The sequence below is a fragment of the Coptis chinensis genome, chromosome 8, assembly GCF_015680905.1.
Source record: "Coptis chinensis isolate HL-2020 chromosome 8, ASM1568090v1, whole genome shotgun sequence".
Classification (NCBI taxonomy): Eukaryota; Viridiplantae; Streptophyta; class Magnoliopsida; order Ranunculales; family Ranunculaceae; genus Coptis; species Coptis chinensis.
The window spans coordinates 50,837,717-50,981,895 of record NC_141463.1 but is presented as its reverse complement, the minus strand read 5'-3'; the positions used below and the strand labels follow the sequence as shown (position 1 = coordinate 50,981,895).

The following is a 144,179-nucleotide window of genomic DNA, read 5'->3' as shown; positions in this document are numbered from 1 at the left end:
TTTTTTCGATTTCGGCGGTTTGATTCGAACTTTGATCTTTCATATTTTTAAGTGTTCTAACCTGTTATATACACGAACAAAGCGTAAACAAGACGCTATTCATAAGCGAAGCAAGGACGCAATCAAGTATTCCTTTCTTCCACACCTCGCATCTCCTGTTAGAGGTTTATACTAGTATATCGAATTGTTTGGAGTGTTGGCGTGTTTAGCTAAAGTTGGTCTTAGCCTTGTATGAGGTTAAGGTCCGGCGAACAAAAACACCGAGCGTAAATACAACAACAACATCAACAATCAAGTCTATCTAGTATACCACCCACTACACTTCTAGCTACTATTTCACACACACCACCTGATATAATGGCGGAAGAAAGAGAGACTCATCTCTCTGACTTCTACAAAGCCTTGAGCGATAGCCCCAAATCTTGCATCGTTCTAGCAGACCTAGTGCGGGATTTCCGAATCCCCCCAAATATTTTTAATTTGTTACCCGTTTTTCATAGATTACACCATGAAAAACCTTATCAGCACATGCGTAGGATTGAACAAGTCCTAACAACATTCCACCATCCTACGGTTGGTACGGAACAAATTAAATTAAGGGTATTCCCTTTCACCTTAGCCGATAAAGGCGCGTCTTGGTTAACGCCCAAAGCCTAATTCTGTAGACTTCGTGGGCTAAACTTGTTCATTTGTTTATGGAACATTTTTACCCACCCCTAAAGACGGATGAGATGCTTTCCAAGATCCATTTCTTTCGACAAAATCCTCATGAATCATTTTCAGAGGCTTGGAATCGTTTCACCGATCTCCTTATAGAGTGTCCACATCATAACTTAGCGAAAGACACGTTAGTTCGTTGCCTTTTTCAAAGGACTTCTACACCACCATAAAGAAGTCCTTGACATAATGAATGGGGTAGTTTCTTAAGCAAAGGAGCGAGGAGGCTTATAAATTTTTAGAGGACCAAACTAAAGCTTAAATAACAACTGGGGGGTAGTGGCGATTACTCCGCTCCGCTAGTTCTTCTTCAACGATTAAAAGGCTACCGGTATGTTTGAGGTTAAATCAGATCCCGAGCTTAAAACTCTAATTGAATCCCTCACAAAAAGGTAGAGGCCATTTTCGTACAACAAAAGCCAATCCCCGTCATGAATGTAAATTCAAATCCATGTAGTTTTCATTTGGAGCCCGAGCATCCCGGACTTAATCGTCCTATAGCCTATGAACAGGCTTGTTCCATTAATAGTGAACTTAACGCCCCTTGGAGACAAAATCCCAACTTCGGTTGGGAGAAATAACCAAACCGTAACACCTCAAAGGGTACAATAATCAATATGTTAGGCCTACACACGCGGCTTTAACCAAGCCCTACTACGACAAGGGATGTGGTCGGGGAATTTTAATAATTATAACAACCAAGTGCAACCTCGACAAGGTCAAGCACAAGGTCAAAGTAGTTATAATAATTATAATGCTAATAGAGGTATCGTTCGGTAAATAATAACTATCAAAATTCACCCATAAATAATTCACGTGAAATAGTTCGGTCCACACCACCCGTGACTACTACACCCACACAACAGGATCGTCTTGACACCTTCATACAAGTGAGCCAAAAACTTTTCCAAACCATGGCTCAATCCAACCAACCTTCTACAATCCGTTAATAATTTAACCAAAAGCGGTGGCTCAAGATAAAGCCCAACCCAAAGGCGTGTTTCAGTGTCACGAAATACCTAATCCTAAAACAACAAATACACCTTTGAGGTAACCAATAATACTAGTAACGCAGTATGAAAATGTAGGTGAGCTAAAGGCCATCACCACTCTCCGGATTACGGTAGAGTGGTTGATAACAAAGTAACTATGCCTATAGTTACCCCACGAAGACCCTACACACTGCTATATTACTAGATACCAAAATAGAAACTGAAGAGCCTACCCTTTGTAGAGGTACGGTTCAACACAACCTAAGAAACAAGAAGCCACGGTTAAACACCCGGGTAATACCATTGCTAAATATAGAGCGAAACCACCGTTTCCACAAAAATTACCCATGTTAACTAGGGATACAAATTAAGAGGAGATTAGGGATGTTTTCAAGAATCTAACTATAAACCTTCCCTTCCCGAAACTATAAAAAGCTACCACACCATGCTAAGTTTCTTAAGGAATTGTGTACTACTAGGCGTAAGACCAATATACCAAAAGGCCTTTTTAACGTAACAATTCCCAACTCTATCGAACATAATGGAATTGTTAAGTACAAGGACCCCGGGTCAGCCCCATTGTACAATGCACCTTAGGAGATTCCTATACGACGACCGCGTTATTAGACTTGGGGGGCTAGTGTAAACTTACTCCGTTTTATTTGTATAGACAAATAGGTCTAGGCGAGATGCAACCCACTAGAATGGCGTTGCAATTAGCTGATCGATCTATTAAGTATCCTAAGGGTGTCGTCGAAAATGTTCGGTAAAATTCAGGATTTTTACTATCAGGCTGATTTTGTCATCCTCGACCACGAAGTCGTTAATGACTGTCCGATCATCTTAGAGGCGACCTTTTACGGCGCAACCGCCAATGCGCTCATTAATTGCCGTGATGGTTCAATGTCCATGTCTTTTGGCCATCTTGTTGTTGAAGTCAATGTTTTTAAAACAAAGACACGCGGTTACCCGATTCGTCAATGGATGGAGAGGTTAGCATGATGAGAGGCGTTGCTTTCGAGATTATTTCAACAACACGTTCCACGATAATCATATGCCCAAATTTCTTTCCTTTGGAAGTTCAGACTCCAACATTTCCATCCCTACACTAGTCAATACACATATTACGGATGAGGATGAGATAGATGACTTTCTCAAAGATGTAGAGGACTATCATAGTAACGAGGATATGACCAATCTAGATGAGCAATTCGATGAGTTTTTTCGAGCAGGTGATGAATCACCCTATCAAGAACTACTTTGCACAACATCCACCTCGATTCCCCTCCTTCCACCCTTTCAAAAGAATCTCGAGTTTGCACTCAATCCTGTTGTTTCTTCTATGCTTCATATTTTTTTAAATCCACCTAGTAAACAAATACTACAGAAGGACAAACCACTTGACACCTTCATTTTCAGAATTGAGACAGCCCCTACACACACAATGAATGAGTTTTGTGCTAAAACCACATCCTCATTGTTTACAGGCTGTCTTTCTACAACTTATCCATATCCACCATATTCTTCACAACCATTCACTTTTCCACACTTATTTACTAGAACACCCACTCATTCAAAAATGAAAAATAAGGTGCATGATAGGTTACATAATAAGGTTATCCAACTTCGCTTTCATTTCACTAGGTTGAGTCATAGGAAATCTTGGTGCTTGATTGTGTTTGGATATGTTTTCTGTGATATTTATTTATGGAATGATCCACAATTATTTCGGTTGTTGATATATGATAAACTGCATGTTCATACATACGTCTAGATAAAGTCTCGAAAGTATCGACTATAAAAGCGACTCAACTTTTTGTGTTTGGTGCATTTCCTTTCATTTCCATATATTGGTGAGTGCATCATTAAGGTAACCGGGCCCTCCCTATGGAGTGTGTGGCTGTAAGTACCGGATCCTAAGTCCAAGTTTAAACATAATTCACGTTTTCCACTCTTGCATGTTTTCACCGGATTTTTTTTGAGTCATGTTTCTCTATGGGGTGAATTATGTCTTTATTGTTTATTGTTTTTTCTTTTTAAAATTAAAAAAAAAAAATATATATATATATATATATATATATATATATATATATATATATATATATATAAATAAATAAGCATAGTAACCTAGGAAGTCGGGAATCGACTTTAAAAGACCATCGCTAAAAACAATTTTTCGAGCCGTTGTAAAAATTTGTTTGGGGTGTTCGTGTTTCCGCATTACTAAATATTTATGTCCCATTAGAGTTGCTTAGGCTGTTTTATTGTATTACGATTCGGGTTGACATAATCCATGAATTTAGAGTTCAATTGTTCGCATAACATACGTCATGCACGCACTTCGAGGCATTTTCCACTATCTTATATATCATCCACGGTAGAAATAGAGTGTTTTATGGATCATTGGATTGGAAATTCTCTCCTGATCATTTCCATATCTCATTCGCAAAAAATTGGACCGATAATATGGCGGCAATTTTGATTTGAAGTTTCGCAAAAAATCGAAAAAAAAATCACAAATTTCGATTTTGGGCTTGGGCCCAACCCGCGCCCACCGACAGCGCAACCGCGCCCTTACCTTAACCAACAGTCGCGATCTTCTTCTCCATCCGCCATTAACGCCCAAGCTCCAAAAACCTAAAAAACAAAATCAAAATAAAAAGAAAACAAAAATTAAACCACGCCCAAAAATAAAAAAAACCAACCCAAATCGACTCCAAACACCACCGACCACCATTATCACCAAATTACATAACCAAAAATCCACCAAAATATCAAATTTTGGTGCTACCGCGCCACCACTCCACCACCACCACGGTTTGCATCAACCGATCTATTAAAATCCCACCACCACATCACATTTAAACCCACACTACATTCCAAACTTCCAATGGCTCAACAACGCCGAATTTTACCGGAGCAAGCTTTTCTTTGCCGACCACGGCGCCGTTCTCGGTGGCGAGATGATCGATCGAGGCTGGAATAGCTTGTGGTACTCGACCGAAGCCTATTACCATGAGGATTTAGTCCGGCCGGTTCTACGATCACGAGAGAGTTGGAAGGGACGAGGATTTTTGTTGTTGTGGCGAGGAGGAAGGAGGAGGTGACGACCGGTTTGTTGGGTGAGATTCTAGGCATTCCGCCTAGAATCCATCTGATGTCAACTGCGCAGGAATCCCACATAATGGGGGGTAGAGCCATTGATGCGAGACGGTTATTGGAGGTAACTACAATGCGAGATCGCATTGTGTTCGATGAACTTCCCTTAGGACCAAACCGGTGGCTCACATTTCGGTGGATTGGTCGGAACATCGAGGGGAGGGGAAGGTCGGCAACATTGGCGAAGCTGCCTCCACATCTTATGGATACTCCGAGGGCGGAAGTATGAGTTCTGCATCTTAGAGTTTTACCGAGCATGATTAGGGAAGTAGGAAAGTCTGTTGCCCTCTCCCGTGTTGATAACAAAGATCATCTTTGAAGTTGAAGGCATTTCGGGCGATGATCGGACATACATCGGCCTCCACCGTAACCCTCGCATCTATAAAGTGTGTCCAGCCGGGTTTGGAGATTGGCTGAGGATAGAAGAAGAAGAAGAAGAGGATGGTGGATCTCGATAATGAAAAGGAGGCCGGGGAAATCGGGGATGCCTCGGAGGATGAGGAGGACTTGGCGTGTTTTGGACGAGGATGCCTTGGAGAGGTCTTTGGTCGGATCTGAGCGCATGGCTGTGATCCATCGTGGCATCGCGTTAAGCTCAACACTATCTGTGAAGACCTCCGGACTCGATAGGGCAATGATGCATCATAACCCGAGCTCTCATTACCTGCAGAAGAGAGGGCGAGAGGTGGGAACAGATGAGGGCCGAGCTAGAAGCTCAGCGCCAGTTCCGGGACGAGATGTTGACACGATTCCCACCTCATGGGAACTCTCCTTCTGAGGATACACCCTCAAGACACGAGAGCCGTCACCGAAAAGGCGAATGGTCTTTGGTCCATCGAGGAGCTTCAGGGCGATCTCGAGGCGTGTGCCTTCCGCCACCAGTTCCGGAGTAGCTAGGGATAGTATAGTTTTATGTTTTATGTTTTATTTGTAGTTTCATTACTGTCATTTATTTTTATGTAAGTTTATTTCCATAAGTTGAATTTTGTAGTGAAATGTACTCCGAATGAATTATTTTTAATATAATGGGTTATTTTCATTATGCGTGGTTGTTTAATATTGACCCCACCTTCCCAACTTGTTTGGGGGTGGTTTTGTCTATTCCAGCATGATTTTTATATAACCCTCGTGTTAGAATTTATTGCGGAGTCAAGGTGAAAATATGGTTGTTTAGGCATATATATGAATAAGTATCATGGTAGGATGAAATCTAGATTAAATAGGTACATTCTATCATAAAATCAACCTAAAAGATACTGGGTTTGAATTAGAATCAAGAAAATGAGTTGTTTCCGTTTTCGGGTTTGGAAATTTTAGGATTTCCGGAAACTGTCGTAATTAGTTTTGGCAACTTCCCGATCCATTTTACCAACTTTAAACCTATATAAACTTGATACAATCTATCCTCACAACTCACACTACACCTAAACTCCATCACTCACCTTTCACTCCCCGCGATTCCCTCGTTTGGCTCATTTTCGAGTTTTACGCAACTCAAAGTGCACTTTCGCCCTCTGAGGGCACTCTTTTCGCTCTGTATATTTTTTCTGAGTTTTTTTGTCGAGGCCGCAAGCGCCAAAGCGCGCGACCCGGCTCAAACACTGGAAATTTCAATTTCTTGAGGGCTTCGCTATCTATCGAGCGCTTTTCAGCATACGACTTCCGTGGACAGGAAATTTCTAGTTTTTGCACGTAGTATATCGGATCATTCGCAGCTATTCCAAAGCGTAATTTTGAGATGACATCTCCAACATTGATACGAACAGTCTTTCGAATATTTGTTCCAAAAGCACTACTTATGGTGCTTGGTTTTCCTGGCGATCACATTCGTTGGTGGGAGCCGTTTATGGTAAGATCGATGCACTTTATTCTCGACTCTAGCATCTTATTTTTACGATAACTGCATTTTCTTTGAAAGACCGGATGGAGAACAAGTGTTCTCCATCAACATTGATAATGAACCAATGGAAATTACCGGGTTCTTGCTAGCATTTGTTCTTGGACTTGCTATGCCCATTTGAAATACAAGACCCATGGTGCTATTGGGTAGACAATATGTATGTCTACACTTTACGAAGTTTTTGCATGAGTCGTATGTATGGCGCGGGCATTTTCGAATCGAGGACCAAGGGGAATATAACGTCGCCTTTGGTAGCATGTCCATGAACATAGGAACTGTTATGTTTTGGATCATGCTAAACATTTTAGGGGAATGGCGTTTTTTTACGTGAATGATGCCACTTGCAGCGTTTTTCCTTGCTTTAGCCACGGGACGTATGTGTCATGACCTTCCCGAACCTTGATGTCTAGTTTAGCTCGATCCCATAGCATGAGGCATAAGTACCTTCTTATGCCCGTTCTAGTTTCCGTATTATGCTATGTTTCTTTCCTATTTTTGTACATGCTTCGCGGATTGGATTACGGTCGACCTTTGTCCGACCCACCAATAGTATCATTCGATCTTTCCGTGTAATGACTTGGCAAGGGTGGCGGATACAACCTCATCGGGTTGCACCCTACACCCGTCCGGACCAAGTGGCTCTTAATAGGTTAGCAATCATAGATGCTAAATGGCGGGAAGCGGCAAATTATCATGGCATGGCGGGGCGAAGGAACCTCACTTCTTTATGGAAGAAGAGAATGAGTAAGATGATGAGTAATGCGGGGGATAAGGTAAGTTTTCATTCTAGTTAGTGTGCGCTTATGTCCCAAGCAATTTCATTCTTGTTAACCCCATAATGGGTAGAACTTCATGATAGAGTTGTGTCAGTTTTATTTCCTATATTAGTGCGTTCTAACCTTGTTTTAGGATGTTCACGAATTTCCGCGCTTCAATGGTATTTTCCTACCCTCTTTATTTAATTGCTTTGAGGACAAAGCATGCTTTTTGTTTGGGGGCATAGAAACACGTGTAATTAAAGCATCTGTTAGGATATAGATATGTATAATATGCATTTGTTTTCTAGTTAAAATTTCAAAAATTCAAAAATATAAATAAATAAGTTATGATATACACTTAGGAATATTGGTATTGTTTCTTTCTCCATGCTCTTAACAATCTAGAAGTCTCGCGTAGTTTGTTGCATCGGAATAATTGTTAGAAACTTAGGTTAATATATAGGTAATAATCTTTGCATCTATCTATCAATATATATTACATGAGTATCTATGATTGTTTGCTTGATAAGTTTTACGAAATCTAGGCTAGAGTACTTATTCTACAAATCCTGTGAGAATATAGCCTAAAAAGCCTTATATGAATGAAACATTTGAGAAATGACACAAGGGAGAAGTAAAATCCGGATAGAGATATTACCGTCCACTTGCTTGATCACTATGCCATATCCTAAGCGAGAATTTAGGCCCCTTTGGATCGATATAGCCAGAAATTCAAACCTATGAATTATTTTCCGCTAGTAAGCCCCTCGAGCCTTTTCTTTAGCCTTCCATAAACCACAAATCCTTTACCCCATTACAAAAACAAAACAAAATAAAAAAAATTCAACCCACCCAATTTAGAATAAGTCCGAGAATAGAATGAGGAAGAAAGAAGAAGAGAAAAACACGTGTAAACAAAAAGTTAGTTAATTGCTTGAGGAAAATAAAGAAAAGAAGTTTCCATCCAAGGAAAAATAAAATAAAAATAGAAATAAAATAAAAACTCCAAAAATAGAATAAAAGGGAGTCAAAAGCCAAAGAAAAAAAAAAAAAAAAAAAAGAAAAATATGGCTAATGATGGAAACAAAGTGTAGAAGCAAAAGTAAATAACAAGATTTTCTCTAGTTACATAATATGAAGACTCTATTATCTCAGACTTGTCCTTTTTGAATATCCATTTCCTTCCTTCTTAAACCATCTCCTAATCTCCGTAACACCTAATAAAGACCTCTAGCTCAATTAGGAATAGGTTAGTGTGATAGTAAGTGGCAGATGTGTTTGATCGACTCCAGCTTCCTTCTTGTCATTGAGATTGTAAGGTAAAGTGTGCCCATCTAGCACTAGAGTAAGAAAAAACTTGAGTGGAAAAATCAGTGTTGTTATCTTGACTATTATTGTGAGAACCTACTTAAGGGCGATATTCCAAGTTTCAGAAACGGACCTACTATTGCATTTCATAGTATTACTCATTGTATATATATTTATTATAGATGATTGATTATTATGCATATATTAGCTTAGGTTTTTGACTTGGTTATTCTTGTTCATAGCTAGTAAGAGGTATAGATAGTTTGGAGCATGAATAAGGAAACAATAGTTTTATTTCTTAGTCGTTGTAGTATAGATGAAGTTTGTGAGTACCTTCATCTGGAAAACTCTCGCGAGGCTATAACTTCGTCCACTAGGGAATTCCTAGTGGTTTAAAGGCCTTGTTGCATATGGTCAATGCAATCGCGACTCTAAACGCGAAGTAGATAGAACTCAATTTTGGTCACTTACGTTAATTTCTCATCTTTGCTTGAGGACAAGCAAAATGCTGTTTGGAGGTGGTTTGATAAGAGCCCAAAACTGTAGTTTTAACCCTTTTTGATCATACTTTTAGACCAATTATGTGAGTAATAATTAAGAGTTAACACCGACACGTGTCTTTATGCATTTCGGGGTTCAAAGTCCATTATGTGCAGAAATGTGCCACTTTAGTGAGATAAAGGAGCAAAGGTCGGTTACTAAGGAGTTCCGTGATTAAAGGCCAAGTTTCGAGAAGACAAAGACTTTCTAAAAGCCCGGTCAAAAGCTGAAAAGTCGGCGGGTAAACAAAGACACAAAGTCGTGAGAACTTAGAAGGACATATCTTTGGACTCAGACCTTGGAATGGGGCCTACCTTATGTCAAAACGACCGGCTCGGAAAGAGCTTTCCAATGGTCTAAGCCTTGACCCAATCAGAGGAGCAGAATTAGACGGAAAGTCTGTTGAAGCCAACTGCAGCTGAAGAGGCCTTTCTGGACTGAAAGAATTGGGTTTTGGGCCTGATTCTCTGGCCCAAAACATGGCTCCAAGCCCATGCACGATTTTTGGATCTGAAAGTATAAAAACAAAAGCTTAATTCTTTGTTAAGGGTAGATTTTTAGGTTAGAAAATAAAAGTAGCTTAGAATATAAAGTATCCATTAAAATAGCTTCTAGATCTAGTTTTATTTAATTGTTTTTTATTAAGTGTAGTTTCAAATCCAATTATTGTATTAGATTAAACCTTGGAATCTTGTTCTTCATTTTGATTAGGTCAATAAAGTAGTATTTCTATCAACCGATTTTTGTCATTTCCATTTCTAGATCCAATTTCAATTCTGTCCTTATTGCATTTTAGTCATTAAATTAGATTTCATTATTGTTTAATTAAGTAAATTTCAATTCTTTATATCATGTTTAGTTTAAATTTAATCGAAATGATTAGCGTAATGATTCTCGGCTAAACCTCCATTAGAGGGGGTTGAGAAGCCTTGATGAAAGCTTGATTCGATTAACGTAGATTCGTCGTAATAATTTCCTTTCCACTCTAGAAAGCGTTTAGTTCACCATGAGAATGGGTTTAATCATTCACATGCTAGTTATTAATTGGTAGAAATGCCATGTGTAATTAGGGATTAGGAAGAACCAATTGTTCATGAAGGCGATTCAATTTGGATTACTGACGATTTGTAGTTAATGGGATTAAGTCGAAGTTAAGGTGGAATCAATTCCCCTCTAACTCCTTATCATCGAATCAACGTAGCATTCCTTTTAGTTATTCCCATCGTCGACTAGTTGCATTTCGTGGGTAGTTGCATCGTAGTCTAGTTGCCTTTTTAAGTAAAATCTCATTAGACTTTAAGTTTAGATTACTTACGTGAGAACACAAAGCATGCGAAGGACTAGGAGTGGAACAAATCACTCTACTCCACTATATCTCATAGACTTGAGAGTAGAATCTTTGATAAATATAGGCATCATAATTTAGTTTAGTTTTACTTGCGTTTGTAAGTTTCATCGCTTCATTTTAAGTAGGTAAAACTATTCATTTTTGTTCATTTTATGTTTTATCAATGTCCATCCAACCAATCAATTTGCATATTGTATTCCCATTTCAGCTTTTCTCTTGCATCTTGGCATTTTCCTTCTTTCCTATAAAATATGCTCTCTGAACCATCTCTTGCGAACATTACGAGGCAAAAACCGCAATCTCTCTCTCTCTCTCTTCCTTTTTACCTTTTTCAGCGTACATATCTCTATCTATACCTTGGTCATAGGACAGTAGAGAATACATAAGCTTAGGAAACCTATTCTTCTTACTTCAGCATGTCTTTTGTTTATGCTTCTTTTTGTCATGAAGTTTTGCATATCTAGTATAATGCCTTGTTCATTATGGTTTTTGACTGTTAGAAATATGAATCGTCTCCAACCTATTATGTTCAGGGGAGCTTTTTTATATTAGATATGTTCATCTTTTAAGTTTAGTGGTACTGCTGATATGTGAAGTCTACCTTCGTACAAGATCCAATCTCGATTATCTTTCTACGGAAGTATCTACTCGTTACAGAATCTTAAGTAATAGATGTTATGTTAGAACCTGGCGTTCTGGGATCAACTTTCAGTAAAAAAAGGGGCATCTATGTCCATCCTTGATAGACCAACACCCGCCTTTGGGTGAGAAAATCAAATGAATCAAGGTAGTAACCTATGCATCGTATAATGATACAAGTGCTCCCCCCTGGATGTTCGGGGATCAGAGAAATTCTTTCCTGAGGGAAGTTGCACGAGTGTTTAGTTAATCTAGGTTGTCAACCCGACGGGTTATCTGCCTACAAGAAAGAAGGGTAAACTTCTGGATAATGAAACCTAGTGTTCCTTCATTTCTCCGTGTCGACGGACCTCGGAGTGTCTGGGTCCCTAGAATGCAGAGTCTCTTCCTCGGCATGCAATGTTATGTTCGTTGACAAGCAGAGTCTCTTCCTCGGCATGCAGTGTCTTGGTCCCTGGAATCAAAGCAGCTTCTCGGGGTCGTAGCTAGTATGAGTCTGACATTCCTTACTTCGGGTTGCTTCCATGGATTTACAGCCAGTAAGAAAGACCTCTCTCTCCCAGCCGATTTATTTGTTTTTTTTTTATGTAAATGTCGGATCACCCTATCACGTAAGGTGGTGACATCTTCAAGTCCTTGGCTGGAATGCCCAACAATTATCTGTTGACATGGGCGAGAGAGTGACTACAAGCCTGCTCAGACTGTCCAGTGAGGGGGCCTTGCCTTCCCTTTTGTTCTTTCTTTATCGTTACCACAGTAGGTTAGGTTATGTCTTTATCGATTTTGTTTGATCGATGCGATGAAGGACAGGCTTCTCGGATCTGACTCGGCTTCAGACCTGGTGATTTCTTGCTTTAATTTGCTTAGAGCTCTGGAACCTACTCGTTTGCTTTCTTGAATACCTGAATTGAACCACTCGCTATCATGAGCTTAGTTGAGTCCCTTGCGTCGGGTTTGGTTGTTCGCCGATTCGCAATTCGTCATGAGCTATAAAGCCTTTTGAACCTAATTCAGGACATAAAGTCTTATCGATAGTTACGGTACGGGCCCCAGAACGCAAAAAAGGTCGGCCCGCTTTTATCCTAGTAGCCGCATCATCTCTTCACTAATTGCGCCTTCTTATCGATAGTTCTTCCTGGCTTAGTCCATCCATCAGATCTTTTTCACAGACCTTGTGAAAGATTATGGGGAAGCTTTGGGGCTGTGCCTCTTCATTTTTGGTTGGCGCATTGGCCATAGGGGGAGTAGAGATCAACTGATCATCACCTTTGTATCCGTCTTTTCAGGGTAAACTGCTCAACCACCAAGATAGGGGAATGAAAGTCCTTTTCTTAGCCATGTATCTCGCTATCAGACTTGCTCTTCCAGTTGGTGGGCGTGAAAAGGGTATGTGGGTCAGGTTCATCAGACGTGTTTCAGACATTTGAGTCTGCTTGTTCTTCCTTATACTTCGACACTTTCTCAGATATTTTTGGTATGAATCTTCTTATATACGAGAGTCTTCCCAAATAGCTCTTCTTATTATTATTCTCCTTTTTCCTTTATATAGTACTTGCTCGGGACTCGCCTGATAGAAAGTACACTCCTACTCTTACTTCCACTACAAGTCTTCGGCCTCCTCTCTGGGTCGGTCTGGTCTAATCGAAGTCAACTGACTCACATGGAATACGGGCTGACTTTGAACCGAGCGTCTCGTTACTGTTTACTTGCCATCATTGCTCCTTGGATGTAAGGATATACTAGCTTTTAGGCGTTTCTCTTCCTGTGTAGTGCATATCTGGATAGTTGCAGGGAATTGTAGTAGCAATATTTGTACTTAGCGATGAGTTGGGAATCAATCATATATTCGTGGAAGCAACAAAATTTGAATATCTGAAGGATTTGATGTTTAAAGAGACTCTAGTGCCTACTTGATTCACCAATTTTTATTGATTTGTGTCGTCAAAACTTGATTATTAAGATATGATTGTACAATATCCAACAGAGTATCTCAACGGTAAAACTTTCATATGTTTGTTGAGGTAATGAACATAGAGGATCCCTGGTTTCTGGATTGCATGGCTTTCTTGTTTATTTACAGATAGCTGGTAGATACTCCCATCAATATCTTGTGGAAATATAGATTAAGAATAAGTGGACCCTTTATCTTTGGGTGTTGCTGGAGCTCTTAAGAAGGGAAAACAAAAGTGTGATGTAAGTTATTATACTTATTGAGCTGTGGCTAAGTCTGTTGGATATTGTGTTGTGGAACAGGTCGTCTTTTAGTGTCTTGACCCCCGATGAATAGAGTCGAATTTCATGCCCTCCCATGGTTTTCAATCAAAGACACGTCTTGATTTGGATAGGACCTTGTCTAATAAATGTAAGTATTTGGAGGTTGTATCGTGCTAACATGTACGGTATTACTTACACATGTAAAGGTTAAGATGTGACTTGAAGTTTTCATTACTCACAAAGACATTGTAGGTTGCTAGTTACTTCGTAAACCCTCCAGGGTTCATGTTGATTATCCTTTCTATAGAGATTCATTAATATTTGATATTAACTTCGAATCATGAATATGATCTGATTATAGGTGTGATTTACTCTTTGCTTGAAGTAAATATTAAACAGGTTCAAACTTTCGGGAACCTTTTCTTCTATTGCCTTTTGATATTGTACTCTTCTTATTCTTCTTTTATTGCCTTTTGTTTAAAAGTATTACTATTTAATTTGCTTTGGTGTAGCTATGGCACTGGGTAGATCGCTAGCGTGCTTTCGTGTTACATCACAGTCTCAGCCACTCATTTCGGCCAGCGCAAGATGGTTCTAGTGTTGGTATAATTCTTTTTAATTTTGTACTATTCTTCTTCATACTAATCTTTTACGGTTCTGCTAGTGTTGGTACAATACTTACTAACAAATATCTTGTCTTCTAAATAATTATGAAAGCCAAAAAACGGGAGCCTAGAAAGAAGACCCAAAACCTAATTCTTAAGAACCACTTAGCACGAGGGGTGAAAAACCGAGGATAGAGATTGCTATTCGCGAAAGATAGGCTGTATGCAATTGGAGCCAACAGTGGATCGAGCTTGGCGTCATTGCTAGGTTTAGAATACCGCCTTTTGCCCATTCTTTGAAAACGCGTGGTGATGATCAAAGGAAAAGTCTTCACAAGCTTGTTTTGGTAATTGATGTTTGCTTATTAATTGTTTCTTTTACTAAACTTTTTAAAGCATCGTGCTGAAAATTACGTCTTTATGATATCTTTGTTTGTATTTTATTTTATTTGTTTTTGTAGGAAAAGTTTGACATGGACATCCATCTACCACATGTCGAAAACCATTGTTAATAATTATATTAGGGATCGATTCTGAGAGATCATAGGTGTGCCCTTCACAAGTACTACGTGAGCATTCCAAATAATGTGAACAAACGTCAACACCCATTTGATGGTGTATCACAAGAGTCTTGGGAGAGATGGTGCGATCTGTGGGAAACAAATAAGTTCAAGGTAAGTGAGTTTACTCCTCTTTTTAAAGAAGAGGTTATGGCAGCCAAATTCAATGTGGGAAGTGGTAGTGCTAAAGGGTTGGTTGTTGTACTTATACACATTATAATAGTTCTTTTTATGATGCATTGTTTATTTGTTTTAACCCAGGACGTTAGTACGCATAACCAATACAGCCGCTCATGCCTCGTCGTCAACCATTGTCTTTGGTTCAAAATCTTTTATCTTGGATCCGTCTTTGACATGGTACACTTAATTGATTAATTTTAGATATTATAAATAGTTTTTTCTTTTTAGTACTAACTTTGGAATTTTGTCCGTCTTTTAAAATGGCACATTTGGTTGATCCCGAGACTCAACAAGATTTTGGGATGATCGCACTATATCGTAAGACTCATTTCGGTGAGAAAAAGGTTTTGGGTTTCTCATGAAGCAGAAAATAATTATGTAATTAACTCGTACTTACCGTTTAAGTTAGCTAAATCGTACTTTTGTGAGATAGTTATATCTATTTGTTTTCTTTTCAGGAGAGAATGGTGGAACTACAAAATCAACCTACACCAGAAGGTTTTAACCCTTTGACTGAAGAAGAGATTTTTTATGAAGTCTTGGGCGTAAGACCTGGTTATAAACGTGGTCTTGGACATGGCGAGGCACCCCCATCCCGTAAATGTGTGGCTGGATATGAGCACCCAAATGTGGATCAATTGAGAGCAAGAGCAGAGGAGGCAGAGTCTCAGTTAGAAGAGTTGCGAGGATGGAAGGAAGCAGCTCAAGAGACACAAGCAACACACCAGGCGAAAATTCAACAACAACAATGCCAGTTGGACTATCTCATGGAGAAGCTTGGTGGTCCTCCTTCAATGTGGTATGATTTATGAATTTAACTATTTTCTGATGTGTTAGTGTTGTTTGATCGGGATATAGTTGTTTGATCGGAATGAATAAGCTTCCATATCATGTTTTAGGTTGCATATAGTCCCTTCAGTTTTGGTAAATGGAATATGAGGTTTTCACCGTCTTGTGAAATATATTATTGTAATTTTCAGGTTATGACAGATTATTGTATTTATGAAATGTTGAAAATACAGAGGAGACTATGTCGAATTTTTTACTATAAAAGTCGCGTATCTTATCTTAGGTATGTAATTATTTGAGATTTGGGTAGACATAACCTTTGCCACATCAGTGTGTTTATGAAATTCGGTTCAACTTGTGTGTTACTTTAGAATTTTTGTTTTTTAATATTGTCTGAGTCAGAACTTTTAGTTAGACTGATCTTGGGTACAATTTAAACTTAACATAATTGTTAATAGTTCACCGGATTTTAATTTTGACGTGATGAAACTATTATATTTTTTGTTTTCATTTTTTTTTTTTTTTTGTGGTCTAATATAATATCATTGTGTGCAGATAATCTTACGTCAAAATGGGTCGGTTTGGTATTAGTTTTTGTGAAGAAATGGCGGTTTGAAATTGCAAGAGGCACTAGAGGAATCTAAATGTTTTTTTATCATCATTTTTTTTTGTGAAGATTGTTCAAGACTTGAGGGATGTTTAGAAATGTTTTTGTTTAAGTTCATAATTTTCTTAAGTTGAATTTAGAAATAAAAATTATGGAAGGGGGATGATGCAATTCTCTTTTGCTTCTAATGGAGTGAATTAACTCACTTTTATTTATTGGAAATTTGTTGTTTAAGGTAATTGATGTTATGGTTATTTTATTTTGCATTTATTTGTTGAATGGGAAAGGGGGAGGGGGTTGGAATAATTGGACTTATGGTGCACAATCGGCAACGATATTAGTGATAAAAATATTCTTTTGCGACGCATGTAGTGTGGGAATATGATCACAACTAACCGCCTTTTTTTACTCAAGCTACGATCAAAACGTCGCTTATAACACTAATTTTTTTAATTCGTTTGACCTTTCTCGATGATAGAAACATCACTAAAAATACATAAAATTCAAATATTTTAGATTTTTAACGACGTTAACAACGTCGCTTATATAACCAAAGTTTCGAATTACTAATATCTCTAGTGACAATAAAAACGTCGCTAATAAGATCTTTGTTTTTTAAATTTTTTGGACTTATAGTGATTATTAAAACGTTGCTAATAACACTAAAATTTTCAAAAAAATTAGACCTTTATCGACATTAAAAACGTTGCTAATAATGCCTTATTACCGACGATTGTCAAAACGTCGCCAAAAGTTCATCTTTTGCGACATTACTACATTGAGAATACCAAAATGAGTTAGCGACGAAATTAGAGAAATAGCGACAGTAATAATCGTCGGTAAATATCTGCTATTTGGCGACGTTAAAATATCATGGCTATATATCATTGCCGACTATAGCATTAGCGACGTTGCCCCGACACTCCAAAAAACGTCGCCATATGGTATTAGCGACATTTCTGCGATTTTCAGCGACATTTTTTTCTGTCGCCAAAGACCCTATTTCTTGTAGTATACCGAAAAGATATCATAAAGAAAGCCATAAACAAGGAAGCTGCTATTGCCGCTTGTCCAGATGGTTTGAATCCAACAACTTGGGCCGAGTTTGTGACCCGTGAATTTAGACCTGAAGTCGTACGAAGGAATGCAATGAATGCAGCAAATAGGAAAAAGAACACCATTGGTCATACTCTCGGGCAACAAAAATATGCTCAAATGCATTACAATAAGGTACCGTCCCATCACAATGTCTTTATTATTGGAAGTGGTATGGTGTAACATTTGATATTCTTTTTTGTAGAAACAAAAGAACCCTAATGTCAAAGTCTGCCGAGAGGATGATTGGTTAACAGGTCACTAGCGTCGCGATGGATATGTTTTGGAGAGTGCTCATGTAGCATATGTAAGTATTTATACTTGTTACATTTAAATGTGTTGAGAACCATAGTAAAAATTATTTAATTTAAATGTGTTTCAGGAAAAAGTGAAGGCTGTTAAAGAAAGGAGAGCTATTGAAGCAAGCAATATGGGAGAGGATGATATTGACGAGGTCATAGACCTTAAAGGCGATGTACTAGTTGAAGTCTTTGGGAAGGACAAAAATGGGCGTACTCATGCTATTGGCTCTCAAATCTTACCAGCACAAGTTGAGCATGCTGCGATTGGTGAATACTTAATTGACAAAGCATTGGCATCATCTGCTAGTGTTAGTTCCAACGTTGAGAAAGAGTTGGCTGAGGTTAAAGCTTCCCTAGCCAATTTAACTAACTTGTTGATGGTGAGTTTGTAACTTCTATAATTAGGCATACATATAACTTGTATTTTGCCTTACATGTGTTTTCTATTATCACAGACTCACATTGCACCAGGAATGCCCACCCTCCAATCTGCAATGAATACAACTCATGGTTCAAACTCACCTCATCATCCATCTCCAATGTCTCCTAAAAACTTGACTTCTCCTTTTGAGGTGACAAGTGCTTGTGTAGGATTGTCTCACAAGCCTAGAATTACCCTATTGAACAGAGAAGGTAATGAAGTGCCCAAGGGGTTTGTAGTGACCGATCCTATGCACAAAGATGTTTGTCATGGCAGAAGAGTGCTTAGAGGTGAGAAAAAGATCCATATTGAGGAAGTGCTTATGGGTGATGCGTTACTCTATGATGGTCCACAGGATGGAAATAAAACCCTTCATGGTTATGTTGTAGGAGGGTGGTTGATTTGGGCTGATGAGCGGTTGAAATATGATTAAGAATGGTTGATTAGTGCTAATCTTTTTGGACATATTGCTTAGCAAATCTTTTTGGACATATAGGTTGATAGAAGAATTAAGTATGGTGAATGTTTTAGTTGTAATTATGTAATCTTTTTGGACATATGGGCTGAGAGAAGAATTAAGTATGGTCAACATTTTAGTTGTAATTATGTCATCTTTTTGGACATATTAGATAAGGGTTCTAATTGTAGCTTGCTTAACTTTTTGGATATCTCCCTTCTCTTTTTAGTATTGTTGATTGTATTATATGTATGCTTGTTTGTTTTACAGGTTTGTGTCTAACCCCTTTTTAACTCCTCCAATGCAAACTTATGAATGTCTTTGCATTGTCGGTTCCCAGCCTGAATAAAGGAGGAGGAAGAAGGGGGTCTCTTGGAAGTTTGTTTTTGTATAAAGGTAGACATGATGGGCTAATGATCCATTTCAAGAAAGCTTTGGTGTTGGCGACTTTTCAAAGGTAAACATGGCTTGTCCGATTTTATTAGTATTTGTTAAGTATATAAGCTTTGAATTGCTATATCTGAGATGTATTTGATGAACTTGAGTGTAGGCATCGAAGGGATGTGGCCGTGTTATTGTCTTTTTGTTTCAAAATGGGAATGAGTCACAAAAACTATAATCTAATAAGAAAGCCACTCAAGCTAGCAGGTGACATTCCCTATCTTTTTCTTTTTTTTACTTCAGTTATTTGTTTCAGTTTTTTTAAATGGATGTGTTTAAGATTTGGTTTGGCTTCTTAGGTTCACTTTAGGTTTATTTTTTTCCACATACTAAGCTTTTATCACTTCATGAAATTTTGAGAAGAGCCAATGAACTCACTAAATCCATACAGCCAATTCCCAAGGACTTGGATTCAGCTAGTATGGTTGGTTAAAGGGGAAATTCTTTCTTTAAGAAAAAGGAAGATCAGGTGGGTGCTTTAATACTTACCTTTTTAGTAAGGAAAGGAGGCTCTAGAACAGCTAGTAATAAAGGGAAATGGATAGGAGCAGCTTGGCTAGAGGGAACAAGACAACACCCATTTCCTTTATGCAAAGTTAACATAAAGATTTTAGGTAAGCATTTCCAAAACTAATTTCAAGGTTGTACCCATGTTACTTGAGTGAAAAGATAAGTGTCTTTAGAGCATGAGCAAGGATATCCACTATTAGTATCATACACATGATCAACATGGTACTTACATGTGTATATATAGGATGATATAATTCCAGCTACTTTAATATTTCCTTGCTCTAATTGTCTCCTATACATCACCTTGTGATTATACACAAGTTTCTCATATAGCTAGTTGTGATTGTTATTAAGTGTATGTGTTTTGGATGGACTAAAACTTTGTTGAGTTGTCTCATTGCATCTTATCTCTTGGTCCCAGAACATTGGTTGAGGAGGATAAGGAGTTCTTAGAGAAGAAAAAGAAGTTGCAGGAATCTTGATCTGAGCAGGTAGTTTGTTTAATCTTTACTATTTATGACACTGTAACTCATACCTTTAGAAGCACTTTGCTAGATGTATATGATTTCTCTATAAAACTGAAGGTGTTGATCTGGCTACTTTAGAAATACTTGCTTATATAATAACTCTATTCTTGTCGATGTCATGTTTCACAAATGGCATTTTCTTCCTATGTTTATGAATTTCAGCACCATTTTCGAAATTTAGATAGTAAGCTAGGTATAATAGTCCTTCCTGTGTAAATTTTCATTTTCTCGTTTTCTTTTTGCCAGGGAATCCTAAAAATGGAAGACAACTTGTTGTGAAGGCGCTTTCTGTCGAATCGAAACAAGGGGTGCATGAATTTTTTACTGACATCGACGTGATTACCAATGTCAAGCATCTGAAACAAGGAAAGAACTTGATTTTAGTCTATGAATGTGTGTTGAATTACAGCCTTGATCATGCATTATTAGGTTCGTAGTTGCAAACACGATTGTTTTAAATGTGCTTTGCTTCTTAAGTTCTTAATACAAAATAGGCACTAGTGATATATGTTATTTGTGTTGTGCTTTAGGTTCCAAGTGTAATACGATTAATGTGGATGAATATAGAGAACCCTCAGGATATCATTGTTCATGGCCATATGGTCAATGTGCTTTCCTGAAGTTTGCACGGTATACCGGTGCTTATCCAATTTCAGGGAGATTCAACCATGCAACATTTACAAATCAGATGAAGACATCTTTTAGCACAATCAATGTTTAGTCGGTTTGTTGCTACATATGTTTCATTGGATTCTTTCGTGTGCAGGTTGATTTATTTTTCTATGGAGAGATTGAGGAAGCAAATGAATAGCAAGAAAACTAGCATCTTACCATTAGCCAAGAGTATACAACATAATATACGACATCAAGTGGTCTTGCTTCTGATTGGCCTACTTAACCTGAGGCACAAAAATATCTTGGAAATCACTTTCTAAATGAAGTTGAATATGTGTGTAATGTATGTTGGGCTGTTGATTCCTTTCAAGAAAACTATTAGTGATGTGACTCTTTGGAGGTAATTGCTTTTCCCCTTAGCTTCATGTTTATTATTTGTATGGTTCGACCCACACAAATTCCTAAGCTCTTGTTATAGCTTATAACCGTTAGGTTGAGTGGACAAAAGTGCTTGGTAGTGCCTTAATTGTGAGAGAAAGACCTAGTCCCCAAGTTTACATTTGGTTGATCTTGCAGGCCCACCACCTTGACTTTCAGTTCTATTAGCCATAGATTTTTTTGGAGTTCAAGAACTAATTGAGTACAAGAGAAACTTTAGAGTAACAGTCTTCAACATATCACTCATCTAGTGCACCATCATCTGGCAACGCAGAAAATCTGGTGGACAGAAGGCACTTCAATGCAGAATTTGCAACCCGCTTAGGGAATTTTATTGGAGTAACCATTTAATTAAGTTCTAGGGATTGGATGATTGTGAATCTGCGACCATCAAGGATGAAGTGTGAGATGATTTGTTGGTAACATTCTCTTTTTACTGATACCATTATCATTTTAATTTTACTTGAGCCAATATGAAAGCTCTCTCCTTAAGCTTGTTGATGTCAAGATCTTGAGAAAATATAAGTAGTACTTAGTTGGCACATGAGCCTAGAATACTTTGTTTTCTTTCTTATGTTTTACCGTGGATGAATGGAATAATTTGATTGCTAGAGTTTGCTATTTTACTTGGTTGGTGCGAGAGTTTAAACATTTTTGTTGTTTTTCGATCATTACTTTTAGTTGTGGATGAATGGAAGATTTTAATTGATAGAGCAGTTATATATGAATGGAAAATTTTAGTTGATAATTAATACATAGTGGAGTCAAGAAGGTGCAGGTGCAGGTACGTCCAGCAGTACAGGTGGCCCCACATATAAAAGGGCCAGCAAAACCATTTTTTTTTTTTATAAAATGAAAATTCGTTAGTAACGGATAAAAACTGTTAGAAAAAAAACATTAGTAACAGTTGTCAAGCGTTAGAAAAGGACAATTACCAACACTTCATCCCTTGCAAATCATTTTTGGACAAAATTAACAATCGTTGGTAATGAATTGCAACCTTTATTATGTGTTACTTAAATTAATTTCAATAACACATATCATCTGTGACTTATTTTAGTAACGGTTATAACCGTTGCTAATATTCGTTATTGTTCATTTGTCATGCATTTATGTCGACGCATGATAACCGTTACTAATTTTTTTTGTAACGGATGTATATCCATTACAAATTATCTGATATGGTGTAGTGATCGTTAGGAACGTTGTTCTGGTATTAGAAAAAACCTTCAGCAGAAACAGATTCTCCATGCTTTGACGACATGGAATGAGCCTGGTGGGATGTTTCGTCTCTTAATGTCTGTAATAGAGCCTCTTTCAATCCAGCCACCCCAGAGATCTGTCCTCACTTAGAATGTGTGTCGATGCTTGTAGAAAGTTGCTGATGGACATTTTACTGCAGCGGGAAAAATGTTGTCATCACCAAGAGTGGTTGCCTCCAATACTGCAGAGACTATATGTGCATTAGAGGAGAAGCACCCAATGTGACAACCACCTGTAAGACCAACTATTCCTTTTGTTAAGCTCCCTTTAGTGGTAGAGAGAGACGCCCTATTATCATGTATTAGGTTGTTTCCAACAGGTACTTCTTGTGGTCGTGATGCTCTTCGAGCTCAGCATTTGTTGGATTCCATGAGTGGTGCTGCAGTAGCTATATCATCTGATTTTCTAGATGCATTGACCCTTGTGGTGAATCTTTGGTTACAAGGATGATGTCCACAGTCGTTAGCGAAATTCTTTGCAAGTGTTCCGCTTACTCCACTTCTTAAGCCGAATAATAGTATTCGTCCTATAGCTGTAGGGATGGTTTGGCGTCGTCTGGTCTCCAAGATTGCAATGAAAGGAGTTTCCAAATATGTGGTAGGATACTTACAGGATTTTCAGTATGGGGTTAGTGTTTCTAGTGGAGCAGAAGTGATTTTGCACGTTGTCAACCATATAGTGTATGCTAACAGTGGCAGTACCTCTCTTTCGATGATGCTTGTAGATTTTCATAATGCTTTTAACATGGTTGATTGGACTACCATGTTGAGAGAGGTTCATATATGTTGCTCAACTATTGCCCCTTGGGTCGAGTACTTGTATTGTCAACCTGCAAGGTTATATTTAGAGGACGGCTACATATGGTCTGCTACTGGGGTTTAGCAAGGCGACCCTTTGGGTCCCCTTCTATTTGCACTAGTGTTGCATCCCCTGATCCTGCAGATCCAGTCCAGTTGTCAGTTATTGCTACAGGCTTGGTACCTAGATGATGGGCCTCTGATCGGAGATACATAATAAGTGACGACAGCTTTGGATATGATTCAGGAAGAAGGACCTTCTTAAGGGACGATTCTTAATGTGGCTAAAACTAAGATATTTTGGTCATCACTAGATCCACGTCGCTCCACTCCTGATCTCTTTCCTTTAGATTTGTCCCATCCTCAGTAGGGGGTCAGGTTGCTTGGAGGTGCGGTCAACACTGATTCATCCATTGTCATGGGCGTGTTGAAAAGGTTATGACTTTGATGGACCGATTAGTTATATTGGAAGATCCACAGTGTAAGTTAACTCTCTTACGTGCTTGTGTTGGGCTCTCTAAGTTGGTCATTGCGATTCATACTTGTCCACCATCCCTTTTTAGAGAGGCAGCTAAGACTTTTGATCGGCATCTCCGCAGTGTTCTCCAGGGTATTGCGGTTTCTGATGGTCCTAACTTCAGTGATTTGCAATGGCGTTTATTGATACTCCCATTACATCTTGGTGGGTTAGGTATTTATTGTGCCACTGATGTCTCTACTTTTGCTTTTATGGCCTCCCGTTGTCAGACTTCTGAGCTTCAGAACCACATTCTTAGGAGTTGTGGCCCAGTGCCTTTGGATGAGATTCTCGATGTTGCTAGCAGTGCATTAAGTCTCTGTCTACCTGATTTTGACCTCAGTTCTATGGCTGTGAATGTTGTCGTCCCCTCAAAACCACAAAAAGTTTTGGCGAAAGCATTCTATGGTAAGATTATTGCTGGTCTTGAGAGGGAGTTTGTGTTATTTGCTCGTCAGAAAGTAGTCATTAGATGCTTGCAATCAAATCACGCAAAGGATTTTCTACTTGTTATTCTGATGGAGGGACTTGGACAGCATATGTCGCCGGTGGAGTATCATTTTATTCTCCGATACCGTCTCATGATTCCTTTGTACTCTAATGGTGGTCTATGCCCCCGTTTGTAAAAAAGAGTAGACTAGATGCTTTCGGGGACCATGCAGCACATTGTAGACATTTTCCAGGTTTCAAATACCAACATGATCATGTTAGAGATAATTTATGTGATACATTTTGGAGGGCTGGGGTACAAGTGAAGAAGGAGGCTCCTGTGAATTTTCTCACTGATCCGAATGAGGGAGGATCGACACTTCAACCTGCAGATGTATTGATCTACAATTGGTCTAAGGGGAGGCATGCATGTGTTGATGTAACTGGAGCCTCTCTATTGGTAGGGCTTAGGAATTGAGTCTTTGAGGTAGGAGAAGCAGCTAATAGAGCAGCGACAGGGAAAATTGAGAAACACGATGAAGCTTGTATAGCTAATCACCATTGTTTCATTCCGTTCAGTTTTAACACTTTTGGTATCTTGGCACAACAGTCTGTTGAGCTCCTTAAGAGATTGCAAAAAGTTATGGACTGTAACGTAATGACAGCTGGTTCTAACGAGTTTGTATTTAAGAGGATAGGATTTTCCATTCAAAAGGACTTGCGGCGCAGCTTGTTGCACGTTTGTCCTAATTATTTGTAAAACTCGTTATCATTGTCAATAAAATTTCCACTTGAAATAATAATAATAATAATAATAATAATAATTAAGTTTTTCGTCATGTTCTCTAATAATCAAAATTGTTTGTTTGTCTTTGTGTCTTCTTTTCTTAAGATATATTTAAGGAGTATGCCTACTAAGATTGTCATATTTCTAGTTGTTATTAATAAATATGCATTTCAATCAAATTTTAAACTGTTATTTTAAATTTGAATACAGGTGGGGCCTATCTTCTTCCATACTCTTTCATCCATTCCGTCAGACTTTATTGGATACTTCTCTTTATAAATCTTTATCCATAAAGCGTGGCAGACATACTTGATTCCTTTACGGTGCGACCTTCTCATTGCTTCACACAACGTGACTATTTCATTTTGGATGTTTCCTCACATTGATTGATAGTCTGTCATAACTCCCTGGCTTACCCCTTTCTCTACTCCTACTGAACTATCTTCATCAAGCATGGATACACCATGAATCATTCCTGAGCAATCCTTCTAGGCTATGGTGGATTCCAATGCTTATGGCCTTCACTTCCGTGAATACATCGCCAACATCGGGTGGTTGTCCCTAGTTCTTCGACCAGACCAAACTTATTCTCCAATTTTGGCTGTATACTTTTATGCCAATATGGGAGACACACAAGCATTTCATCACGCCTAAGGCTTCTTCTTAGATGAGCTCACAATCCAAGTTGGTGGCACACAACATATCTTTTCTGAGCCAACACTTGCCCTAACCTTAGATCTTCCCTATCACGAGCCGATGACAACATGGCCATACATCAGCCAGAACTCTACCCATTCCTTTTCATGGCTTGCTTTTCGTGCAACATATGGTTATGGTCTTGAGATTGGCATTTTTCTACTGCCAATGATGTTGCCTGTGTAGTTTTCAATGCGCTTGCTCAGGGTCATACATTGTTTGATATCCTTAACTATGTTATCACCAATCTGAAAAGAGCTCGCACTATTCGGCATCAGTATCTACTTTTACCTGTAACCGTTTGCCGTATTATGAGAACACATTTCCCACAGTTCTCGACTACTTTTAACGACTGGGTTAAAGTAGATTCTATGTGCCCTGTGAATAGAATAATTCGTTCATTAAGGTTTCGGCAATGGCATGATCGTCCTCCATGGTACCTGAGGTACGTTCGTTGCTATCCGGACGACGATGATATGTTAGCACATTTGAATGAATCTGGGGAACAACAATGGAGCACCATTTGGCAAACCATTATCTTTTGGCGTGATGCTAAGGAAATGCATTTCACCCGAGATGACACGAGAACATTAGGACCTACTAGATGGTAAATTTGAGTAGGCCAATGTGTATATATATCTAACTGTATATAGTTGTGTTTAGTGTGTTATTATTTTTCTTTGTTTATTTATGTATAATATATTATGTTATAATAACTTTCTGTTACAGCGATCCAGCCCTAATTTTGCTCATGATTCTCAGGTAATTTCTTTCTTTATCTATTGATACTTCAAGGACTAAGCATCATTCTGTTTGGAGGTGCTTTAAACATGTAGCAAAAATTAAGCAACTTGTAGGTTGTATATAGTTTCTAGTTTCTTTTTAGTGAATGTACTTAGTGACAAAGTCTTGTTTCCTTTTCTATGATGAAAATTGTCTAGAAATCTCGTATTAACATTCGAATTAGAATTTGTTCTTAAGAAATTTAAGATAATATGTATGCAATAGTTTTTACATCTTTTCATAAGTATTAATGCACTAAGTATCATCGATTATACATAGCAGTAAGTTTCTGGAACTCACGATTAGTCTACTTAAATTATCAATCCTGTGAGAATCTAACCAAAAAGCCTCGATATGTGTGATATGTGAGTAATGACACAAAGGAGTAGTTTTTCCGAATAGAGAAAATCATGCGTCTACTTACTTGATCACCATTCGAACCCCAGGCAAAAATTTAGGCCTTCTTTGGATCAACATAGCAAAAAATTCATACCTATTACAAATTTTATTGCTAGCCGCCCCACTGAACTTTTATCAAACATTTCACTTGCACCAACAATTCCTTACCCATCTATTAACCCCAAATAAAGTAAACCTACCTAAATAATGAGTATGAGAAATAGGATGAAATGTAGAATAATAAAGAGAAAGACTTGTCCCAAATAAAAAAAATTAGTTACTTGCTTCAGGAAAGAAAATTAGAATTATGTTATAAAAAATAAATAAATAAAGTTAGAACTCCCCAAATTTATATCAAAAAAAAAATGCAGGTGCCGACTAGCAAAGTCGGTAAAACCTTTGGGTGATGATACCAGAGGTCTGGGGATCGAACCCCGCCAACATCAAAGAGTTACTGATCTCATTTAAAATAGGCTTGCCAATCAAAAAAAAAATTATATCAAAATGAGTCCAAAGGCTTAAGAGCAAAGTATGGAAACTCATGTAGAAGCAGGAAAAGAAAATAAGGATTTCTCTAGTGTAAATATCTGGAGGACCTTATTCTCTCATACTTGTCATTGTTGATTTTCCATTTCCATCTTCTTCTATATTACCACCTAAGCCCCATAATACCTAATAAAGACATCTAGCTCAACTAGGAGTATGATAGTGTGATAATAAGTAGTAGATGTGATTGATCGACCTCGACTCCTCTGTTGTCATTGAGTATGTGAGGAAACGTGTGCCCACTGCACACTGGAGTTAGCGGAACCTGAGTGAAAAAATTATGAGTGAATTTGTGTTTCGACACATACCTATGAGAACCTATTTAGGGACGCTCTCCAAAGGATCCAGAAACGGCCATGCTTGTACATTTCAATATAAAGTTCACTGTATCCATGTTCATATGTAGATGTTTTAAGTATTGTATGCATATTAACTTGAGTTTCAAAGGAATTAATCCTCGTTCCCCGCTAAGGAGATGTATAGATATCTGAGATTAATTTAGGAAACAAGTTTTTATTATTGAGTCGTTATAGTATAAATGAAGTTTGTGAGTATCTTCTCTGGAAAACTCTCACGAGGCTATAACTCGTCCACTAGGGAATTCCTAGTGGTTTAAGGTCTTGTTGCATACGGTCAATACAACCGCACTCTGCGAAACAAGAACTAGCTTAGGACTACACATTTCTAGCCACTTATATGTTAAATGTCTCTTCTTTGCTTGAGGACAAGAAAAGTGTTGTTTGGGGGTGGTGTGATAAGCACCCAAAACTGTATTATAAAACCCCATAGAGACATAACATTTCGATTAATTATGTGCTTAATAATTATAAAATAATCATTTTTTCGTGCTATTTGCAATGGCTAACAGTTTGATTAATCTAACCCTGCGAAATTAATCTACTAAACATGAAAAAGAATTTGTACCTACGGAATCGTGTTCCATTCAAAGTGGGGCGCGGTCGCTGCTAGTAGAGGCGCGGTCGCAGGTCGGTTTTTCCCGTTTGCTCCGAGCTTCTAACAACTTCTCTTGCTTCTTCGCCGTGTTTCAATGGTGGGTTCCGTTTGATTGAATCTATAGTAAAACAAGAAAACATGAGTAAGTAAATGCTAAAACATAAAACTTGAAAAAAACTTGAAAATAAATGAAAAAGAATGAAGGAGAAGAGTTTAGAAATGGTTGTTTTATTTGTTCATCTTCTTCCCAAGTTTAGATCCATGTCGGTGGCGCCATTTGAAGTAGTAGAAAGTGATGAGAGTAAAGTTTCAATCTTAAATCTTGTCAACTTTTCTTATTCATATTTTCTTCTAAATCTAATTAGTATTGAAATACTAGTTGTAAAGAGAGGAAAATATTGAAAACAATAAAGTTGTGTAGGATTCAAACATGAAAGAAAATGAGAGGAAAGGAGATAACTTTATCACCAAGTTACACTCATTTATATCTTCAACGAGTGTAACTAGTGTTCTTCATATTAAATGACAAGGAAGTTTAGAACCAAGTTGATTAGTATGACAAGTTAAACAACAAATATTGAAAACAAGTATTGAAATGAAATGAAGAACATGAAAACAAGAAAATAAAATAGATTGAAATAAAGAAATAATAAGACAAGAAAATAAATTGCAATAATGTAAATTTACCTAAGAAAGCATGATAAAATTGATCTCAATTTTTTGGGTTGTCAAACCAAAAATTAGCTAATGTTTTCTCTCCTACTTTTTGCTTTTATACTCCTACTTTTACAATGACAAAATAGCTTACAATGACCCTCTCCCTCTACAAATGAGACACCTCACACATTTGCTTTTTACTTTTCTTTTTTCTTTTATGTTTTTGCTTTTTCTCTTTCTTCTTGAGCAAGCTAGGTTTTGAGCAAGGGTACTTTTGAGACAAGGGCATCCATCTCCAGTTTTCTGAGTTAAGGAAATAAATTTTAATCTTCTGAGTTTGAGTCTTTGACCTTTGACTTTGACTTTTTTAGCACTTTTTCATAGAAGCTTGAGTCTTCATAAGAAGCGTTAATAAAGCTCATTTTGGCGCTAAAATGCATATTTTATGATAAGTGGTCTGAAATGGCCTATAACCTACAAAAGATAGTAAAAGTTATGAGTTGTCTATTTATTATGTGTAAAAAGGGTTGTAATACAGTAATATAAAGGTAATAAAACGCACATTTTGAAGCTAATCACCTGTCGAAGCATTGATGTAAATGTTGTATGTGGTTATAAGTCTCTGATGACATAACCACCATGTCGTCTACGTATACTTCCATAGTTTTTCTGATAAGATCCTAGAAGATCTTATTGACCAATTTCTGATAAGTAGCTTTGGCATTCTTGAGTCTAAATGGCATTACTCTGTAGCAATACACGCCATGGTCTGTAATGAAGGTCGTAAAGATCTGGTCATCCTCATGTAGAAATATCTAATAGTAGCATGATGAAGCATCCAAAAAGGATATTCGCTTGTATCCTGAAATTGCATCAACGAGATCAGTGATTCATGGAAGCGGAAAGGGTTCGAGTGGGCAAGCACCATTCAGATCAGTGAAGTCTATGCACATTCTTATTTGCCCGTTCTTCTTGAGGACAACCACCACATTAGACAACCATGTAGGGGAGTCTACTGGGTATATGCAGCCATCAGTTTGGTGATTTCTTCATTTACCTTAATTCTTCTATCAAAAGTCATTCTTCTTGGTTTCTGTTTGATTGGTCTGGTTTTTGGGTCGACATTCAGCCCATGACAAATGATTTTCGCGTCTATGCATGTCATATGTCACGGTTTCCATACAAATATTGTTGTGTTCTTCTTGAGGAATTCGGTAATCTCATTTTTCTCGTCAACGGTCAGTTCTGCTGAGATGAAAGTTTTTTGGTTAGGTTTGGTGCCTATTTGAATTTCTTCCAATGCATCTAATGTTGGAAAGTTGTGCTGCTCTAAAGCTAGGGTCTGTTCCCTTTTATGTAATTGTTATTTGTCTGTTGCCATGATTATGCAGTTTCTTTTGTCAGCTGTGTAGTTCTTCAAGGCTGTGCGGTAAGCCGTATGAGAGGCCATCTGATTGCCCATAATTTTCTATATGCCTCCGGGAACGAAGAATTTTACACACTGATGGTATGTTGATACAACTGCTTTCATACTGTGCATCCAATCGCTACCTAGTATAGTGTTGTATGGGGAGTCACACTTCATTAGTAGGAAGCGGATATCCACTGCTTGTGCACTAGTATGCACCATTAGTGTTATTGCCCCAACTGGTGATGTTGTGGTATTATCGATTCTGATGATTGGATTAGCTTCCGAAATAATAATATTGTCATGGATCTTCATCTGATTGTAGCAGTTAGCGAACAACACGCTAATGCTACTACATGGATCGATCATCACACGCTCGGTGGTGTGTAGGCCAATTGTACGTTGTTGTAATGAGGATTGCATCATAATGTGGGTGTTAAACCTCATAGTTGTCCCTATCAATAAAACACAACGACGGTGGTTCGATTGTTTCAACATTAAGACCATCAATAAAATTCATACTGTTGATTTTGTAAACTTCTTCTAGATATCTAAATTTTTCTTTTTGAACTACTTTTTCTTGTCAACTAGTCATGAACTTGACTTTTACATTGCTAACATGAATAATTAAATTGTTGGTTACCTATTTATTTTTGCCTACCATATATTCCAGAATCTTGTTTTTGTTTACGAGCCTTTGGATTGCTGATTTCAACAAATTGCAGTCATCTGTTGTGTGGCCATAGTCGTCGTGGAATTTGTAGTGAATGAACTTGTCTTTGATGTCCTTGGTTTTATCTAGTACTTGTTTAGGCTTGTATAGTGATAAGCGCCCAAAAGTGTATATTTAGCCTATTAATAATACATCATTTAGGCCAAGAAATGTTAGTAAATATTAGGGGTGTGCATGGGTCAGTTTGGGTCGGGTTTGGGGCTAAACCGGTGACCAAACTGACAATATCGGTTTACATTTTTTTGGAACCGAACCGAATTGGTTTTATTATACTAATCAAACCGAACCGAACTAATTTTCAACTGAACTAATACCCAAACCGAACCGATTGGGTTATGGTTTAACCGATATTAACTGACCTGAATCGGCCAGTTTTCACATATTTTTAAATTAAATTAATTAAATATATATTTTTTAATATATATTATATATGGCGGGTCAGGTCGGGTCGGGTTTGGAACTAAACCGATGACCAAACCAACTCTATTGGTTTTCACATACACTTAACCGAACTGAACCGAACCGAACCAACTAATAAATATAACCAACCCGAAACAGACCGGTTCGGTTAGGTTTCTCAGTTTGGCTGGTTTTATGCACAACCCTAGTAAATATCACGAATAAACACTATTTATTTGCTTTTGTAGGTTTCATCATTTATTTCATAAAATTTCAGTAAAAACTGACATTTTAGCAAAGAATATGGTGTAGGCCAAGCCTAAGAGCAAAAGAGTCCAAGAGAAGCCCTAAACGATCAAAGTCAAGCCTTAAAAACATGGTCAAACGCAGGTCAACCTTGAGTCAAACTGGTCTTTATATGTGAAAAAGATGACAAAGGCCCTATCTTTTGAATCGTAAGTCCATTTGAGGCATATATGTGACCTATCAAAACAATCAGCATGACGAGCTATACGCTATGAGATATCAAAAGATAGTGTTTGATGGAGAACGTTTTATCAAAATTTTCTTATAGGTCCAAAATCAGCAAAAATGGGCCCCAAGGCCAATCCTTTTTAGGGTTTCAAACCTAATTAAGGTTTTTGCCTCCTTTGGGACCTTCTAGAATTCAAAAGAAGATAAAGATGGAAGATAAAGATAAAGATAAAGATAAAAGATAAAGATGAAGAATTTCACTATATCATTCCTGTACTCTGCTTAGCTCAAAAGGAATATATCTAGCCATGATTATGGCATTGTACTTCCTCCCCTATATTCTCTATAAATAGGGGAGTAGAATTTTGGCCACATATGTAGAAGGTAATATGTAGTTTTCTAGGCAATTTCAATTTTTAGTTTAATTTACTTGTTTTTTCAATTATTATCTTTTTAAATAGTTAATTCATGTTCTTCATTATGTCATTCTATTTCATTATTGTTTTTAGTCTAATGATCATGAGCTAATCACCCCATAATCGGGAGTTAGATGAAGCCTCGTGAGAACTTGATTGGTAGAGTAATTTAGAGTTGTTTTCTTGTTTTATTAAGACTTTTTTTCTTCATGCTAATATAGAGATAGAAAGTATGAGGGTAGTCTATGTGTTGCCAAGTCCATATAGAGATAGAATGTTTAGTAATTTTACATGTCTAGATTCAATTGACATAAAGATAGAGAATTGAATCTAGAGATAAGTTTTTCCAATATTATAGCATCTTTAATGGTGAAACCTGGAAAACACCAATTTTTTTTGAGAAAACCAACACCAGACCAAATAAACACCAAACAACTTCAGTGGAAACATCAAAGAGTGAGCACCAAATGTACATCACGGTGTTTCCAAAACCGCACCAAATAAAGCCTAACATAGTCGCTGCTTTCGGAACACCGCGAGAGAAAAGCCCACAATAAAGGCTTGTTTTTTTTCAGAAATGAGAAAGTATTTTTGCCCACGCTGTGTTGGGAAAGCCGCGCAGTGTTTCAAACACCACGTCGTACATTTGGTTCAACACCAAAGCAAACACCAAATTCCAGCCGATTTGGTGTTTGGTTTGGTATCCAAGAGGTCTCACCATTAAAGATGAAAAACACCAAATTTTCAAGAATTTGATATTTGGTGCTGAAGAGGTCCCACCATTAAAAATGCTCTTAGGTTGTAAAACAATTGGTATTGAATAAACTTAAAAAGGTTTGGTTTTTCTTATTAGGTTGTAAAACAATTGGTAAGTTGAATCAAATCATACAAAGATGAGTTCTATAATTAGGTTATAAAACAATTGGTTTTAGAATGAGTCTTTTGTGTTGCAAACAATTTTAAGTTAGTTTATTAATGAAGTAATCTCGGGTGGTGGAGTTCTTCTCTCCATTACCTTATACATCTTCATACAATCTTAGTTAATTTGTTTTAATAGTATTAAGTCCAATTCAATCATCAAAATCTCACTCTCATTGTCTATTTTTGTTTTTCTTAATGACTTGTGTTAACTTTTACCATGCCAATGTAAGGAGTGTTCAATCATTTTTATTTACTTCATACTTCAATTGATATCTTAGAGAGAGATATGTACAAACTTTTTTTAGGAGTAAGATAGAATAATTTAGTTTAGATGCATTGAATTGCATGCTTAGATTGAGTTATACATATTTTGTGCCTAATCATATAGCATATGAGTATTTTTTTTTTCAAAAAAAAAAATCTTTTCATAGATCTCCAAGATTTTCATTGACAACGGAGTGAAAATCTTTGGTTCTAAAGACTGCGGCGTTCTGGGTGGTCTGGCGCTGGATGGATGGACTGATTTTCTGTCTTGATTTCGATCTGATTTTTTCTGGTCATTGTTAGAACCTTGTTGTTGTTGCAGCTTGCATATGACAGACTCCTTGATTATGTGCGCTTCATTATCTTATTATATCCAAGTGAGTTCCTCTACTCCATTATAGATAGAGATCTTCTTAAGATCGATGCGGTTGCTTGGTTCACGAATTGTAGAGACCGTTGCCATCGTAACCAATGGCGTTTTGTAAGCTTGTGTTATAGAAAGGTCGGATGGCTGCTCTGTTGTGATCAAGACCTTTTTGAACATAGCGTTGAATGCCTTGTGTGTTTCATCATCTTTTTTCACTAAGTTGTACAGTGTGTCTTGACCCTCTTTCTCTTTGATTAATGACTTGTATTTTTCAACGAATAGAGTTAACATCTACTCAAAATTTGTAATGGAGCCTTCCAAAAGCTTGTAGAACTAACCATTCACTTGCATCGGCCTCCTTTCAGAGTGGAGGTGAAGATCAGGCACTGTAGATCTTGGTATGTGGCATACATGATCATCTGCGAATGGTATTTGAAGAGGTGTAAATAGGGGAACCTTTCAATTTTGTGGTAGAATTCAAGGTCAGGGCGCTTGAATCCTTTGGGATGTTCACAGTGGATAATGTGCGGAGCTAGCGGAGTAGCCATGGAGCCTCTGATGACTAATTCTTTGCACTAATTTTGGTTTTGGTTGTAGGTGGAGTTTTGTTTCAACAATTGCTCGAGCCTAAGATTGTTTAAGGTAATGTATCTAGGCGGTATGGGTGCATCAAGGGGGGTTTCTTGGAGAATTGTTCTGTTTGTTATTGTTTCCTCAACTCCTTGGTTTTGGTTGTTCCGTAGACTATCAAGAGTGCGAGAACATTGTTAGTTATATCTGATGTTTGTGTCTTCTAAGTGGTGAAGTATGAGAGCTATGCCCTCTAGTGTTGTGTGAGGAGCTAGGTGATCCTGGTGGTGGTGAGCTTTGATTCTGTCGCCCCCCGATCCGTTTCGGAGGTTGATGGTTGTTTATTTCGCAATATTCTTATCTACTGTGATAGGACACGAAATATCTTTGATTCTGATCAGTTCTATGATGTTCTCCATCTGGTCCAATGCGGTCCCAAACAATGTTACTATGAGATGCGCTACGGTAGCTCTGTGATCTGAATGAATGATGTAAGTAGGTTGTGCAAGGGCATTTTTCTATGTTACGGAGCTTGTTGTTTTCTTGTTCAAATTCCATTAGCTAATCTCGAAGGATCCAGATCTGTTTGCTTTGCTAGTAAATGTATGGTTGTTTTTTGCTGTAATAGGATTGTAGTTGATGTTGACATTGAGGAAGTGGTGGAAGGCCTCATCTTGGTAGGGTTCTGGTTAGCCCTAGCATTGGACTATGTGGATTTCCCGATGGCGTGTCCGTTGTTGAGTGTTGGAGGGGCTTTGTTATCCTGAATCTATTGTTGCGACCCTTTCTACAATATTGGATGCACATGTTGTTGCTCGTTGGATGGTTGTTGATTGTTGTTTGACATAGATCTAGTTTGCATCTTGCTGAGATAACATGGCTCTCACTGTTGTGGAAAAGCTAGACCTAGAAACGACACTAATTTGTTTAGGGTAAATCTGCCTAAACAAATAAAAGGACTGATTGAGTGGATGGAGGATCTGGGATCGGTGAGACTGATGGGCTCCAGAGAGCTGCCTACATACCCTTGTTGTTCGATATCAAGTCTCAAACAAAAAAGGGAAGTATGCTCACTCTTGCTTGCGTAGTTCATCTAGGGTTTTCCCCTATGTTTATATAGGGAACTTAGACCGTCTGAAGGAGTCCTAATGGAATTAAGATGTTTCCTATTCGGTCACAATCTTGCTTCAATTGCAATATTGAGTCTATCTCTTAGGAATATACCAATTTCGTGTTGGAATTGTTTCCCAACTCTGAAGGTCAGTTCCTTTCATAATTTACGAGGTCTGGATTCAGGAATAGGATGTTCCAAGTACAAATGTCCAATAGATGTGGACTAGGCTTTAATTATCAATGGATATGAGCCATTGGGCATTACTAGAGTTGAGCCGATTATGCTTGGTTGTAGCTATTCCATGCCCATTACGGGTAGGGCCTGTGGACCTAGGCTTGGTAATGGGCATGTACCCAGTAAGGGCCTATGAAGGAGGGTCCAAAACAAAAGTAAAACAAAATCACCATAAAACAACGTTTTCATATTATACAAACATGATCTATAACCCTACAACAAACTATATAATTCCAATATTGCCTTTAAGAGCTAGAACAACAACCTTTATATAACGCCCCTGTTTTATTTTCATAATAATACGGTATATATAATATTAGGGGTAGGTTCTGTTTACAACATTTTTTATACAACGTTTTCTACAATACCCCTTGAAAATATGAATTAAGCCTTGATTCTTTGTAGATATGATCTTCACACCATGGAGATCATCTCCACAAAAATTCAGCTCATTTGAAAACTCCTAACCATGAGAAAATTGCTCTCAACCTATGAATTTTTATCAACGGTCCAAAAATATTGATTTTGTAACCTTTTTTTGGCAAACTTAGAAATGTTCAAAGGACCCGATTTTTTGTGGAGGTCATATCCATAGTGAGAACATCTTAATTATCCACAAAAAATGAGCCCTTAAAACATCTTGAAGGGTCCAGTGGGGGTATTGTATAAAACTGTTGTAAACGGAACCTACCCCATAATATTAATAATTTTATATAAAAACATATATATGGATAAAGATAAAAGAAGAGAGAGAAAATGTGAGGAGAGAAAGAAAAGGGGTTTGGTTAACCGAACCCTCTTTTGCTCCCTCTTTGTTATTTTCGTGGGTTTTAAAAAAAAAATACATGCTATAAAAAAACAAAAAACAAAAACAAAAAACAAAAATAGGTAAAAGAAAGAGAGAGTGAGAGTGAAAAGAGAGAGAAAGCTTACTATTTGTGAGTGAGGGAGATTAAAGAAGGGTCGGAGGAGAAGACAACATCTTAACGTCGGTTTTTGAGTTCACCGAATTTCGAGTTTATTACATAAACAAACGTTTTCGCTTTTCGATTAATTCTGGTAAGTAGTCAAAATCTTATTTTCTTTTCAAATCTTATTTGATTGATTATCATATAATTTATAGTAGTTATGTATTTTATTTTATTTTTTCTTGGATCAAAAGGTTTTAATGTGATCAAAAAAATTATATATTGTGTAATGTTACAGAAGCAGAGTTGCCAAACTGTTACTACAACAAGGCTTATTTTTGCTAGTTATATATAGATTCTTATGGGTTGTTAAGGGGTCGTTGGTAGTCTGCAGGAGGTTATTTACATAGCTTGAAGTGTTTATATACAGATGCTAACTTTTGAAGGTTGAAGTGTTTACATTACTTTCGAAGTGGCGCATATACATGAGAATGAGTATTGGGAAGGTTTGACATGTATCTATTTCTTTCTAAATTAGCTTATTTATATGAGAAGGTATATTGGAGGCGTCTGCATGACTTTATTGGTTGGCTTTTGAATTGGTTTATATATATGAGAACAAATGTTTGGAGTGCTATATATACAGATGTTAGAACTTTTGGATTTTGTGGGGTTGTTTATAACTACGGGTAAAAACATTATAGATTACTATTTTGACTAAATGGTATTGTTTGATAGTGATGCATGAGATAGCTATTGGCGCCAAATTCTTGTTTAGACATATATATGTTTGGTAAGTATTTTTATTTAGATAAAAGTGTAGTTGATAAACAACACCTTACTAGTTGATTTGTAGCATTTGGTTATGTTAGAAGTTTTGGATCTTGTTAAAACATGAAAAACCAAGTTCCTTTAGTATACTTTCTAGAACAAGAAGTCTTTCTTCATTTAATCGTGAATGTGAAAAGTTACGCAGTCGATAAGACACTGTCAGAAATCTGTCTTCTGAAAATTAGGATGTGTGTCTGTTTTGGAACCATATTTTCACATAGTTAGGGTCAGATTCAAACTCTTGTCAAAACATAAAAAAGTGAATTTTCTTAGTTTTCTTTCCAACCCAATTTGCCTCGTTGCATTCCAAGGTCTGTGAAGGTAGTTATGATGTCTGGACGTTTGGTTGACAAAAAATAGTGCGTCAGAAATTAGTTTCTGTGCACTGTGTTTTAGCTTAATTTTCATATAGTTAGAGTGCGAGTTAGAATTTTTGTAAAACTAACATAAAAGAATAAGTTATGTTTTCTTTTCAATACAAAAATACTTGTAGCTTTTGGACACCTGTGGAAAGAGTTGTGCTCTCTGGAAGATAGCATGTCAGAATTCTAGTTTGCTGAAAATAAGGATTTTTACAAAGTTTGAACTATTTTTAGTCCTAGATAGAATGACATTGGGACTTCGAGTTCTACATGAAAGAGTAAGTATACTTATCATAGTTTTCAAGTAATCAAGTGGTGTATCATTTGGATGACTGTAGGAAAAGTTATTGCCTTGGCAAGTTAGCTAGATAACCTACCATGATTGTAATGAGCTAAATGATTGTACTTAGACATATGGGTGTTTTGATTGCTTAAATTTCACATTTGAATTATATTCCAAGTACAGATTTGTTGCATATACACTAAATGTTAGTATAAAGGTATGTTATAACACGTTACATGCTACATTAAATTTTGAGTTTAGTATATATATAATTGAGGAATAAAAGGAAAATGAAGTGTGCAACCTTAAGGCATGAATTCTGATTGTTCGTCTTTCTTTCTTTTGAATTGATTTACACGTGTTTCGAAATGTGGTGGTATTTTGGAATTGGAATGTCATATTATTTTTTACTTCTACCTTTATGGATATATTTATGAATGCAAATATTTAATCTCTTTGAGAGAGATGTATGTCACTGTTATTATATTTACAATCTTCTATGCGTTAAAGAATATTTGATTTATTACCGAGTTTTGACATTGGATGTGATTTTTATATGTGTATAAAATTGAGTCTAAATGGTATTAGTGTGATCTTACGTAAATAACAGTTATATATAATTTAATGTGTCACCCACATCTTTAGATTTCTCCACGCCTCATTGTTGAAAAGAAAAAGAAAAAAATGTTTATGACTAATGATGTCATGTGAAAAGTCGTCATAGAGAGAAACTAATGTATTCGCCTTGAGGGCTGGTTGTATTCCTTGAGTGTACGGGAATGTAAGTATGGATTCCTTGAATGTACGAGAATGACATGTTATTTTTTTATGCCCAAAAGAGGCTTTGTTTATGTGCATGCATGGAAAGCCCAGAGATGGTTGTGACTCACAAGTTACAATTTTACAATATAGAAATATGTTTCTTGAAGGCGATATCCCCGCTTGGGACGTATGTCTTATAGTGGTACTCGGTGTGAGAGAGGCACACAGGCATGTGTGATTTGGCAAATGTGTGAAGTGCAAATATTAGAGTAGGAACTAAAAGTTGGGTTGTGTCTATTAATAATGAGACAACGAAATAATTAATAAGAAAAGTAAAATATTGATTTTATGTATGACTAAGTTATTGCATATGAATATTTATGTATTATGATGTATATGATTTATTATAAAGAAATGTTTATGTGGTTTGTGCGAGTTGATACTCACTAGCTAAGGGATGAATGTACTCTATGGTTGTAATATTTCTTTATTCTTGTAAGTAGACGAGCGGTTTTTAAGTAAAATATTGGATTTATGTATGATGAGCGAGTTGTTGGATATAATTGGTTGTGTATTATGATATGATGCATATAATTTCTTAAGAAGGAATGTGAATGTGGTTAGCGTGATATGATGGATATGCATGGTGGTGTGACATGAATGTTAATATTGTTGATATATTATGCTAGATTATGTATACCCATGATGGTTGCAGTGGGAGTGAAATAGATGTATACTTTAAAGGATTACATTTAGGAAATCTAACTATGTTTTGCAGGATGGTAGGACTTATTAATATTTTATGCAGAGACGTTGTCCTACCCTGACACATCGTGATAGATTAAAGGTAAGATATAATTTGTTTGTTTACTAGTTTGAAATTATATATAGTGAGCTTGCTTGGAAGAAACTACACGCCGTTTTGGAAAACATAACTATCTTGTCTTCCAAGTTGAAATGGTTGGTGACATTATATTTATTTATTTGAAAGATTGAATGTAGTACTATATATTTTATTATAGTCTTACTCATACTATCAAATTCAATTCGATGACTCATGTTTGCTTTCTTTTGCAACGTGGGTGTGTTCTTGGGAACATAGATGGCGAAGTGCAGTGGATCAGGACACTTGATTTGGATTTGTTTAGAGACAGATATAATAGAATTGGTTAGCTTATTTATAATTTAATAATGTGATTGAAGGATTGTACATTTTGGTTTTAATTTGATCTTCTTTTATGTTGCGTTTTATAATAGGGTGTTAGGTTTTCGTTTCACTTTGGGTTTTTCAGATGATTGAATTTGGGTGACGATTGAGATACTTATATCTTGAATAATTCTCAATTTTAATTGTCTAGAAATTCAGGGTGTGACACCTTGACATATCACATGCACTAGCTTGCATATTGAAATTCGAATTCTTTTAACACGACTTTCAACTTTTGATTTACTAGCTTGAACTTCCTATTATTGCGCTTCTTAAACTTTTGCACCTAAACATAAACCAAAATCTAAAACAATATTTATATAAATAATTCAAAAACCAAAAACAAATACCTATCAACATTATTTGATGATTTATTCATCATAGTCCCATTGTCGTCATCATAGGTCGATAACGTAGTTGAGGACCAAGATCCATCTTTGTGGCCGATGACAACCCATTTTTACATTTTTGATGAGCGGTACAATTGAGGATAGAGGGATCTTTTTTTAAACATACTGCTTCAAGATTTCTAGAGTTTCAAGATTTGTTAAAGTTAGAGATTGGTGAACAACACATAACATATTTTCATTGGGCAAAAATCACTATTTTTGACAATCGAAGGTGGAACTTTGAAATATTCAAAAGTTGTAAAATAGTGGAACGCGATATATATTATGAAATTAGGGTTATTGGTGTCCATGGAATAACATGTGATGATGGAGACAGGGAAGAGATGTCCAACATAATGGATTTAGGGATCCGACAACAGTTACTTCTGGTTGGATTTGTTTGGCGGTCTCGATTCTTGTATATTATGGTTTACAAGGTCGTTTGCTTTAGCCAAGGTAAACTGCTAACCTCTAATATACGGACACACATGTTAAAGAGTTGTGTCCGCGTCGGACGTAGACGCAGGGACGGACACGGCTCGGACACGTGTCCGACGTGGCCAACACGGTCAAGACGCAGTGAATCACATTGGACGCAAGTCAAGACACGTTTGGGACGCGGTCAAACCAAGGTCAAGACGCAGGTCACATATAAATACTTTAAAAACAAATAAAAAAAATAAAGATAAAGTAAGAAAAAGTAAGAAAAAAAAATGAACCCCATGACCTAGCTTCTCATTCTCACCTTGCTTCTCTGGCTCTCTTCGACAAAGTAAGAAATGGCGTGAACAAGTGACAAACAATTTGTTTTGAGATTTTGATGGATTGAAGACTATTTGTTGAAGCAAATTAATAAGTAATAAGTAGTGTTTGTTGAACAAGTGACGAAGTGAACAAGTGACGGAACCAATTAGTAAGTACTGTTTGTTGAAGACTGAGGTTACAACTCAGAATTGTTGGGTTAGAAAATGTGAGGTTAGGGTTTTTTTTTTGTCAGTTCTTTTGTTACTTTAATTTAGTTATCGTCCTTTTGTTCTAATAACCAGATTTGTTTGAGTTAACTCAATTAGTTCTCTGCTTAAAGTTAATTTTGAATTTATTTAACTTGTAGGCACTGTTAGCGCTACGACTTCTAGTAAGGGCAGTTGTTTCCATTCCACTAAAATGAGTACACAAGAAAAACCTCCTCTTTGGAAGTATGTTACTATTTTGGAAATAATTCTAGGAAGAGGCAATGTCCGTTTCCAATGCAATTTTTGTTCAGTAGTAATCGTCAGGATGTATCCAAGAGTGAGGGGTCATCTAATGAAAGTTATTGGTAATGGGAGTAAATCATGTGCCAAAGTCACTACTGAGCACTTGGCTGAGATGAAAAAGAGCATTGAAGAGTATGAGCTAAAGCTAAGGAATTCATTACCCAAGCAAGTTCTGTTACCACCATCTACCAGTAGAACTCGAAGTTCTTCCTCCTCAGCCTCGACTGCAAGTACTATGGGTGTATTTGAGGTTTCTCTATCAAAACGAAAGAGGGGAACATGTGTAGGAACCGTTATTTCAGAATGAATATTTCTACAAACCGTGAAAACCACGCGCAGCAGAATTAGTGGTTCTCACGATTTTGGATATGAAAACATACCTGTAAATCCGGTTGAGATAACTCTGAGAATCTAATAGCTATGAATCCGAATCAACAAATCAACCCCTTGATCTTCTATTGTATTTCTTTCAATAGATTGGATGTTGTGTGGGCAACGATCTACCAACCCCCTTTTCTCTCACAAAGCTAGATCCAATTTTGGATCTATCTTTCCTTGGCTCTCTTTTCAATCCAGAAAAATGAATAGTGAATGGTTAATTTCAGCCAGGAGAGAAGGGATCTATTTATAGGCTACAATAGGGACCATGAGGAGAAATTAGGGTTGGGCCTCCTGACGGGCTTGGGCTTCCCATGTTTGCCCAGAACACATGACCCAAGTCCGTCAACAAATGGCTTATTCCACTACTGCCCTAATCCCAAATTACGTGTTAGCGTTTATGGGCTCCATATTATATGCTTGTTGATCTCCCCATGTTTAACATATCGAATGTCCGTTGATTAAGTCAAGTTACTAACAACAACATCAATCAACTTCTTATGTCCTTGAGTAGTACCACTTAACCTCATTGTCATGTCGAAATAAATCCACCTACAGGGTTTACATGACAATCTTTTTGAGCTCCTCAAGGGGAAATCATCAACCCGACTTCCTGCGGGTCACAGATTCCTTCTATAATCAACAACACACTTTACATACAATGTCATTACCCAATCCATCGAGTTTGTTGATTCACAAATGAATCTCACTCATTGATGATTTAAAGCAATGTACAATGCACGTAAGTGCCTGTTATTATATCCGGATTAAGAGGACAAACATCCATAATAACATAAGTGTTTGTTCTCTTATATAGTCAGTATAAAGAGAAACAACCTCACTTGGTCCTGTTCAATATACACAAAGTGTACTAGTGTAATTCTATAGTCAAGATAGACTAATGCCATATTATACTACAACAGTACCAATGGTTTGTCCAAATCCATCTAGGTTGTGAACGATTACTTATACTTTATAAGGTACTGATGATATGATCTTTTGTGTGTTCACACCATATCATCTACAACATAAAGTATTAGACACATGCATATAACTAATAACATATATAATATGCATAACATTTGCCCATATGATTCTCATTTAAAATATAAAGAATTAGAGTTAATACAAAAGTAATGTTTTTAGTATATAACCCTATCAACATGTGAATCACCTATTGAGAAAGCCTATAATATGAAAGCTCGGGATGAATTAACGAGTGTTATTACGAGGATGTTCTACTCAGGTGGTTTACCATTTAATCTTGCAAAAAATCCTTACTATTATCTTGCGTTCTCTATGGCGACTGCTCAAAGTAAAAAACTTTCTAGTTGTATTCCTTCTAGGTACAATGCATTAAGAACTACACTTCTGCAAAAGGAGAGAGCAAATATTGAGAGGTTGCTAGAGCCTATTAAATCTACTTGGAATGATAAGGGTGTTAGTATTGTTAGTAATGGGTGGACGGATGCTCAAAGGAGACCAATTATCAACTTCATGGCGGCTTCTGAAATTGTTATGATGTTCTTGAAAGCAGTAAATTGCCAAGGTGTGTTTAAAGACAAGCATTTCATAGCTAACTTGATCAAAGAGACGATTCAATCCATTGGACCTTTAAATGTGGTCCAAGTGATTATAAACAATGCCCCCGCGTGTAGGGAGGAAGTATATCCACATATTTTTTGGACTCCTTATGTAGTGCACACCTTGAACCTTGCGCTAAATAACATATGTGCAGCAAAGAATACCGAAGCAAACTCAGAAACGTATTCGCAGTGTAAGTAGATTACCAAAGTTGTTGGAGATGTGATGGTGGTTAAGAACTTCATTATGAACCACTCGATGCGGTTGCCTATGTTTAATGAGTACTCACATTTGAACTTGCTTTTAGTTGCAAAGATACCCTTTGCTTCCAGCATTATTATGCTTAGAAGATTTAAAGTCATAAAGCAAGGCTTGTTGAATATGGTGATTAGTCCCAACTGGGCAAACCATAGGAAGGATGATGTTGGTAAAGCTGCTTTTGTCAAAGAGAAGATATTAGATGATTTGTGGTGGGATGATATTGATTACATACTTTTCTTCACTGGGGCGATGTATGAGATGGCAAGGAAAGGCAACACAGATCAGCCTTGTCTTCATTTGGTGTATGATATGTGGATTCAATGATATGGAAGGTGAAGATTGCTATCTATAGCCATGAAAAAAAACTTGATTACGAGAGCTTTGCTTTTTATATAGTTGTCCACTGGATACTAGTGGCTCGATGGACCAAAATCAACACACCACTTCACTATTTGGTTCACTCATTGAATCCCAAGTACAGTAACTTCTTTTCATTTCAATCTTTGTTATTTAATATATATTCTTTTTACTAATAAAAAAATATTATACTCATATAAGTACTATAGTGCTAAATGGCTCAATGAGTGTCCTACTCGCGTTGCACCACACAAAGACGAGGGGATTTCTGCCGAGAGATTAAAGTGTTTCGCAAGATACTTCCTTAATAAAGATGAGCGAAGAACAGTAAATACGTAGTTTGCTTATTTTTCTACGGCTTTGAATGAGTTTGGAAATGGTGAATCTATTGAGAATATAGAATATATGGAACCGAATGTGTGGTGGGTTAGTTATGGCGCTACTATGCCCTTGCTCCAAAGCTTAGCCTTAAAGCTAGCTGGACAACCATGTTCCTCTTCATGTTGTGAGAGGAATTGGAGTACTTACTCTTTCATAAATTCTTTGAAAAGGAACAAGATAACACCACAGAGAGGCGAAGACTTGGTATTTGTTCATTCTAATCTTCGCCTCTTATCAAGAAAATCCAAGGAATACAAATAAGGAGTGACTACCATGTGGGACATTGGTGGAGATACATTTGATAGCTTGGATGGTGTTGGCATACTTGAAATAGCCGACCTTTCACTTGATGAACCAAAAATGGAGGCAATGTTTTTTACAAACAAGACAACTAGTATTGAGGATGAGCTCAATCAAATTGGAGAGGAAGTGGAAGAGGGAGAAGAAAATTGATCATGTTGTCTTGTGGAATTCTAGGGCTCTTTCTTTACTAATTACTATGTTTCTTGTGGCCTTGTGAGTTTTATTTTGGTTCTTGTTTTGTTGAGACTTAAGAGTTAAGACTTACGAGAAATTTGATTAAATACTATATTAATATGTTTGTTTAATTTTGTGGATGTTTATTTTAAGTAATCATGAATTTTATGACACATATGAATTAGTTTATAAATTATAATGTTCAATTATTAAAATAAAATAAAATTATATATATTATTTAATTCCAGCGTCTAGTTTGCATCTGCGTCCTATTTTTTTGAGTTATAGCCAAGTCACTGTGTCTGCATTTGCCTGCATCTGCGTCCGCGTCCACATCCATGCAACATTGCTGCTACCCAAATAATAGAATAGTGCCATTTGCCATTGCCATGATCGAATGTAAAGCCCAATATCTATTCCTTTTAAACATAAAATGTATCTTGGGCTAGTCATCCATTAGGCACACTGTTCTAAAAATCGGTCTAGGCGGCCGCCTGGGCGGTCTCTAGATGTTAGGCGATACCCAACCGACTCGCCTAGGCCCAAGTCATTTAAAAAATCAGTGAACGGCCTAGGTGAACCGATTAGGCGGCCTCTAGGTTTTAGGGTTTAGGGTCTAAGCGGTCCAGTCAAGTTTTTTTTTTTTAAATGATTAAATATCGAAAATTAAAGGCTCGTGTAGGCTTAAGATTTGAATGAGTTTAAAATACTAAAGTCTAATGTAAATTATATGTCACTATAACAATAAATATATTTTTTATATGAAGTCAATTTTCTTCAACTATTACGCATTTTTGTAATAAGTATATTTGTTTGTGTTTATTTTTTGAGTTATGTTAAATGATTTTCTTCATTTCTTATAGTATAGGTGTGTATTACTATATATATATTAGGAAAAAAAAACCACCTAGGGCCTAGCCCATCTAGGCACTGCCTAGATAGCCTAGGCGCTCGCTCTCCCACCGCCTAGCGTTTTTTAGAACACTGATTAGGCAAAATGGTTAGTAACTTAAGACATCCGTACAAGCCCAACTCTTCGGGTCGGTCCACCACACAGCTCTTTAAAATTTTATATGGGCTTATCCCCCAATCACAGCCCAGTTCCAGTGAACACACCCAAAATCCAAAGACCCCAGTAGCACAAAAAATCCATCTTAGTACGTAAATATGAACACAAAACAAGGGTATAAGTAAAACAAAATCACCCTAACTAAGGACAAAAAAGGAAAAGGATAAAAAGAGTTGATTTGTTTTTAGTAGAAGCGGACGTGAAGGTAGATTGAATTCCAGTTAAAGGCGCCGTGAGTTAGATAGATACCCTCACTTTCTCTCTCCTCTCTTTCAAAAGGCAAAAAAAGAAAAAAGAAAAAAGAAAAATCCAGCCCTCTCTTATCGTTTTCACACCAAAAAGATTAAAAAAAAAAAGAAGATTATCAGAATATCGTTTACCCAACGGTGAGGATTTACTCTTCTCAATTTTCCTTTATTTGGTGTTGAATTTATTTAATAATAATATTTTATTTGTTACAGATCTGCCCAAGAGGTGAGGTGCCGCAGAATAATAATAATAGTAATAATTTTATTAGAATTGAATTGTGGGGCTGTTGCCGATGCTGTGTTGGCTTTCATGCCGCCGGAACCATTGCCTTGGGAGAGAAAGGATGTTGTTGTTTATAGAAAGCATGATAGATCTGATGGAGGATTAATAAGATCTGGTGTAGCTAGATGGAGAGATTCTTCTTCTTATCATCATCATCAACATCACGCTTTGCCTCCTCCTTTACCTTCTCGGGAATTCGGTCATCGATGGGCTTCGGACGATTTTCGCAGGCCTCAAGGTATGCCCCCTATTTTTTTTTTTTTTTTTCTGCCCAGTAGATTTCGTGTGAAATAATGGAAACAGAATTAGTTAATATTTGACCACGTTTTTTTTATTGAGAATATGTGGTTTTGGGTGTTGACCTTTTTCTGGATTCTTATTTGACATGGATCTATTGATTTTCTTGGTTTTTAGGGTTGTTTATATGAATTTCTTATCATCTGATGTTTTTGGAGAATTGGGTATGCAGTATTAGTGTCCGTAATTTATTTATCAAAAATTATCTTCTGAAGGTCATGGAAAGCAGGGTGGTCAGCAGCTATATTCTGAGGATTCTGCTGGTTATGGATGTGTGCCGTTTCGTGCTAGTGATAGAATGGTTGGAGATGAGAACGGGTTCCGATCGAGAAATGCAAAGTATGTTAATAGAAATACGAGAGAAGTCAAAGGGTCTTTTAGTTACAAGGAGACAAAGGGGTATTTATGGGAGTCTGGCGATGCAAATGCTTCGGTTAGACAACACGATTTGAACATCCAGAGGTCAGTTAGTGATCTGCTAACTTATACACCCCACCCCCAATCTGATGTTGTTGATAATTCATCATGGGATGATCTTCAATTAAGAGATCATCAGAATGATAAGTTGGCTACTGTCGATGCCTTGGGCACAGGGCACAGATATGGTAAAGAACAGTCGCTGGGTCCGACTGGGTGGAAGCCTCTGAAATGGAATCGTTCCAGCAGCTTGTCATCACGTGGATCTGGTTTCAGCCATACAAGTAGTTCGAGGAGCATGGGTGCTGATTCAGATGAAACTAAGCCTGACTTGCCGTCTGGAAGAGCAACTCCTGTTCATTCCCCTTCTGGGGATGCCAATGGGGGTGCAGCATCTGATGCACCAGGTGAAGATACATGTCCTAGGAAGAAACAGCGCCTTGGATGGGGCCAGGGGCTGGCGAAGTATGAGAAACAGAAAGTTGAAGGCTCCGACGAGACATTTTGCAAGAGTGGAATGGTTCCTTGCTCCAGTATTCCAAAGCCATCTCAAAGTATCCAGAGCTTGCCTGATAAAAGCCCGAGAGTTTTAGGCCCATCAGAATGTGCATCTCCAGTTACTACTTCATCTGTTGCTTGCAGTTCGTCACCAGGTGCGTTTTTTACTTTCAGTACCCATACTTTAAGTCCCCATCCACTGTGTTACTTTTTAAATCCTCTTCAGAATAGCCATTTAGGTCATGTGAAGTGATACTTTTTAACTAATTGGCGTGCTATGAAGCGTGGACACCCTACACAAATATGACACAGACATGGTATTTATCAGAAAAGTAGGACACGAATACGTCATGGACAAGTTATATATGTATTTGAAATTTAACATTCTCCACCAAATTTAAATCAAAACATTTTCAATTTTAACATAACAGAAGATTAAGAAGCAAAAACATGTCTAAAAGTGCAAGCAAATGCCAACAAAATAGAATTTCATAACAATCAAGTAACTTGGATACTTCCTATTCCTAAAAGATTCCGTGTCAGAGACACAAACAAACGGACACTCTTGTCGGACACACAGACATGTAGTGCATACTATTTAAAACTAGTGTTGGGTGTTTTTTTTAATATTCTAACATATTTACAACTTCACAACTCCATGATATACCACTTTTATAGTTATTTATTTCAAAGGAGGCACTTTGTAAGGTCTTGAGCCCAAGAACTAGATGCGTAACTAAAGAATAGTAATAATTTTCTTTTTAATTAGTTGTGTTCCCATGTCCGACTCAATATTGGTTGCCGTGTCAGACACTCTGTACCTGTGTTGGACACCTGCACGCGTACCCGTGTCAATGTTACTTGGATTAAAAAGGATCCATAACAGTAAAAAAGACATGTCAATCATCAAGTGCAGTCGGGCGTTGTGCGTTCTTTTTCTTAATCTAGCAGTGAAATAAAACCTCTACCAGGTCATGTTTTCTTTGAAGTGTTTCTCACTTTAAAATATAAAAGTTGTCCCTACATGTCCCATGTGTATCGGAATTCTATAAATCCTACACTCCAAATTGTGTGTTCTACACGTGTCGAAGCCATGTGGGGGTTGAATGGGTACTGCTACTTTGCCTTTAGAGGAGTGTCGGTGCTTCATAGTTGACGTGTTTATACTTTAATAGCCAACGCTTGGCAACTTTCACATCCCTTTTTCTCTCTTCAATGATCAAATATTTGTTGTGTATATTTTTACTTGCTCCCGCATTCCTTTGTGTGGTATTGTTCCTTTGCATGTTTTTGTGATCCATTTGGGCACCTAAATCTTTATTCAACAAGTGGGACATTGAACAAAGACCGCCTGTGACTCCTGTTTTGGTTATATTGTAATTACTTCATTTAAATTTTCTTTTCTTTTTTGGAGTGGAAACTTACTTTTGAAACTCATTTTAAAATATATATGTGCTTCTTTTAAGTGTGGAAGATATTTGTGTTGTCGCCTCTGTTATTGATTCTTGTTATATCTGGCAACGTCTTTCGTCTATCTGGCATTTTGTTAATTGGGGTTTTATTTTATATCCACAGGTATAGATGACAAACCTCACATCAAGGCTGCAAATGATGATATTGACACATGTAACCTAAGTGTCTCACCTGCTCATGGGGTCCAGAGTTGCCTTGAGGAATTCTCTTTGAGTCTAGAGCAATTAAGTTCCGCCACTAGTTTCAACACATTGCTGAATGATTTGTTGCAATTAGAGGATGCTAGTTCTGGGGACTCTAATTTTGTGAAATCTACTGCGATGAATAAGCTACTGCTAATGAAAAGTGAACTTTCAAAGGCACTGGAGAAGACTGAATGCGAAATTGATTTGTTCGAAAATGAGCTAAAGCTATTGAACTCTAAAGTGGAATCAAAGGCTCGTTATTCAGTAGCATCTGATTCTCGTGAACATATGGGTGCAGTCTCCAACGTTTTTCAAAAACCTGTCCCTTTGCTACTAGAATCTTCCAGTTGCCTGAATGTTGATCTGCCAAATTCATGTAATAATGCCTTGGAGGAGGTCCATGGTGAGGGTAAGGATGACGAAATTGATAGTCCAGGAACTGCCACATCAAAATTTGTTGAAACGTTATGCATGGAGACACCGCTACAGGTGTACACAATGGGGCGAAATGATGGTCGTTCTATAGAGGATATAACAGCCAGGCCTGTATCTTCTGAGCAACATTGTTTGTTACCTTCCGCCGCAGAAAAGTTAGCAGTGTCTGGTAATGGACATGAGGATCAACAAGTTGGGAGTATATGTACTGATGTTCTCAGTCAGATGAGTGCGGAATGTGAATTGAATGATGTGATCTTCGTTTCTAATAGGAATTGCGCAGCAAAATCTTTTGAAGTATTTAGTAAGTTATTGCCTACTGATAATTCTGAGATTGATATATGGGGATCGTGTAGTATCTCTTGCCAGAAAAACAATTCACTTGTCAAACAAAGACTTGCGGCACGGAAGTGTTTTCAGAGATTCAAGGAGCGGGTTCTTACTCTCAAGTTTAGGGCATTACACTATTTATGGAAAGAAGATGTGCGCTTAAGAAAGTACAAAGCTAAGTCACAGAAGCGGATTGAATCTAACTCAAGAACATTACATATTGTTAATCAGAAACATCGGTCCAATATTCGCTCTCGCTTTACGTCACCTGGTAAGATATATTTATCAGCTTTTCTGTTCGTAGCAAACTGCACGATTTTTAATGTTTTTTTTTTTTTCATTTTGTTGCATGATTCATGTCCTGAATGTTTATCTATTTCTAAAAGGAACTTCTCAGTAGCACAAAGTGCAGGTTAAGAAAAAGAAATAAAACACTCTTTAATCAACTTTAGCAATTAAATAATCTTGTGTCTGACAACTGTTGATATATCATGTGGTAACTTTATAAAAACCAGGGTGCAGAGTATCCATATCATAGTACACCATGGTGCAATAGAAAAATGTACAGAGTAAGTGTGGGACAACCAGGGTGCAGAGTGTCCATATCATAGTACAACCCTTAATGGGCATAGAGAGCGTGAACATTACCCTATTGTCTTTACACCTTGTTTCTTCAAATAACATTAGCAAGGTATTTACACTGACATACTTAGGGATATTCACCGTGGCTTATTATTACATTTTTTATGTATTAAATAGGCTTGGATTTGGAGGGGTAACTTTAAAATCTTAGTAGTGGTTGAGATTGAATGAGAATGGCGCACATTCTTGAACTATGTAGGCATATTGTGCAAGTAGCATGTGAGGGACAAAACCAAATTGTACATGTGGCTAAGATAATTTTATTGTACTGTTTAGGTTCGGAATTTAAAATGCCTTCCTTTGATTCACAAGTAGATTTTTTGGCAATAGTAAACAAACTCATGATTGTTACAGCATTTCTAAGTTTTAGATTTGGCTAATTGTTTGTACATATGATCTTCCAACTACTTTAAACATTGTCACAAAAAATTATTCAAATCCGAAACTTGTAACCTCATCCCATCGAATGTAGTCAGCAAATTAAGAAATTTGGCTAATTGTGGACCGTTCATTTTCACCATTTTTTATACTATATTTAGCATGTTTAGAATAGTTAGGAGATCATATCTACAAAAAATTAACCTAATCTAATACTTATAAATGCCCTAACGATTTTGAGTTTGTTTACGTGTTTTTATAACATATGCCCCTATAGTTATAATTTTGGATTGCTCTTAACTTTCAAATGAGACTAATGTGGGAGACCAAATTCAGAAATTGACTTCGTGAGTTGCATTGACTCAGGAAATTACAAGTTTGGTGTGTATTACATGTACCTATATCTATGGTGTAGAAGTTGTACCAGTCGATGCAAATAAATCGATATTGTCCAATGCATCTGAGCCTTGTTTTTGCAGTGTATGTGACCCTTGATTTTTAAATATATAAGACCAAAGGTTGGTGTCAAGGCAAAATTGGGAAAAGGTGTAAATGCCAGTGGATATATTGGAAATATCAATTTCATGTACTGGATTTCCTGATATATATGTCGGGATATTCTTAGCCATGTTACCAATAAGGCTAAATCAACTTCTTTTCATTCTCTAGTTATTTGAGCTTGTTTCTCATTCTCGGTTTCCTTTGAATATGTGCATGCCAGTTTCATTGCTCAACCACATTTTACAATGTACATTCCAATTTGAATTTGTGATAATGTCAATCTACTGTATGTACCCTGCTATGACCACTGTTTCTCTGACTGATTACTTGTATCTGCGTTACTACGCGGTTGGGTCATTTTACTACTCGGAGAAACATTTATGTATCGTTAGTGAATTATTATGTGGCCTTTATGGCGATATCGATCATTTTTCTCATCTCACTCGAAATGTCTTGTCCACTGCAGCAGGTAGCTTGACTCTTGTGCCTACCTCTGAAATTGTGGACTTCACCAGCAAGCTGCTTTCAGATTCCCAGGTTAAGCTTTGCAGGGATAATCTAAAGATGCCATCTTTGCTAGATGTAAAGGAGAAGAGAATTTCACGGTTTGTTACAAGTAATGGATTAGTTGAAGACCCTTTTGCTGCTGAGAAGGAAAGGATGATGATCAACCCATGGATGCCCGAAGAGAAGGAAATCTTCTTGGAGAAGCTAGGAACATTTGGGAAGGACTTCAAAAAAATTGCTTCTTATCTTGACCACAAGACTACAGCAGATTGTGTTGAGTTTTACTACAAGAACCATAAATCTGAAAGTTTTGAGGCAGTAAAGAAAAAATCCGAGCTAAGAAAGCAAGAAAAAGGCTTCCCAACCAGTACATACTTGATGACATCAGGCAAGAAGTGGAACCGTGAGGTAAATGCTGCTTCTCTTGATCTTTTGGGGGAAGCGTCAGTAATTGCAGCTCATGCTGATTGTAGCTTGAAGTCTCAACATACCTATATGAGTAGGGCGGTTCTTGGAGGGCATTATTACCATAAGACATGCTGGGGTGATGATGCCTCATATGAAAAGTCGAGCAGTGTAGATATTCTTGGAAGTGAGCGAGAAGCTGCAGCTGCAGACACCTTGGCTGGTATTTGTGGTGCCCTTTCATCTGAGGCAATGAGTTCTTGTGTGACCAGTTCTGTTGACCCTGGTGAGAGTTGTCAGGAGGTAAAGTTTCAGAAGAACTCTGTTACTGATCGACCTTTGACGCCGAAATATATGCAGACCATTGATGATGAAGAAACTTGTTCGGATGAGAGCTGCGGGGAATTGGATTCCGTGGATTGGACTGACGAGGAGAAATCCAATTTCATTGATGCACTTAGATCATTTGGAAAAGATTTTGTGAAGATTTCACTATGTGTTCGGTCTAGGTCGAGAGATCAATGTAAAGTGTTCTTCAGTAAGGCACGCAAGTCTCTTGGTCTAGATGATTTCCATCTTGGGGGCGGCAGTGAAGGTACACCAGTGAGTGATATTAATGGAGGGAGGAGCGATACAGAAGATGCTTGTGTCTTGGAAATGGAGTCAGCAATCTGCAGTACACAGTCCTGCTCAAAGATGGAGATTGACTTGCAATTCTATGTTATGAATACAAGTTGTGAAGTAGTGGAGCATGCTGCTACCAATCACCTGCAATTGAATGAATCTGACAGATTGGGGGAAAAGAATGGGAAGGAACTGTTGAACAATCTGCAAATTGATAAGCCTGAAAAATCAGGGGAAAATAATGACGTCGTGCTGAATCGTGATGATGGTGTCCTAGATGCAGAAGGTTTGATTCTGAATAAATGTGAGCCAGCAGACAAGTCCGAGTTGGTTCTTTGTGGAAGGGATAGTTCTGTTAAGGTCAGTGAAAGCTTAGATGGCTCTCCTGAGATCATGCGGCCGGACAGTTTCTTAGGAAAAGATTCTTCATTGAGTTGTGAAGTTCATCAACATGCTGCTTTTACTCATTCAACTGACGCTGTAAAACAACATAGAACTACAACTCCAACCAATGAGTCTTTATGTGCTGAAATGCCAGGTGGAGTTACCAGGACTATGTCAGTTGATGCCATTGAACACAAAGCCATTTCACGTTCTTCTGCTGATGGTCTTAATGTTGAATCAGGGCTTGAGCAAGGCAGTGTTGATGGTAGTCAGAATGTGAAGACTGGTTTAGAAACCAACACTAGTAGTAGCTCTGGTTGTTTTTCCCAAGACACAAATATTTACAGACATCCATCCAATCTGGCGTCTGAGAGAAGTATTTCACAAAGTTTTAGCCCGATCCAAAATCAACATCAGAATCCTCTGGAGTTACTCCATTCTGTTCAGAAGGCCCATGGGGCGTCATGGAAGCAGAAGGAAGATTCTCCTGCATCTGCGAATTCAGTGTTGCCGGGTTCTGTCATTCATTTTGAGGACCATCTTCGACAGGGCTCTTCATCATCTACGTTAAACTTTGATGGTAGCAGGAATGAGCAGCATCAGAAATTAGTCAGTGCAGAGGTTTACCAGCGATACCTATCTAATAACTCCTTGAATCGGATCGATTCTTTACAGATTCTGAGAGGCTACCCACTTCAGGTGTTGAACAAAAAAGACGTGAATGGACATGTGGACTCTGGGAGCGAAGAAAACCACTCTGTTATCCACAACTCCTTGACGAGTGGGAATCATCAATCTGGCAAGTTTATTGGTCAAGACAAGAAGTGCAAAGGTTCAGAACTGCCCCATTCATTGGCAGAGCTTTCTCTTTTGTCCAAGAATCATGAAAAATTACCAAGTGGCCATACGAGATCCCGTTCTCAAGGTAGCGCTGATACAGATGAGCACTCTTGTAGAAATGGTAATGTCAAACTTTTTGGACAGATTCTCAGTCATCATCCATCAACCTCACAAAAGACAAATGTCATCCTTCAGGAGACTGATAATACAGCGGCAGTTCCACAGTCAAGCAGCAATGTGTTTGAATTGAAAGTACCTGACCATGGGACAGACAGACCTTTGACAGCATCTATGTTTGATGGTAACAGACACTCATGCGATGATTTTCCTGCAAGGAGTTACGGTTTCTGGGATGGGAGCAGAACACAAACCGGACTTACATCACTCCCAGATTCTTCTATTTTATTGACGAAATATCCTCCAGCATTCAGTGAATATTCAACAGCATCTTCATGTGGTGATCAGCAGTCATTACCGGCAATTATCACGAGAAATGATCGGAACTTGGGTTCGATATCAGTTTGCCCAGTTAAGGATGTTAGGGGCAATGGGAACTTGCCAGATTATCAAGGCAGCAGAAGTTATGATGGTGCAAAAGTGCAGCCATTTACAGTAGACGTTAAGCGGCATGATACGTTTTCTGAGCTTCAGAAACGAAAGGGGATAGAAATGTCGAGTTTTCAAAAGCAGGCAAGAGTAGTGGGAATGAATGTTATGGGAACAGGTATCCTGGTTGGAGGAAGCTGCACAGGTGTTTCGGACCCTGTGGCAGCTATTAAGATGCATTATGCCACCACTGAGCGGTATGGTGGGCACAATGGGAGTATCAGGGAAGAGGACTCTTGGAGAGAAGACATGGGCAGGTAGTTCGTACGGTGGTGACTGAATGGATATCTCGTGGCTGTATGTGCTGAGTTGGCCTTTTACAGTCCAGTTTTCTTGGCATGTGTTTTCATGCCTTCTGTATAATAGTCGTTTTGTAACCTCAACAATGCAATGAAAAGGAAAATGGCAACTTTCTCTCCATTCTTTGTCAGGAACGGCCTTGTAATATGCTGCTTTTCATTTGGTATTATTGATGAAGATACAAATAATTTGCAAATGTAGCTGAAAGCTGGACGGGGTGCCCCCATATTGGTGGCTACCCAACATTCATTACTTATCTCAAGTTGATGCATCATCCAACCTTTTTAATTTGCAAGCAAAAGGTGCAAAAGATTTGGAATAACAGTTACATGCAATTTTGTTTTCGTTACTGACAAGTATTATATTTATATATTTTCATTTTCTTCTCGTCATGTTTATGTGTGCTAGATTATTCAATCCTTCAGTTTCTAGATGTTTTTCCCAGGCTGACAGTCTGATGCTTTATAAAATCACTTCTGAAAATGAAGGGATACGTTTTGTTTGAGATCAACAGAAACTGGACTGTTATTTTCCAGCTGAAGTGGACTTTTGGAATGGCTGAGGGGGTATTCTTACATGAGGTTTTCGAAACTCATGTCGGACTTCCTGAAAGTTTTAGTCCTATTGGAGATGTCATCAGAAGTTGATGATGGAGCTGTTCTCAGAGGTAATTGAATCACTTCCCTAATGAGTTCGAAATATTTTTTCCTTTATTGTGTCTGTTGTCTGTTGTTGCGGCATTATAAATTTTCTGAAAATATTTAAATATTTTGCAGAAATTCACTGGCGATTTATCTTTGAATCTGAGCACCTTCTGTAGTTCTGTATTTATACTGTTGGGATTGCACTTCATCCAAACCACAATGACACAACAATATGCTATTAACAATCTGTAGCCTTTAAAAATTGAATGGTGGTCTTGCGTGGTTGTCTCTATCTTTATCGCTTGTGAATGACGTGCTTTCTAGTTACTTATCATTCAGTACGTTCTTAGGATACATTCATTAAGGGGTTGACATCTTTCATTTATTATCTATTTTGTGATTCTCTTTTTTTTTTTTTTTCATTTTCATTTTTGTTTTTAGAGATCCTGCGGAGAGGCAGACCCACCCTTGTCAAGTCAATTTATAATCTTACGTGTGCTCTAGTGCTCATCGATAGAATCCTAGGAAGTTTAAAACCTAAATGGGGGACAAATTATAAGTAGTGTGAGCGCCGATAGAGATAAATATTGCTGCAGGATGATCTGTAGCTGTATTGCTTGAATGAAACAGGGGGTTGTCTTGAGCTATGGACTGCTTGATCTTAATTCAGATGGTATGGAGCATCCTTGATTATAGTTATTTTAAAAGTGATGCAATAATAACCTACCTCGGTATTTTGAGAGAGCTGCGATGATAACCTACCTCTTACTAATTAAAGTGTGGCAAAAAAAAATTAACCATCAAGGTCTTGGCATATAACCTAAAACTGTCTGTTGGCTGGTTATGGTTAGCACATATTACGAATATTAATATTGGATATTTCTATGCCTTAAATGTTGGCAAATATCAAGATATTGTGGTTTCTCAAGCGACTTTTCTGTGTGTTTTAGTCTGCGCTAAAATCTCTGTAAGCTCTTGGAAAAAAAATTGACCTCTTTCTGTTCCGTCTTTTTAGTGCCCGTAAACCCAAATTTTCTCTAACCTCACCAGATCATCTGCGTATCATATCTGTTGAAATTGTTGATCTCTTCAGCTTTCTGATCCGTTTTCAGGCTCAGATTTTGGGATAGTTTTGCGGCTTAAATAGAGTTCCCGTATTAGTGGAGATGCCTAGGATAGGTGCATTCGAGATAGAGATTTTTAGAGTAATCTTTGGTTCAAATTCTTTGGAACTCTTTGAAATTGTTTTGCTTGGCTCTCGCCAGTACAAAGAAATTAAATTAAGTACTTTCATATTCATGGTGCTTGGATTTTATATGAGATGGATTTTGTGTGAGATCTCAAAACGTGTTTTCACTGCAGACGAGGATTTGGAATCAGTGAAATGGAAACGAGCTCGAAACCCGAGTTTACCAAAGTTTCAAATGCGTTCGTTGCCGAAAATTTTAAAACCCAACATTCTCATTTTCTTAGAAGAGAAAAGTGCAAAGTAATATGGAGCACTAAAATAATATGCAATTCCCCTATTTCGCGTGATTCCCAATTCATTTTCGTCCGTCATTTGGATGCTTACGTGGGGGATAGGGGTATGCGTACGGAGTACTCAGCGTACCATGCAAGACAACATAAATATTATTAGTTCGTCATCATCACTCACGTGCATGACTAATCCTCCCACTTGCATTCACGGATTCACCTCTTATTTTTCTGATTCCATGTATAATTTATTACAAGAAGATAAAGGTGTCCAAACGAATCCTATCTTATACTCCCATACACTGCCTATAACAAAACTCCTAAATCCATTATTTTGGAATTTCCACTCCTATTGGTAATAATAATATTGTACCTGTATGTTGAGATTTATTGTAAAGCTTTTTCTAGCTTGTGGCAGAAATTATTCATTGTCCTCTGACCCCTCTCTCTCTAAATAACACTTCATTTGAATAGTTTTAAAGAGAAGTACTACTATTATGAATATTTCTATCTCATAATACTTACCACTTTTCCAGTACATAACAAGAGATAGTGCCTTGGTGTTGAAAGCAAAATAACAAAGAAAGTCTTGTATGTCTAGTTTGTCGACCAAATGAATTGGAGATTTCCAATACCGCCTTAATTAAAAAGTTGTCATTTATTCTCATATTCCACTTGTGGTCCTTGCGGTTGTCTACCCAATGGTCACAAGTCTAGTACTCTAGTGTTGTCAAAATGGTTTGACATATCAACCTATATTGATGTCTAGTTAACACTTAACAATCATGGTCGTCGGTGTATATGGAGGAGTCTTTAGGGGGAAAAAAAGTAATTTTATTACCTGGAAATTAGACCGTTAGAGAATAGTGCAAGTGTCAAGCAGCCACGCCACCTGTCAACTGATCATTCTTATTGGATTCTCTGAAGTACACAAAAACAAAGCACTTCTCTCTCACTCTTTCAAAACAATGGGTTGTTGTTGTTGAGAGAACCTTAACTTAGGCAATGGCTACATTCTTCTTCTTCACACTCCTCTCCATCTCTTTCTTCTTACTACTACTTCCAAGAAATGTAGTAGTAAACAGCACTAGACTTGAAAATGATTCATCATCATCCCAATTCGACTTGGCTACATTAATTCCTACTAGTTTAAAGCTTCTTGGAGATGCACACTGGAATAATGGCAGTTTACGCCTTTCACGCGATCTCGGGGTTCCTTATTCTGGCTCAGGAAGAGTATTATACAGCAAGCCTGTTAAATTTCGTCAACCCGGAACTCATTTTCCGGTATCTTTTTCGACTTTTTTTACCTTCTCTGTAAGCAATCTCAATCCATCATCAATTGGTGGTGGTCTAGCTTTTGTAATATCTCCAGATGATCAAACAGTTGGACTAGCTGGTGGGTATCTTGGACTAGTTAGTGAGATTGGTACTACTTCACCAGGTTTTGTTTCAGTTGAATTTGATACACTAATGGATATTGAGTTTAAAGATATAAATGGGAATCATGTTGGGTTGGATTTAAATAGTATGGTTTCGAGTCAAGCTGGTGATTTGGGGTTGGTAGGTGTTGAGCTTAAGAGTGGGGATCTTGTTAGTGCTTGGATTGATTATGATGGAGTGTCTCGGGTGTTCAATGTATCCGTTTCGTACTCGAATCGTCGACCTGTTGAGCCACTTTTGTCATTTGATCTTGATTTGGATCGGTACGTGAATGATTTCATGTTTGTTGGGTTTTCAGGGTCAACTCAAGGGAGTACAGAGGTTCATAGTATTGAAGCGTGGAGTTTTAGTTCTAGCTTTAATAGCCCGTCGGCATCGCCATTGCCCTCTACGCCATTTGGTTATGGATTGTCTCTACCACCTCCAACTAGTGCTTTCTTCAATCCTACAGCCAATGCAGCTCCACCAGCACTTGATTCTTTAGCTCCTTCCGGTTCTGTTTCTTCTAGCCCTCAAAAGCGTGAAAAGATTAGCAGTTCATCTTCATGTCATAACCAGCTTTGTAAACAAGGACCTGGTGCAGTTGCTGGGGTTGTAACAGCCGGTGCATTTTTTCTAGCCATTTGTGCTGGATTACTCATTTGGGGGTTTACAAAAAAGTATAAGTTCATCAAGAAACCCGAGTCTCTAAATTCAGGTATTTTTAGTATTCCAAAAGAGTTTAGTTATAAAGAGCTTAAAACGGCAACTAGATGCTTTGATCCAGTAAGAATTATAGGCCATGGTGCATTTGGTACAGTTTATAAAGGTATATTTCCTGAAACTGGTGCACTAATCGCTGTTAAGAGATGTAGTCACGGTGGTGGTCAAGGAAGGGATGAGTTTTTATCGGAACTTTCGATCATTGGTACTCTTAGACATAGAAACCTTGTTAGACTTCAAGGGTGGTGCCATGAGAAGGGTGAAATTTTACTTGTCTATGACCTCATGCCCAATGGTAGTCTTGATAAGTCATTATATGAATCGAGAATTCCTTTGCCATGGCATTTTCGGAAGAAAATTCTTATGGGAGTTGCTTCTGCACTGGCCTATTTGCATCAAGAATGTGAAAACCAAGTAATTCATAGAGATATCAAGTCCAGTAATATAATGTTGGATGAAGGTTTCAATGCTCGATTAGGGGATTTTGGTTTGGCAAAGCAGGTTGAGCATGATAAGTCACCTGATGCAACAGTTACTGCAGGGACAATGGGATACTTAGCTCCTGAGTATCTTTTCACAGGCAAAGCTACTGAGAAGACCGATGTTTTCAGCTATGGTGCTGTGGTTCTTGAAGTGGTTAGTGGAAGAAGACCCATTGAGAAAGAGACTAGTACGATTGGTGGTGAAAATATGTGCAGTAATTTGGTGGAGTGGGTGTGGAGTTTACATAGAGAAGGAAGGTCGCTAGAGGCAGTTGATATGAGACTTAGAGGTGAATTTGACGAGGGGGAAGTGAGGCGAGTTATTTTAATAGGATTGGCTTGCTCACACCCTGATCCATTGATTAGGCCTACAATGAGAAGTGTAGTTCAAATGCTTGTGGGTGAAACTGAAATTCCTATCGTCACAAGATCAAAGCCTACTTTGAGTTTCAGTACATCCCAACTTTTGTTGAATTTGCAGGACAGTGTGTCTGATTGTAATGAAATAATCACCATAACCACTTCCTCATCAGAGAATAGTTTCATTGGTGATGGTCTAGTCTGATGGATAGGTTGCTCTTCAGTCCCATATAATATATTCATTTATTTGTTTGTTTAACACAATAATACAAAAAAGCTGATACATTTCTATTTATACCTGTTGAGTGTTATTTTCCTCTCGTCAAAATCTTAGGAAAACAGAAAAGGATATGGCAAACGACCCCCTGCCTGATTTAACTAGGGGAACTTATATATTTTTAAAGTCTGCCTGATTAAAGTAATGTGTATTGCCCATAAAAAAACATGTCCATGGCATAAGTTTCCACTTGCTATGGGTTTTCAGTGCAATGTGGGGAAATCCATTGCAACATTCACAGGAAATTACAGGGCAACATCAATGTTGCAAGATTCTCACAACCACTTACTGATCCAGGACCTCATTGATCCGTTGGTAGTTTGGTACTTGGTAGTGTGGTTTTGGTCATGAGATCAAGTCGGGGTGACTTAAAAAATACAATCAACAAAAAGAACCTAAAAAATAATTACTGAACGCGGACTAAATGACTCTGCCCACGGCAACAGCGGCTGCATTTTAAAGTTGCATCGCCCAAAGTAAAATGTCCAAAATTACTCATACTCCCATATGGTTAAATGTTCTTAATCTACATTAGCTCCTTGTGTCCTATTTGAGTAAATTGAAACACAGGGTGGAGTTTACGCCCAATTTGAAATTAAACTAGTTTGTGGCCATGCAGTACGGCACTGATCAACACATCACGCGATTTAGCGGTGCTGCATTAGAGCCAATAGAGGGCTGCTATAATGGGCTACTAAAAGGTGCCACGTATGCTTTTTAGCATGCCAGCCATATTTGGCCGCCCAAAACAAAAAAACCAATCCAATTACACTTTTTAACAACTGTTAAGTTTGGGATACGGACCGTCTGTCTGTTAACTTACAACATACGGCGGACACTATGCCGTTTGTATATGGCAGTTACTAAAAACGCACAAATCTCTTCTTTTCTCTCGGGATTCTCACTCCTCTAACTCCACTCTTCCACTCAAACAAATCATCACTCCTTCACTCCTCTACTTAAACAAATCCCTCTCTCTCTCACTCACTCGGTCTCCTCACTCAAAGGTAACATTAAAATGACAATTTTCATTTTTAAATTGTTAATTTTCATTCTTAAATTGTTAATTGTTTATTGAACTCAAAGGCGCACTCTTAATTTGTTAATTGAATGCTTATTAATTGAATTGGAATTGGTGTTAGAATGTTAGTTTGAAATTATGCGTGATTGGAATTGATGTTAGAATGTTAGAAGTGTTGTTTGAATTGTAGTTAAGAAGATATTGTTGATTGAATTGCAGGTGCCACGCAAAATGAGTAACAAAGGTAAATGATTTTTCGGTCGAAAATCAGTTACTAGATTGACAAAAGAGTCAACGTCAGTGCTAAACGTCGATGAAGAAAACAAAGGGTATAGTTTGCAAAACCCTCCAGTAATTCAATTTTTGGACCCAGTTGATCCACTAACACATGCTACATTGGCTAGAAACCCGGAAATTCGCATCTCTCATCATGTAAATATGGTAAGCATTTTATTGTTAAATTTGATTTCTTTAACATCGTAATTTGTATTTTCTTTAATTTTAATGAACTGTTTTGAATAAATGTTTAGGGGGGGTGATGAAATTGCGGTGTTGTTGGAAATCCGTGAACAATTGGTGGAAGATAATGCTTGCCAAATGAGATTGTTTTGAAGGCATAAGAAATGAAATTTTACAATCTCTATTTGGGTCATTGTTTTGATGTGGTTGTCAAAACGCCGGCCGTGGTTTGATATACGCTTTGATTGAGCGGTGGTGGGACACAACTCACACTTTCCACAAGGCGAGATAGGCATCACTCCAATTGATGTTACTATACTCACGGGAATGAGCGTAGGAAGGTGAAAGGCCGTTACGTTTGGAGAAGGTAAGTTTGCGACTTTTGATTATGCACAGCACTGTTGGCCGAATATAAGACCGGAGCATTGGGCTAAAGGGGGTATCAAACCCTCCTTTTTGGTGAATGAGTTCATAGAGAATACGAAAGAGAGTGACAAAGGTTGGTGCCCGACGGGTACAGATCGGACTCGATATTTGCGAGCATTCTATTTTTACTTAATCACGTAGTGTTTCTTTCCAATGGGTGATAGCTCATTGAGATTAGGTTGGATAGGGTGTTTAGATTGGTTAGAATACATGCATCAATATGATTGGGGTGGTGCTATGTTTGGAGCTTTGATTTACGTGTTGGATCAAGCGTGCCGAGTCACAGCTAATGTTGTGTATGGTCAATGTGGTGGCTTCACCCCTCTTTTACAAGTAAGTTTTAAATTTTAGTATTATAATTTTATATTAAATTATGTATAAGTTTGATTTTGATATTTGTTTTTATGATAGTATTGGTGGCATGAGTACGTACCTACCATGGCTCCTCTTCTGAGACCGAACATGGACCGTGATATCGTCCCACGGATTAGAGCATGGATGAATGACTTTAAAGATCGCCGAAGTGGTCGAGGACACCACAACATTCACTTAGACCGTAACCAACTCAAGACTAGGTCGGCATTGGCGATACAATGGACACCATGGTTTACTACTCGATATATGCAATTAAATGTTGATGATATGGAGAGAGATACCATGGATTATGTTTGGTTACGTGAGGTGATTCACCGTGTACGTCGTTAGTATGATCTTACGATGTGCCGAATCGTCTTTGAGTTTGGAGGTATCATCGTGTGGTACCTGGGCGATAGGTGTTGGCACCAAATCATTGGGACACCTTTCATCCCACACCCTCCTCCTGAGAATATGTACCCATTAGAAAGAGCTAGTCAATGGAGGTTCTATCTTAGAATGAATGAAGACTTGTGGCCACAAACTTCTCTATATTTTGATATGAATGGTGACTACGATAGTTACTAGAATCGCGTCTCAAGGGGTCCTATATTGCTTGCTAACATGTACAGAGCTGCGAACATAGACTTTGTGGGACATAAGGCTATTATAAGTGATTTGTGTATCCTACACCCTGCTGAGCCCTACTCTTTATCTCAAAGTCCTTACAAGGCTTTTGCTATAGCTCCTTCCGATCAGGATAACCCATGGAGCTATGGCATGGTTATATATCAGGGATTGTATGTCGCCATGTCTATACCTCATGTTGATCAAAATTATCTTCCGAACCTTCTCCCGGATTTTAACACTCTAGATGAGGTTAGTATTTGGTTTATATTTTGAAACTTGAATTATATTTGGTTTATAGTGATGATTTTTCTTAAAGTTATTAATTTTTTTGTAAGCTACACTTAGAGCATGATATGCCGAGTTGCAGCTAATGATGCATGGGATGCGTGATTCGTTAATGACTACAACTGACGAATACTATCATTATTTGGTGGCCGAGCGAGAAGAGAAGCAAAAGTCACATGATAGAACCGAGTTGCAGCTAACGATGCATGGGATGCGTGATTCGTTAATGACTACAACCGATGAATACTATCATTATTTGGTGGCCGAGCGAGAAGAGAAGCAAAAGTCACATGATAGAACCGAGTTGCAGCTAACGATGCATGGGATGCGCGATTCGTTAATGACTACAACCGACGAATACTATAATTATTTGGTGGCCGAGCGAGAAGAGAAGCAAAAGTCACATGATAGAACCGAGTCGTAGAGTTAGAAGTGCAGATGATAGAAATGACATTGCGAGAATTACAGCGAAGGAATAAATCAAAGAAGAGGCAACTTGGCGAGGGTTCGAGTCGAAGTTAGTTTATATATATGTTTGTATTGATTAATGTTTGTATGGATTATGTTTAATGAATTGGATTATGTTTGTTTAATAATTGAATTTTGGTTAATTAAATGGATATGTAGATTGTTGAGTTGTCTGGCGCTTAAGAGCAAGTCCAATGGGGTGCTATATGGGCTGCTAAATGGTCATATAGCACCCTAACCACCAAAATGTCATTCCAATGGAGCTGCTAAAAAGGTCTTAAATTTGGAAGCTGTTATAAACCTAACCAAAGTTAAGACCTTCGCTAGCAGCTGTCATAATAAGTTGTCAGGAGACGGACAACATAGTTTCTATCGTCTGTTGTTAATTTGTAGACAGACGGCAGAAACTCTGCCGTTTGTACCTGGCAGACGCAAAAACTGAGAAATCTTGTTCTTCTTTTCATATACAAATTCCCTGAAAATTCATATCCATTCCACAACACTCAACAATCTATATATATATATATATATATATATATATATATATATATATATATATATATATATATATATATATGTAGATTTGTATTGATTAATGTTTGTATGGATTATGTTTAATGAATTGAATTATGTTTGTTTAATGATTGAATTTTGGTTAATTAAATGGATATGTAGATTGTTGAGTGTTGTGGAATGAATGGTAATGGGTTGTGGAGTGAGTGGAATGGATATGAATTTTCAGGGAATTTGTATATGAAAAGAAGAACAAGATTTCTCAGTTTTTGCTTCTGCCAGGTACAAACGGCAGAGTTTCTGCCGTCTGTCTACAAATTAACAACAGACGATAGAAACTATGTTGTCCGTCTCCCGACAACTTATTATGATAGCTGCTAGCGAAGGTCTTAACTTTGGTTAGGTTTATAACAGCTTCCAAATTTAAGACCTTTTTAGCAGCTCCATTGGAATGACATTTTGGTGGTTGGGCTGCTATATGGCCATTTAGCAGCCCATGCATTGGACTTGCTCTTAAGCGCCAAAGAACACCACCATGTGCCAGGTGAACCTAGTGGATTCTGTTATAATAAAAAGTCTAATTTAATTATTTACTTAGGTCGTGTTAGATATGGGTGTGCCACTACTTTTGTTTAAGCTATATTTAGACTCTTAGAGAATTTTCAATGCTACTCTATAGTCCTACGTGTTGAGTGGGCAACTCAAAATTTCCACACCACCCCATGCTCTATATCAAGTGGTTAACTCACCGCACTCTATTTTGGGGGTCAAATATAGAGTTTGATTTGATTTATCATTTGTCACTCCATACTAGCTGTCCTAACTTGCCATATGTGCAAACAACCAATTTTATTACTTTTGTATCATTACACTCCATTTTATGGGTCAAATATGGGAAAAAGATGTGAGGTGTTGGCAAGTAGAGAGTAGTCACAATATTTTAACATAAGTAAGGGTGTCGATGGGTATCCGTTTAACCGAAACCAAAACCAGAACCATAGAAAAAATTATGGTTCCGGTTCCTATTTTTAGGAACCGTTTAAAAATGGATACTAAAAAAACCGGACCATATAGAACTGGAACCGAATGGTTTTCTAAACAAAATAACCGGACCAGAATCGGAACTAAATCAGAATCGAACATTATCCTATTTTTAATATAAAAAATATCAAAATAAATAATATAAAAACTCAAAACGTTTATTTATACATTACTAATAAATTTTATTTATTAATATAATATGTAGTTTTCATAGTATTTAATGTTATGAATAATATAAAAATAAAACTTACAACCTTAAATATATGGTTTTATTTAACATATTATTGAATGACATAATTATTTATATCAATATTTAAAAAGCGACTCGTTCGTGCGGTATTTTTGTGTTTTTAGTACACATTTTTTTAATAAAATCAATAAAAAAATGTGTGTAAATAGTGAATATCTTAAGAACCGGAACTAGAAATACCCGCTAGGAACCGATGGTTATGAGTATGGTTCCACAATTTTAAGAACCGTAAAAAACCAGATTCAGAATCGGAACTGTAAAATTAAATGGTTATTAGTTCTTACAACACTAAGAACCGGACCGTTGATACCTTAAATATAAGTGTCTAATGGGTCTATAAGATAAGTTTCACTATAAAAACAATAATATAGAGTGTGTGGGTTGGTGTGGATAATTTTCAAGACTTCAACTAACATCATCTTTTAACTCGATGACATCACTTTGGACTCTAAATGAAGTGTATGCATTGAAGATACACTCAGGGGCTTTTTTTTTTTTTTTTTTTTTTTTGTTAGGTTATAAGAGGATCTTATAAAGTGATTTGTTTTTCATTTTAAGTTCCTCTTATAAGCACTTATAAAAAAATGAAAAAACAAATACACAACATCCTATAAATGATTATTTGACAAACATAACCCTGTTTTATATCACATTTAAGTTGAATATATTAATTTGAAACAAACATATCATTTCATTTTAGGTTTAAAATCAATTTTGATAATTAGAATATCGATTTTAAAAAATTACCTTAATAGTGGCAGTGGCAGTTAGAGCAGTGGAGTTATTTAGAGAAGAAGATATTGAAAAGGAAAGAAGGGAGAACTGAGACTAGGGATATATAGGCATGGATGTTTGAGTCATTTTATAAGTTATAAAACTTAAAGAATTGAAATAGATCTAAGTTTGGTATTTATAGAATTGGAGCCTAATAAATTTTTAGTAGAATGACTAGGCAAAAAACAAACCAAAAAAAGTGTCGAAAATAAGTGGTTCAAAAATAAATGGCCCATAGAGTAGAGTAGCAACTAGCAAACCACTTATGAATGTATGATACAATAGAACTAATTTCAGTTAGGCATCAATAAGAGCTTTACAAATCTTTCAATAATAGGGGTGAAAGTGGGGGCTATAGTATTCTACCAAAAAAAAACAGAAAGAAAGTGGGGGCTATAGTAAGGTTGAAGTTAGTTAAAAGAATGATGGAATTCCTTTCTTCCTCATCTTGTCTGTTTTGTTGGATAAGCATTATGGGGGAGTTGGGTAGCTGGCTAGTTGCTTTCAGAAGTAATCTTTAGTCAAAAGGCAGATAGAGTAGAGTAAAGAGAAGGCAAAGTAAATTAGTGGCAGAAAAACAAGAAGAAAAAGTTGATGGACTTCCTGCCTCTGGGATTATTTCCCATCGGAAAAAATTTCCCATGACCATCATGGACTATCTGTCGGTTTATTTATACCTGATACCTCTTTGATTGATCATTTTACCGTGGACTCTATGAAATGGGCCAATGTTTAGTCAATAATTTAGTGTTAATCAATGGACAGCACCGATATAATCATCCAGTAGTATTCACTAATACTACTCAGGTCTCAGGCCCTTATAATCAATAAAATAGTAATCAATACCATAAGGACTAAGTGGGCGGTTTGTTGTTAAAAGATTAGTATGTGATGGAGAAAGCTGGTAAACCAATTACATTTGCATGTAATGCTTGTATGTGAGACAAACTCATTCGGATCCACACTTCCAACAGAATGGTACAAAAACCTAAAATTTGTTTATGAGAATTAATCGTTAACACAGCAGACAAGGTAAGTTGCTTACATCCCACGAAAATTGGATATTCACAAATCACAATCAAGAAGACAGTCGTTTTGTTGTCTTGAGTTCTCAAAGTTATACTAAGAAAAGGAATCCCACACAAACGATAGTTTTCTTGTAAGTTGGTATAAATTGCAAATTTGGAACTCATCTGCTAGCATTTCTCCCGTCTTACTTAGATTTTAACATTTATACATGTTCCGGACCATCTAATACGGACTCGGATCACCATAAAAAAAAAATACGGACTTGGTAAAAGTGTGAAACTTTGTCGATATGGGGCCTCTACTTGCGAGTCCCATTCATCCAATCATCCCACAGTCAGACATGGATAGGAGTTATGTCTTTTAGGCTGAAATATTCCAAATGGTACCAGCTATAGCCATAAGCCATTATTCCTTGATTTTGATTAAAAACCTCAGCCCTTAGGTCGGCCAAAATAGTACGTTAATGCTCTCTAGTGCATAATTTGCCCTTAGCGATCACCTCATTAGTAATCCTTACAGAATGTTCTCAACAAACCAGATGTTGGTTCTACGAGTGTTCCATGCTTTCATATGAAATCCAACTGGCTGCATCATTGGCTTTCTCAAAATCTTCCTTGACAGAAGTAGTCATGTTGAACCCAAATGCTGGTGCGCATGATACCAATGGAAAAGAACCTTGCAATGCTGACTCTGCCTACTTGGGTGTATGATTTGGAGCATAACCGTGAAGTATTGGAGATGAAAAGGGCCTAGATTTGAGACCCAATAGTATCAATTCGACGCATTCATCTTCTCAATCAGATAACTGTTTGATCAAACAGGCTTGAGACTCTACAGAAGCAGATGATTTTACAACTGTGTTGTATGTCTTATCTTTGTCGGTTGGATCATAACCGATTGCAGATTCCTTGACCTGTTGTGTTAATCCCAAAAATTCAATGCAATGACATATTAGTATAAGCAATCTACAGGATGAAATCTCCGCCCTGCCTGCTTTGACTTTCTTCCTGGGTTTTAAGGATAGAGGGGAGAGGTGCAGTAATTTCAAGTGCCTGCAATCAAATTAGAGACAGCTTTAAATGCAAATCATTTTCAGTTCGCTAAAGTTGGCTATAATTGAAACTTCATCTAACAATATCGAAAGGGCTAACAGCCGTTTTTCTTTAAAAGCGTGACAGGAAATTCTAGCTAATAGTCCAATACAAATTAATTGAAATTAGCTAACCATTATAGGAGATATCGATGAACCAAGTACACAGAGCAAAACAATTTTTGAATATCCTTAATACAGATTAAACATGTTTATATTAACCATGCTTAAAAGTGACTGAGCCAGGCATTTTATTGCCTAAAGCTTGGGCACAAGGGTTGCGGAGGAGCATTTACATACAAAAACAATGAATATTTGCAAGTACTTTCTATAGTCCATACTGACATATATAGTGATTGCTTGGACCATGCTATTGTTAGATCTCAGATTTCAAGTATCAGCTGTGCACATAACTCTAGTCCCTTCAGTATAGCTAGTTGCTCTAGCTGCAAACCTGATCTCTATTCTCCTTGGGCTGCAGAGCAACTGTAAACTGTCTTTGAGTATGCCCCCTTCACCAGCACTGCTCTTTGTTAGTTCGGTGCTGGGCTTGCTTAATCCTTGGTAAGGAGGTTCCCAGGAACATATCTTCTGCTGCACATTTTGAGAAAACACTATAATTCCCATAATGGTTTCAATTGTTATATTGTCTTCACTGTCTTTTAGCTGTGCTACTTTGGGCTGCAGTAGTCTATTTATTTCTTCCTTTGGCCCCTGCACGACTTGCTCCTCATTCCTCGATTTGTGTTGTAATTTCTGTTGTTCATCCAGATCCAACAGTGTGGCCCGCCGGAACTGCCTTAATTATTTCTGCCGCTTGACCGCCTGTCCAGACCGAGGTAGAATCCTCTTCCATTTCCCTTAAGCTGCTAAGATATGTCTTTGAAATCCGAACTTCTTCAGTGTTTCAGTCCATAATTTGCGTAAGTTGTTACAGTCAGAGAATAGGTGCCTGTTGTTTTCTCTACTGTTGTTGCCCAGTAGTTTCTCCAGGCATTGGCCAAAATGTTTTTTTACGCCACCTTACAAATAGTAGTTCTTTCCAACTTCCAGTACTGGTGATCTCCTCTCCCTCACATTTCCGTATCTACAAAATACCCATGCGTTGACCTGACGCACTTTCTTCTTCATTGTTGGTCATTACAGGATAAAGCTTCTGAACTTTTTTTCGTAATGGTTTCTGGGAGTATTAACATCCTGGCCCAGTATGTCCATATGCTAAATAAGCACCAAATTAATCAAATTGCATATGTGCAACCTACCTGCGCGAGATAAGCAAGTGACTCTCCATAAGGTACTTCTAGCAAAGGCTGGCATTCTCTCACACTAAGTCTTAATAGTGTGAGATAAGAGCCCATGTCAAAGTACTTAATAGTGGTTAAGATAAGAGCCCATGTCTTTTCCTCATTTACGGTGTTAATGTTCACTTGTGCTAACTGAAACCTGTCAAATTTACCTGTGAAAACAAATTTCTGTAGGTAGCCGATAGTGGTGTACGTTAACAAAAGTCAATTTTCCCTTGGGCACACCTTTCTACAAGACTGGAATATGATTTCCAAAATACTTTCCCCTTCACATGGTTAGCACTAACTGACATCTATGCATATATATACTTTTTCTGATCGATATTATGTTAACCCCATTGAAGCCCAGCGGTTCAAGACAAGCCCAAATCCAACCATCTTGATGCCTCACTTTGGTCACAAGCCCTTGCTACAGAAAATCTTTAGGACATAAAGGGAAGTTAAAAGGGTGTGACTATCATCCAACAAAAGATTTTAAACCAAATTCTTGGATGAAAAATTCACAAACCCTTTGTTACGTGCTATACAATGAAGCAGAGTAAGTATCTGATCATATTGTGTTGTATTGTCCTTCTGCAATATTTTCTTGAATAGAATTCATGCTGTATATGTCGTACTCCACCAAGGAAGCCAGAACCAATTCCTTGGTTTTGATAGAATGCACATCATAGCGAAAGCAGGAAAGTGGCTCTAAAAGTCTCTACCCGTGCAATTTTATGGACTGCTTGGAAGGGAGTAAGAGTCAAGGCTGCCTAAGAATAAGCATCAACAGAGAACAGATCGAAGTTCAGTCAAAATCTCTTTTATGGCGTTGGAATTTTATTAGCAGATATTTGGTTGGCCAATTACGTCTAACTGGCGTAGTATTGTAAAGCAATACTGACTTCCAGCCTTGGATAAAAAGAAAAGTAGAAAATTGCAACTTCCATCTCGTTTTCGTTCTTTACATTAAAGAATGAAGATTCTCTTCCTTCATGTACTTTTGTTATTAAGTTTACCATTTTGTTGTGTAATCTAGACACTATAATGACTTCACACAGATATACAGAGATAGTAAGTACGCTGTTAAAAAGTACACGTACCTCATTTGTTGTTGGGTGATCCAGAACAAGTCGATAAGCATGCAAGTAGTAACCACAATCTCCAGGAACAGGTTTCATCGGTCTTTGATACCCTCTGTAGTACCCACAAGATAAAAGGAAGTTAGACAAGGAACTAATACCAACAGGTAAGGATTACAAGCTGCAGGTACATATACAACCTGAGTACCTGACCCATAAGATTGGCGGATGACAATTGTCTCTATGTTTGTAATAAGTGGCTTAATTAATATTATGAGACGTGTGATTATCAACTGATAGATAGCAATCAGAGCAGTATCGTTATATTCCTTGAATAATCACCTGTACTTGTAGAGTTAACTTGCTTTATTTGCAAGAATATAACCAGGTGTATTTAGTTACTTTAAAGTAATCTTGAAATGCCACAACTTTTGTTCCACAATGGTACTTATCAAAGTTTGGGGCATCAAGTCAAAACCAATTGGTAATGAGTGGAGAGGCCCAGGAGTTTATATACTATATTGCAAGACTTTAAATATCACATGTTGGATTATACTAAACATCTCAACATGTGCCCTCCTGTGTGGCATTACTTGAGCCTAACACTTGAACAACATACTTGGCTGACGTGAAATAAACGAGCCCTTTGGGCCTTAATTCAGCAACCTGCTCTGATACCATAGAAAAGTTTGGGGCATCCAACTGAAAACCAATTGGCAAAGCATAGATGCCTACTAACTTATATACTGTTTTGCAAAACTTTAAACACACCATGTTGGACTATACTTTACATCTCAACTGTACTAGCTAGTAAAACATATTGTAGCATATACTCTTTGATCTCCATTATTAATAAAGAAATATCTGCTTTTATAAAGGAAATTGAAATGACATTTCTCTAAACTCTATAAGACTGTAACCATGCCCCATATGAATTTGAGAAATACTCTGGCCAGGGATATGCGGGAGGCACGAACTTGCAGAAACACCCATTTGTTGAACTACATGCAAATCCACCAACACCTCCTAATGTAAAACTTGCTTTTGGTAATGTTATTCCCAAGACCAAACATATATCGTAACACCAAAAGACCCTCTCAAAATCCCCAATCTTGCAGCATAAAAACCTTTAAGGACAATCACAATGTTTTACGGTTTAATTCATAATATGGGAAGTCTAGAGGACTTAAAATAAGATATAGCAAGACATAGTGTTGAGCGCTTCCATAAATGACATACATATACAAGTGACCGCAAGTAAAAATTGGACAAGAAAATACTTAAAAGTGGTCACTTTTTATTGTAATATTAGTCCTATTGGGCCTATACTTGGGCCCAACCTATATACACTGTAACTCTGTTATTATAAATAGAGAATGGGTCTCACTTTGAGACCCAACTTTTACTGTCTCTCTTTCTACATGGTATCAGAAAAAACAGGAAGAGAGAAGTAAGGAGATCAAACCCTAGCCACCACCCTAGCCACCACCCCCTTCCTTCTTCATGGCACGGGTAGCGACGCATGTTGCGCCTGACCTGTGCCATTGAGCTGCTCATCTGAGCATCTGACTTGTGCTGCCTCCTACTGTTTTCCGGTAGGTTTCCAGCGTTTATCACAGTTTTCCGGTAGGTTTCCAGCGTTTATCACATTTTTCCAACAGGTTTCCGGCGTTTATAACTTTTTTCTCACATCAAGGCACCATTCTTTGCACTATATCCCTTATCATGATGGATAAAGACTCTAAAGGTACGGATGATGTCTCCTTGTTGTATAATTTCTCTTCTTCGAAGAAAATTACTACCGCTCTTCTTAATGGGCGGAATTTCCACTCTTGGGCTCGTTCGCTTTCTTTATATTTTGGGGCCAAAGGGAAGATGGATTGGCTTGTTCCCAACAAGATGATTTGTCCAATTAATACAGACCCTACCTACAATAGTTGGTCCATGACCAATTGTATGATTCTAAGTTGGTTGTTCAACTCTATGGAACCTAATGTCTATGAGATGTTTACCTTTTATGAGACTGTTGATGGTTCGAATTTATGAGCTCTACCGTGAGTTGGGTCAGGCTACACAGAGGGCTCTTTCTGTCTTAGCTTACTTTGGGTACTTGAAGAAACATTGGGAGGAGCTTTCTGCTTACACTTCCCTATCCAGTATTACTGGTATGACACCGACTATTATGGCTGCTCTTCATAAGCGTGAGGAGAAACAGAGAGTTCATCAGTTCCTTATTGGTCTTCACTCTGATTTTGAAGCCATTCGCACTCAAGTTCTCAATAATGCACCTCTTCCATCTCTTGGTGAGGCGTATGCCGTTATTGAGAAACATGAGCGTCGTGTTCGGATTACTTCTTCTCCAGTGGTTTCTGATGCACCGTCTTCTGCTGATCAGATGGCGTTTGTTGCTACTACTCGACCCCAGAGTCTTCTGTTGGCTTTCGTTCTACTGTTCCATCCGGGAACACTCGTGGACGCTTTTGTAATCATTGCAAGGGCAGTGGCCACCTTATTGATAGTTGCTATCAGTTGCATCCAGAGCTTCGTCCCAAGAGGGGTCGAGGGGCTTAGGAGGCAAACAAGCCTCAAATATTGCGACTATTGGCCGATATTTCTGGTAGTCATCATTCAGGGGGAGTTTCTGAGGATTCTGGGACTTTTACCCAAAGACAGATTGATTAGCTTATGCATGCTATGTCTCTACATCTAGTACTTTTGCCATGACTGCTGCCATAGGTACACCTACTGCGTTCCATGTTCGTTCCCCGCCTCCATCTAGTTAGGTCCTTAATTCCGGGGCAAATGATCATATGACTGGTGAGTCTAGATTATTGTCTGATAGCACACCCTTTTCACATCACGTCCGCCTTGCGGATGGCTCATACACCACTATTACCCGTCAGGGTACTGTTCAGTTATCCCCTGCTATCTCTTTAGAGTCAATCTTACATGTTCCTCACTTAGCACTTAGCCTGTTATCTGTTAGTCATTTTGCTAAAGATTATCACTGTTCTGTTGTTTTCTTACCCCATTCTTGTTATCTTGAAACCGAGTAATGAGGCAGCATTTTTTGCGGGGGGCTATGAGCATGGGGACTATACTACTTTGGAGATCCCCCCCTTGTCCCAATACCTGTTCTACCAATATCGAGTTTGCATGCTAGTGTGTTGCCTGTGTCAGGCCGTTATTTGTTTTCTGCTGAGTCTTTGAAAAGTTGGCATGCTCGGTTGGGCCATGTCAACTTCAAGTATCTATGTACTTTATTTCCTGAATTAATAAAAGCATGCAAAAATACTCTTTTTCATTGTGATACTTGTTCTTTGTCTAAACATGTGCGTAATTTTTATATTTCTCGCATTTCTAGATCTCCTTGTATGTTTGATGTGATTCATACAGATGTTTGGGGCCCTTCTCCTGTGACTACCCTCTCTGGCCATAGGTACTACGTGACCTTTATAGATGACCATACTCAGTGTACTTGGATCTATTTACTTCGCAAGAAATCTGAGGTTCTCCCTGTTTTCACTCAGTTTCTCCACCTCATTAAAACTCAGTTCAATATCGTGGTTCACGGATTTCGGTCTGATAATGCGAAGGAGTATGTTTCCAACGAATTTGTCGCCCGTAATGAGCTGCCTGACCTGCCCTTATACACCTGAGCAAAATGGTGTTGCTGAACGAAAAAATCGGAGTCTTATGGATGTAGTTTGGTGTTTGTGCAAGGAATACATGTTCCTCAGTCCTACTGGCATTGTGCGGTTCTTACCGCTGCCTACCTTCGAAACCGCACACCCAGTAGAGTTCTTAATGGTAAGGCCCGTCTTCAAGTTGTATACCCCAGTCGTGTTTTGTTTCCCATTATTCCCCGGGTGTTTGGCTGTGTTTGCTATGTTCATGATAAGAGTCCTACACCGATCAAATTGGATGATAAATCCATTCAGTGTCTTTCTAGGGTATTCCCCTATGTCCAAGGGGTATCGTTGTTATCATCCACCTAGTCGTCGCCTCTATCATACCTTGGATGTCACATTTGTTGAGCATAGTGCATATTTTGGTCCTTATACATCTGTGCAGGAACCTTTGTCTTCCCCAGAGGAGGCGTCTTCCGCTGTTTATCCTGTTCCTATCTTTGATACTCCTCTGGTAGTCCAACCTACTAAACCATTATAGGTGTATACTCGTCGCACTTCTACTCATGCTCATGCTCTGCCCACTGCCTCAGGTAACATTCCTTCACCTTCTAGTGATCTACCTACTGTGATTGCTCCTACTGTTGACTCCCTTATGATTGCTTCTGTTGATTCCTGTTGTTGAGCCCCCTCAATTTCCTTCCAGGACCAGGCATCCCCCAGACAAATAAGGTTTTCCCACTAACCATCCTATTGCGCAGTTTGTCTCTTATCAGGGTGTATCTGCTTCTTATCAGACATATCTGACTTCGGTTTCCTCCATTCGGATACCGCGATCAGTTTCTGAGGCTCTGTTAGATCCACATTGGGTAGCCGCTATGCAGGCTGAAATGACAGCCCTTAAGCAGAATCAGACTTGGGAAATGGTTGCTTTACTTCCCAAGACTCGCCCTGTTGGATGCAAATGGGTTTTTACAATGAAGTACTTGGCAGATGGTACAGTTGAACGATATAAGGCCGTTTGGTTGCTAAGGGATTTACACAGGTACCTGGACGTGACTTTGGTGCGACCTTTGCTCCGGTAGCCAAGTTAAAATCTATTCGAATTCTAATTTCCCTGGCTGCCTCTTATGATTGGCATCTTCATCAGGTGGATGTAAAGAATGCATTCCTTCACGAAGATCTGGCTGAGATGATTTACATGGATCCCCTACCAGGCTTTCGTGGTGAGGGGGAGTATGCTGGGAAAGTTTGTCGACTCCGTTAGTTTTTATATGGGCTGGCAAAAGCGGTCACCACGAGCCCGGTTCGATGATTCAAACGAGGTTGTGCTACAAGATGGATTTACCAAGTGCCACTCAGACCATACATTGTTTGTTCGGCGGAACTCTAGGGGCCGCACTTATCTGCTTGTATATGTGGACGACATTATTATTACAGGAGACGATGCATCAGGCATTGTACAAATTAAGGAATCCCTTGGGAAGTCTTTTGAGGTTAAAAACTTGGGTCCTCTACGTTACTTTCTTGGCATTAAGATTGCACGTAGTCCCAAGGGAATCTCCTTATCTCTGAAAGTATGTTCTAGATCTTCCGACCGTCTGGGGGATCTTTGGGTTGTTGACCAGTTTCTACTCCTATGGTGCCTAACAGCCGGTTGGTTGCAGACGAGGGACCATTATTATCAGATCCATCAGCTTATCAGCGCCTTGTTGGGCGTCTTATTTATCTAGTTAATACTAGACTAGACATTGCCTATGTTGTGAGCAGAGTTAGTCAGTTCATGCATGCTCCATGTCAATCTCATATGGATGCAGTGGAGCATATTCTGAAGTACCTAAAGTCTTGCCCTGGCTTAGGTCTCTTCTATGCAGCCAGTTCACAAGGTCCCTTAGAATGCTACACTGATTCTGATTATGGAGGTTCTATTGACAGTCGTTCCAGATCATCTCATGTGCTTATGTGCTTTTCGTGGGAATCACCTTATCTCATGGAAAAGCCAGAAGCAGTCTGTTGTCTCCAGATCATCTGCTGAAACTGAGTATCGTGCCCTAGCTTTAGGCACTTGTGAGATTATGTGGTTGCGATCTATTTTGGGAGAGCTTGGTTTTGCAGTCACGGATCATCAGGTACTTCATTTGTGACAATCAAGTCGCCATCCATTTAACCAGATTGATTATTACATGAGCGGACTAAGCACATAGAGATTGATGTGCATTTTCTGCAGGAGAAAGTTCGTTCTAGGATTGTTTCCCCGTCCTTTGTTAGAACTAAGGCACAGATTGCTGATACTCTTACCAAATCAGTGGGACCTACTGATCTTCGCTCTTCCATTGGCAAGCTGGGTCTATTGGATATCTTCGCACCAGCTTATGGGGGAGTATTATAATATTAGTCCTATTGGGCCTATACTTGGGCCCAACCTATGTACAATGTAACTCTGTTATTATAAATAGAGGATGGGTCTCACTTTGAGACCCAACTTTTACTGTCTCTCTTTCTACACTTTTGAATTTCAATGTTCCATTTTGTCCAAGATGATGGAGAACATGAGGTAGTTGTGACTTGTGACACGAAAATTTAGGTTAGATGGTTGAAATAAGTGTACACTTTTAGAGTGGTATATAACCAACACATCAAAATTGAATTGAACAAAATTATACAATAAGTTCTCTGGTAATGTTTGTGCAATTAACATCCATATCATATACTCAATTCAACAAATTGATGAATCTTGAATAATATATAAGGTGTATATTTTCTTGGTTACTTTCTCTGTGATTTCTTCACACTTCATGGAGGTGATCTATTTGGGGAACACGCCAAGTTGTTTGTGTGGAAAGACTCTACTCACATTACAACAACAGCATCAGAAAATACTATTAATAATAAAAATAAGTCAGACATAATCATCCTCAAGTTGTCGCAAACAACATCTAAAAGGTTTTTCTGATTTTTTTTTTTAAACCATCATATTTTCTTCCCCTTTTGATGGGATTTTCACCAATGATTGATCGTTTACATCACAAGAATATGTTTTAGAAGTAATTTTACAATTCTACCATGTCTATTGTGGATGTATAACCAATTGCAATGCGTCATGTCTTAGATTATTGTCAGTAGCTGACAGACTAATGGTAGTGTGAAGCTCCGCCCCATATTGCATGTCATTCAAACATACAATAACACAGAAAAATATGGAAAATTTGATCAAACAATTAAGAGCATCATGCAGTGTCACATAACAGATTCCAAAACATCAATATGCATAAACCAAAAACTTTTGAATGATCACACTGAACAGCATGCTTTTACATAAAAAATTAGCTTCATACCCATCATGTGCACAACTGCTGATGCTAGATTCAAAATCGAAGCAATTAGGATGTCCACCAGTAACATAGAGAGGATCTCCTGTACGCAACAACCGATAACTGTCAACATTGGCCACAGAAATAAGAAAAAGCTCTTTCCTAATCTACTACAAATTAAGATCGGAGGAATTTTGTTTCAACTTTTAACATAATTTGTTTATTTTCGGTTTTTGTTTTTACTTTTATCATTATTTGTCTCTTTCTCTTCCTGGTAAGTGTGCTGTTTGTTAGTACATCTAGTTATCGTCCATACCAAAAATCCAATAAAAATATCTGTTATTAAGTCTGCCTTGTCCAGAGATTTGCAAGATGACCATGAAAATCAAATAACATGGAAATTTTCTGCAAGTGCCAAGATAAGCTCAAAGTCCAGCTTTGACTAATATTTTGGCAGAACTACCCTATACAAATGCTAATTGGAGATGGATTCAGATCGGACACGAAACGGAACAATGTAGATCATGTTTAACAAAATGTGGACATGCAAGCATAATCAATGCAAAACTGATAATGAGATTTTCATATGAATCATATGCCTTTAAAACATAAATGACTTGGGACAATTTCCTTTGAATATAACTTCCACTCCTATAGAAGACGTATTAACTTCCACACTCACAATTATTACCCTATTCCACGATGTGAATTTGATCGTGGTGCTTGAAATGTGAGTATGCAATCAAGAGTCAGGTAATGAAAACTCTATCAAGAAACAAATAGGAAAAAGAAGGAAGTAAAAAAAGAGGAAATAGAAGGGGATGGAAATACTGAAGCAGCCACATATAATTATCCTGGGCAAGTGCCCCATGTAAGAACTTTGTTTTTTTCAGTAGATTTCATATTCTAGGTCCACGGTTTAAAACAACCTATGCTTTACAAATTATATTATATATGGTAGAAAGCAAGTACAAAAGCTTGAAACTGACTCATATTATACTTTTCATACAAAGTATGACCAATAAAAATATTACCAAGGAGCGGGTGTCCTAAGAAAGATAAATGAATGCGAATTTGATGTGGTCGTCCTGTCTGAATTTCAACCTAGAACACAAATATAGAAGAAGAGGGAACATAAAAATGATTAATAATAGGAAAAGAGGTCACACTAGCTCTTCTTGTAGTCCATACAACTAAATCATGATATCTTAAAACTCCCTTAATTAAAGGATCAGAGCAACAGACTTGGTAATAGTATCCATATATTAAGCACATAGTAAGTGAAGAGGAGTCTCATCATTGCATTATGACTAGACATGAACATCCAATGGTCATAAAAGGAACCCGATTTTAGTGACTTATGCATGATTGAATCAGCTTATACCACCACACGTCCAAGTTTGTCACAATGCAAAAGTTTCTCAGAAATAGGACCCAAACCCAAAACGGTAAAAGAAATGAACTAGTATGTAGCGTATGCATTTATACAAGATTTCTAAATAGAACAAAATAATAATGAGTAACTAAAGAAACAAACATAACATTGTCGGAATGTGTGAGAACTCCAGGATACTTCTGAGACTGCATTTGTCTTCGTAAATTGAGGTACTAACTCTTACTAAACTACATGTGTCCTCTAGCCCCAACTCTTCTTTTTCTTCTATATTCTGTGTCCCATAAACTAAAACACGAATTTCACCAAATGTAGTAGCAGGATTGCTAAGCATGTAGTCCCATACTAACTTGTGCATTACCTTTCTCCATATGCTGGGAAAATCTTTACTAACCAACTTACCGGGAATTTCTATAAAGCACAAATCAAGAGATATACAATTACGATTTACAATTATATTAGGAGTAAGAACTAAGAAGTTACAGCATAGTAAAATCATGTAAAATGGAGTGCTCTTGTCAATATGTACATCTGTAGTCCATTGAAGTCCTATTCAATGTCGGCTAATTAACAGTGTCATATTTGTAAATGATGGCTTTTAAAGAAAACCCCTTAGCTATATGTCTACTTCAACTACATTATAAAACAGCAAGGACGTGTTCTCTTATTTAATATTTCTTCTTTCCTCAGTATATGAGCGAGCAACATGAAGAGACAGATCATAAGCACAGTCACCCATCCAATTAGACATTGTTGCCAGCATGAAGAGTTGCTTCTCATCAATAACAGAACTACATGGTTACTTAAAGGCAAATGAACATTATAAGCAATAAGTATATGTTTCTTGATTACGCACCTGTACCAATGAGTGGTTTTCCTCGACATTCCTTTCAAGAACTTTAACTTTGCTCAAAGCCGGTTTTCCTAGTTCAATTACAAAGAGAGCAAGGGATAAAACATTCAGCTAAAAAAGGCGAGATAATAAAACTGATAAACGTAACTATTACAAAAGCTATTAAAAAAAACCAAAAAATAACAGAGTACAATGATCTATTCAGACTGTCATCAGAAGAGCTTGCAGTTCAGAAGGTCAAACTGATTAAAGGAACAAAAGACAACCTGAAGATAAAGCAACATAAAGCCCATTAGCTACCCCAGGATACTGTATCACTCCAATTGGCTGGCTAATGACAACCTACGAGGCACACAATAAGTTTTTTCAAAACAATGTGTGCATTTTAATATAAGAATAAGATACTTAAACTACACACCGAAAAGTAACATGTTGAGGGGACATTGGTCCGCGATACCCACTAAATAGGCTATCCCAACAAAAGTTGGAGTTACCACGATTAATACAGTAATTTAAACTAAAACACAAAACACACACCCTTCCCTGAAATCCAAGACATAACACAGATGCAGATGTATCATCCCTAATGTACAATGCAAGCTTAGGCTTCTACGCTTAGCATCATATATCTCGCAATTAGAACATGCAACCTGTAACAAAAATGCCATGTGCAAAGTGCAAACTTCTATTTGTATATGCTATAACAATCTCATATGCATGGTACTATATTAAACCTCTTCTTCAAGACAGTAAAACTATAAAAAGGCTTGTAACAGACCAGAGGGATCTTCATGGACTGCATAGCTCTTTGCTACGTGGTCTATTACTTTAATACTTTACTTTTATCATATCAATGAATTCAATTTTACTGTATATCATATGTGTTTTAAGAGGATCTAATTTGTCGCTGGGTATTGAAACATATAATAACAACGGTGGCTGCAAAACAAATATTTTTTTGAATGACTGAAAAACTTATAGTTTGTTTCTTGAAAAAACTATTATTTTGATTGAGCCCAATCTTGGAGGGTTTGACAGAGATCCTTAACTAAACTCTTTTTTATTTTTTGAATAAATTTTAGGGTTAAGGAAACCCCCACCTAGATTCTATCCCTAAAATAAACTTGACCCCCTTTGTCCTCTTCAACATTAGCAATGAGCTTCTCATCCGGAAAAGTACCTTAACTAAACTCATGATCACAGATATTCAACAAATATACAGATGTCTGTAGGATTACTGGTAGAACTGTATGGCTCTTCGAATGTATTTATCTCCTCTTTTCTCTTCATATTGTTTTGGTTTTAGCTAAAACTTGATTGTTTGTACCATACAGAAAATAAGAAGCCCATACACATTGACTAATGATTTGATTGATTTCTAGTTACTATGATAAGTACAATAATGACACTTCAGGTTGATAACTTGATATTTCAATATTTAAATCCCAACATAACTAATAACAAGGGCTGATAATCCACCTAAATAGGCACAGTACGAAAAGTGAGAACAAGGTGCTCAGAAAATCAGAGAGAGGGAGAGGGAGGGAGAGAGATAAGAGGTTTCACCTGATTTTCTTCAATTATCTCTGTGACCAAAGCTCGATATATCTTCGATATTTTTCTTGTTGTGTTGAGCTCAAGGTTGGTGATTCTACACGTGGTGTAAGTTGTAACACAAAAACAAAAGATAAAAAGCAAAAAGCTTTAGAGATATAATAGCAACGCTCTTCAAATAGAAAAACCACACACCCATATACATATGTACTAAAAATGATGCATAGTATGTATGTCTCTGTATTTTTAAACCTCTGACACTTTAGAATAAAAAATAATTTGGAGCATTTTGGGCAGAGTAAGAAACAATTTCATGCCACTGCTATTAAAGATTTTAGATGTCGATTGTCTAAAATGAAACTTGCTTGGGGTTATGCTTCTGGATCTCATAAGAAAAAAAAATGTTAAAGGTTTCTTTACCAACTTATATTGTTGTTTAGTTTAATCCCACATTGGGAGTCTAAGTCTTTTTTGTTTGCTAGGTTTATCAATATATAAATCGTGGGGCCACTCCACTTATCACCAATTGGTTTTGAGTTGGATGCCCAAGTTTAATATGGTATCAGAGCAGGCTATTTGTCTTTGGCCTAAAGGGCTTGTTTGTGCTCCACGTAACCCCAAAATGAAAGTCCGGTGTTAGGCTTAAGTCATGTCACACGAGGGGGTGTTGAGATTAATCCCCACATTGTGAGTCCAAAGCCTAGCCAATCAATATATAAATCATGGGCGGCTCCACTCATCACCAATTGGTTTTGAATTGGAAACCCAAGTTTATAAATTACTAAGATAAAATTGATCACTCACGAGGAGGCTACATATCAATGACCAAATAAAGAAATCATAAAGAACTTTCCATTTACCTTTTGTCCCCAACAACCGATGTCCCATAAGCAAAATATGCGACAAAGGCGAACTTTTGAAGCTTTGTCTTTGCACAAAGTAGTATTCCTAGAAAGGAAACAAGAGACAATGTGATAATCAACCCATTTGCTCATGACTCATGAACTAATGGGGTCTCAAACATCAAACATTTAAGAACTCAGATTGTTAATATACAATTATATGTTATTGAGAAGAACAACAAAGAATAGTTGTCTTATAAAAATAACCGAAAATAATATAAGAACTATGGGATAGAGTTAAGAGCTTCATTTGTATCACTAAAGACACCAGGAGTGCAAATAGAGAGTTGCCCTTGAGGCCGTCGAGAGATATGAGGTTAAAGGATTCGGTAACAAAGTTTTTGTATCTGCAGTTCAACTACATTTGGAAGGAGAGGAACTTTAGAAGATTCAGGACTCCTCACAAGCGGCTTTCACCAATAAGAGAATTATCTGAGAGATGAAAGCTAACATTCGGACAAGGCTGTCTGCTGTGCATAACATGCAAGCAGTCAGGACTTTCAGATAGATGGGAAGTGACACTGTAGTATAATAGCCACCCAGTCACTCACTGTAAATGTACATGCTGTGCAGTTAAATCGCTACTCGGTCGTTACTCGTTTGAAGAGTGAGTAGCGTGTAGGTGTAATCGGTCGGGGATTAATCGGGCGATTTTTCATAACACTATATTTCTTTACAAATACTTATTAAATATATTTAACTTTGAAAAACCAACATAATGGAGCCAATTAAGAACCCAATCAATCAATAAACAATTAAAACACTCAATCAACTAAAATAAATATGATTAACGTGTAGAACTTTACAGAATCGGGGGTTGATCGAATCGGCGAAATGTCGAGTTCGGTGTTTAGCATTGAAATAGTTGAAATAGTGAACACAATTACTCGGCTAATCGGCACGTATTAATCAGCCGAGTACTCGGGGAGTTTTTTAGCCTGATCGTGATCAGGGATTAAATTGTTAGTCGGGTCGGCTAAGCAGCGAGTAGCGAGTACTCACCGATTTAATAGCCCAGTGTACATGGCACCCCCAACCCAATGGTTTTGTTCAATTGAACAATATCGACCAGAAATTGATTTAGATGTGGGTTATGGTGGTGGTACACTGGTACCATCAGAGAAGTAAGAGGAAATGTGTTGCCAGTTTATTCAGGATGCTGTGGTTGAAATTCTGATGCATATGACTGTGTGGAGCTTTTGCACATTGGTGGACGTTTATTACCCCAAACTCAAGGACGAGTTTCTTTCATGACGGGGAGTATGATGCAGGAGCATGGAAGAATATTCAATTACTTCTAATTGTATTATTAATAGTCTTATTAAAGTAGTAGAGTTTCCTATTTGTTTTAGATCTAGATTAATTAGCAAAGTTTTTGGAGTTCAAGTAGAATTAGGAATATGGTTTATTATATAAAGGCATCTAGGCCTTCATTGTTAGATGTTTTTTATTGAATATAAATTCTAAGAGAATTGTTCTTCTTGTTTGAAGGTTTAAACTATAGTTTTAAGTGTTTCTTTCATTAAACTTAATTGATGTTTAAAAATTGTTGAAGCTTCTGCCATCAAGTTACATCAAGTCCAATGATCTATTAAGTGGTCTATTAGGATCTGAAAGATATTGAAATAGGCTTGCAGAGTTGCAAAAACATGTAGAGACAGGCTTTTAGTTCTCAGAGAGCTCTTTAAGCAGTAAATGGAAGAAGGAACCTACTCCATAAAATGAAGATCTACTGATAAGCTAAATGTTCTCTCTGAACGACACGCACATAAGGAATCTAACCCACGTAACTATTGCAACTAATTTGGACTCCCCAAGATAACATGTTAAAAACATTGTTGTGAACGATACCACAGGGCTGTGTTGCATGGGTACGCCTCTCCTTCCGCTGTGTCCGTGTCGTGTCGCACCGACACCGATTACGACACAGATACGTGGTCAGAGGGCTTTGAGAAGAAAAAACAGCTTTTTTCATAGTCAAATTAGGAGGAAAGTTAGAAATTGTTTACATACCTTTATTTTAATAATCTGTTCTTTCTCTTCAGGTTTCCATTAATGACTTCAAGGTTCAAGCACCTGGTTTTGAGATCTATCGGATGAAGAAGAAAGGTTTTGACTTTAAACAAAAACTTTCTGTTGTGCCAAAGCACATCAATTTTTGCTGTCTTCAATTATCTAATTTAAGGCTGGCGGCTGGGCCAGACTACAGTGGCTAACTTTGGGTTTTTGCTGTTGCCAATACCCCACATTTTTGTGGATGCAAACCAATCCATGTTTTTTTGGAGGCAAATCAGCCACGTTTTAGCTAACATTTTGATATATTTTGCTCTTTTTTTTTTAAGAAACTATTTTGACTTGACCAAAGATTTAAGCATTTAAGGGGGTATACTTATTGACTTGAATATATTTAGCTGCTTGTAAGTATCAAAAATTGATGTAAGGTTTATGACAATATTTTCATTAAAGAAATTTGATGTAATTATACAAAAAAATTATAGAAATTGTATGGAAATATATAATGTATATATTCTTTATGGAAATTTGACATAACTATAAAATTTTAAGTTTAAAGTTGATATCATTCAAATCCTTTGAGATATTTAGTAAAATTCAAGTGAAGGTCAAGATAGTTTCAATTTCTATTTTACCAATTGTCTCGTTTCTCGAACCACTACTCTTATTTTTTTTTTTTGTTAGAGTTCTTGTAAGCAGTCACAAAAGGGGTATGGAACCCCTCCTCACCTATATAAGAAAAGTGTGAGGAAGGGCTGAAACCTAACTAATAAGTCGTCCTATTTTCTCCCTCAATTTTCTTTTTGATTAACTATAATAATATTTCACTTTTTTCATTAGGGAATTGTTATAAGAACTGCACGAAAACGAACTCCAAAAAAACTAAAAATGATTAGTTAGAAGTTTTGGTGTAGATGTTCTCCACATCATAGAGAAACCTCACAAGAATTCAATTCATTTGAAGATGTCTAATATCGTTAAAAAATATTTAGTAAACTATGGAATTATCCACACTCCGAGATTCTTAAAATTTGAAATAGGTGTTGGCAAAGTTAGACATACTCAATTATGGAATGACTAGCTCCGCCCAAATCAACCCTCAATTAATTTCGTAAGTAACCTTTGATAGCTGAGTTCAATTAAAGACATAATCAAGTTAAGTTATAGTATGTTCAAGCTTGACTCAGATATAAGTTGTAGCACAACCAAGAACGATAAATATCTAGGTTACATGGACACGCCATATTTTGAAAAAAATCTGTGTCGGATACGTATCCACATGTCCGTGTCCGTATCCGTGTTGGACACACACGGACACATATTGTATTTAATTTACCTCGAATTTCTGATTTACCATCTAATTTAATAAATTTATAATTATTAAAAAATTAATTAATTATTCCTATCCGTGTCCCCGTGTCGATCTTCAACTGCTCGCCGTATCCGACACCCCGTATCCGTGTCGGACACCGACACGCGTGCCCGTGTCAATGTAACCTAGATAAATATTATATTTTTGCTATCAATTTAGATCCGTGTTAGAGTTATATTGTAAGCCATTAGATATTGTAAACAAACTATTTTCCTATATAATCTATGGTCCATGATCCATAATCACGAATGCTACGTGTTAGAGTTGCTATAAGTTGTTCCTATATAATCTATGGTCCATGATCCATGATCACGAATACTATATGTCAGAGTTCTTGTAAGTTTTTGGACAGTTGGGACTAAGGGTGGAATTTGAGCCGAGCGGCTCGGGCTCAGCTCGTTTGTTTAACTATATGAGCCGAGCTCGAACTCAAATTAAAGCTCGTGTAACAAATGAACTTGATGAAGCTCGGCTCGTTTAACTCAAATAGCATATTTGTAGAGTAAAATGACCAAGCCACTCAGGCTTGGCTAGGGCTCAGCTCGTTTAAGCTCGGCTCGAGCTTGCTCATTTAACTATATGAGCCGAATTAGAGCTAAATTGAAAGTTCGTGTAATTAACGAGCCGAGCTTGAGCATGGTAAAACTCGGCTCGTTTAGCTCGAATTCCACTCTTAGTTGGGATACTTCTAATTAAGCTATAAACATATTATTTTCCTATATAAGAAAAACCAATATCAAACATCAATGACTTAGAAAAACCAAACACAATCATTTGTTATTGGGTGTACACAAAGATGAAATTAGTACTAGAAGGTGGGAGCATAGGATATCTCCACTTGTAAGTAAGTAAACAACTAATTTTTAGCCTTAGATGAATTATGATCCAATGGCTGCCCAAAGCCCATTTTGTTTTGCCCTAAATCTTATCTTGTTTTGCCCTAAATCCGGCCTCTTTTGTTTTGCCCCATAAAAGCCGTAAAAGCCAAAGTAAGAAACAACAAATAGTATTTCATCTTTCTATTTGAAGCCGCCAAAAATGGAGACTAAAAACAACAACCAAAGTTAAAGTTAATGCCCTCTTCAATTTTCAATTGCAAACCGACCCTACCACTAACAAAGCTTGAGTAGTTCTTAAGGCATTTAATAACTAAACTCAAATAAATGTCAAGCTCAAGAGCACTAGCAGCCGAAGGAGGAGCAGGAGATGATAAGCTTATACTTTCTCCTCTTTGGAATCACGTTGAGAAGATAAGCAAGGCTCCAGGTGGAGGAGGAAATTACAAGGTTAGATGCAAGTTCTGTTCAAAAATATGGAGTGGTTCATATTCAAGAGTGAAAAAACATTTTCTTGGAGAAGGAGGTTTTGGGGTTAAAGAATGCACTGCTGATCCACAAACACTGAAGATCTTCAAAACAGAGCATGAAAATGCTCTTAAACGCAAGGCTATGTAGAATGCAGCTAAATCAGCTTCAGTTCCATTACCGTAAGTTCATGATGGAACGGGTATGAAAAAACCAAGAATGTGCGACACTTCAATAGGGAAGTCATTCAATCTCACTGAAAGGGACGTTTTGGACTGTATGATTGCTAGAATGTTCTATGCTTCAGGTCTACCATTCAATCTCGCCAGTTCTCCATATTTTAGAGATGTGATAATGTATGCATGCTCACACAACCTGAAAGGTTACACTCCCCCTTCATATGATAGTCTTGAACAACACATCTTACTAGAGAGAAAGAAAATATTGAAAGGATGATGAGCAAACATCAAAACTTTATGGAGTAAGATCCGGGGTTAGTCTTGTTTCGATGGCCGGATGATGTGCAAAGAAGGCCACTTATAAATTTTGTGGCGGTTTCTCCAAGTGGTCCTATGTTTTTAAAAGTGAAGATGCAAGTGGGGAGTATAAAGATACAACATATATGGGTGCTTTGTTTATGAAAGAAATTATCGGAATTGGGGAGAAGGTGGTTCAAATCATTCGATAATGCACTGTTTGTAGAGTCTTTGGATTAGTTGTTGAAGCACAACATCCAAGTATATTTTGGACGCCATGTGTGGTTCACACTTTGAACTTGGCACTCAAGAAGAATATATGTGCCGCGACTAACAACACCGCAGAAAATCACCGTGTTTGAATTATGTAAGTGGATTCTAGAGATTGATGAACAGGTGAGGACGATTCAACACTTCATCAATAACCATACACTAGCTCTCTCCATTTACAAAAAATTTGCAAAGCTAAAGTTGTTGGCGTGCATTTGAAACACGATTTGCATCGACAATCCGGATGTTAGCAAGATTCCGAAGGTCAAAGATGGGTTAGAGCAACTAGTTATGTCGAGTTTTGGAAAGGATCTGAGGGGTGGTCCAAATGCCGAGAAGTCAAGCAAGATAAAAGAAAATATATTGAGTGATCGGTGGTGGGATAAAATTGATTACATTCTCGAGTTCACTAATCCCATAGTTTCAATGTTAAGAGAATGTGACACGCACCGCCTCTACTTTGCATCTCGCGGTACGAGATGTGGGATTCGATGATTGAGAAGGTGAAAAAAGCAATTTTCCGACATGAACAAAAACATGTGATAAGAGATAAAAGTAAAATTTTATAATGTCGTGGAGGAGGTGTTGATTAGCGGTGGACAAAAGTAACACCCCATTGCATTGTATGGCTCATAGCCTCAATCCAAAGTATTATAGTGATGAATGGTCGATTGCGGGTGTTGGTAGAGAACCTCCTCATGTGGATAGAGAGGTTTCGATTAATCGTGAAGAATGTTTCCGAAGACTTTTTCCAAATGACTTCAAAGAATTGTTGCTCGAGCGAGTTTGGAAAGTTTTCACGGGCTAGGAGACTATGGAAAGTGGGAGGTTATGACCCAAAGAAGTTAAGAGAATCCTTTAGTGTGGTGGTCAACAAATGGGTCGAAAGCACTCCTTTGTTGCAAGCTTTGGCAGCCAGGCTTCTTTCCCAGCCATCTTCATCTTCGTGTTCCGAACGCAATTGGAGTACCTTTTCTCACATTCATACATTGAAACGCAATAGGATGGATTCTGAAAGAGTGGATAGCTTAGTTTTTGTGCATTCCAATTTGCGGCTATTATCAAGAAGCGGTGATGAGTACAAGACAGGACCATCCAAGTCGTGGGATTCATTGGGTCAGAACTTGATGCTTGATGGACCTGTTTTACAAGATGTAGAGTTGTACTTAGATGATGAAGACTTGGACCCCTCATCCTTTGAAGAAGGAGAGGCAGAACAACACATATGAAGGTTTAAACCATGAACTTATCAAGTAAGTTACTTAATGTTTTATGATTTTATTATATAATGGCAATCTTTTATGGATTCTTTTGGTGATAATTTTGCTAATGTTTATTTTGTTTTTGATGATGCAGAGCTGTCCGTATCTTACATGTTGGCGTTGAAGGCTTGATAAGTTGATATGTATCTTTTTGATGAAGGCGGTTTTATCCTTTTTTGGTTTTCTTCTTTGAAGCACCATATTGCAAACACCGGTCAAGTGGTTAGTCATTCTAGAATCTGGATAGTTTTAGTTTATTGTTTTTGAAAGGGGAAGAGTGGGAGACAATTATGAATTATGTTAGTCTTCTGCTCCCTTTACTTTTGAGCTGTGTTGTATACTTGCATGTAACAACTAACATACAAGTATACAACTAACAATGTTAGTCACTTAGTTGTTACATGCAAGTCTAACAACTACAAGTATGTAACATTGTAAATTTGTAAGTATTTAGTATTGTAACCCTTTTCTTCGTTCTTCTGATGTTGCAATGTTATGAATGTATCATTTTGTTATATAAAATCACTTGGTTTATTTTCTTATGACGAGGTGAACAACTGTCGAGAAGTCGAGAACTTTATGTATGAGAATGTTAAACAATCAAATGCAATACTACGTCCATGTCATAATACTTTCAGGTATGTGTTATAACTCTTAACACTATGCTTTTTAAATTTCATTGTTTTTGAGGATTGAAATAAAATAATAAATATATTTAATAAAAAATTCAAAATAAAATATTAGCCGTGTCCCCGTGTCTGATATTTTAGAGCTTGCCGTGTCCAAACTGTCATACCCGTGTCCAAATCGGACACTCGTACCCGTACCCATGCAACACAGCCACAGGGAGGCTGTTTATTTAACACTCGAGTCAAAACCTAAATATGCTATCTAAACAAACCTGATGTGCCCCTTCCAAGGCGATGAACAGGAACAGGATTCGAATCTCTACCACACAGTGCTCCATTACCCGCCAACCTCTGAGACCTCTGCTTCTTCACCCTCCACTGCAACTGTGTCAAAACAGTCCTTTGCTGAAAACTCCCTCCTGGTAAAACTTGCAAACCGGAAGGCTTATTCAGTGCAACCTAAACACAAAAATAAAACAAAACACAAGTCACTCCAAATAACTAGAAAAATTATATATACATAAAAGAATTAGATTAAATCCAAATGCATTTACCAGATCATCATCTTCAAACAAAACTTGTAGTAAGTAAGGTGCATCCGGTTCTTTCCAAGGAAGCCGGTGATACACTAACACCGAACCAGCTCTACATTATTATATCCATAAAAAAATTCAGTTGCAATGTGTTACAAACATAAACAAATACAACAAAAAAAAAATTACGTTACAAAAACCTGAGACACGTGTCTGGGTCTGTTACTACTTCACCATCAAACGTTATCTATAGCAAAATATAAAACAGACTTCAGTATAAAGTATAATAAAAGTGAGTAACTAACTAACTAATTAACTAACTAACCTGTCCGTTTCGAATCCGCTGTTGCCAGCTGGCAAGAAAAAGAGAAGAGAAAAAATGAGGAGAGAGAGAAAGAGAGGTGTGGTGAATTTTAATTTATTAGATTACCCGTGAGGAGGAGCCGTTCTTGTAGATTTTGTGGAGTAGAAATTGATGAGGGACCAATCAGTAAATAATTTTTTTTTAATGAGGGAGTTATAATTAATAAAATAAAAATAATAATAAAAAAGAGAGTAGAGAAAAGAAAGAAAGAAACGTTGCTCGAGTTGGAGGAGGGGTGTTTGAGAATGTCGGTGTAGGTTAAACCCTCGTTGAAATCGAGGCCATGCCTCCGAATGTTTCTCTTGATCGACTTGGATTTTTCGACACTACACATTTTTACACGAATCCCAAACGAAATAAAAGTTGATTTGGATTTAAACTTTCGGCCCTTTAAAAGAACAAGAAATTGGTCATGGCCCAATTTTGGGGAAAATCTTTATATAGTTATATCCTCTTCAATTGAGTAAGCGTTTTTAGGTGTCCACCTGTCATGACTAATTAAGAAAAAGTAGGAAATAAAATAAGAAACAAATATTTATATTTATCTTTAGATATTTATAGCTATATCTTCACCAATTTATTGTTTGGAACACTTGTAGAGACTCTAATTTTTCTAAATTCTATTACTAATTATAAAAAAATAGGATATAAATAAAGAAACAATCTCATCTAGAGTTTCACAGAGTCTCTAACTTTTCCTAAATACTATAGCTAATTACGAAAAAACACCCCCATCTAGAGTCTCCACGACAATATAGCTAATTACTAACGAAAAAAAATATGAGACAAAAAACTAAATTGCTAAAAACAATAGTTTTCACTAAATATGATTTTCTTAAAATCCTTTCGATTTGATGTGTCATCATGACTAATTAAGAAAAAATAGGAGATAAAATAGGAAACAAATATTTATTTTTATCCTTAAATATATATTATAGCTATATCCTCACCAATCTATTTTTTGGAACACTTGCAGAGACTCCAATTTTTCTAAATTCTATTATTAATTATAAAAAAAATAGGATATAAATAAAGAAACAATCCCATCTAGAGTTTCACAGAGTCTCTAACTTTTCATAAACAATATAGCTAATTACAAAAAAAAAAAAAAAAAAACAACCCCATCTAGAGTTTCACAGAGTCTCCAACTTTTCCTAAACAATATAGCTAATTACGAAAAAAAATATGAGACAAAAAACTAAATTGCTAAAAACAATAATTTCCACTAAATATGATTTTCTTAAAACCCTTTTGATTTAGTGTGTCATCCGCTGTGTGATTTAGACATTTATTCATAGTTAAAGATTCCAAAAATTATAATTCCGACCACAATAATAACGACATATTCTAATTCCTTAGATATATATATTATAGCTATACCCTCACCAATCTATTTTTTGTTAGTACATCTAGTTATCGTCCATACCAAAAATCCAATAAAAATATCTGTTATTAAGTCTGCCTTGTCCAGAGATTTGCAAGATGACCATGAAAATCAAATAACATGGAAATTTTCTGGAAGTGCCAAGATAAGCTCAAAGTCCGGCTTTGACTAATATTTTAAGCGAGAACTACCCTATACAAATGCTAATTGGAGATGGATTCGGATCGGACCTAAACGGAACAATGTAGATCATGTTTAACAAAATGTGGACATGCAAGCATAATCAATGCAAAACTGATAATGAGATTTTCATATGAATCATATGCCTTTAAAACATAAATGACTTGGGACAATTTCCTTTGAATATAACTTCCACTCCTATAGAAGACGTATTAACTTCCACACTCACAATTATTACCCTATTCCACGATGTGAATTTGATCGTGGTGCTTGAAATGTGAGTATGCAATCAAGAGTCAGGTAATGAAAACTCTATCAAGAAACAAATAGGAAAAAGAAGGAAGTAAAAAAAGAGGAAATAGAAGGGGATGGAAATACTGAAGCAGCCACATATAATTATCCTGGGCAAGTGCCCCATGTAAGAACTTTGTTTTTTTCAGTAGATTTCATATTCTAGGTCCACGGTTTAAAACAACCTATGCTTTACAAATTATATTATATATGGTAGAAAGCAAGTACAAAAGCTTGAAACTGACTCATATTATACTTTTCATACAAAGTATGACCAATAAAAATATTACCAAGGAGCGGGTGTCCTAAGAAAGATAAATGAATGCGAATTTGATGTGGTCGTCCTGTCTGAATTTCAACCTAGAACACAAATATAGAAGAAGAGGGAACATAAAATGATTAATAATAGGAAAAGAGGTCACACTAGCTCTTCTTGTAGTCCATACAACTAAATCATGATATCTTAAAACTCCCTTAATTAAAGGATCAGAGCAACAGACTTGGTAATAGTATCCATATATTAAGCACATAGTAAGTGAAAGAGGAGTCTCATCATTGCATTATGACTAGACATGAACATCCAATGGTCATAAAAGGAACCCGATTTTAGTGACTTATGCATGATTGAATCAGCTTATACCACCACACGTCCAAGTTTGTCACAATGCAAAAGTTTCTCAGAAATAGGACCCAAACCCAAAACGGTAAAAGAAATGAACTAGTATGTAGCGTATGCATTTATACAAGATTTCTAAATAGAACAAAATAATAATGAGTAACTAAAGAAACAAACATAACATTGTCGGAATGTGTGAGAACTCCAGGATACTTCTGAGACTGCATTTGTCTTCGTAAATTGAGGTACTAACTCTTACTAAACTACATGTGTCCTCTAGCCCCAACTCTTCTTTTTCTTCTATATTCTGTGTCCCATAAACTAAAACACGAATTTCACCAAATGTAGTAGCAGGATTGCTAAGCATGTAGTCCCATACTAACTTGTGCATTACCTTTCTCCATATGCTGGGAAAATCTTTACTAACCAACTTACCGGAATTTCTATAAAGCACAAATCAAGAGATATACAATTACGATTTACAATTATATTAGGAGTAAGAACTAAGAAGTTACAGCATAGTAAAATCATGTAAAATGGAGTGCTCTTGTCAATATGTACATCTGTAGTCCATTGAAGTCCTATTCAATGTCGGCTAATTAACAGTGTCATATTTGTAAATGATGGCTTTTAAAGAAAACCCCTTAGCTATATGTCTACTTCAACTACATTATAAAACAGCAAGGACGTGTTCTCTTATTTAATATTTCTTCTTTCCTCAGTATATGAGCGAGCAACATGAAGAGACAGATCATAAGCACAGTCACCCATCCAATTAGACATTGTTGCCAGCATGAAGAGTTGCTTCTCATCAATAACAGAACTACATGGTTACTTAAAGGCAAATGAACATTATAAGCAATAAGTATATGTTTCTTGATTACGCACCTGTACCAATGAGTGGTTTTCCTCGACATTCCTTTCAAGAACTTTAACTTTGCTCAAAGCCGGTTTTCCTAGTTCAATTACAAAGAGAGCAAGGGATAAAACATTCAGCTAAAAAGACGAGATAATAAAACTGATAAACGTAACTATTACAAAAGCTATTAAAAAAAACCAAAAAATAACAGAGTACAATGATCTATTCAGACTGTCATCAGAAGAGCTTGCAGTTCAGAAGGTCAAACTGATTAAAGGAACAAAAGACAACCTGAAGATAAAGCAACATAAAGCCCATTAGCTACCCCAGGATACTGTATCACTCCAATTGGCTGGCTAATGACAACCTACGAGGCACACAATAAGTTTTTTCAAAACAATGTGTGCATTTTAATATAAGAATAAGATACTTAAACTACACACCGAAAAGTAACATGTTGAGGGGACATTGGTCCGCGATACCCACTAAATAGGCTATCCCAACAAAAGTTGGAGTTACCACGATTAATACAGTAATTTAAACTAAAACACAAAACACACACCCTTCCCTGAAATCCAAGACATAACACAGATGCAGATGTATCATCCCTAATGTACAATGCAAGCTTAGGCTTCTACGCTTAGCATCATATATCTCGGCAATTAGAACATGCAACCTGTAACAAAAAAATGCCATGTGCAAAGTGCAAACTTCTATTTGTATATGCTATAACAATCTCATATGCATGGTACTATATTAAACCTCTTCTTCAAGACAGTAAAAACTATAAAAAGGCTTGTAACAGACCAGAGGGGATCTTCATGGACTGCATAGCTCTTTGCTACGTGGTCTATTACTTTAATACTTTACTTTTATCATATCAATGAATTCAATTTTACTGTATATCATATGTGTTTTAAGAGGATCTAATTGTCACGCTGGGTATTGAAACATATAATAACAACGGTGGCTGCAAAACAAATATTTTTTTGAATGACTGAAAAACTTATAGTTTGTTTCTTGAAAAAACTATTATTTTGATTGAGCCCAATCTTGGAGGGTTTGACAGAGATCCTTAACTAAACTCTTTTTTATTTTTTGAATAAATTTTAGGGTTAAGGAAACCCCCACCTAGATTCTATCCCTAAAATAAACTTGACCCCCTTTGTCCTCTTCAACATTAGCAATGAGCTTCTCATCCGGAAAAGTACCTTAACTAAACTCATGATCACAGATATTCAACAAATATACAGATGTCTGTAGGATTACTGGTAGAACTGTATGGCTCTTCGAATGTATTTATCTCCTCTTTTCTCTTCATATTGTTTTGGTTTTAGCTAAAACTTGATTGTTTGTACCATACAGAAAATAAGAAGCCCATACACATTGACTAATGATTTGATTGATTTCTAGTTACTATGATAAGTACAATAATGACACTTCAGGTTGATAACTTGATATTTCAATATTTAAATCCCAACATAACTAATAACAAGGGCTGATAATCCACCTAAATAGGCACAGTACGAAAAGTGAGAACAAGGTGCTCAGAAAATCAGAGAGAGGGAGGGAGGGGGAGAGAGATAAGAGGTTTCACCTGATTTTCTTCAATTATCTCGTGACCAAAGCTCGATATATCTTCGATATTTTTTTCTTGTTGTGTTGAGCTCAAGGTTGGTGATTCTACACGTGGTGTAAGTTGTAACACAAAAACAAAAGATAAAAAGCAAAAAGCTTTAGAGATATAATAGCAACGCTCTTCAAATAGAAAAACCACACACCCATATACATATGTACTAAAAATGATGCATAGTATGTATGTCTCTGTATTTTTAAACCTCTGACACTTTAGAATAAAAAATAATTTGGAGCATTTTGGGCAGAGTAAGAAACAATTTCATGCCACTGCTATTAAAGATTTTAGATGTCGATTGTCTAAAATGAAACTTGCTTGGGGTTATGCTTCTGGATCTCATAAGAAAAAAAAATGTTAAAGGTTTCTTTACCAACTTATATTGTTGTTTAGTTTAATCCCACATTGGGAGTCTAAGTCTTTTTTGTTTGCTAGGTTTATCAATATATAAATCGTGGGGCCACTCCACTTATCACCAATTGGTTTTGAGTTGGATGCCCAAGTTTAATATGGTATCAGAGCAGGCTATTTGTCTTTGGCCTAAAGGGCTTGTTTGTGCTCCACGTAACCCCAAAATGAAAGTCCAGGTGTTAGGCTTAAGTCATGTCACACGTGAGGGGGCGTGTTGAGATTAATCCCACATTGTGAGTCCAAAGCCTAGCCAATCAATATATAAATCATGGGCGGCTCCACTCATCACCAATTGGTTTTGAATTGGAAACCCAAGTTTATAAATTACTAAGATAAAATTGATCACTCACGGGAGGCTACATATCAATGACCAAATAAAGAAATCATAAAGAACTTTCCATTTACCTTTTGTCCCCAACAACTGATGTCCCATAAGCAAAATATGCAGCAAGGCGAACTTTCGCGAGCTTTGTCTTTGCACAAAGTAGTATTCCTAGAAAGGAAACAGTAGACAATGTGATAATCAACCCACTGCTCATGACTCATGAACTAATGGGGTCTCGAAACATCAAACATTTAAGAACTCAGATTGTTAATATACAATTATATGTTATTGAGAAGAACAACAAAGAATAGTTGTCTTATAAAAATAACCGAAAATAATATAAGAACTATGGGATAGAGTTAAGAGCTTCATTTGTATCACTAAAGACACCAGGAGTGCAAATAGAGAGTTGCCCTTGAGGCCGTCGAGAGATATGAGGTTAAAGGATTCGGTAACAAAGTTTTTGTATCTGCAGTTCAACTACATTTGGAAGGAGAGGAACTTTAGAAGATTCAGGACTCCTCACAAGCGGCTTTCACCAATAAGAGAATTATCTGAGAGATGAAAGCTAACATTCGGACAAAGGTCGCTCATTGTGCATAACATGCAAGCAGTCAGGACTTTCAGATAGATGGGAAGTGACACTGTAGTATAATAGCCACCCAGTCACTCACTGTAAATGTACATGCTGTGCAGTTAAATCGCTACTCGGTCGTTACTCGTTTGAAGAGTGAGTAGCGTGTAGGTGTAATCGATTGAGGGGGATTAATCGGGCGATTTTTCATAACACTATATTTCTTTACAAATACTTATTAAATATATTTAACTTTGAAAAACCAACATAATGGAGCCAATTAAGAACCCAATCAATCAATAAACAATTAAAACACTCAATCAACTAAAATAAATATGATTAACGTGTAGAACTTCTGAAGTCGGGGGTTGATCGAATCGGTGAAATGTCGAGTTCGGTGTTTAGCATTGAAATAGTTGAAATAGTGAACACAATTACTTTCGGCTAATCCAAGACGTGATTAATCAGCCCAGTACTCGGGGTTTTTTAGCCCGATCGTGATCGGGGATTAAATTGTTAGTCGGTCGGCTAAGCAAATGAGTAGCAGTACTCACCGATTTAATAGCCCGGTGTACATGGCACCCCAACCCAATGGTTTTGTTCAATTGAACAATATCGACCAGAAATTGATTTAGATGTGGGTTATGGTGGTGGTACACCTGGTACCATCAGAGAAGTAAGAGGAAATGTGTTGCCAGTTTATTCAGGATGCTGTGGTTGAAATTCTGATGCATATGACTGTGTGGAGCTTTTGCACATTGGTGGACGTTTATTACCCCAAACTCAAGGACGAGTTTCTTTCATGACGGGGAGTATGATGCAGGAGCATGGAAGAATATTCAATTACTTCTAATTGTATTATTAATAGTCTTATTAAAGTAGTAGAGTTTCCTATTTGTTTTAGATCTAGATTAATTAGCAAAGTTTTTGGAGTTCAAGTAGAATTAGGAATATGGTTTATTATATAAAGGCATCTAGGCCTTCATTGTTAGATGTTTTTTATTGAATATAAATTCTAAGAGAATTGTTCTTCTTGTTTGAAGGTTTAAACTATAGTTTTAAGTGTTTCTTTCATTAAACTTAATTGATGTTTAAAAATTGTTGAAGCTTCTGCCATCAAGTTACATCAAGTCCAATGATCTATTAAGTGGTCTATTAGGATCTGAAAGATATTGAAATAGGCTTGCAGAGTTGCAAAAACATGTAGAGACAGGCTTTTAGTTCTCAGAGAGCTCTTTAAGCAGTAAATGGAAGAAGGAACCTACTCCATAAAATGAAGATCTACTGATAAGCTAAATGTTCTCTCTGAACGACACGCACATAAGGAATCTAACCCACGTAACTATTGCAACTAATTTGGACTCCCCAAGATAACATGTTAAAAAACATTGTTGTGAACGATACCACAGGGCTGTGTTGCATGGGTACGCCTCTCCTTCCGCTGTGTCCCGTGTCGTGTCGTACCGACACCGACACGACACAGATACGTGGTCAGAGGGCTTTGAGAAGAAAAAAAACAGCTTTTTTCATAGTCAAATTAGGAGGAAAGTTAGAAATTGTTTACATACCTTTATTTTAATAATCTGTTCTTTCTCTTCAGGTTTCCATTAATGACTTCAAGGTTCAAGCACCTGGTTTTGAGATCTATCGGATGAAGAAGAAAGGTTTTGACTTTAAACAAAAACTTTCTGTTGTGCCAAAGCACATCAATTTTTGCTGTCTTCAATTATCTAATTTAAGGCTGGCCGGCTGGGCCAGACTACAGTGGCCCAACTTTGGGTTTTTGCTGTTGCCAATACCCCACATTTTTGTGGATGCAAACCAATCCATGTTTTTTTGGAGGCAAATCAGCCACGTTTTAGCTAACATTTTGATATATTTTGCTCTTTTTTTTTTAAGAAACTATTTTGACTTGACCAAAGATTTAAGCATTTAAGGGGGTATACTTATTGACTTGAATATATTTAGCTGCTTGTAAGTATCAAAAATTGATGTAAGGTTTATGACAATATTTTCATTAAAGAAATTTGATGTAATTATACAAAAAAAATTATAGAAATTGTATGGAAATATATAATGTATATATTCTTTATGGAAATTTGACATAACTATAAAATTTTTAAGTTTAAAGTTGATATCATTCAAATCCACTGAGATATTTAGTAAAATTCAAGTGAAGGTCAGTATAGTTTCGAATTTCTATTTTACCAATTGTCTCGTTTCTCTGAACCACTACTCTTATTTTTTTTTTTTTGTTAGAGTTCTTGTAAGCAGTCACAAAAGGGGTATGGAACCCCTCCTCACCTATATAAGAAAAGTGTGAGGAAGGGCTGAAACCTAACTAATAAGTCGTCCTATTTTCTCCCTCAATTTTCTTTTTGATTAACTATAATAATATTTCACTTTTTTCATTAGGGAATTGTTATAAGAACTGCACGAAAACGAACTCCAAAAAAACTAAAAATGATTAGTTAGAAGTTTTGGTGTAGATGTTCTCCACATCATAGAGAAACCTCACAAGAATTCAATTCATTTGAAGATGTCTAATATCGTTAAAAAATATTTAGTAAACTATGGAATTATCCACACTCCGAGATTCTTAAAATTTGAAATAGGTGTTGGCAAAGTTAGACATACTCAATTATGGAATGACTAGCTCCGCCCAAATCAACCCTCAATTAATTTCGTAAGTAACCTTTGATAGCGGAGTTCAATTAAAGACATAATCAAGTTAAGTTATAGTATGTTCAAGCTTGACTCAGATATAAGTTGTAGCACAACCAAGAACGATAAATATCTAGGTTACATGGACACGCCATATTTTGAAAAAAATCTGTGTCGGATACGTATCCACATGTCCGTGTCCGTATCCGTGTTGGACACACACGGACACATATTGTATTTAATTTACCTCGAATTTCTGATTTACCATCTAATTTAATAAATTTATAATTATTAAAAAATTAATTAATTATTCCTATCCGTGTCCCCGTGTCGATCTTCAACTGCTCGCCGTATCCGACACCCCGTATCCGTGTCGGACACCAACACGCGTGCCCGTGTCAATGTAACCTAGATAAATATTATATTTTTGCTATCAATTTAGATCCGTGTTAGAGTTATATTGTAAGCCATTAGATATTGTAAACAAACTATTTTCCTATATAATCTATGGTCCATGATCCATAATCACGAATGCTACGTGTTAGAGTTGCTATAAGTTGTTCCTATATAATCTATGGTCCATGATCCATGATCACGAATACTATATGTCAGAGTTCTTGTAAGTTTTTGGACAGTTGGGACTAAGGGTGGAATTTGAGCCGAGCGGCTCGGGCTCAGCTCGTTTGTTTAACTATATGAGCCGAGCTCGAACTCAAATTAAAGCTCGTGTAACAAATGAACTTGATGAAGCTCGGCTCGTTTAACTCAAATAGCATATTTGTAGAGTAAAATGACCAAGCCACTCGAGGCTTGGCTAGGGCTCGGCTTCGTTTAAGCTCGGCTCGAGCTTGCTCATTTAACTATATGAGCGAATTAGAGCTAAATTGAAAGTTAGGTGTAATTAACGAGCCGAGCTTGAGCATGGTAAAACTCGGCTCGTTTAGCTCGAATTCCACTCTTAGTTGGGATACTTCTAATTAAGCTATAAACATATTATTTTCCTATATAAGAAAAACCAATATCAAACATCAATGACTTAGAAAAACCAAACACAATCATTTGTTATTGGGTGTACACAAAGATGAAATTAGTACTAGAAGGTGGGAGCATAGGATATCTCCACTTGTAAGTAAGTAAACAACTAATTTTTAGCCTTAGATGAATTATGATCCAATGGCTGCCCAAAGCCCATTTTGTTTTGCCCTAAATCTTATCTTGTTTTGCCCTAAATCCGGCCTCTTTTGTTTTGCCCCATAAAAGCCGTAAAAGCCAAAGTAAGAAACAACAAATAGTATTTCATCTTTCTATTTGAAGCCGCCAAAATGGAGACTAAAACAACAACCAAAGTTAAAGTTAATGCCCTCTTCAATTTTCAATTGCAAACCGACCCTACCACTAACAAAGCTTGAGTAGTTCTTAAGGCATTTAATAACTAAACTCAAATAAATGTCAAGCTCAAGAGCACTAGCGTACGAAGGAGGAGGGCGAGGAGATGATAAGCTTATACTTTCTCCTCTTTGGAATCACGTTGAGAAGATAAGCAAGGCTCCGGTGGAGGAGGAAATTACAAGGTTAGATGCAAGTTACGTTCAAAAATATGGAGTGGTTCATATTCAAGAGTGAAAAACATTTTCTTGGAGAAGGAGGTTTTGGGGTTAAAGAATGCAATCTGGCGATCCACAAACACCGAAGATCTTCAAAACGAGCATGAAAATGCTCTTAAACGCATAAGGCTATGTAGAATGCACTAAATCGGCTTCAGGTTCCATTACCGTAAGTTCATGATGGAGCGGGTATGAAAAACCAAGAATGTGCGACACTTCAATAGGGAAGTCATTCAATCTCTTTGAAAGGGGCGTTTTGGATCTGTATGATTGCTAGAATGTTCTATGCTTCGTGTCTACCATTCAATCTCGCCCAGTTCTCCATATTTTAGAGATGTGATAATGTATGCATGCTCACACAACACGAAAGGTTACACTCCCCCTTCATATGATAGTCTTGAACAACACATCTTACTAGAGAGAAAGAAAATATTGAAAGGATGATGAAGCAAACATCAAAACTTTATGGAGTAAAAGATGGGGTTAGTCTTGTTTCGATGGCGGGTGATGTGCAAAGAAGGCCACTTATAAATTTTGTGGCAGTTTCTCCAAGTGGTCCTATGTTTTTAAAAGTGAAGATGCAAGTGGGGAGTATAAAGATACAACATATATGGGTGCTTTGTTTATGAAAGAAATTACTTTGGAATTGGGGTGAGAAGGTGGTTCAAATCATTCGATAATGCACTGCTTGTAGAAATTTCTTTGGATTAGTTGTTGAAGCCACAACATCCAAGTATATTTTGGACGCCATGTGTGGTTCACACTTTGAACTTGGCACTCAAGAATATATGTGCCCGCCTAACAACACCGCAGAAAATCACCGTGTTTGAATTATGTAAGTGGATTCTAGAGATTGATGAAGCGGTGAGGACGATTCAACACTTCATCAATAACCATACACTAGCTCTCTCCATTTACAAAAAATTTGCAAAGCTAAAGTTGTTGAGCGTGGCTGAAACACGATTTGCATCGACAATCCAGATGTTAGCAAGATTCCAGAAGGTCAAAGATGGGTTAGAGCAACTAGTTATGTCAGAGTTTTGGAAAGGATCTGGGGGTGGTCCAAATGCCGAGAAGTCAAGCAAGATAAAAGAAAATATATTGAGTGATCGGTGGTGGGATAAAATTGATTACATTCTCGAGTTCACTAATCCCATAGTTTCAATGTTAAGAGAATGTGACACAGACCGCCCTACTTTGCATCTCGTGTACGAGATGTGGGATTCGATGATTGAGAAGGTGAAAAAAGCAATTTTCCGACATGAACAAAAACATGTGATAAGAGATAAAAGTAAATTTTATAATGTCGTGGAGGAGGTGTTGATTAGCAGGTGGACAAAAAGTAACACCCCATTGCATTGTATGGCTCATAGCCTCAATCCAAAGTATTATAGTGATGAATGGCTGACTGCGGGTGTTGGTAGAGAACCTCCTCATGTGGATAGAGAGGTTTCGATTAATCGTGAAGAATGTTTCCGAAGACTTTTTCCAAATGACGCCCAAAGAATTGTTGCTCGTAGCGAGTTTGGAAGTTTTTTACTGCTAGGGCTAGGAGACTATGGAAAGTGGGAGGTTATGACCCAAAGAAGTTAAGAGAATCCTTTAGTGTGGTGGTCAACAAATGGGTCGAAAGCACTCCACTGTTGCAAGCTTTTGGCAGCCGGGCTTCTTTCCCCGACCATCTTCATCTTCGTGTTCGAGCTTGATTGGAGTACCTTTTCTCACATTCATACATTGAAAGCCTTGATAGGATGGATTCCGAAAGAGTGGATAGCTTAGTTTTTGTGCATTCCATTTTGCGGCTATTATCAAGAAGCGGTGATGAGTACAAGACGGGACCATCAAGCCGTGGGATTCATTGGGTTGAGAACTTGATGCTTGATGGACCTGTTTTACAAGATGTAGAGTTGTACTTAGATGATGAAGACTTGGACCCCTCATCCTTTGAAGAAGGAGAGGCAGAACAACACATATGAAGGTTTAAACCATGAACTTATCAAGTAAGTTACTTAATGTTTTATGATTTTATTATATAATGGCAATCTTTTATGGATTCTTTTGGTGATAATTTTGCTAATGTTTATTTTGTTTTTGATGATGCAGAGCTGTCCGTATCTTACATGTTGGCGTTGAAGGCTTGATAAGTTGATATGTATCTTTTTGAAGAAGGCGGTTTTATCCTTTTTTTGGTTTTCTTTTTGAAGCACCATATTGCAAACACACGGTCAAGTGGTTAGTCATTCTAGAATCTGGATAGTTTTAGTTTATTGTTTTTGAAAGGGAAGAGTGGGAGACAATTATGAATTATGTTAGTCTTACGCTCCCCTTTACTTTGAATTTGTGTTGTATACTTGCATGTAACAACTAACATACAAGTATACAACTAACAATGTTAGTCACTTAGTTGTTACATGCAAGTCTAACAACTACAAGTATGTAACATTGTAAATTTGTAAGTATTTAGTATTGTAACCCTTTTCTTCGTTCTTCTGATGTTGCAATGTTATGAATGTATCATTTTGTTATATAAAATCACTTGGTTTATTTTCTTATGACGAGGTGAACAACTGTCGAGAAGTCGAGAACTTTATGTATGAGAATGCTAAACAATCAAATGCAATACTACGTCCATGTCATAATACTTTCAGGTATGTGTTATAACTCTTAACACTATGCTTTTTAAATTTCATTGTTTTTGAGGATTGAAATAAAATAATAAATATATTTAATAAAAAATTCAAAATAAAATATTAGCCGTGTCCCCGTGTCTGATATTTTAGAGCTTGCCGTGTCCAAACTGTCATACCCGTGTCCAAATCGGACACTCGTACCCGTACCCATGCAACACAGCCACAGGGAGGCTGTTTATTTAACACTCGAGTCAAAACCTAAATATGCTATCTAAACAAACCTGATGTGCCCCTTCAAAGGCGATGAGCGAGGAGCGATTTGAATCTACCACCACCGCGGTGCTCCATTACCCGCCAACCTCGAGACCTCGCTTCTTCACCCTCCCTTTGCAAGCGTGTCAAAAGCAGGTCCTTTCTTTGAAAACTCCCTCCGGTAAAACTTGCAAACCGGAAGGCTTATTCATTGCAACCTAAACACAAAAATAAAACAAAACACAAGTCACTCCAAATAACTAGAAAAAATTATATATACATAAAAAGAATTAGATTAAATCCAAATGCATTTACCGGATCATCATCTTCAAACAAAACTTGTAGTAAGTAAGGTGCATCGGTTCTTTCCAAGGAAGCCGGTGATACACTAACACCGAACCAGCTCTACATTATTATATCCATAAAAAAATTCAGTTGCAATGTGTTACAAACATAAACAAATACAACAAAAAAAAAATTACGTTACAAAAACCTGAGACACGTGTCTGGGTCTGTTACTACTTCACCATCAAACGTTATCTATAGCAAAATATAAAACAGACTTCAGTATAAAGTATAATAAAAGTGAGTAACTAACTAACTAATTAACTAACTAACCTGTCCGTTTCGAATCCGCTGCTGCCAGCTGGCAAGAAAAAGAGAAGAGAAAAAATGAGGAGAGAGAGAAAGAGAGGTGTGGTGAATTTTAATTTATTCGTTACCCGTGAGGAGGAGCTGAGTTACTGTATTTTGTGGAGTAGAAATTGATGAGGGACCAATCTGTAAATAATTTTTTTAATGAGGGAGTTATAATTAATAAAATAAAAATAATAATAAAAAGAGAGTAGAGAAAAGAAAGAAAGAAACGTTGCCTGAGTTGGAGGAGGGGTGTTTGAGAATGTCAGTGTAGGTTAAACCCTCGTTGAAATCAGGCCATGCCTCTCCGAATGTTTCTACTGATCGACTTGGATTTTCGACACTACACATTTTTACGAATCCCAAACGAAATAAAAGTTGATTTGGATTTAAACTTTCGGCCCTTTAAAAGAACAAGAAATTGGTCATGGCCCAATTTTGGGGAAAATCTTTATATAGTTATATCCTCTTCAATTGAGTAAGCGTTTTTAGGTGTCCACCTGTCATGACTAATTAAGAAAAAGTAGGAAATAAAATAAGAAACAAATATTTATATTTATCTTTAGATATTTATAGCTATATCTTCACCAATTTATTGTTTGGAACACTTGTAGAGACTCTAATTTTTCTAAATTCTATTACTAATTATAAAAAAATAGGATATAAATAAAGAAACAATCTCATCTAGAGTTTCACAGAGTCTCTAACTTTTCCTAAATACTATAGCTAATTACGAAAAAACACCCCCATCTAGAGTCTCCACGACAATATAGCTAATTACGAAAAAAAATATGAGACAAAAAACTAAATTGCTAAAAACAATAGTTTTCACTAAATATGATTTTCTTAAAATCCTTTCGATTTGATGTGTCATCATGACTAATTAAGAAAAAATAGGAGATAAAATAGGAAACAAATATTTATTTTTATCCTTAAATATATATTATAGCTATATCCTCACCAATCTATTTTTTGGAACACTTGCAGAGACTCCAATTTTTCTAAATTCTATTATTAATTATAAAAAAAATAGGATATAAATAAAGAAACAATCCCATCTAGAGTTTCACAGAGTCTCTAACTTTTCATAAACAATATAGCTAATTAAAAAAAAAAAAAAAAAAAACAACCCCATCTAGAGTTTCACAGAGTCTCCAACTTTTCCTAAACAATATAGCTAATTACGAAAAAAAATATGAGACAAAAAACTAAATTGCTAAAAACAATAATTTCCACTAAATATGATTTTCTTAAAACCCTTTTGATTTAGTGTGTCATCCGCTGTGTGATTTAGACATTTATTCATAGTTAAAGATTCCAAAAATTATAATTCCGACCACAATAATAACGACATATTCTAATTCCTTAGATATATATATTATAGCTATACCCTCACCAATCTATTTTTTGGAGCACTCGGAGAGACTCCAATTTTTTCTAAACTCTATTACTAATTATAAAAAAAAGTATGATATAAATAAGGAAACAATCCCATTTAGAGTTTTACAGAGTCTCTAACTTTTCCTAAACACTATAGCTAAATACGAAATTTATTCATAGTTAAAGATTCCAAAAATCATAATTCCGACCACAATAATTACGACATATTCCAATTCCTTATATATATATATATATATTAGCTATACCCTCACCAATCTATTTTTTGGAGCACTCGGAGAGACTTCAGTTTTTTCTAAACTATATTACTAATTATAAAAAAAAAAATGATATAAATAAGGAAACAATCCCATTTAAAGTTTCACAGAGTCTCTAACTTTTCCTAAACACTATATCTAAATACGAAAAAACAATTTTATCTAGAGTTTCACAAAGTCTCCAACTTTTCCTAAACAATATAGCTGATTACCGAGAAAAAAAATATGAGACAAAAAACTAAATTGCTAAAAACAATAGTTTCTCCCGAAAACGATTTTCCTAAAACCCTTTCGATTTGATGCGCCATCCACTGTGGGATTTAGACATTTATTCATAGTTAAGGATTCCAAAAATCACAATTCTTGCCACAATAATTATAACATATTTCAATTAAATTTATGAATTTATAATTTTTCAACACTATAATATAATTTTTCAACTCTATAATATTATATATTTGGCAAAATAACGAGATTCAGTTAAAGTGGACATTGAACTTAAATAAATTATATACCAAACCAAAACAAATTACATGTGGAAAATTAAATTATACAAAAAATAACATCACAAAATATATAATAGAAAATAAAAAAAAATAACGGCAAAACAATAATGACAAATATTTAAAAATATATATAATACTGAATGAACCTAACGTCAAAGAACAATTAATGGGGAACCAAAAACTGTATGTAAATGCATCGAACTAACCTTAAATAATATTTAACGGGAAATCGGAAACTAGATGCAAATGCAAGCATTAAACTAATCTTAAAAAATAATTAATAGAAAATCAGAATGTGGATATAACTGTATTAAACTAACATCAAAGAATAATTAACAGGAAATCAAAATTTAGATGCAAATACATCAAACTAACATAAAAAAATAATTGTCGGGAAATCGGAAATTGGATGCAAAATGCATTAAACTAACCCTCAAAGATTTAATTAATGGAAAATCAAAAATTGGATGCAACTCCATTGAACTAACCTTAAAGAAAAATTAATTGTAAATTGGAAACATGAAACAAATGCTTGGAACTAATCTTAAAGTATAATTAATGGGAAATCAGAAACCAGATGCAACTGCACTGAACTAATCTCAAAAAATAAACTGGATGCAAATCTATTGAACTAATCTCAAGAAATAATTAACGGAAAATCAAAAACTGGATGCAAATTCACTGAACTAACCTCAAACAATAGTTAACGAGAAATCGAAAATTAGATGCAAATGCAACTTTATCAAATAATAAACGAGAAGTCAAAAATCAGAAATTGGATGCAAATGCATTAAACTAATCTCACATAATAATTAACAGAAAATCAGAAACTGAATACAAATGCATTGGACTGACCTCAAAGAAATAATTAACAAGAAATTGGAAATTGGATGCAAATGTATTGAACTAACCGCAAAGAATAATTAACGAGAAATCAGAAATCGGATGCAACTGCATTGAACTAACCTCAAAATATAAATAACGGAAAATCAGAAATTAGATGTAAATGCATTGAACTAACCTCAAAACATAGTTGGGTTATATGTTGTGTGAATGTCTCCATAAGTACAATTTTGCATTTAAAATGGTGTTTATCTTATCTCTTTCCGTATGATTGAGAACTTCTTACTATTCAAGTAGCTTCAATATATATGAATTTCGCCTTATTAGGCAATCTCACAAAACTTCAATCAAACTTTTATTATTTTGAATTGAAGGGTTTTATCAAAGGCGAGTTTTTTTTTATTTTTTAATAGAGAGTGAGGTTTTCACATTATAAGAAATTTGGATGAGTGATCAATATAATATTAATATATAATAGTTCTGCATATTTGCAAATATTTTTAAGAATAATTAATATAACAACACCCATTCGTAGATAATCTTTGAAGATTCTACATAGTGAGTAATGCATATAATTTACATAATAATTGACGGAAAATTGGAAACTGGATAATCTTCGATGATCCCACATAATAAATCAAGCGTAACTTATTTTTTATGTCATGTTTGTAAGGACACTACAGATGGATCAGTAGAATTTTGTATTACACACCACATTGGATAATTAAAAGAAAATTGGAAACTGGATTCAAATATATAACTGAGCTCAAAGAATAATTAACGGGAAATTGAAAACTTTATGTAAATGTAATAAACTAAACTAAAAAAGTAATTAACCAGAAATCGGAAATTGGATGCAATTACATTAAACTAACGTCAGAGAATAACTAACAGGAAATTAGAAATTGGATGCAAATCCTTAAAAAATATTTAACGGGAAATTAGAAATAGTATGCAAATACATTAAACAAACCTCAAATAATAACTAATGGGAAACTGGATACAAATGCATTGAACTAAACTCAAAAAATAATTAACAAAAAATCAAAAACCAAATGCAACTGTATTGAACTAACCTCATAGAAAAATTGGTGAGAAATCATAAACTAAATGCAAATGCATTGAAATAACCTCAAAGAATAGTTAACAGGAAATCAGAAACCGGATGTAATTGCAGCGAACTAACCTCAAAATATAAATAATCATAAACTAGATGTAGATGTATTGAACTAACCTTAAAGAGTTATTAACGGGAAATCGAAAACTGGATACAAATGCAATGAACTAATCTCAAAGACTAACTAACAAAATATTAAAAAATGGATAAAACTACACTGAACTAACCTAAATGAATAATTAACAGGAAATTATAAATTTGGTGTAATTGCAGTGAACTAACCTCAAAAAATAATTAACGGAAGATAAAAAACTTGATACAAAAACATTGAACTAACCTCAAAGAACAATTAACATAAAAACGAAAATTGGATGCAACTGCATTGAACTAACCTCAAAGAATAAGTAACTGAAAATCAGAAACTGGATGCAGCTACATTAAACTAAAATAAGAGATTAACTAACGGAAAATCAGAAATTGTATACAAATGCATTGAAATAACCTCAAAAAATAGTTAACTGGAAATTGAAAGCCGGATATAACTGTATCACACTGACCTCAAAGTATAAATAACTATAAATTGTAAACTATCGAACTAACCTAGAAAAATAATTAACGGGAAATCAGAAGCTGGATGCAGATGTATTGAACTAATCTCAAAGAGTAATTAACAGGAGATTGAAACCTGGATGCAAATGCAATGAACTAATCTCAAAGACTAATTAATGAAACATCGAAAATTGGATGCAACTGTACTGAATTAACCTTAATGAATAACAAATGGGAAATCATAAAGTGGATGTAATTGCACTGAACTAACCTCAAATAATAATTAACAGGAAATTGAAAACTTGATGCAATTATTGCATTGAACTAACCTCAAAGAATAATTAATGAGAAATTGGAAACTGGATGGAACGTACTATATTGAACTAACCTTAAAGAATAATTAATGAAAAATCAGAAACTTGATGCAAATGCATTGAACTAATAACCTTAAAACATGTTTGTATTATATGTAGGGGGAATAAATGCCTCGACAAATATAGTTTTGTATTTTAAGTAGTGTTTATCATAATTTTTTTTATTATGATTGGGAATGTCTTGCTATTCAAGTAGCTTCAATATTATTTTCGCCACATTTGACATTTTCACAAAACTTCAATCAAACTTCTATTATTAAACCTAATAACAAAAAGAAGTTGATGGGTTTTATCAAGGTTTGGTGCTCCATTTTTATAGAGAGTGGTGCAAGAAATTTGAATGAGTGATTAATATAAATTTCATATCGATCTCATAACTATGCATAGCTAATTATGCATATATACATAATTGCTAATATTTTTTTAGAATAATTTAATATAAAGGCACCCGTTTATAGGACGGGTTCGAAAGCTAGTGTAGTCTAGAGGACACGATTTTTTGTGATTTTTTGTGAATAAGGACAAATTTTGGAAAAAAGTAACTCACGAACCCACTATTTCAAAATTAGTAACCCTCAAGGACAAAATAAGTGGGCCCCTCCTTTTTACATTTTTTAAAATGTGAGTTATACTCTTCTGTGAAAATAACCCTCAAGGACAAATGGCCTGGATTTAAAATAAATATTTTCCGATTTTACCCTTTCTGTCATTTTACTATGAACAATGAGTGTTCATACCTTCTGCTGGTGATTGTTCATATCCAAATAGGTGAATGTACCTTATACAATATATTGATGTATGAACATTGAATGTTCATACCCAATCAATGTTCATACCCAAAGACTATGAACATTGAATGTTCATACCCAAAGGACCAAGGACTATGAATATTGAATATTCATACCCAAAGGATTATGAACATTTAATGTTCATATCTAAGGACTATAAACATTGAATGTTCATACCCAAAGGACTATGAATATTGAATGTTCATATCCAATCAATGTTCATACCCAAGGACTATGAACATTGAATGTTCACAATGAATATTGAATGTTCATACCCAAAGGACTATGACCATTGAATGTTCACTATGAACATTGAATGTTTATACCCAAGGACTATAAACATTAAATGTTCATGTATGGACATTGAATGTTCATGTATAAACATTCAATATTCATACCCAAAGGACTATGAACATTGAATATTCATACCCAATCAATGTTCATACCCAATGATTATAAACATTGAATGTTCATGTATGAACATTGAATGTTCATACCCAAGGACTATGAACATTGAATGTTCATACTAAATACACCGGATAGTTTCGTCTGGGCTGGGACGTTAATTATTTTGCGTCAGGGGTATACTTGACATTTCATCTATCCGATCTGTTTTTTATTTCGCGTCAAGGGTATACTTGACCTTTCATTTATCCAGTCCTTGTGAATTACAAAAATAAAAGGTGTCCTTGAGAGTTACATTTTCGGCATTTTTGTCTTTGAGAGTCACTCCCTATTAAAAGAACTTGTTTTGGTACGGATGCAACGCTTTAAGAAAAAGTTGCTGTAGTGTGCAACCCATTATGCTTAAATACACACTAATGAAATTGTATTATATGCCCACCATTACAACATTCCCAATGCAAGTCAATATTTTCCCCCTCTTATCACCTCCACGCAGGCAGTATTTCCCCCCTCTTATCACCGTTTTGGTGAAAAGCAAGGTGAAACTGCCTAATGCAAAGGTGAATATTAATCTCGGACGGGATGTTATATTCCGTTTGGACGTAAAAATCGAAAAAACGCTCCGAACAGAATGAAACATCCCGTCTGAAATTTTAAAAAAAAAACCGAAAAAGTCGAAAAATCATGCGAGACAGAATGAAACATTCCGTCCGAAAAAAAAAACCCATTTTTTTTTAAAAACACACGAGATGGAATCCAACATCCCGTTCAAAGTTCACAAGTCAACCACTATCTCGGTTGAAGGTTTCACCCTGGTAATGACTTGGGAAAATAGTCACCCTCGTTTTCACCTATGCATTGGGCACTGGATTTGAACAAAAAGGAGGTGAAAGTTTTCACATTCCCTTCTTTTTCACCTGCATTGGGAATGCTCTTAAGCCCATATGAGTCACCTCTCATATGTTAGCGGAAAAAAAAAACAAAAAGTCACCTATCATATGTTTATATTCTTGTAACATTTGTATATTGGAGAGGAGGTTACCTAGTTATATATAAAGAGAACCTCTCATCTATTACTCACTTCTATTAATATGTTTTCTCTCTCTTTCTCTCATTGTTCTTCTACTTTGTTAGTGTAGTATTCTCTTTAAAGCTAGTTATATATATAAGTATGACACGTTATCATCACAAAGACCTTAGGAGCTAGCAACTACTAAGTGTCATCTTCTTCTACGTATCAATTACATAAAAGCAAAGGTACGAGAACACTATTTTGTTTTTACTAAAGCAGTTTCGGTTTTGTGCTTGGATGAAGGTCTTCCCATGGTTGGATTGACCCAAAACTTTTGTGGTAGATGCGTAACTTATGAGGTAACAACATAACAAATTTTTAGAAACATCTAATGGTTAAATCGTCAGATATAAAATAAATAACGTTACAGTTCATACTTGATCTATGACTTCAATTCGAATTTTCTTTTCTTTTCTTTTTGTTCTTTTGATGTATACTCTTGAACAATGATCTAGACACTAAAGTTCTACGATATATTTGGAACCTGAAGTTCCAAGATCTATTTTTTTTAGGAGCCTGAAGTTCCAAGATTCAATTTTTAGGAACCCGAAGTTCCAAAATCTATGTTTTTAAGAACTTGAAGTTCTAAGATCAATTATTTTTAGGAACACGAAGTTTCATGATCTAATTTTTTAGAAACCAGCATTTCCAAGGTCTAATTTTTAGGAACTTGAAGTTCCTAAGATCAAATTTTTAGGAACATGAAGTTCCAAGATCTATTGTTTTAAGAACCTGAAGTTCCAAGATCCGATTTTTTTTTAGAGCCTGAAGTTCAAACATCTTAATTTTGTTTCCAAGAAATGAAGTTCTTAATTTTAAATTAGGACATGAAGTTCCAAAATCATGAATTAAACTTGTAGTTTTTAATAGAACCTGAAGTTCGTTAAGTTTTCTATGAAGAACTCGAAGTTCCCATATACGTTTAATTCTTTTACTCAAATTCTTAATCATATATATATGACTAAATTATAACCTTTTTTTTATTGGCTAGATTAGAACCTAGGGTATAAATATTTGTTTTTGAAGTATTTTCTGAGTTGAATGCTATGAACATTCTCAATAGTTATTTTAAAAGAGAATTAGATACAATGTATTCATTGTTGAATATTCTTTAAGAATCACATTATTTTAGGGTAATTTTAAATACACTCTCCATTTCTAAGAGGGCACTCTCCAACCTGGAATTTGTTATTACATTTGTGTCCCAACTTAAAACCCATGTTTTCTAAGAGGGCACTCTCCATAAAAAATAGTGGTAACCTCCTATTGCCCTTAACTAACTAATTTGCATTGTGCAACTCTATACACTATCAAAATACACTCTCTTTCTCCAATTATCTACATCCAATTCAATTTTCCTTGACTCAACTCAACTCAATTTTCCTTGACTCAACTCAACTCAATTTCCCTCTACTTCTCAACTCTCAATACCTCTATATTTTAACTCTAAAATGAAGTATGTATTATTATCCAACTCTCAAATGAACGATTTATCGCACTACAAATACCCACATCTCAATGTCGAATAAATTGAAGATTATATGATGTTAGAAGAATCAATTGAACATGAAAAATAAATAAATTGGAGATTAATATAATTGAAATTGCCTAATGGAATTGAAACTAAATGAATTATGATAGTTTGAATCTTAGATTTCAAAATAAATTTTGTGTAATCTTGATGTATGTGCTATTTTGATGAACGGTAACACATTGTCGTAAAATACTATAAACCACGGTAACGGGTTGCTGAAACATAACCATAAATTACAGTGTCGGGTTACCATTTACCAAGTAAAGATACAACAAATAGACACCAAAAATTCTTAAACCATTCGGTATCTTGTTGTTATGTTGTCAAATTCTAATATTTAAATATTTCATCATCTATTTGATAATAATTTGATTAATAATTAGCATATTTTAACTTATTTGTAGTTGTTTTAGGTGATAACTTAGTAGAAAATATTTAGGTTATAATTTTTTATTTTCGAATTGGTAGCAATTGTACATGTCTCTAGGGTTTGAATAAATATAGTTATAACTAGACTTTGAATCTAACATCTAAATTTTTATCAACAAATTAAAATTGAATTATATAATATAATTTAAACCCATTCTCCAATCTATAATAAAACGTTTAGATTATAATTTTTTATTTTGGAAAAGGTTTGAATTAGTACAGTTCTAACTACACTTTAAAACTTTACCTACATATTAAAATTGGATTAGACGATATAATTATTTAAATTAACCCGTTATCCAATCTATAATAAAACGTTTGGGTTGTAATTTTTTATTTCAAAATTAGTAGCAACTTTACTTATGTTTAGGATTTAAGGTTTGAAACAGTACAGTTCTAACTAGGGGTGGCAATGAGTCGTATGTGTTGGGTCGGGGTTCGTGTTGTGTCATATCTGGGTCACGTGTTAGGAGAGCAAACCCAAATCACCCAATTATTAATCGTGTCGAGTTTGTTAAACCCAAACCCAATCCGCCTATATAATGGGTTACCCAACAGGTGACCCGCTAAACCAACGGGTCAATTTCAAATCATTTTCGGATCGGATTCACAGACAACCTATATGCAAAATATTTAGTATTTCACGATTTTATTTATAAAAAAAAAAAAAAAAATTAATTCTCAAGAATCATTCATAATTCAATTACATATCAATGAAAATTGAATAACGAAACATGTATTTATCGAATGAATCAATATGACAGCTAATCCTTCTCATTTTAATCGTTTATTTTAAGTTGTTGGGATAGTGAGATTTTAAAAAATAATTCACTTATCTTAAAATAGGTTATACATATCACGGGTTGATGACCCAACCCATTAGACCCGAGAACTAATCGGGTCTACCAACGGGTAACTCGGGTTAACATATGTGACCCCCCAACCCATTTATTTGACGGGTTAGGCGGGTCAACCCTTAAATGACCCAAAAGCCTTTTTTCCTAATCCAAACCCGCTAATTTCGTGTCGGATTCGTGTCGGGTTAGCAGGTCGTGTACAAAACTGTCACCCCTAGTTCTAACTAGACTTTATTTGAATCGATTTAACATCTAAATTTTTACCAACAAATTAAAGTTTGATTAAATGATATAATTTAAACCCATTTTCCATTCCATAATAAAACATTTTGGTTATTATTTATGATTTCAGAATTGATATGTAACAACTGTACATATGTTTGTGGTTTAGCCAATATAGTTCTAACAATAATAGAACTATATTTCGAAAAAAAAAAATCAATACAGTTCTAACTATATTTTGAATCTAGTATCTAACATCTAATACATTTGGAAGTTAATATTCATTATCTAATCTAACACCTATTTTATTATTATTTTTTCAATTTGTAATGGTATCAAAATTTGAGATTTCTCGATATTCCCAATTTAGAGTTTAGGGTTTAGGGTTTAAGGTTAGATATCTCGATATTTTAATATTTCAATTATTTCAATATCTCAACATCTGAAATTGAGTTTTCATTTCGACTAATTATTTCAATATTTCAAAACAATTTTGATATTTCGACCAATTATTCAATAATTCAATACTATTTCAATATTTTGCCCAATTGTTTTTATGAAATTTTGAAATCAATTTATTCTCTTTTTAGGTTGATTTGAACTTCCCTCTCAAAATCAAAATCAAACTCAAAACTCATTTTCAACTTTTTTGCTTCCCCTTCAAATTCAAACTGAAATTCAAACCCAAATTTTAGCCTTTTTTCTACTCTCTTTCTTTCCCCACCCTCAAATCTACTTCTCTTTAAACACTTTTTCTCCATTCCTAATATAGAAACTTACAAAAATTCAAAACTATAGGAGAAAATTCACCCAATCCACACACTTACAAGGACTTCTCTTCTCCACTTCAATTATTTTCTTTAAGTTGGGTATATGTCTAACTATTTCCTTTTTGTTGAATTTAAGTCTAATTTAAGCACATTGAAAGCTTACATTGGAATTGGAAGTGGAAGTGGAAGTTGACAACATATGTCATGGGTTTGGGACAAAAGTTATTGTGAAAGGGAAGGGAAAAAAAGAGGAATTGTAGAATGTAGAATGTTGTAATCTTCCCAATCTTATGTTAATTTCGATAACTGATTACTACTTTATAAATACAATTTTCAGCAACTGAACACCAAAAGTTTGAGTAATTTTCAGCAACTAGATACCATTTATCAAATTAGAAACTCGATACCGAAATTGAGTTTTAATTTCGGTAACTGGTTACCACTTCACTATTACAAGTTTCAGCAATTGAACACCAAAATTTTGAGCAATTTTTTCAAATTAGGGATACCAAAATTGAGTTTTAGTAACTGGTTACCGTTTTACAAATACAATTTTCAGCAACTAAACACCAAAATTTTGAGCAATTTTCAGCAACTAGATACCATTTGTCAAATTAGCAATTGGATATCGAAATTGAGTTTTAATTTCGGTAACTGGTTACCATTTTACTATTACAATTTTCAGCAATTAAACACCAAACTTTTGAGCAATTTTCAGCAACTAGATACCATTTGTCAAATTAGCAACTAGATACTGAAATTGAGTTTTAATTTCGGTAACTGGTTACCATTTTACTATTACAATTTTTAGCAATTGAACACCAAACTTTTGAGCAATTTTCTCAAATTAGGGAGATCGAAATTGAGTTTTAGTGACTGGTTACCGTTTTACAAATACAATTTTCAGCAACTGAACACCAAAATTTTGAGAACTTTTTAGCAACTAGATACCATTTATCAAATTAGCAACTGGATACCGAAATTAAGTTTTAATTTCGGTAACTAGTTACCACTTTACTTACAAGTTTCAGCAACTAGATACCAATATTTTTCAGCAACTAAATACCAACATTTTGAGTAATTGTCAGCAACTAAATACCACTTTACTAAGCTTTGAACAGTAAATACAATGTCTTCAATTTAGAATCCCATATGGTGCGGTGGTGCTTTTGCAAGTCATAGTTGCAATCTTACAGATAGTGCAAAACTCAGAGGAGCATTTTGGCGCATAAATAAACAGAGTTATATACATAGATCTCAAGCTTAAAACCTCCAAACACAACAATATAAAATTAAATTACCAGTAAACAACCCCACCATCCAAAAACCCAAAACTAGATCCATATTCCATACTCAAGAATCTTTGTTTTTTTTTCTACCATTTAAAATTATCATAATCAACAACTTCGAAGATGCAAGATCTAGAATCTAGAATCTTTGAACAATTGATCTACCAATAGAATTAATCCATTCTTCTTTCTCCTTCTCAGAATTAGCAATAAAATACATAGTCTCAGCATTAGTATGACAACTCAAAAGCAATAAGAGATTCTCTGGTGATTACCTGAAAAAAAAAATAAACATAGGTACAAGTAAGTTGCCATACAAAAAAACAGCACCGGGTAGTTTGCTTTTGAGTCTAAAACACAAAATCATATAATATTTATTAATAAATCATATAATTGAATCTGATCACAGATAAATGAACTAATAGTTGCAAATAGACTTCAAAACTTGCCTTCGTTAGCCTCCAAGTCTTTAGTTTGAGTTTTACATTTTCTTTTTTTATTCGCTTCGACCTCCTCCATTTCCTTAGACTGATCACCATCACTTTCATTTTCACTATCATTGTCGACATCTTCTTCTATACCCTCACCATCGATAGCTTCTTCCATACCCTCACCATCTTCTTCCATACCCTCACCATCATTATTGTCACCACTACCATCCCTAGCCACAAAATGAGAACTATTACCACCATCTACATTTTCAGTCTCATTGACATCCTTTCGAATTTCACTATTTTCCACTTCGACCTCGTCACAATGGGTTTTTTCAAAATCCATTGCTACTTTTTTGTTCTTCCTTCGGTTTGAAGCAGTCGGGGGCTTTCTTTTATTTTTTAAAAGCTCATCATTACTAACCAATTTTAATTTCATCTGATCATTATCCTGTCTGCTGGTTATCTTTGTCCTTGCCATTGCTACCAATTCTATAAAATAACACTAAAAATTAGCAGCATAGTAAAAAAACTATTCATATGACTTCAAAAGTCAGAACCACATTTCCACACATTGAGATTAACATAAGCGCTCTTATTCAAAATCGTAATTTAGCAGGACCAAATACAAAATTTAGCTCACACTATTAGTGGACTAAGAAGAAATGTACATACCTTGACAGAGTTCCCTTTTCCTCGGCAAATAACTTCCCTGAAACGAAATGAAACAAGTGAGTGATCAAACACCCAAAAAAAAAGAATTGCAAAAAAACAACAAAGTACTCTTGTTTCAGTACTTTTTACAACAAGTTAAAATAGTGAGCACCAACTCAAATTTTGAAATGTATGAGACTAACATATAGAAATGTATCCATCCCTCCTTTTCTTTTGTCTATAATTAGCCAAGTCAAAATATTAGCCAAGTCAAAATGTATCCAACATATAGAAATGAAAAACATATGAGAATACACAAACAATTAATTGTGCAAAGTTAGGATTCACGCAAAAACAAGTTAAACAACTGAAACCCTAAATTCCAAACCATTAATCAAGTTAATTAATTGGTTTTTTTTTATATCAAGTTTGAAATTTTAATGGGAATGAAGTTCGAACCATTAGCAAACAAATTAGTTGAGAAGACGGGTTTGGTGATTGGTGATGTGAAAGAGAAGAAAGTAGCGCCTTTTTTTGAGAGAGAGATTACCTGTATGCGAGTTTGTTTGCGAGTTACAACTATTTTTTTTTCTTCGCGTTGCTCTAGATGAGTTACAACTATTGGAAACCGAGGAAAGAAGTCGCCCAGTTACAAGGAGCGTGCCCCTCTAATTTTTTAGTGAACCGGATATATTTTCTGGTAACAGGAACCGGTTCCGGGTTGGAGAGTGCCCTCTTAGGAACCGGGGCGTGTATTTAACAGGACCCTTATTTTATTTGTGAGATTATAGTGTTAATTCACATTGTTTTATGTGTTAATCATATAAAAATGGTTACATTATTATTAATGTGACATTGTAGTATATGTTACTTTTTTATGCTAATTTACATGAGTCACAATGATATTTGGTAGTATCATTATACATGTGACTCAAATTATAGCCAAAGGTGCTTAATCACATTTGTACTTGCCCAATGTCGGTCAAAGATGGAGATTATTGGGGTGAGTGGACCAAATTGTGATTAATCTTACAACAAGTAGCAAATAAGCTACACTCCAATTGTGGACTCTCACTCCTTATAGCACCACCATAAATGAGGCCCTGGTACGGTGCATAATATTGAGTTTGGGTGAGAGATCCATAATAAGGGCAATGCTTGGCTACGGTCAGTGTGATACCTATGGGCGAGTCCCGAGGAGGGGGTATGATGGAAATGCGCCTAGCCTGGGTTTGGGTGACGGTTGCTCCATGGTGTGATCTCACTTCGCTTAAGTGGCTATCCAAGATCCTGGCTATAAGTAATTGATCCACCAAATCCTAACGTTGAGGCCTTTTCAGGAACGTTTTGCTGGGATTTCATAGGAACTCCACAGTTAAGCGTGCTCGGGTGGAAGTAGTTCAAGGATGGGTGATCTCCTGGGAATCTGCTGCCCGGAGTCTGAAAATCTCACACTGTCAAATGTCTGCAGTGGCTAAGTGGGGATAATATTGACGTAGTAGGATGAGACAGGTCGTTACAATTATACTTGACAAGAGACAGGGACAATATTGACGTAGTAGGATGAGGGAGGTCGTTACAATTAGGCCTGACAAGAGACATCAACATAGTGTGGGATATGTGATTAAATGTATAAGGCATTCTTCATATTGTGGCATATATGAAGTTTTGTAACAAATTCAAGACTGACACAAATAAAGTGTCAACTATAGCTGGGCTAACACTTGCATTTGAAGGCTCTAAACAAGCCCACCTCTTGTTAGTGAATGGTACCCAAACTCATGTATAGAATGAGTTATATTCAAGTAGTTCGAGAAGAACTTGCTAAGTTTCAAGGATATACACATATGTGGGTACCACATTGAAACTTGAAAATGGCAATAAAGAAATATTACATATCATATCTAATGTTGGGAGCCAGAAACTCACATTAGAAAGCATTCTCCGACCACTTGGTGGGTTTGTAGCACTCCACCAATATGAGTAACTGATGTTGGGAGCAAGAAACTCACATTAGAAAAATTGTACGTATGTGCTTTTTGCATGTTTGGTTATCCTGGAGAAACTTCTATTGGGAATCATAAGCTCATTTAACCATGAATTACATGTATATCTCTTCTTAGTAAGTAAGTTATAGCTAGACTATTTATTTTCTAAAGGTTAAGAATAAGTTGAATAGTTTATTGCATGAAGGCATTTATAATCTTAATTAAACATTATTCACCCTGTTGGTGGCTTGTTTAGATTTTTCAAGGTATGTAGATATGCATTTACTAGGTGGTCAATATTTTTATATCTTGCATGACTCTTAGCTTAAGTTGTTAACTTTAGACCCAAAATATGGTAAATTGAGCTATGACTGATGATGTATTTATTGCAAATTTTTGCATATTGTCAATTTAATGAGACAGTCTTCCCGTTGTTGTTAGGGGGAGACAAACAATGGTTGCTTTAAGGAACGATGTGTAATAACTTGGATCACGTCATCTGTCTCATTAAGGATCCAAACAATGAATGTGACTATGAGATAAGGAGAATGATGCACTTGCAAGCGGTTGCAGAGAAAATGCATAAGCATTTAATGATATGAATGTGCCAGCCAGAATTGATGTTCCATTTGGACGGGGTCCAAACATGGCGGCAAATGAATCTACTATACACTAAAAGCATGGTAGACCTATAGAATCCAAATAGAGTGCTCCTAGGAAGAGGAGAACTGAGGAAACATCTTGTCTAGATAATAGCCAGGCCGCCAGCAGTGGCGGAGCCAGGAAAGTAAGTGAGGGTGAGCCAGTCAGACAAAAACCAAGTATAAATAATAATAATAATAATAATAATAATAATATCAAGTATAAACAATATTAGAAATAATCAAATCTAAACAAGTACTTGTTCATAGTTGTCCTCGCCGGCCTTCTTTTTTGTCATCTTTCTTTATCTTCTGGAAGCGTTGTAAGATCAACTTGGTATCAATGCTATCAAAAACTTCTTTTTCAATGTATGTTATTAAACAATCATTCAACCATTCATCCGCCATCCAATTGCGCAGACGATTCTTTATGATATTCATAGCAGAAAATGCCCTATCCACAGTGGCAGTAGCAACAGGTAAAATCAACGCCAACTTAATCAACAAATAAACAAGTGGGTACACAATGTCTTTCTTCGTCTCAACCATTTTTTTAGCTAGGCCGCTAATTCCATTTACTACGCCAAACTTAGTATCGGAACGTACATCAATAATATAATTCTCAAGCTGATCCGCTAATTCCATCTGATCTATCTCTGAAAAATCATCGGGATAAAGTCGAGCAAAACTAATCAACTTTTGCTTATCGAAAGAAACAAACGATTCACTAGGATCAAGACATGCCATACAAAGAAGTAATTATGTGTTTGCTTCATTAAACCGGTCATTTAACTCTTGAAGTTGCAAATCAATACAGTGATAGAATAATCCAACACGATAGTAATGTAAATTGGTGTTTCCTTCTGCTTTTCGTCGAGACCTCCCTCGAGCCATATACGTCTCTTCCATATTTGGAACAACCACATCATGTTTGGCACATAGTGAAGAAACTTCAGTTAGAAGACTATCCCATCCATCATCTCTCATCGCCTGTAAGCGTACCTTTGTTATTTTAACAAGAGCCACGGCATTGACAATGTCTTGGTCTTCACGCTGCAAAGCCTTTGACAAATCATTGCTAATTCCTAGTATCGCTTTCATCAAATGCAAATTGAAGATAAATTCAAAAGACTGCATTGAATCCAATAATCCATAAGCCTCACCTTTTTGTTCCGAGCTTGAACCATTTTCTGCTACATTATCAAGCACATCAACTACTGAACCATAAGTGGTTATCATGCCAAGAAGTGTATAATAGTGTGAGCCCCATCGAGTGTCACCAGATCGTTTAAGACTAGCCTCTTGATTCAACCCTTTGCCACTTGAAATTTCTCCGCTTTGTAATGCTGCCACAACTCTTGCCTTCATTGCATCGCGCAACATATCCCGTCGCTTACATGATGCTCCAACAGTATTTACCACATTAGAGAGAATACTAAAAAGGTTAGTGATTGACTCATGGTTCTTTGCAACTGATACAAGGGCTAACTGAAGCTGATGAGCAAAACAATGAACATAAAATGTAGACTCATTCTCCTTCATTACAAGTGCTTTTAGGCCATTCAAATCACCTTGCATATTGCTGGCCCCATCATACCCTTGTCCACGCAGTCTAGATATGCTCAACCCATGCTTGGAGAATAACTCATCGATTGCCTTTTTAAGTGTTACTGTACTAGTTTCCTTAACATGCATAACTCCAAAAAATCTCTCAATCACGCAACCTTTCTTGTCGACATAACGTAAAACAACTGCCCTTTGCTCCTTAATTGATATATCACGTGCTTCATCAACTAAAATAGCAAATAATGAATTTCCATAATCTTTTAGAATAGCATTTGTAGTTTCCACAGCAGCCGAATTCACAATATCTTTTTGGATATCAGGTGAGGTCAATTTCCGATTTTTAGAAGCATTATCAAGAACTTTCTTAATGACTTCGTTATGATCTTTCAGAAACCGTATAAGTTCAAGAAAATTACCTTTATTGATCGACTCATCTGATTCATCATGGCCACGAAAAGCTAAACCTTGTCTCAAAAGAAACCTAATGCAATCAGTTATTGCAGTTAGGTGTATTCGATAATCTCTTCGAACTTGGTCGATTATGCGTGAAGAAATGTCTCGATATGCTGCTCTTGATTTAACAAAGCCTGTACTGCCCTGTAAGCAATATTATGAGCACTATTTGGTCCTCCAATGTGCTCTTTTAATTTGGTTTTCCTTTCCCAATTAGTAAACCCCCTGTGAGAAAAAATATCCCCACCTCCTTGTGCCCCCTTATTAGGTTTAAAGAGATAACAATATAGATAAAATGTGGCATCCTCGTGAATACTATATTCCAACCAACTAAACTCCTCATACCACTCTTTCTGAAAGCGTCGGATTCTCTTGCCTCTTGTTCTTGGAGGAAAAGCATGATTAGGCTGGCAAGGACCCCTAAGCAAATATGCTCTTCTTACCGAGTCTTGATTATTAGGATGATAATCTGAAATCTTTTTCCTCAGTGCAGGGTCTCCCTGAAGATTAGACAAGTCAAGTTCTTCACGTTGAACTCTCTTTGACGTGGGTTGTTCAACACCACCATCCTCAGTTTCTTGGTGACTTCGCTTTGAGGAGGATCCTACTTCAACACTAGCAACATTATTTGTGTTATTAGGTGGCTGAGTAGGTTGAGCGGGCAACGACTTTCCTTTGATAAAAAACTTTAACATATCTGTTTCAATAATTAAAATAAACCATTAATCAATTGAATTGAAATTGCACTAATTAAAATAAACCACCAATGTTATTATGATATTCACAAAATAAAATTAAATAAAAATATGTGGTTTAATGAATTTACAAAAAGAATACAAAAAAATTAAAAAAAACATGATTTAGGAATCAACATGAAAAGATAAAAAATAAGACAAGAAATTTAATAATATTAGACTTACCTAGAAGACTTTAGAATAAAAAGGCTTTAGAATAAAGAGGCAAAGAGTCAAAATCGAGTACCTGGGTTTTTGTTTCGTTATTTATCTTGGAGTATTAGAGCTTTTTGTTTGGTGTATCTTGTTTTTTTTTTTTTTTTTTTGTCTTTTTGGGTTATGGGTTTGGGTTTTAGTTCGAGAGGCAATTATGCAAATCTTGTTGAGTGATGATATTTTTAAATTTGTCTTGACTCGTGAGAAAGTGAGGAGTACGATGGGATTTAGTCTTTTATACTGTTTTTGGGTTACCGCTTTTTAGTTTCCGCCAAACACTTAAAGTAAAACTTTTTTTTTGGTTACCAAAAGTTAAGGGTGAGCAGGGCGTACCTTGGGCCCCCTGGCTCTGCCACTGGCTGCCAGTAATGGCTGGAGCTCCATAAACAAATAATGAAAATGTGCAAATATCCAAATTTACTGAAATGCTTATAGTTGCCCATGGAGAGGCACAAATACCTGAAAATGAAGAGATCGATCTCAATATTCCATGCATGCATGTTCAGGTGGATTGTGGGATAGGAAAGCATATATCATGGATGACATATTTAGCTATGGCATATCTATTAGAACATCAAAGGACAATGATAAAAATAAAGGAACCACATGTTTTGTCGACAAAGGAAAGGAAATATTGGCCAATATGGAATTTGCTATCCAAGCATAATTAAACTCTTTGAAAAACGTGGTGTGGACCTATAGTATAATCCAAGGTTGGATTTAATATAGTAGCAGTATATATAGATGGTATAAACTTGATTGGGATTCCTACGGAATTGGAGAAAACTGCCGACTATATGAAGAATTTTTTTGAAATGAAACATGAAACTTTGTCTTGGTTTGAAAATAAAACTAACGGAGTTCTAGAGGGATTCTAGTCTATCAATCCTGATACACTGAAAGGGCCTTAGAACGGTTTAAAATGGACAAAGCACATGGTTGTGTGGAACTTGGATTTGGATAAAGATCCATTTCGACCAAAGGAAGAACATGAGGAAGTTCTTAGTCTTGAAAATACTCTACTTGAGTGATATTGAAGCATTTCTGTATCTAACACAATACGTGCACAATATCATACATTGCATTTTCTATTAGTTTCTTATCAAGATATAGTTGTGCACATACACTTAGACACTGGAATGATGTCAAACATATATATATATTGAGATATTTTTATGGAATAACTGGTATGAAACTATTTTATTCTTGTGATTCCATTAATGACTATGATCTAGTTGGCTATGCAACTTTGGGTTATCTATCTGACCCTCAAAAGATCACTCTCAAACATGTTAAGTTTTTATTAATAACTATGTAGCTATGTCTTGGCAATCGAAAAAGCAAGACCCAGTCATAGCTTCTTTAAATTGCAAAGAATTCACCACCAAGCCATGTAAAGACTTGTTTTTATCAGGCGGAACATCTTGAAGAATGTGTCCCAGGACATATGTGTTGTACTATTTTTTTCTTATCTTGGCTTTATCCCATTGGGTTTCCTAGTAAAGGTTTTAATGAGTCAGCATTATGCAAGTCCCAATACTAGTTCAATGATCTTGAAGAATGTGTTGTACTCTTTTTCCTTCGCTTTGGTTTTTCCTACTGGGTTTTTCTTAGCAAGGTTTTAATGATACAACTGTCATTGAATAGTGATAGAACATCTAGAAGAATGCTATAGAAGATAGCCACACATTGCACTCTTTTTCCTTCGATTTGGTTTTTCCCACAGGGTTTTCCAATCAAGGTTTTAATGAGGCAACAAAAGGTGCACCCACCAAAGTTCCTGAAGAACAATGTATTTTTCTTAACTTGACCCTTCTTCCACTTATCTCGTTGATGAGGTATTAGACACGACAACTACGACGGATGGTGGACATCCAAGGGGGAGTGTTATGAATGGTGTGGGCCTCATGTGGATGCCCACCATTGAGCCCATTTGAGGCACTTCCTTGATCAGCTCCTGAATGTGCGGTTTATTACCTTTACATTACTGCATTACAACCCTTCTTACGCATAATAAACAGACAACTCATAGCTTTTACTTCTTTTTGCAGGTTACAGGCCATTTTAGACCACTTATCATAAAATATGTATTTTAGTGCCATAAGGATCTTTATTAACGCTTCTTATGAAGACTCAAGCTGCTATGAAAAAGTGCTGCAAAAGTCAAAGTAAAAGTTAAAGGTCAATGTCTCAAACCTAGAAGACTAAAAGTCATGTCCTTAACTCATAAGACTGGAGAAGGATGCATGACCTTGTCACAAAAGAAGACTTGCTCAAAACCTAGCTTGATTAAGAAGATAGAGAAAAAGCAAAAGCAAAACCATAAAGGAAAAGTAAAAAAACAACATAGTAAGGTGTCTTGATTGTAGAGGGAGATGGCAAATCAGTCATTGTAAAAGTAGGAGTATAAAAGCAAAAAGTATGGAAAGAAAACATTATCCAATTTTTGGTTTGAACCCAAAAATTGATATCAATTTTATCATGCTTTCTTAGGTAGATTTACATTATTGCATTTTATTTTCTTGTATTGTTATTTTCTTATTTCAATCTATCTTATTTTATTATTTTATTGTTTACTTGTTTTCATTTCATTCAATCATTATTTTCAATACTTGTTGTTTTCAATTTTTTCATTCCAATCACTTGTCTCTACATTTCTTGTCATTTCAATATCAAAGAACACTAGTTGCACTCGTTGAAGTTATCAATGAGTGTAACTTGGTGATAAAGTCATCACCTTTCCTCTTCATTTATTCATGTTTTAATCCTACAATTTCAAGTACTTGTTTTCAATGCTTTCCTCTCTTTAAACACTAGTCTTCCTATACTTATTAGGAATAGAAGAAAAAAATGAATAGGAAAAATTAAAAAGTTGTTGTTTTCACTCATCAATCATTCCTCCAAACTTAAGATTTAGGATGAACTTCAAACTTTAAACTCACCACAATATTAACTACTTCACTCCTCATATGTTTCTATTCTTGTAACCTTTGTATCTTGGAGAGGAGGTTATCTAGTTATATATACAAAGAACCTCCTCTCATTCATTACTCACTTCTATCAATAATCTCTCTCTCTCTCTTTCTCTCTCTCTCTCTCTCATTGTTCTTCTACTTTGTTAGTGTAGTATTCTCTTTAAAACTAGTTAAGTATAACATTATTGATTTAGTTCATATGCTTCACTTTATTAACTAAGATGTGCAAAGGAGCTGCAAAATCATTTTCAGTTAATTCATAAAAGTATAGTATGGCCACCCCTTACTTTGTAGTAGTTGTAGAGTTGGGTAATTGGGTAGTCGGGTTAACACTTTCTCCAAAATGAAATTGGACATTTTATAACTCCGAATCTATTTTGAAAGAGTCCAGTATCAAAATGACTGAGCTAAAAACCCCAAGGCATTAGTTATAGTCTTATAGAGTTGTTGTTCGTTAATATCGAATTTATATTTTCAATTGGATTCTTTTACTTTATTTTATATTGTACGACATGCATGGTCGGATTGGGTTTTGTCGTGGTCAATTTTAACTATATACATTTCATTGTTTGTTCGTTTGTTCGTTTTTATTTTTATTTTTTATTTTTATTTTTTTTTTAAATTTGAATTGCTTAAACTTATTTTAATTTATTAGTGTTTCTAGCATGGGCAGGTTATGTAATCCACTAGTACGGTGGAAGAAAGACTAATAAAATGAGAAATTAAATCAGGGATCGTCAGTGCGACTAGGGCATTTGTAATTCAATATGCGTAAATTTTGTCAATTTGTCTAAAGGATACACTGTCCTTAATTTGTCTTACACTCAACCTTCATAAAATGGGTGGAGAATATGGTTATATGGGTTAAATGGGTCTGAATTTAAAAATGTGATTTGTCTAATGAATTAGGTTGGCTTTATTTCGGCTATTTTATGTTTATATTATTATGACTTCTCACTGTTAGCTACTTCTTTTGTCTTTACCACACAATTCATTTGGCATGAGCATTTAATCTAATCAGTGACATCTTCATCCCCATCTGCCAGAGATATTTTATTCCGATGTTGCGAGTGAATCCATCACATCTACCATATGATTCTTTGGGTCAATAACATATGGCCACTAGTGATTATTTTTCACTACCGGTATGAACCACTACATAATCACAATCGAACTTAGTTATCAAGGTTGAAACCTATGATATAAAACGAGAGTATTATTCAAGGCATAGTTATCTTAGCCTCTGGTATTCTTCTATATCAAAGTTTAGATGCATTGCTCTTGTGGCAGAAGGGAGCAATGGGCCAGTGCTCGATCATTGCCTACAAAATATAATTGGAAATTGTAAACAATGATGGATGCCTAGCTAAAATGTCTTTTAAGCCCCTAGTACATTGATTCAAACTCCGATATATTAACTTATTGTTTGGAACAAAACTGATTGCGCTTGATACCTTGTTTGCCCCCATGAGCATCAGATAGTAGTAGTGCATGTTGTTCTTGCTAGATTTGCACTTTTGATGTGCATTCAGATATGCACACCAAACAAACCCGAGCTGCAACAAATAAAATAAATAGTCATATCTTGTATTTGATCGATAAACATTATAATATTTCTCAAATCAAACATCACAATCATAGTAATATAAGAAGGTTGACAATTGACTATTTCCCAACAAACATTTGAATGTAGTTCGACACTCTAGCCACCTAAGGAAGTCCGCAATGTAATCTCTATGACAAGAAAGACAATTAGTATATGAGGTAACTAAATAACATGTAGACAATGAGATCGTTTATCTTGATTTTTCAATAGTTGAAAATATATATCCAACGAAAGACTTGTGCTTATTCGAGCATCAGTAATCATTGAGGTTGCAGCCACTCTTAGTTTATATTCTTAAATGGCGAGTCTTCGATCAATATCAGGCTGAAATACAACCTACAACACAAATCAAATTATACGCTAATTGAAGAGTATATTTGTTATACGTTAATTGAAGAATATGTTTTTATACGGTCAAACTAAAGACTTGGAGGCCGAACAAGGCAAGTTTATTAGTGGACCTATGAACTCCTCCACTTTGTTCAATTACAAACTCGCCATGTATGAGTTGGGGAGGAAATTTAAATGCATGGGTAATTAATGTTGTTTGTTCCTTTTATAAACCACCAACGACTAGTTGCAATTCATGTCGAAATTAATGCCATTTCCTTTTCATGAATTTGTAATTCTTGTTGTCTTTTATTTTAGGAGCATGGTGTTTTAAGTTGCATTCAACACTTGGCGAAGTTGGATTAGTGGAAGTTGGAATGTGAATGTAGTCGTTTCCATGACAAGAGAAACCGAGTTATTTGACTTGGTCGGTGTGTGGTGTGTATAGGCATGTGAATCCTGTGTTGGCTTGTGTTTTTCTTTTGAAAGATGGCATTCATAAATGAACTCATTTTATCTTCTGTTTGCTATTGATGATGTCGCTACCATTGCTTCATTGGTGGAGGAGCCACACATTCTTCTACAAATTCAATATTCACATAATGACATCAATCTATATATGTACATGACATGTACCCAAAATTTTCTTTAATTTCTCAGGATACGTGAAGAGGAGGATTTGATAGTGGTGGTAAGGGTTTTGTTGTTCATCTTAGATTCTTTGTTTAGAGGATGGTTTTGATGGATGAAACACTAAACTTTGTAACTCTTCTCTCCTAACTTCTTATGGTTATTTGGAATTACTCTCAATCTTAACTATTGGTTGACTTGTAGAGGGATGAAAATATATAATGGAAATTTGTATTGAAAAGATGTAGAACTTGGTTTACACTAAAGCATGAAGAACATGAAAATGGAAAATAAGTAAATAACAATTTAAATTAAAAACATTTAAGCTACTCCTAATGACCAAAGATTATATCTAGGGTAATGTTTTCTCTCTACAACTTTGGTTTATATATAACACCATTTTACATCTTTGCCCCCTTCTAGAAACAACCTTGTGGGCTTTTGGCCTAAGCCCATGAAATAGAATTCTTAATTTTTGCTTTAGGTCCCTAAGTCCATAGCTTTCAGCTTTGAGTCCTTCAGTCTTTGACTTTGATAGTTTGACTTTTGACTTTTCGGCACTTTGCTTTTAAGCTGGAATCTTCCCAAGCAGCATAAATAGCAAGCCTTTTTGCACTAAAATGCACATATTAGGAGTATGCATCCTAAATGGCCTGTATCCTGCAAACGGTAGAAAAAGCTATAAGTTGTTTGTTCATTAAGTATAAGAAGGGCATAATTAGAGTATTGTAAAGGTAATAAAACGCACATTTGGGGGCTGATTAATTACCCCCAAATAGCATTTTGCTTGTCCTCAAGCAAAGGTGAGAGAGAAAAACTAAGATCACAAATGTGTGATTTATTGTACTAGTCTCGTTTCGTGGAGTGCGATTACATTGACCATATGTAGCTAGGCCTTAAACCACTAGGACTTCTCTAGTGGACGAGCTTAAACCTTGTGAAAGTTTTCCAGAGAAGGTACTCACAAACTTCCTCTATTGTGTACAAAGGGTCTTGTTTCCTTATTTATTCTCAGAGGTTTATACATCTCATTAGCGGGGAATAAAGAAAAGCTCATTTGAACTCAGAATAATATATATACAATAGTTTAATCATCTAAAGATAAACGTGCAAAACATGAGCGGTGACATGCAAAAGCAGAGTTGTTTCCAAAACTTTTGGAGAGCGTCCTTAAGTTAGGCCCTCACAGGGGTGTGTTGCAATCACAACTCTCTAATAGATTCACTCAAGTTTCATTTTCTCAAGTGCAAATGGCACTTATATTCCTTACATACTCGAATGACATCCAAAGAAATTGGGGTCGATTGATCACAATGTTCACTTACTGATCAGAGCCCAAAACAGTAGTTTTAACCCCTTAATATCATTACATTTAGACCAATTATGTATATAATAAATATGAGTTAATACTGTTTACATGCGTTTATGTATTTCAGGCATTGGAGTCAAATATGTGAAGAAACATGTCACTTTTGTGAGATAAAGGAGCAAAGGTTGATTGCTAAAACGTTCTATGATTAAAAGCCAATATTCAAGGATAAAAAGCCTTTTTAAAGCCCGGTCAAAGCTGAAAAGTCAAAGTCAATACTCGCAGAAATAGAGCTGAAAAGTCAACAGAACTTCCATAGGCCGTATCTTTGGACTCAGACCTCCGAAGTGGGCCTATTATATGTCAAAATGACTTGCTTGGAAAGAGCTTTCTAATGGTCTAGGCCTTGACCTACTCAGAGGAGCAGAAGTAGACGAAAAGGCTGTTGCAGTAATTTACAACAGAGAAACCCTTTTTGGACTTATGTAATTAGGTTTTGGGCTTTATTTAAGGGCCTAAAACATGACTCCAAAGCCCATGCACGAAATTGTAAACCTAGCCTCTCTTATATAAAGAGGACTAAGACATAACTCTTGATATACTTAGACTTAGATAGATATAATTAATTAGAGATAGATAGTTAGGATTTAGACTTAGTTATTAGATTAAATTTAAGTTAAGTTATTGATTCATCAGTATTCATTTGATTAATAAAAGAAAGTTTGTTCTTCATTATGTTTCATTCTTATTTAAATGTTTATGATAGTCTAATGACTTCTAGCTAAACCTCTATTAGAGGGGTTTGATGAAGCTTGATGAAGACTTGATGTGTTAGTTAGGATTATTGCATTTAAGAGTTTCACTCTAGTAGGATAGTTGATTCGCCATGAGAATGGGTTGGACTTCCTCACATGCTAATTATTAGTTGGCAGAGATTGCCATGAATAATTAGGGATTAACACTTAATCTTAGTTGATTAGGATATCAATAACCTACACTAGCATATTAGGAGCACATCAAGTGGATTCAAATCTCCCTAATCCCTTCTCCATATTCACATTTCAATATTCTATTATCATAGTATAAGTCAAACATCTTATTTAAGTTCAATTTCCAGATTAGTATAATTCAATTCATTACTCTCATTCGTTTTGTTAGTATCGATTACACTAGCAGAAACTTACGTTTAAAGGACTAAAAGTGGAACGAATTCTCTACTCCATTTATTGCATGATTCACGAGAGTAGATAACTTTGATAGTTTAGAGTAAATTATTATAGCTTTACTTCTGTTTAAGTTTAATTAGTTAAGTAGGAGTAAACTATAGTTTTTACATTTATCAAATGGCGCCGCTGCCATCTTAGTTATGTTTAAATTCGTTTCCTTTAGTATTTTCGTCCCTACCAAAATCCCATTAAACCCACCCACCCTTGTTTAGTTCTGACTGTGTTTGTTTGGTTCATAATTTTTTAGAAATCTACACGGAGCGCGCCTGCACCCATAGTAGGCTATCTCGGGAGCGCGCACGCCCCAAAAACACTGGACATTGGTTTAGGTAAGAGCGCCCCCGTGCCCTTCTAATCCTAGTTCCAAGCGCTCCCGCACCTACTTCTAAATTTGCTTAATTTTCACAGGTTAGTTTCCAACTCATTTCATTTAAGTTATTCAGTGTTTCTATCTTCGTGAATACACTGTGATTGCGTATACAAGACGCTATTCAAACGCGTAACAATGAGGCATTCAGGTACTCCTATTTCCACTCCTCGCCTCTTCTATTAGAGGATTAATTCTAGCATATCAGGGTTGTTTGATTGTTGTTAGTGGTTTGTTTTTTTTATTGGCCTTAGCCTTGTATGAGATTAAGGTCCGGTACTAGTAAACCATCTTTTGTTATTTATCGCAAACGTCAATGCACACACCTACCTAGAATACCAGACACTACACCTGCACCAATGGCTGACGAAATAAAGACTCCTCTCTCTGATTTTTACAAGGCCCTTAACAATAGCCCTAAGTCATGTATCGTTTTTGCAGACCTAGTGGGGGATTTTCGAATCCCCTCGAATATATTTAATTTGTTAACAGTTTTTCATGGGTTAGACCATGAGAAGCCTTATCAGTATATGCGTAGGATAGAACAAGTTCTTACCCCATTTCATCATCCTACTGTTGGGTCGGAGCAAATTAAATTGAGGGTGTTTCCTTTCACCCTCGCCAATAAGGCGGCATCTTGGTTAATTGCCCAAGCGCCTAATTCTGTGGACTCATGGGCTAAACTTGTTCAATTATTCATGAAACAGTTTTACCCACCGCTCAAGACAGATGAAATGCTTCAAAAGATTCATTTCTTCTGCCAGAATCCTCATGAATCCTTTTCAGAGGCCTGGAATCGGTTCACTGATATTCTCATTGAGTGTCCACATCATAACCTTGTGAAAGACACGCTTGTTCGTGCCTTTTCAGAGGGCTTTTACATCACCATAAAGAGGTTCTTGACATAATGATTGGGGGTATTTTCCTTAGTAAAGGTGCCTCTGAGGCTTATAGGTTTTCGGAAGATCAATCTAAACGTCAAAATAACTGGGGGGGGGGGGGGTAATGACATCCCCCACTCCAGTAATTCTTCTTCCACAGTTAAGGCTGCCAATATGTTTGAGGTTAAATCTAATCCTGAGTTTAAAACTTTAATTGAATCTCTTACTAAAAAGGTAGAAGCCATTTCTGTCCAACAACAACCTACTCCTGTCATGAACGTCAACACTCTTCCATGTAATTTCTGTTACAGCCTTGAGCATCCCGACTCTTATTGTCCTCTAGTCTATGAATAACCATCCGCTCAACTGGACAATGTTTATTCCATTAATAGCGAACCTAACGCGCTTTGGAGACAACATCCCAACTTCGGTTGGAAAAATAATCATCACGTTACACCTCCAAGGTTTAATAATCAAAATGTTAGGCAAGCGCCACATTACAATCAAGCTCCACTGAGACAAGGACAAGGACAAGGTAATTATAATAATTATAATAATAATTATAATTCTAATAAAGGTATCATTCTAGTTACTAATAACTATTGCAACCCACCCGTTACTAATCAACGTGAGATAGTTCCAGTCACACCACCTGTGCCCACTACACCTTCACAACCGGATCGTCTCGACGCCTTCATACAGGTTAACCAATAGCTTTTCCAATCCATGACTCAATCTAACCAACAGGTTTTACAATCCATTAATCATTCCATCCAACAATTAACCCAAGAGAAAGCCCCACCAAAAGGTGTGTTTCCAGGTCAAGCCGTTCCTAATCTGAAAATGCTAAACACAGCTTTTGAAGTAACCGATAATCCTAGTAATGAAAATATCATTGTAGGTGAGCTACATGCCATCACCACTCTCCGTTCTAGCAGAGTGGTTGATAACGCCATAACGATGCCTGCTGTTACCCCACCAGTGGTCTCCACACCTGATATTTTACTAGATACCGAAGTAGTAACTGATGACCCTACTCCTGTAGAGGTACCAGTTAAACCTCAACCCAAGAGGAAAATGGCTAAGGTTAAAACTCCTATTGATCCATATGCTAAATATAGAGAGAACCCACCGTTTCCCCAGAGACTAGCCATGTTACACAAGGATACTAACTTTGATGAGATTAGGGAAGTTCTTAAAAATCTAACGATTAACCTACCTTTTCTTGACGCTATTAAAAAGTTACCACAACATGCTAAGTTTCTAAAAGAGTTGTGCACTACTAGGCGGAAGACCAATATACCAAAAGATGCATTTTTAACTGAATAGTTCCCAACTCTATCTGAACATAATGGAATTATTAAGTACAAGGACCCTGGTCGTCCTACTATACAATGCACCTTGGGGGATACCCATACGACGACTGCGCTATTAGACCTGGGGGCGAGTGTTAACTTACTCCCTTATTATTTATATAAACAAATAGGTTTACAGCAGATGCAACCTACTAAAATAACGTTGCAATTAGCTGATCGATTTATTAAGTATCCTAAGGGTGTTGTTGAAAACGTGCTGGTTAAGGTTCAAGATTTTTACTATCCAGCAGACTTCGTTATCCTAGACACATAAGTCACTAATGACTTTGTACCTATCATTTAAGGGCGGCCTTTTTTGGCAACTGCCAACTCGCTCATAAACTGCTTTAATGATTCGATGTCCATGTCCTTTGGTCATCTTTCTGTTGAGGTAAATGTTTTCAAAATGATGAAACAGTTACCCGATTCGTCTATAAATGGGGAAGTTAGCATGATCGAGAGCTTAGCTCAAGATTAATTCAACAATACATTTCCAGAAAATCAAATGCACCAGTTCCTTTCCTTTGGTAGCTCCGACTTCGACGATGACTCCTACTTAGAGGAAGTCAGCGCCCTTTTCGAGTCTACCCCTATTTTAGATTCTTCTGACTCTCTACCTTCTGAGTTTGAGGACCTCTTACCTAAATAGGTCTTCACTACTCAAAACGAGGATCCTCCGAAATCCTTTTTGCCAATTCCTCCCACCCCTGTGCTCAAACCTCTTCCTGCTGAGTTGAAATATATCAAGCTTGATCCGAATGGTAGTCATCCGGTGATTATATCTTCTCAGTTATCTACTGATGAAGAAGCACGTTTGATTAGGGTGATTAGGGAACATCGTTCCGGGATCGGTTGGTCCCTGGACGACATTAAAGGGATTGACCCTGGTGTATGCATGCATCACATACATGATAACTATAAAATGATAGTTTTACCTACGAATAAAAGATTGAACTCTAAACGCAAGTAAAACTAAACTGAACTTGTACTATATTTATCAAAGATTTCTACTCTCAAATCTATCGAAATAAAGTTGGAGTAAAATATTTGTTCCACTCCTAGTTCTTTAGTATTCAATGTTTTCTAATATTATCGGTCTTATCCAAAGTTAGTGAGAGCAATGGTGGGAATTATACTACGATGCAAATTATGCTAACAAGATACGATAATTTAACAACTAATATTACGGTTTGAATCTAGATAAGGAATTAAGGGGGATTGATTCTACCTTAACTCGACTTAATTTACTAACGAAGAATCGTCGTAATCCAAATTGAACTGCTTTCGCATAACAATTGGTTCTTCCTAATCCTTAGTTGTTTATGGTAATCTCTACCAACTAACATCTAGCATGTGAAACAATCAAACCCATTCTCATGGTGAACTAATCGTTTTCTAGAATGGAATGGAAATCACGACTATTCTATGCTAACACAAATCAAGCTTCATTAAGGCTTCTTCAACCCCCTCTAATGGAGGTTTAGCCTAGAATCATTATGCTATAATTTCCATATGGAATTAAACAAGACATGATATAAAGATTCTAACTTTACTTATTTGAATTCAAATGGAAACTACTCATGCAAGATTTGATTGAAACTAATAATGACAAATAACTAAATCTATGAATTGAAACTAAATACTTAATGGAAAATGAAACTAAATTATGAAGAACAACTAACTTTATTGATCTAATAAATAAATAACAATTGATTCAAATCCTAAATTAAAACAAGATAATAAAAAGCTAATTAATTTAATTGAATCTAAAATCTAGATCTAGAACTATGCTCTAATGACTACTTGTTACCTAAACTAAGTATTACTTAAGAGTTCAGTCTTGTGTGTGGAAATGGAGGAGACCAGATCCACATTTTCGTGCATAGGCTGAGGAGCCATGTTTTGGGCCGGAAAATCGAGCCCAAAGCCCAATTTCTTCAGTCCACAGAGCCTTTTTCAGCTGGCTTTAACTTCAACAGACTTTTTATCCACTTCTGCTCCTTTGATTGGGTCAAGGCTTGACCATTCGAAAGTTCTTTCTGAGCCAGTCGTTTTGACATAAGGTAGGCCCAATTCCGAGGCTTGAGTCCAAAGATACGGTCTTCGAAAGTTCTGCTGACTTTTGTGTGCTGTTTCTGCCTGCGTTGACTTTGACTTTTCAGCTTTTGACCAGGCTTTACATTTCTCCTTGAATCTTGGCCTTTAATCACAAAACTTCTTAGCAACCAACCCTTGCTCCTTTATCTCGCCAAAGTGGTACATTTCTGCACATAATTGACTTCAATGCCTGAAATACATAAAAACACGTAATCAGCATTAACTCTTATTTATTACTCGCATAATTGGTCTAAAAGTATTATTGTTAAGGGATTAAAACTACACTTTTGGGCTCTTATCAATACATTTGGAGGATAATGCGAAGACTTCACGTGAACCTTAGTGTCACTTGAACCCTGCCATGAAAGAGGTGATAAGGGAGGAAGTTTTACGGTTACTCAATGCGGGGATCATATATCCCATCTCCGAAAGTGAATGGGTAAGTCCTATTCACGTAGTCCCTAAGAAATCGGGGGTTACCATTGTTCGTAATGCTGCGGGTGAATATGTTTCCACGCGTGTTCCTATGAAATGGAGGATCTGTATTGATTACAGACGCTTAAATGCCATGACACGACATGATCACTTTCCTTTACCCTTTATAGATCAGATGCTTGAACGTCTAGCTGGTCATGCTTATTATTGTTTTTTAGATGGCTATTCTGGCTATTTTCAGATCATTATTGATCTTGATGACCAAGACAAGATTACTTTCACATGTCTTTTTAGAACATATGCGAATAAACGGATGCCTTTTGGTCTCTGTAATGCTCCTGGTACCTCCAGCGGTGTATGCTTCATATTTTTAGTGACATGGCGGAGCGCTTTATGGAAGTTTTCATGGATGATTTTTCTATCTATGGAGACTCTTTTAGTGAGTGTCTGTCTAACATTTCTTAGGTGTTGACACGATGTGAGAAGAAAAATTTGGTTTTAAATTGGGAGAAGTGTCATTTTATGGTAAAGAAAGGGATAGTGCTAGGTCATATTGTATCTTGTGACGGAATAGAAGTAGATAAGGCTAAATTAAATAAGATAGTGTCTTTACCTATACCACGGACTGTCCATGACATTAGAGCCTTTTTAAGCCATGCAGGTTTCTATAGGCATTTTATCAAGGATTTTTCGAAAATAGCTAGGCCTTTAACTAATATGCTTTTAAAGGATGCCATCTTTGATTTCAATTTTGACTGTAAGTAGGCTTTTGCAACTTTAAAAGCCGCTTTAACATTTGCACCGATTATACAGCCTCCTGATTAGTCTAAACCTTTCAAGCTTATGTGCAACGCTAGCAATTATGCTGTTGGTGTTGTGTTAAGACAAAAACTAGATGATAAGTCGACTATAATTTATTATGCTAGTAAAACTTTAAATGATGCTCAACAAAATTACACTACTATTGAAAAGGAATTTTTAGTCGTGGTTTATGCTTTAGATAAATTCTGCCCTTATTTGGTTGGTTCTAAGACCTTAGTTTACACCGACCATGCAACTCTTAGGTACCTTCTTGCCAAGAAGGATGCTAAACAGAGATTGATCCGATGGATTCTTCTCCTGCAAGAGTTTACCCTAGAAATTAAGGATAAACGAGGGGTAGAAAATGTGGTAGCAGATCAATTATCTAGACTTACCAATGACAATGATAGTGATTCAGAGTCCATACATGATTCTTTTCCTGATGAGCATCTTTATACTATTTTTTCTACACCATGGTATGATGACATTGTAAACTACTTAGCTTTTGATATTATTCCTTATATTTGGTCCAGAAATGAACATAAGAAGTTTTTGTCCAGAGTTAAGCTTTACTACTGGGATGAGCCCTACCTTTTTTAAGTATTGTGCAGATCAGATTATTCATCGTTGTATTCCCCAGTGGGAATATTATGAGGTTTTATCCTTCTGCCATGACAAAGAGTGTGGTGGCCATTTTAGTGGTATGAAAACGGCAACTAAAGTTCTTTAATGTGGTTTTTATTGGCCTACCCTGTTTAAAGATGCCCAAGTTCATTGCAAGACGTGTGTTCGTTGCCAATAAATTGGGCGTATTACTAAATGTAATATGATGCCATTAAATCCCATTTTGGTGGTAGAAATTTTTGATGTCTGGGGCATTGATTTCATGGGTCCTTTTCCTGTTTCCCACGGTTTTGTTTATATTCTTGTTACCGTGGACTACGTTTCCAAGTGGATAGAGGCCATGGCTTGCCGTAGCAATGACCATAAAATAGTTGTGTATTTTGTCAAGGAATACATTTTCTGTCGGTTTGGCATTTCAAAAGCCATCATCAGTGATGGGGGAACACATTTTTGCAACAGAGTTGTTGCTTCTTTAGTTAAAAAGTATGGAGTTACCCATAAGGTGGCAACTCTTTATCATCAACAAACTAGTGGCCAGGTAGAAGTCTCTAATAAGGAAACAAAGAAAATATTAGAAACAACAGTAAATCCTGATAGGAAAGATTGGTCTAAGCTTCTTACTAATGCCTTATGGGCATATCGGACTGCTTTTAAAACTCCTATAGGTATGTCTCCCTTTAGACTTATGTTTGGAAAACCTTGTCATTTACCCGTTGAATTAGAGCACCGTGCTATGTGGGCTATGATAAGTGCTAAAAAAGAGCTATTTAACCCTCGATTATGCCTCTTGTTTAACCATCTTAGTAGATTAATAGTGTTTGTAAGTTATGTTTTATGATTCTACAGGTCAAAGAGAGAGTTTTATGGAATATTAGAGAAAAAGAGGTAAAACGGAGCAATTCGGAGCATTAAGGATCACATGGGAAGCCCGTGGACAATCATGGAGAAGGCCAAGGAATTGGAGCTATTAAAGATGCGACTTGGACCTATTTTAAAGCCTATTTGGAAGCCCAAGGCCAAAGGATTCGTTGCTTGGACCAAAGCCATAAAAGAGGTTAGAAGGATAGAAGCGAGGAAAGAGACAAAATCGGCTAACACGTGGGACACATAGATCGGGCCCGGGACGCATTGCTTGCGTTTGCGGACGATGAATAGTCGCGTCGGGACGCATGAATCGATTTCTTGTAGCCAATTCCTTCCGGTTTGGAGGCGAAGTTGGACTCGAAAGAAGTCTATTTGTATTAGGAAACAAATGACGGTTTGGAATGCCTCTAGAGCTCATTGTAACCTCTATAAATAGAGGACCTAAGTGCCTCATGTAATTAGCCAATTCACTTATACTCTTGTCTCCAGAACTTGAGGCAGAGAGAGATTAATAATAAAAGATCGGTTTTAACTAGCTGAGTCTTAATTAATTAGTCTTTCTAGTCTTATGTTCTTCGACTCTTCTTCTTCTTGTTCTTCGTGTTCTTCCTTCTCTATTTGAATTCCCTCTCTTATAAATTCTCAATAGTTTAGTTAATTTAGTTTAGTTTAGTATTAGAATCTGAAATATCTATAATCATAGTTTTTAATCCCTTAAACTCCTTTTCCAGTCCTGTCCTTCACATAACATACACTTAAAAGTGGAACGATACCCTACTTATCCTTTACTTATTAAGGGATAATTAGGTTTTGATACACTTCTGTTTTGTTCAACAACCATACACCATCTACATACACAAAAAGAGGCAGGGTCAAATGGCGCCGCTGCCGTTTTAAGTTGTTTATGTTTAACGTTTTCTTTCAAGATTAGAATTTTGGATCTTGAGGTAATTTTAGCCGCATCATCCATCCTTTTAAGAAAGAAAGAAGTTTGAAGGACATCTCGAAGACAAGATCTACCATCCAGGTTAGTCGAATCTTCATTCTTTTTATTTTATTCTTAGTATAGTTGCATTGTAGTTTAGTTTTATTGTTTTCTAGTATAATTGCATTTAGGACCTTTTCAACAATTGAAGTTGTAAGCCAAACACGATTGAAATATCAAACTCTAGTGTTTCTTGCGAATCTTGACAAACGGACTATTATGCGTAGGCGATTGGTACTTAAGCAATCCAAGTGATTCACCATAACCCTAGAAGAGACAGCTTTAGACAACGGGCGAGATACTAGCTGGAAAGCCCAACCCAGTTGAAGGAAAGTAGTTTTGTATTTTAGTATAATTTAGAATAGTTGCATATTAGTTTAATTGCATTCAAGCATAGTAGGATAGTTTTTCGTTATTTTCGTATATCATTTTGTAGTGTATGCCCCGTCATCCATATCATCGTCCGATAAGAACACAACAGTGGACAAGGTTCAACAACCGACTCACAAGAATACTAGATGAGATTGATACAATGGCCGCACGAAATGATGGAGGTGTTTTGGACACCAATAATCCTGAAGCTATCCCACCTATGCAAGCACAACAGAGGAAGAAGCTGAGTGATTTCTATTCACCAATCATTGAAGACCCACCCAGCAGTATTGTTTTTCCAGAGACAGAAGCTAACCAGTTTGAACTTAGAGCATCAGTAATCTCTATGCTTCCAAAGTTCAATGGTTCAGATAATGTTCAGCCTTATGTTCACATGAACAAATTTCTATCAGTCCTCAGAACTTTCAAAAACCAGGATATCAGGGATGAGAGTATCAAGTTAATTCTTTTTCCACTCTCACTCGAAGGTAAAGCATCCGAATGGTTAACTGCACAGCCGATCAATTCAATCAACAACTGGGAGAAGTTGAGAACAAAGTTTATGAACAAGTTCTACCCACCCCAGAAGACTGATGCCATGCAGCAAGCCATCAGCAATTTCAAAGGGAAGGTGATTGAAGAATATCATCAAAGCTGGGAGAAATTCAATAATCTGCTAGTTTCATGTCCACATCATGGTTATGATAAGAGCACACTTGCTCATTTTTTCTTTTGAGGACTTTCTACTATGAACAAGCAGATGATACAATCAATGCACAAAGGCAAGTTTACATCAATGGATGGAGAGGAAGCTTACAACTTTCTCGAGAATTTAGCTGAAGAAACACAACAATGGGCTACTAGCAATGAGGATGTCGCTAGCATGGAGGGGGAGCCAAAGCAATTTGGTTACCAAGCACATGAACAAGCAGATCAAGAACTGAAGTCTACATTGGCCAGCCTGGCTACCAGCATTGAAACTCTGAGTAAGAAATTCAACCAGTTCTCTATGAATCCCTCCAAGATCAACAAGTCTCAAGCTAAATCTTTCCCAGTCATGCAAGCTAGCCGATACTGTGAAGTCTGTTCGGGCACTTCTCATGCAACTCTAGAATATCTTGGTTACTATCAACATGCATCAGTTGGAGAGTACAATGTGAACTCATTTCAGAGGCCCAACGAAGGTGGTAATAACTTCCAGGGCAATTATTGGAGACAGAACGTTGGACCCCCAAGTTCTCAAGATCAAAGTTATATTCCACAGACAAGTCAAGCTTCACAGTTGGTTCCTCAACAACAATTTTACTTTCAAAGAATTCCAATACAAGTGAAGAGTTAGTGCGGATCCTAGGAGAAATTATCTTTGCACCTGACTGGAGAATGCAATTACTTTGCTATCACGAGAAAAATCAGAAGTTTGAAAGTGTTCTAGAGCTTCTTACCGCGATCTCGGCTCAATCTCCGGCAATCTTAGGCAAGTCAATGTTCTAGAATGGAGTCTCAGAGGCTAAGGTCGACCAACTCACTCTTGTTTTGTCTGTAAAGACACAAGCCACTCAACCTAGCTTATTGGAACCAATATCGAGGAGTGAAGATGTATGCCACATTGGGACAACTTCTAGTACTAATCACCTCCATGATCATGTCATTTCGGTTACTACTCGGATCGGGATTGAAGATAGACAACAAGGTTGACTTACCTTCTCATGATGACATTCTTCTGAAGCAATCGATCAAGATTTCAAATGAAGTTCAAAAGGAAGTGGGAGAAATCCTTTCCACTCCCATTTGTCAAGATGACCAAGACAAGATATGCAAGAATGCCAAAGAGAAAGAAGAAGCGGACACATCTTTGTGTGTTTGTACCAATGGCACCTTTTCCTATGTTTTTGCTCAAAGCAAAAAGGATGAAAGCAATTTTAGAGATGAAGGAGGCATTTGAGAAAGATAACATCAATATCCCTTTTCTCAAAGCGATCAAGCAGTTGCCATCATATGCCAAATTCTTGAAGGATGCATGCAATATAAAGAGAAGTACTCATGTTCCAAAGCGAGCGTTTCTAGCTGGACAAACAACATCTATTATCCATCAACAAGCTCCAGTCAAGCTCAAAGATCCAGGAAGTCCTACAATATCATGCAAGATAGGAGAAAAATTCACTAGTAATGCTCTTTTAGACCTTGGTGCTAGTGTTAATCTCTTGCCATATCATGTGTACCAAGCGTTGGGCCTGGAGAACCTAAAGCCTACAAAAGTCAAATTGAAGTTAGCTGACCGTTCTACCAAGATTCCCAGAGGCATAGTTGAGGATGTTCTTGTTCAAGTAGCCGATTTCTACTATCCAGTAGATTTCATTGTGATAGACACCAAGGAGGCCTTTGATAAAATTCCAATTATTCTAGGCCGACCTTTCCTCACTACCGCAAAAGCTTTGATAAATTGTCACAACGGGGAAATGAAGATCAACTTTGGTAAGATGTCCATGGACATAAATATCTTTCACCTGT

General features: G+C 36.5%; 4 protein-coding genes and 2 pseudogenes across 8 annotated transcripts; 3 read left to right on the top strand and 3 right to left on the bottom strand.

Moving 5' to 3' along the window:
* The first annotated feature begins 41,870 nt into the window (after nt 1-41,870).
* Nucleotides 41,871-45,262, top strand: LOC147481844 (uncharacterized; annotated as a pseudogene).
* Nucleotides 45,263-46,572: 1,310 nt separating this feature from the next.
* Nucleotides 46,573-55,838, top strand: LOC147481843 (Duplicated homeodomain-like superfamily protein). 4 transcript variants are annotated; one of them, XM_086580701.1, is made up of 5 exons: nt 46,573-46,741; nt 46,817-47,124; nt 47,399-48,253; nt 49,674-50,792; nt 52,512-55,838. In XM_086580701.1, the coding sequence occupies exons 2-5, from the start codon at nt 46,914-46,916 to the stop codon at nt 55,667-55,669; spliced, it is 5,343 nt and encodes a 1,780-aa protein (XP_086436827.1). In that variant the 5' UTR covers nt 46,573-46,741; nt 46,817-46,913; the 3' UTR covers nt 55,670-55,838. The 4 variants fall into 4 exon arrangements, with proteins under 4 accessions (XP_086436827.1, XP_086436826.1, XP_086436828.1 ...); XM_086580700.1 differs by having other exon boundaries at nt 52,509-55,838; XM_086580702.1 differs by lacking the exon at nt 46,573-46,741 and having other exon boundaries at nt 46,985-47,124; nt 47,413-48,253; nt 52,509-55,838.
* Nucleotides 55,839-58,658: 2,820 nt separating this feature from the next.
* LOC147481842 (L-type lectin-domain containing receptor kinase VIII.1-like) lies at nt 58,659-61,110 on the top strand. Its single transcript, XM_086580705.1, has one exon. It carries the CDS (start codon nt 58,834-58,836, stop codon nt 61,018-61,020), a length of 2,187 nt encoding a protein of 728 aa, XP_086436831.1. The 5' UTR covers nt 58,659-58,833; the 3' UTR covers nt 61,021-61,110.
* A 7,338-nt stretch (nt 61,111-68,448) lies between these two features.
* On the bottom strand, nt 68,449-91,716 carry LOC147481841 (RNA pseudouridine synthase 5-like; the record flags this gene model as incomplete). The annotated part of the gene is made up of 12 exons (XM_086579089.1): nt 68,449-69,394; nt 71,819-71,912; nt 78,762-78,840; nt 79,772-79,841; nt 80,987-81,054; nt 81,250-81,325; nt 82,550-82,634; nt 83,398-83,485; nt 91,038-91,224; nt 91,320-91,410; nt 91,499-91,545; nt 91,624-91,716. Coding segments are annotated over 12 exons (1,065 nt in total), but the record flags the coding sequence as incomplete, so codon positions are not given.
* A 1,875-nt stretch (nt 91,717-93,591) lies between these two features.
* On the bottom strand, nt 93,592-107,125 carry LOC147481840 (RNA pseudouridine synthase 5-like; annotated as a pseudogene). Its single transcript, XR_015205733.1, has 11 exons — nt 105,958-107,125; nt 105,808-105,865; nt 105,704-105,731; nt 105,579-105,625; nt 105,401-105,490; nt 105,115-105,303; nt 97,431-97,529; nt 96,590-96,659; nt 95,284-95,359; nt 95,022-95,089; nt 93,592-93,877 (listed from the first exon to the last, which is right to left on the bottom strand). The product of XR_015205733.1 is annotated as an RNA pseudouridine synthase 5-like (transcript).
* Nucleotides 107,126-122,604: 15,479 nt separating this feature from the next.
* Nucleotides 122,605-125,310, bottom strand: LOC147481839 (uncharacterized). The gene is made up of 3 exons (XM_086579088.1): nt 125,148-125,310; nt 124,308-124,561; nt 122,605-124,008 (listed from the first exon to the last, which is right to left on the bottom strand). The coding sequence occupies exons 1-3, from the start codon at nt 125,308-125,310 to the stop codon at nt 122,605-122,607; spliced, it is 1,821 nt and encodes a 606-aa protein (XP_086435214.1).
* Between the last annotated feature and the right edge of the window lie 18,869 nt (nt 125,311-144,179).

What these genes read in the sequence shown, in the direction of transcription:
- LOC147481843 (XM_086580700.1), top strand. Translation starts at nt 46,914, where the DNA reads ATGCCGCCGGAACCATTGCCTTGGGAGAGAAAGGATGTTGTTGTTTAT. An exon ending in CGATTTTCGCAGGCCTCAAG is followed by an intron (nt 47,125 to 47,398) that starts GTATGCCCCCTA and finishes TATCTTCTGAAG; the next exon opens with GTCATGGAAAGCAGGGTGGT. An exon ending in CTCTCGCTTTACGTCACCTG is followed by an intron (nt 50,793 to 52,508) that starts GTAAGATATATT and finishes TGTCCACTGCAG; the next exon opens with CAGGTAGCTTGACTCTTGTG.
- LOC147481842 (XM_086580705.1), top strand. Translation starts at nt 58,834, where the DNA reads ATGGCTACATTCTTCTTCTTCACACTCCTCTCCATCTCTTTCTTCTTA.
- LOC147481839 (XM_086579088.1), bottom strand. Translation starts at nt 125,310, where the DNA reads ATGCATGGAATATTGAGATCGATCTCTTCATTTTCAGGTATTTGTGCC. An exon ending in GCAGAGCCAGGGGGCCCAAG is followed by an intron (nt 124,562 to 125,147) that starts GTACGCCCTGCT and finishes TTATTGAAACAG; the next exon opens with ATATGTTAAAGTTTTTTATC. An exon ending in ATCCTAATAATCAAGACTCG is followed by an intron (nt 124,009 to 124,307) that starts GTAAGAAGAGCA and finishes TATTGCTTACAG; the next exon opens with GGCAGTACAGGCTTTGTTAA.